This window comes from Hirsutella rhossiliensis (genome assembly GCF_020360975.1).
Source record: "Hirsutella rhossiliensis strain HR02 chromosome Unknown scaffold00004, whole genome shotgun sequence".
Classification (NCBI taxonomy): Eukaryota; Fungi; Ascomycota; class Sordariomycetes; order Hypocreales; family Ophiocordycipitaceae; genus Hirsutella; species Hirsutella rhossiliensis.
Genome location: NW_025408670.1, coordinates 1,079,184 through 1,221,190, shown reverse-complemented (window position 1 = coordinate 1,221,190; position 142,007 = coordinate 1,079,184). Strand labels below are relative to the sequence as shown.

At 43.3% G+C, this 142,007-nt stretch overlaps 19 protein-coding genes across 19 annotated transcripts; 10 read left to right on the top strand and 9 right to left on the bottom strand.

Annotated features, from left to right (window-relative positions):
* Positions 1-64,391: 64,391 nt before the first annotated feature.
* HRG_04313 (heat-labile enterotoxin alpha chain domain-containing protein) lies at positions 64,392-66,826 on the top strand (the record flags this gene model as incomplete). Its single annotated transcript, XM_044862784.1, has 2 exons — positions 64,392-65,706; positions 65,775-66,826. 2 exons carry the CDS (start codon positions 64,392-64,394, stop codon positions 66,824-66,826), a joined length of 2,367 nt encoding a protein of 788 aa, XP_044721398.1.
* A 3,154-nt stretch (positions 66,827-69,980) lies between these two features.
* HRG_04312 (uncharacterized protein) lies at positions 69,981-70,958 on the top strand (the record flags this gene model as incomplete). Its single annotated transcript, XM_044862783.1, has 2 exons — positions 69,981-70,336; positions 70,460-70,958. The coding sequence occupies 2 exons, from the start codon at positions 69,981-69,983 to the stop codon at positions 70,956-70,958; spliced, it is 855 nt and encodes a 284-aa protein (XP_044721397.1).
* Positions 70,959-72,992: 2,034 nt separating this feature from the next.
* HRG_04311 (uncharacterized protein) lies at positions 72,993-74,039 on the bottom strand (the record flags this gene model as incomplete). Its single annotated transcript, XM_044862782.1, has 3 exons — positions 72,993-73,321; positions 73,681-73,841; positions 73,915-74,039. 3 exons carry the CDS (start codon positions 74,037-74,039, stop codon positions 72,993-72,995), a joined length of 615 nt encoding a protein of 204 aa, XP_044721396.1.
* A 4,077-nt stretch (positions 74,040-78,116) lies between these two features.
* Positions 78,117-79,023, top strand: HRG_04310 (cutinase domain-containing protein; the record flags this gene model as incomplete). The annotated part of the gene is made up of 2 exons (XM_044862781.1): positions 78,117-78,616; positions 78,702-79,023. 2 exons carry the CDS (start codon positions 78,117-78,119, stop codon positions 79,021-79,023), a joined length of 822 nt encoding a protein of 273 aa, XP_044721395.1.
* A 1,171-nt stretch (positions 79,024-80,194) lies between these two features.
* On the bottom strand, positions 80,195-80,545 carry HRG_04309 (uncharacterized protein; the record flags this gene model as incomplete). The annotated part of the gene is made up of 1 exon (XM_044862780.1): positions 80,195-80,545. The coding sequence occupies one exon, from the start codon at positions 80,543-80,545 to the stop codon at positions 80,195-80,197; it is 351 nt and encodes a 116-aa protein (XP_044721394.1).
* A 5,950-nt stretch (positions 80,546-86,495) lies between these two features.
* On the bottom strand, positions 86,496-86,732 carry HRG_04308 (uncharacterized protein; the record flags this gene model as incomplete). Its single annotated transcript, XM_044862779.1, has 1 exon — positions 86,496-86,732. One exon carries the CDS (start codon positions 86,730-86,732, stop codon positions 86,496-86,498), a length of 237 nt encoding a protein of 78 aa, XP_044721393.1.
* A 1,320-nt stretch (positions 86,733-88,052) lies between these two features.
* HRG_04307 (amino acid permease domain-containing protein) lies at positions 88,053-89,720 on the top strand (the record flags this gene model as incomplete). Its single annotated transcript, XM_044862778.1, has 1 exon — positions 88,053-89,720. One exon carries the CDS (start codon positions 88,053-88,055, stop codon positions 89,718-89,720), a length of 1,668 nt encoding a protein of 555 aa, XP_044721392.1.
* A 4,814-nt stretch (positions 89,721-94,534) lies between these two features.
* Positions 94,535-95,884, bottom strand: HRG_04306 (NAD(P)H-hydrate epimerase; the record flags this gene model as incomplete). The annotated part of the gene is made up of 7 exons (XM_044862777.1): positions 94,535-94,637; positions 94,693-94,921; positions 94,977-95,073; positions 95,348-95,442; positions 95,505-95,570; positions 95,649-95,757; positions 95,873-95,884. 7 exons carry the CDS (start codon positions 95,882-95,884, stop codon positions 94,535-94,537), a joined length of 711 nt encoding a protein of 236 aa, XP_044721391.1.
* Positions 95,885-96,219: 335 nt separating this feature from the next.
* HRG_04305 (ribosomal protein s16 domain-containing protein) lies at positions 96,220-96,660 on the top strand (the record flags this gene model as incomplete). Its single annotated transcript, XM_044862776.1, has 2 exons — positions 96,220-96,296; positions 96,393-96,660. The coding sequence occupies 2 exons, from the start codon at positions 96,220-96,222 to the stop codon at positions 96,658-96,660; spliced, it is 345 nt and encodes a 114-aa protein (XP_044721390.1).
* A 528-nt stretch (positions 96,661-97,188) lies between these two features.
* On the bottom strand, positions 97,189-98,914 carry HRG_04304 (transmembrane amino acid transporter protein; the record flags this gene model as incomplete). Its single annotated transcript, XM_044862775.1, has 5 exons — positions 97,189-97,862; positions 97,922-98,081; positions 98,137-98,717; positions 98,769-98,851; positions 98,907-98,914. 5 exons carry the CDS (start codon positions 98,912-98,914, stop codon positions 97,189-97,191), a joined length of 1,506 nt encoding a protein of 501 aa, XP_044721389.1.
* Positions 98,915-99,551: 637 nt separating this feature from the next.
* HRG_04303 (dynactin subunit p22 domain-containing protein) lies at positions 99,552-100,217 on the top strand (the record flags this gene model as incomplete). The annotated part of the gene is made up of 2 exons (XM_044862774.1): positions 99,552-99,759; positions 99,814-100,217. 2 exons carry the CDS (start codon positions 99,552-99,554, stop codon positions 100,215-100,217), a joined length of 612 nt encoding a protein of 203 aa, XP_044721388.1.
* A 3,963-nt stretch (positions 100,218-104,180) lies between these two features.
* Positions 104,181-105,308, top strand: HRG_04302 (SH3 domain-containing protein; the record flags this gene model as incomplete). The annotated part of the gene is made up of 3 exons (XM_044862773.1): positions 104,181-104,315; positions 104,410-104,700; positions 104,763-105,308. 3 exons carry the CDS (start codon positions 104,181-104,183, stop codon positions 105,306-105,308), a joined length of 972 nt encoding a protein of 323 aa, XP_044721387.1.
* A 1,138-nt stretch (positions 105,309-106,446) lies between these two features.
* HRG_04301 (spc19 domain-containing protein) lies at positions 106,447-107,077 on the bottom strand (the record flags this gene model as incomplete). Its single annotated transcript, XM_044862772.1, has 2 exons — positions 106,447-106,809; positions 106,922-107,077. The coding sequence occupies 2 exons, from the start codon at positions 107,075-107,077 to the stop codon at positions 106,447-106,449; spliced, it is 519 nt and encodes a 172-aa protein (XP_044721386.1).
* A 1,710-nt stretch (positions 107,078-108,787) lies between these two features.
* Positions 108,788-110,064, top strand: HRG_04300 (uncharacterized protein; the record flags this gene model as incomplete). Its single annotated transcript, XM_044862771.1, has 4 exons — positions 108,788-109,004; positions 109,063-109,202; positions 109,281-109,970; positions 110,014-110,064. 4 exons carry the CDS (start codon positions 108,788-108,790, stop codon positions 110,062-110,064), a joined length of 1,098 nt encoding a protein of 365 aa, XP_044721385.1.
* Positions 110,065-111,681: 1,617 nt separating this feature from the next.
* On the top strand, positions 111,682-113,305 carry HRG_04299 (PCI domain-containing protein; the record flags this gene model as incomplete). The annotated part of the gene is made up of 5 exons (XM_044862770.1): positions 111,682-111,765; positions 111,826-111,882; positions 111,944-112,469; positions 112,530-112,663; positions 112,718-113,305. The coding sequence occupies 5 exons, from the start codon at positions 111,682-111,684 to the stop codon at positions 113,303-113,305; spliced, it is 1,389 nt and encodes a 462-aa protein (XP_044721384.1).
* Positions 113,306-113,495: 190 nt separating this feature from the next.
* On the bottom strand, positions 113,496-114,437 carry HRG_04298 (serine hydrolase (FSH1) domain-containing protein; the record flags this gene model as incomplete). The annotated part of the gene is made up of 2 exons (XM_044862769.1): positions 113,496-114,229; positions 114,374-114,437. The coding sequence occupies 2 exons, from the start codon at positions 114,435-114,437 to the stop codon at positions 113,496-113,498; spliced, it is 798 nt and encodes a 265-aa protein (XP_044721383.1).
* Positions 114,438-115,110: 673 nt separating this feature from the next.
* HRG_04297 (ATP synthase j chain domain-containing protein) lies at positions 115,111-115,460 on the bottom strand (the record flags this gene model as incomplete). Its single annotated transcript, XM_044862768.1, has 3 exons — positions 115,111-115,169; positions 115,243-115,293; positions 115,421-115,460. The coding sequence occupies 3 exons, from the start codon at positions 115,458-115,460 to the stop codon at positions 115,111-115,113; spliced, it is 150 nt and encodes a 49-aa protein (XP_044721382.1).
* A 969-nt stretch (positions 115,461-116,429) lies between these two features.
* HRG_04296 (NIPSNAP domain-containing protein) lies at positions 116,430-117,552 on the top strand (the record flags this gene model as incomplete). The annotated part of the gene is made up of 2 exons (XM_044862767.1): positions 116,430-117,009; positions 117,068-117,552. The coding sequence occupies 2 exons, from the start codon at positions 116,430-116,432 to the stop codon at positions 117,550-117,552; spliced, it is 1,065 nt and encodes a 354-aa protein (XP_044721381.1).
* Positions 117,553-117,961: 409 nt separating this feature from the next.
* HRG_04295 (rogdi leucine zipper containing protein) lies at positions 117,962-119,056 on the bottom strand (the record flags this gene model as incomplete). Its single annotated transcript, XM_044862766.1, has 4 exons — positions 117,962-118,110; positions 118,204-118,681; positions 118,746-118,931; positions 118,991-119,056. The coding sequence occupies 4 exons, from the start codon at positions 119,054-119,056 to the stop codon at positions 117,962-117,964; spliced, it is 879 nt and encodes a 292-aa protein (XP_044721380.1).
* Positions 119,057-142,007: the final 22,951 nt, after the last annotated feature.

The window sequence follows — 142,007 nt, the reverse complement described above, 5'->3', positions numbered from 1 at the left end:
CTTCCTAAGGATAGGTCGGAATTCGAGAATAAATTAACCGAATTTTTCCTCGATAAGCCCGATAGTCTAATTCTTCTAGACTAGCCTTATAGGCTTAGACGTCGTATCCTAGAAGATCCCTTCCTTTCGAAGAAAGCGGAAGGAAATTAAGCTCGTTAAAAATCAAGGGCAAAAAGCTACCCTTTTTCGTCGAAGAATTTATATAGATCCGTTAGGTAATTCTATCGTGAAATTCACCCTCCTATACCCCTCTATCCGTACGGTTAATTCCCCGGCAATAAGATATTCCCTCCGTGCCTTCTTAAAGGACCGGAATCGTAAGAGTGTATTATAGATATTAATGGAAGCACCCGAGTTAAGGATAGCTAATTTTCGTAGGGGATAGTCGAAGGGTCCTAACGGTTAGTCTTACTAATCTATAGGGAAGACGAATACCGGATTTACTATACTAACGATTTTTCCTCGAATTTACGGCTCGAATAAGGGTAGCGGCGTTAATTGCTATTTCTTAGTAACCTAAATCTCGTCTATCTTCTTCTATAACGAGGGGCTAGTAGCTTCCTCTTTTTCTTCTTCGAAGTCGGCGTTATCCTCGACTACTTCGACGTCGGTTTCTTCTTCCGTTTCCTTATCTAAGACCTCTTCTTAAGACTATTAGGAAGGGGGAATTTAGATCTTTTAAATTAGCTAACGTTAAGAGAGTAAGAGGGGCTATTAATCCCTCTTTCCGTTAAAGAAGCTAGATTCGTCGAAAATTATATCCCTAGTCGAAATAACCTTCTATAGAAGAAGAATCTAGATCTAGAAGATATTTATAGAATTATACCTAACGAGGTAACTAATAAAGGCTCTAGGATTAAGCTTTCTTTTCTTCTTCCTTTTTAGCTATATATCGGCAGTTATAGCGTATGCCTTATAGCTATAGGCATAAAGGTAGGCTAGCAAGGCCCTCTTCTTTATAAAGAGCTCGAGGGGGGATTTCTAGTCTATTCCTTAGTTTAGTCCCCTAGGGTCCTTAAGGTCCCTTAGGGTCCGGTTCTAAAGGTAATAGGCGGTCTTAATAACTTCCCTTTAAAGGTCGTATAGAAGCCTTATAGTAAGTCTTATTATACGGGCCCTTTCTATTATAGTACCCCTTAATCTTTCTGCCCCTCCGTTCTAGGCCTAGGTATTCGGTGCTAACGGGAGGGGTAAAATGCCCCTTTTTCGAAGCTAATTTAAGATATCCTTTATAAATAGCTCTCTATTAAACTATATCTTCTTTACCTTATAGCTAAAGTAGGATTTTATCTAGTTAACGAAGTCCCGGAGGGCAGACTAGTTATACTTACTTAGGTAGGTCTATAAGAAATAAGGGAAAACTATCCCTAAAAAGGCGTCTATAAAAAACATTACCCTAACGAAGCTTTCCTAATCCCTAGAGACGTTAGTCTAGTCGACCTAAATTTCCTTATATAGGTAGTCCGGCTATATTAAGGTCCGTCTAGAAATTCGTCTCTTAGTCTTCCCTTAGCCGTAGTATTCGTATTTAACGGTCTTTAGGCCCCTTATTTATACGCCCTATTATTAGCCTAGCTTATATAAAGCTAGGGGGCCCGGGTAACTAAGTCGTACGTGCTAAAGAAGACCGTCTCCTTAAGCTACCGGAAGAGGGTCCTTTAAACCTACCCTCCTAGTAAGGAAAGCTAACTTTTTAAGAGATTCCTTCCTAAGGGTAGGTCGGAATTCGAGAATAAATTAACCGAATTTTTCCTCGATAAGCCCGATAGTCTAATTCTTTTAAACTAGCCTCGTAGGCTTAGACGTTATATCCTAGAAGATCCCTTCCTTTCGAAGAAAGCGGAAGGAAATTAAGCTCGTTAAAAATCAAGGGCAAAAAGCTACCCTTTTTCGTCGAAGAATTCGTATAGACCTATTAGGCAATTTTATTGTGAAATTCACCCTTCTATACCCCTTTATCCGTACGGTTAATTCCCCGGTAATAAGGTATTCCCTCTATACCTTCTTAAAGGACCGGAATCGTAAGAGTATATTATAGATATCGAGGGAAGCACCCGAGTTAAGGATAGCTAATTTTCGTAGGGGATAGTTAGAGGGTCCTAATAGTTAGTCTTACTAATCTATAGGGAAGACGAATACTAGATTTACTATACTAACGAATCTTCCTCGAATTTACGGCTTAAATAAAGGTAGCGGCGTTAGTTACTATTTCTTAGTAACCTAAATCTCGTCTATCTTCTTTTATAACGAGGGATCCTCCTTAAGAGACTATTATATCGTTTCTTATAGCCTCTTTAAAGGGTTAAATCCTTTAGGTCGGTTTTCCTCGAAGACTTACTAGTATTATAATAATCGATAACCTAGGGATTTATATACTAGGCAGCCGTTTCGCTTAGTTTTTTATTTCTTCGAGGAATCCTTATCCTAATACGGAAGGTCTGCTTAAAAACCTCCCCTTTTTACCCCTTATTGCTAATTTTAACGAAGAGGTTCGATTTCGACTAGTTCCCTGATTTTTCGACTAACGGACTAAAAGGTCTATTAGGGGACTAGTCGGGCCGGTCTAACTAACGGGACCGGGGACGGGCCCGGAGCAAGATACGGAGCTAGGGCCGGGGCCGCAGCTATAGTTAACGACGGCGTTAAGGCTCTCGAGGGAGGAGGAGCTAAAGGAGCAATAGCCGTAGTAGCAGCAGCGGGAGCCGTAGTAATAGGGGCTATAGCAGCTATAGGTCGAGCCGTCTAGGTCGAGTGCTAGCTATAAAGGAATAAGACTACTTGCTATTATACTCTAGCAGCCTCTTCGTCTAGTTCCCGGCTAGCCTCTTAAAAGATAGTTAAGTAACCGTTACTAATAGGCTTTATTAGCAGAGATATATCCCGCTATTAGTAAGGAAGGTATATAAAAGAGACCTCCCGGACCTACTAGTAAACTAAAAACAGCTAGAAAAACACCCCTTTAGAGACTAGTTTTTCTAGGCCTAGAAAGACTACCTAGCCTTATATAAGGAGATAGGGTCTTTTAAAGAGGTCCTTAAAGAAAAAGTAAGAGGAAAATAGGTCCTTAGCTATAAGTAGGTCTTTATCTATAAGACTAATAAACACGGCTTCCTTTAAAAGTATAAAGCCCGGCTAGTTATCTATAGGAATTAATAGGAAAAAGGGGATCTACCTACTAAGGCAACTACCTTAGTAGGGATGTCTTTTTAGACCCTTATAGCTATAGTAGTAGAATTCGACCTCGAACTCGATTAAATAGATATAGTTAACGCCTTTATTAACTGCCTACTCGAGGAAGAAGAAGTTATCTATATACGCCTTCTACTAGGCTTCTAATAGCTAGGAAAGGTTCTACGGCTTAGGAAAGCTCTATACGGACTACGAAGATCACCCCTTCTTTAGCAATAGCATTTAATAGGTTCCTTCGAAGCCCTAGGCTTTAAGAAAGTCCCTTAGGAACCGTATATAATATAGAAGGGTAAAATCACGGTCTTCTTCTACGTCGATAATATTATCTAGGCCTACCTAAAAGAGGAAGAAGCTGCTACTAGGGAGGCTATATAAGGCCTATAATAAAGGTATAAGATAACTAGGCTAGGGGAGCTAAAGTGGTTCCTAGGGATACGAATCCTTATAAATAGGTCCTAATAGACTATCTAGCTTACCTAGGACGCCTATATCGATAAGGTCGCTTATAAATTCCTCCTTAATTCCCTCGATAAGAAGCTTCCCTCTATACTTATATTAAACGAAGAGCTTTTACCTAATCTATCCTTTTAAGCTAGGGAGTAAGAGAAACACTAATATTAGTAGAAGGTAAGCTCCTTGCTTTTTTTAGCTATTTCTACTAGACCGGATATCTCTTTTACGGTCTCCCGGCTAGCTAGGTATAACTAGAATCCTAGCCCTAAGCATTAAGAAGTAGTAGATAGAGCAATCCTTTATCTCTATTTAACGAGATTATATAGTCTACGCCTAGGAGGGTAGGAAAGGAAGAAATTAGCTACCGAAATCTTCCTCTATTTAGGCGATTCGTCCTTTATAGACAATTCCTTAGATAGAAAGAGCTTATAGGGGTATATTATATCCCTTTTTAGAGGAACTATTGCTTAGAGAGCTTCGAAGTAGGCTACCGTTATAACTTCTAGTATAGAGGCAGAGCTACTAGCTCTTTTAGAAGCGTTAAAAGAAGCGATTTTCCTTAGCCGGCTACTAATATCGTTACGACTATAAATTCCGACCCTATTAGCTATAGAATACGATAATATATAGACTATACGAATTCTTATAGAAAATAGTAAGTTATCGACCTAGCTATAGTTTATCGATATCTACTAGTATTAGTTACGCTAAGAGGTCTAAAGGGGACTTATTTCTATCTATTAGGTTCTAATAGTATTAATAAAAGCCGACGGTTTTATAAAGCCCTTACCGAAGTAGAAGCTAGCTATCTTTTTATAGTAAATAGGGCTAGAAGACGTTCGAGAGAAGCTATCCTTAGAGGCCCGCCTTAAGAGTCTACGAGAGGAGCTAATAGTATATACGAGAAGGTAACGTCTATAGCCGAAGAAAAGGAAGAGGTTTTTCCCTTTAGAGGGCCCCTTATTTAATTAGGTTTTTTCCCCCTTTCTTATAGGACTTTCCCCTCTTTAGGCCCCTTTTCCTTAAGTAGGTCTAAAAGAGCCTAGGGACCTAAAAGGGCCCCTACTTTCCTCGAGTAAAGGGAGAAGTATAGAGCTAAGAACCTCCTCTATACGCTTACTAGCCCGAAGCCGTATTAGCTATGCCCTTACTATAAGGGCAGGCTATAGCTAAGGGGGTGTGTTGCGAAGCGTGGCCTAATTTCGTAGTTCTCGGAGATATCCCTTAGTACGAGGGACTAAGGAAGCTAAAAACACCTAGTATAGAAGAAGGAAGAAGGAGCTAAAAAGAGGTATAGAAAGGAGGGTAGGGGTATAAGGGGAAGTAGAAGTAGCGATAGCTTCCTATAGAGGTAGCGAGATATAAGACGGATATGCCGGCAACGGCTAGAAAGGAGGGGAAAACCTAGCAAAAAGCTTAGTAGTCGAAAGGATATTAGTAGCTTCTTTAAGTAGGATCTTCTTTATTAATCGAGATGCTAGACAGGTATAAAGAGGGGCGTTAGATAGAGGAAAGAAGGATAATTAAGGCAATATAACAATTACCCCCCTACCGTAATTGCTGCTCCTATAAGAATTAAATCTCTCTGCCCTACCTATCCGACCCCTTACTTTTAATTTCTCCTTTATATATTTTATATATACTTCTCGTATCTCTTTACTTAAGAAAAGTAGCGATATAATACTAACTTAAGCGCCGAGCGACCTTATAAAAAAAGTAGTATATAATAAGCTCGCGGGCTTTATCCTAAGTATATAGTTTAGTAAGGTATAAGTAGTAGTTAAATAGCTCTTTAAGGTAAAGGGCCGCGCTAGTAGCGCGTTATTAGCGGTACTTTATATAGATAAGAGCTTTAAAACGATAATCTAAGAAGTAATTAAGAAGGTAGTTAAGAAAGAACTTTACCTAAGTATTACTTTAGGCCTAAAGGGCCCTAAATAAACCTAGGCCGCGGTTATAGCTAAGACTAAGGGACTAACTTAATATAAAGCTATAGTAAAATAAGTCCTACTATACTATAAATATAAGATTATTATAGTCCTTACTAAGGCACCGCTTAAAATCCTAAGCTATAACTAAAGGATATAGTAAAAGCGGTAAATATAGCCTTAAAAGCTATAAGCGCTATAGCGGCGAGGCGCCTTTAAAGTAGAGATATCGCGGTTATATTTAATACCGCGGTAAGAGCTTATTAAAGGGACTAAGGCTAGGTTAAGGCTATATTTAAACTAAAGGCTATAATTACTTACTATATATATATAGTAGTCGCTAAAAATATCCCTTTAAGGGTAGCGATAGTAAATAAAGAGCGATTACTTTATAAGATTATAAAGGTAAATAAAGTTAAGGTCCTTTAAGCTTAAGCGCTATACCTTTAATTTAAGATATTAACGGTAATAACTATACTTATTAAGGTCGGTAGCTTAAAGGAGGCTAATAAGCTTTATAACTTAAGCTTAGTCCTTAAAGTATAAATCTTTTAATATAAACCTTATAATAAGTTAGTCTAACTATAAAAGTACTATAATTACTATAGTTATAGCTATATTACTAGATAGTATATATTAATATAACTTTATAGCTAATATAAGAGTATAGTATATAATAAAGGTAAGGATAAATATAAGGCTAAAAAGGGCGAAATCCTTTATAACTATATCTTATATTAAGGGGACTACCTATTATAGACCTAAACTTACTTTATAGTAAATAAAGCTTAGGAAAAAGTAAGGGAAAACTACTTATAATAACCTTAACGGTTCGCGAATACTTAGATATACGCTAAGTAATAGGTGCTCCTTACTATTAAAACTTAGGGCGTTTTTAAATTAACCGCGGTTTAAAAGTAAGGACTAAGTAGACTACGCTAAGATAAAAGGTCGAGCTTAAGATACCCGCTAGCTAGTAAGGCTAAGGAGGCTAAACTAAGTATAAATAATATTTATAAGTATAGTAAATAAAGAAGTACTAAGAGATAAAGCGCCTCCCTCCTTATATAAATAACCCCTTTTACCCTAACCTTACTTATATATAACTAAAAGTACTATTTTAGAATATATAAAAGAGATATAAGCTAGCTTAGTTAGCGTTTTACTACTAAGCTAGCTTTAACTTAATAGTATTATAAGAAGTAAAAGCTATACTAAGAGGCGGCCCCCTCCCTTTAAAGTAGCGCTTTATAGCTTAGTCTATAAGAAGGGGAGGTATATACTATATATATATAAAAGGCTTAAGCTAAGGACTTAGTCGCCTTAGTTTAAACTAAACTAAAGTAAGGTAATTTTTAAGGATAGTATTAAACTATAAGCGATTTACTTACTAGTAAGGGCTATAAAAGCTAGAGCGTTATATAACTTAAGTATAATTAAACTAAAGTACCTTATAGTAATAGTAAGGGACTTTAATATCTATTACTTACTTTAGGATAGATATAATAAAACCTTAGATAGCGCGATATAACTTATATAAGAGGCGATAAGATTATAACTTAAACTTACTACTTTAAGAAGGGAGTATATAAGATTTTTCTATAGCTAAAGGGATAGGACTATCGACCTAGCTTAGGTAATACTAGAAACTAAGATATAGTATACTAAGCCTAACTTAGACCTAACTAAGTTAAACTATATCCCTTAAACTATTATACTATAGGTCGATACCTAGGCTTAGGTACCTAAACTAGCCTTAAGGTAAAAAGAAGTAAAAGTAAAGCTACTTAAAGCTAAGACTATATCTTAGCTAAGACTATACTAGCTAATACCTTAAACGCTTAAGGATATTAACTAAGACCTAGACTATATCTTTACTACTTTAGTATAGATCGCGATAGCTATAGTTCTATATTAAGGGTAAGTACTACTTAGGGGTAATATATAGTTTACTTTAAAAGTAAGAAGAGTAATAAGGGAGGCTAAGAGGGTAAGGAAGAAGTATAAGCGGGAAAGGAGTAAGGCGAACTAAGAAGACCTTTATAAAGCGTCTATAGCTTAAAAGTAAACTATTTATAAGGTAAGGAGGGCCTATTAATATAAGTTCTTAAAGGAATTTAGTACTAATAATACTAATCTCTAAAATATATAGAGGTAGGCTAGACTCTATAGTAAGCTACTACTAAAACTAACTTATATCCCGCCGCTAGTTAAGGAGGGTAAGGACTAACTAATAGAAACCTTTAAAGAGAAAGCTTAGTTATTAGCCGCTAAGTTCTTCTTATTAAAAGCTAGTATAACTTAAGGGCTACCTTAGCTTATAGCTAAAGCGACCCTTATAATAAACTAATAGATTTAGCTAGCTAATATTATAGTAGCGCTAAGTAAAATAGTAAGCTAGAAAGTAATAGGTTTAAATAGCGTCCTTTTATAGTTTATTAAGAAGTATAAACTAGCCTTAGTTTAGTAACTAGCTATAATCTTTAATACTTATACTTAACTCTTATATTTCCTAAAATAGTTTTATAGCGTAAACGTAGTAGTAATTTAAAAGCTAGGTAAGAGGCTAGAAGCTTATTATATAATAAGGGGATAAAAACTAATTTCCTTCTTACTTATAGTAGGGAATATACTTAAGTAGATACTAGCTTAAAGGATTATAAGAGCTATAAAGGTAAACGGTATCTTACTAAATAGATAAATAGGGAATAGGAAGAAGCGCTTTATAAAGGCAGCGATCCTATTAATAATAGAACTAGTATACGCGACCTAAGCTTAAAAGGGCATTATATTATTCCTATAGCTAAATATTAAGAGCGTATTTAATATAGTTAACTATAATAAGCTTATAAGGGAACTAAAGCTTTAAGGATACCTTAGATAGCTTATAAGCTTAATATAAAGCTTTATAAGTAATAGAAGATCGACCCTTTACTTTAATAAAAGGACTTTAAAGCTAACTTAAGTACTAATAAAAGTCCTTTAAAGCTCCCTTTTATCCTTAATTTAATTTCTATACTATATAACCCCTTTATATAAGAAGCTTAGTATAATATATAGTATTTATATTATTAGCTTCGCCGATAATATAAATATAGTTAGTATTAGACCTAACGAGGCTATAATAGTAGTATACTTAAAGGAAGCTTAGAAGGTATATATAGAGTAAGTAGCTAAGTTTATAGTTACTTTTAAACTATTAAAGAGCGAGTTTATATACTTTATATAAAGAAGATAAGTAATAATAATACCGGTTTACCTTAGGACTAATATAGTAATACTAGTCTAAGAGGCCCGCTTATTAAGGGTTTAGGTATACCTAAAACTATACTAAAAGGTATACTTAAAATAGCTCTAAGTAAAGATAAAGCGCTAAACTATAGCCTTAACTAAGCTCGTATTATTTATATAGGGCTATACCTTACTATAAGCTAAGGAAGTCTATAATAAAGTAATCTAGTCTTTAATCTCTTATACTATAGTTATATTTTATAAGATAACGCCTATAAAAAGGAAACTATATAGGATTTTACGGGACTTAGTATAAGACTAGTTAGCTTACTTTTAAGTAATAACGGGCGCTTACTATACGACCTTAGTTTACTAAGTAAAGGTAAAGGTATAGGTGCTTTTAATTAACCTTTACTTAAACTAAAGAATAATAAATACCCTTTAAAGGATAAAGGATTTAGGGCTCCTAAGCTAAATTTAACGTATATTTAATATAGTTATAGGTATACTTAAGAGGAGGCGATACTAAAGAGAGAGTAAGTCCTTAACGGCGCTACTACTTAGTAGGCCCTCCCTTATAAAGGAGATAAGGGGGGTCTAGAGCTAAATAGGATTAGATAACCTCTTAAATAAAGCTTAGTCGCTTAAAAGGCTAAATAAAGAATAAACCGCTTAATAGAACGCTAAAGAAAATATAATCTAATAATACTAAACTACCTTTTACCTTACTAACTTCTTACTATAGTTCGATAAAGCGATAATACTAAACCGTTATAAGGGCCTCCTTAAGTATATTAGTATAGTAATTACTTAGATATATATAAGAAATATTAGGCTTAAAAACTTCCTTTTTAACTAATAGGTCCTTAGTATAGTCTTACTAATATATACCTATAGATAAAAATAGGATACTATTTACTATATAATAATTAACTATCTATTAATAAAAGAGGTAAGGGAGTCTTTCTTAATATAGGCCTAGGATATAAGTAATATAAGAGCAGGCCTTTAAGGGAAAAGGATAGCGGCGCCGCTAGTATAATTGTCGGAAGACGCGGTTGTCAGTCATATATGTCAATTGCAGCGCACCTGTCGGAGCGCGTTCCACTTTTGCCTGCGTGGCGCAATGGTCTTCGCGACAGTTATGAGCCCGGGAGGGGATGGCACACCACCCCTACAACTTCCGGTAACTGCGCGCGGTGCGGGGTTTAATCCCCCGTAGACGACTACCTCTCTTGGATTTCCTTGGGTTATTGGCGTGGCGCTTGGTGTTCGACTCCCGCGTCTTAGGCTATAAGGTCCAGGGCTCCCGGCGGAGCCGCGATCCCTGAGGGGGTGTGTCGGAAGACGCGGTTGTCAGTCATATGTGTCAATTGCAGCGCACCTGTCGGAGCGCGTTCCACTTTTGCCTGCGTGGCGCAATGGTCTTCGCGATAATAATAGTTCCTTTACTTAGGTAAGCTTTATTAGTTCGACCTAGCTTAAAAGCTATTTTAATAAGGGCATCTATACCTTAAGGAATATATAGCCCGCGTAGTAGAGTCTTTAATAGGGTCCTTAGTAAGGTCCTTAGTAGGATCCTTAGTAGAGTCTTTAGCTAGCCCTCTTCTTAATTAAATAATCCCTTAGCCTTTATTTATCTAAGAAAGAAAAAGGGAAAATTTAGTCTATAAAAAAGGTCTCTTTTCCTTCTTAACTAGTAGATAGTATTAGTATTATTATCTTCTTCTTTTATTACCTTTATATTATTATCTTCTTTTATATCCTCCTTTACTAATATACTTTTTTTAGCTTTTTTTACCTTTACTTTACCTTACTTAGTACTTTCTCTTTTCCTTCGTTCCCTTTAAACCCCCTTATACTTTAATATCTAGCTACTACTATTACTATTAGTATAGGTATATCTTTAGGTATATACTATAGCTACTATTAAACTATATATAGATATACTAGATAATAGGACTAAGGTTATACTAAAGATAAAGTAGCCTTAACTAAGACTACCTTAGCTAGCTACTTCCTTTACTAAGGCGATCTAAAAAGAGAGAGGACTTTTAATAATAAGACTATAGTATTAACTAAACTAGACCTAAACTAAGTATAAACCTTACTAATTAAACTATAGACTAAATAAAACTAATATAACTTAATTAAACTAGCCTTAATAGCTATAAAATAAGACCTACTACTAAAAGACTAACTAAATAAGACCTAACTTAAAACTAAACTAAGATAGAGCTAATAACTAGCTCTTTAAACTATAACTTTAACCTAACTTATTAGTAGTAACGTTTACTTTATTATTATAGTAAGAATAATAAGACCCTCTTAAGATAGTATATAAGGTATAGGAGGGAGTAACCTAAGACTTATAAGGAGTATAAGGACTACTATTATTATAAGAAGCCTAATAACGTTTAGTTAGGCCTAACCTTAAACTTAAACTAGAGCTAGCCTAGATAGCTAGCTTATAAGATAAAGTAACGACTAAGGTCTATACTAAGGTAAGACCTATACTAGCGGCGGCGCGGAGGCGTTTACTATAGCCTATACTATAACCCTAGATCTAATTAAGGTTAAGACTAGTAATAATCTTAGCTAAGACTAAACCGCGATAGCTATAAAAACGCTACTAAATAAAGTTAAGAGCGTTAGTAAGATTAGTAGGCGATATAAAATAAGCTTTAAGGTAAGCTTAGCGCTAAGAGAACTACTAAGCTATAGCTCGGCGTTAAAGCTAATAAAGGGAGACATAGTAAGTTCCTAAGCTAGCTTTATAACGACCGCGGGTATAGTAATAATAGTAGACTCCTTAGCCTTAGCCTTAAATAAAGCCTTAAGCGTAGTAGCCGCTTTACCTTTACCTTTACCCTTCCCTTTATTAAAAGGGACTAAGGCTAGACTAAGCCTAGTAAGATTAAAACCGCTATCCTTACTATTAAGGTCGTTACTAGTAATAAGATAGAAATAGTTAGTAAGATTATTAACCGCTATAAGAGTCTTTTAAGTAACTAAGAGCGACTTAAGCTTAACCTAAGCTAGGGTTTTAATAGTATCGCTAAACTTACCTAGGTACTTCTCTAAGGACTTATATATATAATAGGTATTATTTATAAAACGGGTAAAAGCTAATATAAGCGTCTTAATATTCTTAGCGACTATAGCTAGACTAAGGGCGGACTTACTTAACGCGCCCTTACCTTTAATAATAAGGGCCTTTTAACTAGCGCGAATATAAGTTTCTAAAGTAGCGCGGTAAAAGCGCTCCTATACTAAACCCTTAATAAAGGAGGAGCTATTAACCTTAGACTATGCTTAGTAGAAGGTATATATAGCCTTCTTATCCTTAAAAGTAATTTAAAATATAGATTAATACTAAACTTAAATAGTACTATAGTAGGATAAGGTTACTTACTTAGTAATAAGACTAGTTAAAGTTAGTATAAGCGATATATACTTTAGCCTTTATAGCTATTAAAGTTAGCTAAAAATACTAAAAGGTAGGACCGACCTAAGATAAAACCGGGATTAATACTTATAGGACTAGTTTTAATAGCCGGTAAAGGACTTATAGGTAAGCTTACTAGTAAGACACTTAATATATATAAAATATAAAATAAAGCGCTTTAATTCCGTTATAGTAGCGACTTTCTTATAAGGAGGGGGTTTTAAAGGAAGCGAGCTACTACTACCTAAGTTAGCTTCCTAGTTAAATATTATAATATAGTAACGAGCGAACTAAATATAGTATTAAAGAGACCTAAAGTTATAAAAATAAGGCGGGTAAGGTAATAGTAGGGCTTATAAAGGAGATAGCTAATTAAGAAATAAAAGGAAGTATAAATAAAACTAAAGGGGGAGGGTAGGTATATATATATATAAGCTAAGCGCGCGTAATTAATAACTATATAATAAAGGGTAAATATAGGCCGCCGCGCCTTTAATTAAGAAGTTATATAGCTAGATAGGAACCGATTTATAATTAATAGAGCTAGCTAACTAAATTTTAATTAGCTAGCCTTACCTAAGAGCGACCTATACTAGCGCCTAGCTTAATAACTAGATATTACCTACCTTACTAACTAATAGACTAAGAAGCTAACGCGGCTATAGCTATATAGTAGTAATATAAGAGCTATAGTAAATAGAGGCGCCTATAAGTTAGGCCCTTAAAGAGAGACTATTACCTATAACCCTAGGCCTAGGCTAGTAAGCCTAGGCCGCGGCCGCTTAAGATAGTAATAGCTATAGCCTAAAAAGGCCTACGCTAAGATATAATAGTATAAGAAGAGCCCGCGGTAACTAGCGTAAATTTCCTATATACTATTACTATAACCTTATTTAAGTTAAACCTATATTAAAAGAAAGGAGGGTTTTCCCTTAAGTACTTTAGTTTTTCCCTTTTATTTAATATTAAAGTTTTAAATACCTTTAGCTAGGTCCTTAGTATAATCTTAATAATAATACTATTTAATTATTATAGCTTACTATTACTATATATAAGGTCCTTAGATCTTATTATATTATATTAGTCTATAGCCCTTTTATAGATAGTATATCTTATTTTTTACTTAGTCCTTATTTATTTTATTTAGGTATTCTTCTTTAATTTATTATTAATATTATTTCTTTGTATTTTTATTATATAGTATTATATTAAGGCTTAAGAGACTAATTTCTTATAACTAATTAAAGATTTCTTATTTCTTAACGCTATATTATTTATATTATACTACTTTATATTTAATTATATTTAATTATATACTTTACTTTATAATTCTATTTATTTTATATTAAAGGTTAAGCTTTCGTTTTATATCTTTTTATTTCTTATATAGTATTTTTATATTAGTTTTTCTTTAGTTAAATATAGCTTATAGCCTTTATATATATTACTAATAGTATTTTAGTATACTATTATATTATTTATACTATACTTATACTTTATTATATTTAATTTATTATATAAGTCTTTAAAAGATTAATAGTTTAAATATATTAAAGTAAGTAGCGCTATATTATTCCTTTATTTTAGTATATTTATAGATTTTATATATCTTAAAAAGATATCTTATTAATAAACTATAATTATTATAGTATTTAAGTAGTATACTATAATTAAGTTCTAGTAATATAACTTAGTTATTTAAGTAGCGTTAATCGATTTTCTAGTAGTTTAGTTTTATACTTAGGTAGGGTTTTAAAAGTACTTATCCTTTAAACCTAAGTAAGAAAGCGTTATATTATACTTTTATCTAAATATATATTATATAATCTAGGTAAATATATAATATCTATAAAATATACTTATAGTACTTATAAGTAAGTAGTATTTATAAATTATCTTTAAATTCTCCTTAAGGTTACTATTTATATTATAGAGCTATAAAAGTATTAACTATAGTAATTCTCGTAAAGAGAGATATAAGAAGTATATAAAAATATACGAAGGTAAAATTAAAAGTAAGGGGTCGGATAGGCAAGGCAGAGAGATTTAATTCTTATAAGAGCAGTAATTACGGTAGGGGGGTGATTGTTATATTACCTTAATTATCCTTCTTTCCTTTATCTAACGCCCCTCTTTATACCCGTTTAGCATCTCGATTAATAAAGAAGATCCTGCTTAAAGAAGCTACTAATATCCTTTCGATTACCGAGCTTTTTGCCGGTTTTTCCCCTCCTTTCTAGCCGTTGCCGGCATATCCGTCTTATCTTTTACTACCTCTATAGGAAGCTATCGCCACTTCTACTTCCCCTTATACCCCTTACCCTCCTTTCTATACCTCTTTTTAGCTCCTTCTTCCTTCTTCTATACCGGGTGTTTTTAGCTTCCTTAGTCCCTTATACTAAGGGATATCTTCGAGAACTACGAAATTAGGCCACGCTTCGCGACACACCCCCTTAGCTATAGCCTGCCCTTTAAAGGCATAGCTAATACGGCTTTAGGCTAGTAAGCGTATAGAGGAGGTTCTTAGCTCTATACTTCTCCCTTTACTCGAGGAAAGCAGGGGCCCTTTTAGGTCCCTAGGCTCTTTTAGACCTACTTAAGGAAAAGGGGCCTAAAAAGGGGAAAGTCTAATAAGAAAGGGGGCCTTCTTAGAAGGGAAAAACCTAATTAAATAGGGGGCCCTTTAAAGGGAAAAACCTCTTCCTTTTCTTTAGCTATAGACGTTACCTTCTCGTACGTGCTATTAGCTCCTCTTATAGACTCTTAAGGCGGGCCTCTAAGGATAGCTTTTCTCGAACGTCTTCTAGCCCTATTTACTATAAAAAGATAGCTAGCTTCTACTTCGGTAGGGGCTTCGTAAGACCGTTAGCTTTTATTAATACCGTTAGAACCTAATAAACGGAAATAAGTCCCCTTTAGACCTCTTAGCGTAACTAATACTAATAGATATCGATATACTATAGCTAGGTCGATAGCTTACTATTTTCCTCTATAAGAATTTATATAGTCTACGTATTATTATATTCTATAGCTAACGGAGACGGAATTTATAGTTATAATAATATTAGTAGCCGGCTAAGGAAAATCGCTTCTTTTAATGCTTCTAAAAGAGCTAGTAGCTCTGCCTCCGTACTAAAAGTCGTAATAGTAGCCTACTTCGAAGCTTTCTAAGCAATAGTTCCTCTAAAAAGGGATATAATATACCCTTATAAGCTCTTCCTATCTAAGGAATTATCCGTAAAGGACGAATCGCTCGAATAAAGGAAGATTTCGGCAGCTTATTTCCTTCCCTGCCCTCCTAGGCATAGACTATTTAATCTCGTTAAATAGAGATAAAGGATAGCTCTATCTACTACTTCTTAGTGCCTAGGGCTAGGATTCTAGTTATACCTAGCTAGCCGGGAGACCGTAAAAGAGATATCTAGTCTAGTAGAAATAGCTAGAAAAAGCAAGGAGCCTACCTTCTATTAATATTAGTGTTTCTCTTACTCCCTAGCTTAAAAGGACGGATTAAGTAAAAGCTCTTTATTTAATATAGGCGTAGAGGGAAGCTTCTTATCGAGGGAATTAAGGAGGAATTTATAAGCGACCTTATCGATATAGGCGTCCTAGGTAAGCTAGATAGTCTATTAGGACCTATTCCTAAGGATTCGTATCCCTAGGAACTATTTTAGCTCGCTTAGCCTAGTTATCTTATACCTTTATTATAGGCCTTATATAGCCTCCCTAGTAGCAGCATCTTCCTCTTTTAGGTAGGCCTAGATAATATCGTCGATATAGAAGAAGACCGTGATTTTACCCTTCTATATTATATAAAGTTCCTAAGGGACTTTCTTAAAGCCTAGGGCTTCGAGGGAACCTATTAAATGCTATTGCTAAAGAAGGGGTGATCTTTATAGTCCGTATAGAGCTTTCCTAAGCTATAGAACCTTTCCTAGTTATTAGAAACTAAGAGGAAGTCGTATATAGATAACTTCTTCTTCCTTAAGAGGGCAGTTAATAAAGGCACTAACTATATCTATCTAATCGAGCTCGAGGTCGAATTCTACTACTATAGCTATAAGGGTCCGAAAAGATATCCCTACTAAGGTAGTTGCCCTAGTAGGTAGATCCCTCTTTTCCTATTAATTCCTATAGATAACTAGCCGGGCTTTATACTTTTAAAGGAAGCTATATTTATTAGTCTTATAGATAAAGACCTACTTATAGCTAAGGACCTATTTTCCTCTTGCTTTTTCCTTAAGGACCTCTTCGAAAGACCTTATCTCTTCGTATAAGGCTAGGTAGTCTTTCTAGGCCTAGAAAAACTAGTCTCTAAAGGGGTGTTTTTCTAGCTGCTTCTAGTTTGCTAGTAGGTCTAGGAGGTCTCTTTTATATACCTTCCTTACTAATAGCTATAGCTTAAAGAGCCGGCCTGCTATAAACGCTCCGTAGGAACCGTCTTCTATTAGCGTTAGGTAGAAGTCGGAAAAACGATCGAAATAAGGGAGAGGTTAGTCTTCTTTTATATCGGGCCCTATACCTTCCTTTGCTTCTTAAAGTAGGGATAAAAAGGCAGCTAGATAATCCTTCGAGAAAGGTGCCTTTCCTACCCCCTTAGGGGTTAAGATAGGAAGACTAATAGAGAAAGCTACTTCTAGATCTTCTTCTTATTCCGTAAGAGGAGGCGTAGGGAGGTAGGCGTATTCTAGCTCTACTACTTTCCTATAGTCTCCTTCTTCGTCTAGATTATCTAATCTAGTAGCTTCCTCTTCTTCTTCGAAGTTAGCGTTATCCTTAACTACTTCGACGTTAGTTTCTTCTTCCGTTTCTTCGTCTAGGACCTCTTCTTAAGACTATTAGGAAGGGGGGATTTAAATCTTCTAAATTAGCTAACGTTAAGAGAGTAAGAGGGGCTATAAATCCCTCTTTCCGTTAAAGAAGCTAGATTCGTTAAAAATTATATCCCTAGTCGAAATAACCTTCCGTAAAAGAGGAATCTAGATCTAGAAGATATTCGTAGAATTATAACTAACGAGGTAACTAATAAACGCTCTTAGATTAAGCTTTCTTTTCTTCTTCCTTTTTAGCTATATATCGGTAGTTATTGCGTATGCCTTATAGCTATAGGCATAAAGGTAGGCTAGCGAGGCCCTCTTCTTCGTAAAGAGCTCGAGGGGGGATTTCTAGTCTATTCCTTAGGTAGTCCCTCTAGGGGTCCGGTTCTAAAGGTAATAGGCGGTCTTAACGACTTCCCTTTAACGGTCGTATAGAAGCTTTATAGTAATTCTTATTATATAGGCCCTTTCTATTATAGCACCCCTTAATCTTTCTACCCCTCCGTTCTAGGCCTAGGTATTCGGTGCTAACGGGAGGGGTAAAATGCACCTTTTTCGAAGCTAATTTAAGATATCCTTTATAAATAGCTCTCCGTTAGACTATATCTTCTTTACCTCGTAGCTAAAGTAGGATTTTATCTAGTTAACGAAGTCCTAGAGGGCAGACTAGTTATACTTACTTAGGTAGGTCCGTAAGAAATAAGGGAAAACTATCCCTAAAAAGGCGTCTATAAAAAACATTACCTTAACGAAGCTTTCTTAATTCCTAGAGACGTCGGTCTAGTCGACCTAAATTTCCTTATACGGCTAGTCCGGCCGTAAAGGCGTTTATCTAGAAATTCGTCTCTTAGTCTTTCCTTAGCCGTAGTATTCGCATTCGACGGTCTTTAGGCCCCTTATTCGTACGCCCTATTATTAGCCTAGCTTATATAAAGCTAGGGGGCCCGGGTAACTAAGTCGTGCGTGCTAAAGAATGCCGTCTCCTTAGGCTGCCGGAAGAGGGTCCTTTATAGTAGACCTATTCCTCCTAGTAGGGAAAGCTAACTTCTTAAGAGATTCCTTCCTAAGGATAGGTCGGAATTCGAGAATAAATTAACTGAATTTCTCCTTAATAAGCCTAATAGTCTAATTCTTCTAGACTAGCCTTATAGGCTTAGACGTTATATCTTAGAAGATTCCTTCCTCTTAAAGAAGGCGGAAGGAAATTAGGCTCGTTAAAAATTAAGGGCAAAAAGCTACCCTTTTTCGTCGAAGAATTTATATAGACCTATTAGGTAATTTTATCGTAAAATTAACCCTTTTATATCCCTTTATCCGTATAGTTAATTCCCTAGCAATAAGATATTCCTTTTATACCCTCTTAAAGGACCGGAATTATAAGAGTATATTATAAATATCGAGGGAAGCACTAAAGTTAAGGATAGCTGATTTTCGTAGGGGATAATTAAAGGGTTCTAACGGCTGGTTTTAGCCTTATTAATCCGTAGGGAAGACGAAGGCCGGATTTACTATACTAATGATTTTTCCTCGAATTTACGGCTCGAATAAGGGCAGCGGCGTTAGTTACTATTTCTTAGTAACCCGAATCTCGTCTATCTTCTTCTATAATAAGGGGTCCTCCTTAAGAGACTATTATACTATTTCTTATAGCCTCTTTAAAGGGTTAATTCCTTTAGGTCGGTTTTCCTCGAAGACCTATTAGCAGTCTTCTAGCCGATAGGGCTTTTTATATACGTAGTAGGTAGGTCGATTCCTCCTTATACGTTGTCTCTTCGAGGAATCCTCGTCCCTTTCCGGAAGGTCTGCTTAAAAACCCCCCCTTTTTACCCCTTATTGCTAATTTTAACGAAGAGGTTCGATTTCGACTAGTTCCTTGATTTTTCGACTAACGGACTAAAAGGTCTATTAAGGGACTAGTCGGGCCGGTCTAACTAACGGGACCGGGGCCGGGCCTAGAGTAAGAGGCGGAGCCGGGACCGGGGCAGCCGTTAAAGATAAGGTTAAGGCTCTCGAGGGAGGAGGAGCTAAAGGAGCAACAGCCGCAGCAGCAGCAGCGGGAGCCGCAGCAATAAGGGCTATAGCAGCTATAGGGGCAGCAGGTCGAGCCGTCTAGGTCGAGTACTAGCTACGAAGGAATAAGACTGCTTACTATTATACTCTAGCAGCCTCTTCGTTTAGTTCCCGGCTAGCCTCTCGAAAGATAGTTAAGTAACCGTTACTAATAAGCTTTATTAGCAGAGATATATCCTATAGCTACTAGCCGGAAAGAGCTTCTATAAGGAAGTATTAGTTAGCTTCCTCGAGGATTTCTTCCTACTTAGCTAGCTACGAAGAAGCTAGTAGGTTCCTAGCAGAAAAAGCTCCTAGGTAGGCTATATAGGTCTTCCTAATACGGTTAGTTATATAACCTCTCGAGGGCGCTATTAAGGTCTCGAGCTTTAAAAGCTACTACCTAGGAGTCTCTTCCTCTTAAAGAGAGATTAGCTTTATAGCACTAACGGATTCCGTTATCGCCGTATAAGTAGCTATTAGCAGCTTCGTTTCGTAAAGGTATTCCTTACGGTAACTCTCGTAGTTACCTAAGGTAGTAGAAAAAGCTCTTTATTATATAGAGGTTAGCTCGGAGAAGAGGGTAGCTCCCTCTATAAAGTCCGTTGCCCTAGGACGAAGAGGGGGCTCGAGAGGGTCCTACTTATTAGAGAAGACTAAATTATAGATAGTTCTATCTATACGAGCCCGTAGCTCCTTTACCTACTTATCCTAATCTTAGGGCTCTATAAGAATCGTCCTATAGACCGTAGGGACGGTAGAGGAGTCGGTTTTCGTTATCGTTATAGAAGAGGGGGGATAGAAAAGTCGGGTAAAAATCGGCTTTTTTAATAAGAGGGGTAAAAGGAAGCTATAAGGGATATAAGAAAGGTGCCTTTTATAGCAGCCGGAAGGTATAAGAATACTATTCCTCCTAGGCTTATAACTCTCGCGAAGAGAGATATAAGAAGTATATAAAAATATATAAAGGTGAAATTAAAAGTAAGGGGTCGGATAGGTAAGGTAGAGAGATTTAATTCTTATAAGAGCAGTAATTATAGTAGGGGGGTAATTATTATATTGCCTTAATTATCCTTCTTTCCTCTATCTAACGCCCCTCTTTATACCCGTCTAGTATCTCGATTAATAAAGAAGATCCTACTTAAAGAAGCTACTAATATCCTTTCGACTACTAAGCTTTTTGCTGGTTTTTCCCCTCCTTTCTAGCTATTACCGGTATATCCGTCTTATCTTTCGCTACCTCTATAGGAAGCTATCGCTACTTCTACTTCCCCTTATGCCCCCTACCCTCCTTTCTATACCTCTTTTTAGCTCCTTTTTCCTTCTTTTATACTAGGTGTTTTTAGCTTCCTTAGTCCCTCGTACTAAGGGATATCTCCGAGAACTATAAAATTAAGCTATGCTTCGCGATAGTAATAGCTATAGTATAGTCTCCTTTATATAGTATTACTTAATATTAAATTAATATAGCTTATTAGTTTTCTATAAGAATTTAAGGTATTTATTAAGTTTTAATTTTAAGTATTTCTTTAAATTCTTTAAAGTATAAAGTATATTCTTTAATTATAGTATTTTCCCTTAATAGTAAAGGTAATAATATAAGTCTATTCTTATATTTTATTTCTTTAAGTATTTCTTATTCTTTAAAGCTTATATTATTAATACTTTATTATTTCTCTTTAAGTTATTATTTAAGTTTTATAAGTATAAGAGCTATATTTATATCTTTTTTATTATACTATTTATAAACTACCTATTATTATTATTAATTTTTATTTTATATATCCTCTTAAAATCGTTTACTATTTTTTTTAATTTAGTCCTAAGAGACTCCTTTAAAATAAAGGTATTCTAGTTTTATAAATTTAACTTATTTTTATATTTTAAGATCCCTTTAGTATATTATTATTAGGGTTTTCCTTCTTATAGTATAGTAGTTATATACCTAGGAAGCTTACTAGCTATAACGCTAAAGTTAGTTTAAATCTAGCTAAGGGCATAATTAATTTTTAGTTAAACTAGTAAACTAAGCTAACCTACTTATTAATTAGCTAATTAGTACTTTTAAAAGCACTTATAAATATACTAGTAGTCTAGCCCTATTATAAGTAGGCCGGCCTAGACCTCGCTTACCTAGACCTAGTAATAAATTTATTAAGACCTTTATTTAACCTTAGTCTAGGCCCCCTAACTAGGAAAATAAAAACCTAGGGCCGATACTAGTAACTTAATAAGTACGGCGTAAAGCTAGTACGATAACCTAACTACTAGCCCGGCTAAAGGCCGGCATTAATAAAAAATAGCCCGCTAAGTCTTATAGTAGAAAAATAAAGTAGAGCCTTAGAAGATATTATTATAAGATAAGGTTAGAGATAATTATATAATTAACTATTAACTATTAACTAAAAACGCTTATACTACTAATTAACGCTATATACCCTATATATATAAAGAAGTTACTTTCTAAGGTTGCTTTATAGTAAGGCTAATATAATTCTAACTAACTATAATAATACTTAAGATAGCTAGCGTAAGATTCTTATATATTATAACCGCGACTTAGTATAAAGGTAGACTAGCTATAAAAGAAAGGGGGGTTTTCCTTTAAATACTTTAGTTTTTCCTTTTTATTTAACGCTAAAGTTCTAAATACCTTTAGATAAGTTACTAGTATAATCTTAATAATAAGGGTTTTCCTTAATAGCTTTAAGAGCTATTTAGTACCGTTCTTATTACTTAGGTATACTATATATTTATTATTATAATATATAGTTTAACTAAGGAGTTTATACTTTAGTTCCTATCTATTAATAGTATTTAGGTATTTCTTACCTTTTAAGGCTAGTACTTATTATAAAGTAAGTAAAGGTATATATATAGGTACTATTTATAAGATAATATTAATAAGCTATATAAAGCTCTTTTATATATAGCTAGCCCGCCCTTATATATATAGGATCTAGCCCTTTATATATAACTATATAGCTTAGGCTATAGCCTAAGCTTATAACCTATAATAGTTAAAGACTTTTATATAATACCCTCCTTTAAGCGCGGCGTAGCGCTGCCTTATTAATAGCTTTTATATAATTAAGCTTATACTACTAGCTCCTCCTTACCCTTTCCTATTAATTAAGCTAGCCTTACTAGCCCTATTATCCCTATACTTATTAGCCTAGGTAGCTAGAACTTAGTTCTATACTTATTAGCTAGCTAGCTATTTAAATAAAGGCGTAACCTATTATATATGCCCTTAGGTAGCTAGCGGCTAGCTTAGACCTATATAAGCCTTAGGTTGCCTATCCCTTTAGCCTTAAGTAGCCTCCTCTACTAAGGGGTATATAAGGCGGTATCCATCCCTTCCCCCTTTCCTTTCTTCTCTCTCTTCTTTAACTATAGTTATAGTATTAATAAGTAAGTTCTACTCTACTTAAGGCATTAGTTCGCTCCTAGCTATATAAGCCGCTCTATTAATATATACTTATAATAGTAGTAATAGTAATAATAGCCTTAATAATAATAATAACTTTAACTAGTAAGCTCTATACCTTATAAAGTAAAGAGGCTATATTCTATTATACTAACTTCCGCGATAGATATATCTACCTCTCCTTTTCTTACCTCTTTCTTCTTAGAGTATATAGAGTTATTCGTTAATACTATACTAGCCGCGGCTAATAATAGCTCCGCTACTACCGCCGCTTTTACCCGCGCCCTTACTACCGCTCCTACTACTACCGCCGCTACCTTTACTACGCTATTTACCTTTATATTACCCCTTAAAGTAATAACGCTATCCCCGCCGCTACCTATAACGCCCGGCCCCTTAGCCCCCGCCTCTATCTCCGCTACCCCTATAAGTCTATAGTTAAGTAAGTATAATAAATATTATCCGCTAACCTCCTATAGTATAAGCGTTAAGTATAGACCGGCGCCGCTTACTTAGCCCCCTATATATATTATACGTTATAGGAGCTCGACTACTTTAACTAAGCCGGGCGCCGCTATAGTAGTAGCTACTATTAGTATACGCGCGCCGGCCGCGCTTACGAGGCGGCGCCTCCTATCTTACTCGCTATAGCGTTAGCTTAAAAGGCCGGCTTATATACGTAAGCGTAGGGGGCTACTAAGAAGCGCCTTACCGCCGCCGCCGCTATATACTATAACCTTTATACCCTCGAGCGATAGGGCCTTATACCTAAGTAAGTCCTTACTCCTTTACTTTCTTACTTCTACCTTTAATATACTTAGCGCTAGGGATACCGCTTCTATCGCCCTATTAGCGGTCCCCTTAGCTATGCCTACCTCTACTACCGCCGCTGCCTCTACCGCCGCTGCTAGCCGCCGCCCCTTTACCTTTAAAGCCGCCGCCGCCGCTAACTAGCTTATAGGCTTAAAGGGCTACCTTAGCGCCTTAGAGACCGCCGCCGCTATTAATAAAAAGGAGGAGGAGGCTAATAAGGATAATAATAATAAAGATAATAGTAAAGGTAATAATAATAATAAGAAATAAGCTTAAGTAGTTTAAGGGCTCTGCCTTATAATAAATATTATTTTTATCTCTACTTATACTATTATACTTATATTACTATAACTACCCCCTTTACTTTACTTACTTTATAATCCTAGCTTAAGCCGCTATTAATAGTTTATTAGTTTATTATTCTTATTTATTAGTTTATATAAGGCCTTAAACTTATTAATAGCTATAGCTCCTATAAACTTATATATAGGTTCTTATATAAGGTTAAGGTACCTATACTACTTAATAAGAACCTCTTAGCGTTTCCCTTTACTTACTTTCTTTTAGTTAATAGCTTATATCTCTTTAACTTTAAATTTATTATCCTTCTTTACTTTAATTATAGGCGGTTAAGCGTTTACTATTTCTTATTTAAGTAGTAGGTTAAAGGAGGCTTAGTAAAAGAGGTTAATATTAACCTTATTATAGACCCCTATTAAGAAACTATTAAGACTAACTACTTATAGGCTAACGACCCTTTATACTATAAACTTTATATATAGCTAGTTTAGCTTTTTCTTTAGTCGCGCTAACCTATAGTTATAGAGGTCGAGCTATATTTTATTTCTTACTATAAGCTTATTTACTAGCGCCTTAGTCTTATTAGTATACCGCTCTTAATCCTATACTATAGCGGCTATTATAGATTAGTAGTATTTTATAGTTTCTTATAGCTTTTATATAAATATAAAAGCGCGGCTCTTTAATAATATACTACTATATTACTTTACTACTATATCTATAGTAAATAAGATTAAGGAGGGCGGCTTAAAGCTATATATTATAAAGAAGGGGGCTATCTTAATAAAGGTTTATAGTTTACTATTTAGCGTAAGCTAAGTAATAAGGAGCTAATAGTCTTAGTCTACTTAGTTATAAGCTATAACTACTTATAAGTATACTTATACTTCTTAGTTAACCCTCTTAAATATAAGAGTCTTTAACTATTATAGGTAATAGGCTTAGGCTATAGCCTAAGCTATATAGTTATATATAAAGGGCCGGATCCCGCTTATATAAGGGCGGGCTAGCCGCGTATAAAAGAGCTCTATATAGCTTATTAATATTATCTTATAGATAGTACCTATATATACGCCTCTACCTACTCCGTAATAGTATAAGCTATTAAGTAATAGATCTAATAGATATCTCCCTAGAAAGGGTGCCGCTTCCTTAAGGGAGTACCCCGCTACCCCTTAAGCGGATAAGAAGTATTATAGCTATCCTAGAAGCGATTAAAAGCGCGATAGCTAGCGAGAAGAATAAGGTTCTCGCTATACTAAGGGAGCTGTCTATAAGACTAGCGTTAACCCCTACGACCTTAGTAATACCGGTTATAGCAGCGGTACTACTAATATAGAAGCTACTTCCTTAGCCGACTTAGGATAGTAAGCCTAAGTCCTTCTACTTCTTCCTTAGCTAGCTATAGACGAAGTTTATAATAAATAAGAAATAGGGCCTAAATAGCTATCGTAATATAGTATAGTATTTACTCCTCTATACGCTACTAGAGCCCTAGATATAGTAGATCTTTAGATTCTAAGATAAAGGCGGCCCTAGAGGTAAACGCGACCTATAGGACTTCTTTTAATACCTTATATATACGTTCGGTAACGTATAGGAGCGGGAGAAGGCGTAGGATAAGCTATAGACCCTTAAGTAGAGGGATAGGTAGACCTTTAGCGAATTCCTCCTTAACTTTAAAGAGACGCTCTTATAAGCGGCAGGAACTATAGTATAAGAGAATAGCGTAAAGCTTATATAGTTATAGAACTTAATTATACTAGCCTTATAAGAGCTACTTATCCCTATAATTATACCTACTAACTACGGCGAGTATATAAGCTAGTTAATAAAGGTAGTATAGGGCTATAAGTAGACGCTACGTTTTTAGAAGCTTTATAAGTATATATTATATAGCGGTAATAGGATTACCGCCCTTCTATAAAAGGAATAGCTAACTATTAATATTAATAGAGATACCTTAATATCGGCTACCTATATAAACTAAGCTAAACGTAGTAGGAAGTTATTATCGAATATCCCTTATACTATCCCGCTCTTTAAGTAGCGGGCGAAGTAAGTAATAAGTAAGGAAATTAGGAAAAAGAAGGCTAACGGCCGCTACTTACGTTATAGCGCGTCTATATACTTTATATTAAAATGCTCCTTCTTTTTAGCTAAGCGGCCTATAATAGTTCGAGTAGTAAAGATAGAACTGCTCTTTACCTTAGACGACAAAAAGGACTCCGCTCCCTTAAGCTTAGAGGAAAAAGAGTAGCTCTAGAGTAAAGACGGGCTTTAAAGCCCTAATTACTAATACTAGTAAAGGAGAAAAAGGAATTATCCGCCTATATAAAAAAGGAGCTTACTTTAATATAGGTTATAGTTAATAACTCCTTACCTATTACCGCCCTTATAGATAAGGGCTGCTAGTACTACGCTATAGTTAATAAGGCGCTTATATAAGAGATATAAGTACTAGTAGAAAAGATCGCCCTAAGGTAAGTAAAGGGCGCCTTAAGCGTAATAAAGGGTATAGTAATTAAGGGTATTATATAGCTAGCTATAGAGGTTAATAGTTACTATAAGCTTATTATAGCTTATATAATCCCTTAACTAAAGTTTCCCTTAATCCTTAGGAAACCTTAGTTATTATATATAGAGTTATACTTAGTTTTATACTAAAAGAAGCTATAGTTTAAGCCTACGTAATAGTAGGTCTACTATAATAATAGTTCTATAAGCGTAAGACTAAGTATACGAGCTTTATACTTAGTATAAAAAGTTCTTACCTCTATCTTTATAAGAACTATACGATAGTTAGAGTAAGAGGAAGGCTAGGTAGCGGCTAATATAGCGGTCTATATATATATAGTTAGCCTAGCGGATATCGATAAGGCCTTTTAAGCAAAGAAGCTAAAGTTACCCTTTAAGCTATAGTAGTAGATACTAAAGCGCTTTTACGACCTCCTACCGCTATTTAAGTCCTAAGAAGCGGATAAGCTTAACCTATATAAGCTAGGGGTAGACTATAAGATTATACTCTATACTAATAAGAAAGGGTAGGAACTACCTATACTATTTAGACCGCTATATAGTATATTATACGTAGAGCTACTAGTGCTAAAGAAAACGCTAAGGGACCTCTTAGATAAGGGTTTTATTTAAGTAAGTAGCTCTAAAGTAGGAGCGCCGGTCCTATTTATATATAAACTAAAGGGCGGGATATAGTTCTATTATAACTATAAAGCTCTAAACGTAATTATAAGGCTAGACCGCTACCCCTTACCCTTAATCTTAGATTTACTTTATAACCTTTTAAAGGCGAAGTAGTTTATAAAGCTAGATATAAAATAAGCGTTTTATAAGGTATAGATCTTAGAGGGTAATAAGTAAAAGACAGCGTTCTATATACGCTATAGCTTATTTAAGTAGCTTATAACGCCCTTTAGCCTCTTAGGAGCGCCCGCTACCTTCTAGCATTATATTAATAATATACTTTAAGACTTCCTTAATAAGTTCGCCTCTATATATATAGATAATATCCTTATCTATATAAGCGGCTCCTATAAGGACTATATATAGAAAGTATAGAGGGTCCTAAAGCGCCTTTAACTATAAGGAACGGTGTTCCTACTATAAATAAAGTAGCTATAATATACTCTCTTAATTATATAAGCTAATAAGTAGTATATAAATTATAGATAAAATCTTATCCTATAGAGTAAGAATCGCTCGTTATTTTATATATCATTATATATTAAACGGGTTGCCGGTTATCGTATAATCGGGAATTAAAGGAATAGAGCTAGCTTAGAATACTAGCTAAGACCTCTTAAGAATACCGGCACGACTAACCTCCTTTAAATATAAATATTAGTAGAACTAAGACACTTTTAGATTTACTCGAGGTATTATAGAATTCCCTAGTCTTAGGGCTATACGGTAGCCTAAATCTAGTCCTAAAAAGTTCTTCCGTTTAACTATAATTATCTATATAAGATAGTATATCCGCTAGTAAATAGATTAAGTATTATTAACTTTAATACCTCTTCTATATACTAATATATTACTAATAAATTCTATTAAAAATCCTACCTTATACTCCTTCTTCCCCTTTATTACGTAGTCTTATATAATTCCTTAATTTCCTAAAATTCCGCTTTTACTTATATACCTTAAGATTAACTTTATAGGCTCTACCTTAACCTAGATAAGTATAAATTCGGGGTTAAGAGGGTTAAGTACCTAGGCTTTATTATCTATATAAGTATAGGTATATAGGCGGATCCTATAAAGATCTAAGCGATTTAGGACTAAGCTGCCCTAACTATATAGATAAGTATATAAAGCTTCCTTAGGTTCGCGAACTATTATAAGATATTTATTAAGGGCTTTTCCTATATTATAATACCCTTAAACGAGATTACTAAGAAGCGGACCGCCTTTTACTAAGGGCCTATATAGGAAGGAGCGTTCTATATACTTAAGGACCTATTCTCTTAAGCCTTAGTACTACTCTAGTAGGACTTTAACCGGTCTACGTTAGTCGAAGCGGACTATAGCGGCTAAGTACTTAGAGGAACGCTCTCTTATTACGACCACGGTCTAGCGAACCGCGGGGACTAGTATATATTACGAGGACACGTAACGTAGGGAGCAAGGAATATTAAACGGACCAACGGGCTAATTAAGTTTAGAGCGACGGGTTACTCTAGCGCTCTAATGCTCTACGGCTAGGATCGTAGGATCGCTTTAGCGCCCTAGCGCTCCTAGGCAACGGGATTACCTAGTGCTCTCGGCGATCTAAGGAAGCTCTCGAGATATATAAGGAAGGAACGGAATACTCCTTTAAATAGATAGCTCGATAGCTTTTAATATATTATAATTATTACGATCTTTATTATAATCTTATCTTTAATTTTAATTACTTAATTACCTAGTTATAGTTTATAGTCTATAACCTTTAACTTATTACTAACGTAATATACTTATTATTACTTAGACTATGCCTTATTATATCTATTAATATAAACCCCTTAATAGGTTTATCCCTTAGGAATAACGCTACTTATTATATATTAAAAGCTCTTATTTAATATAATACCGCGTTACTTTAAGTAATATTATAACTATTAATATACCTATATAGTAAACTAGATTAACTAACTTTAGAGCTACTATATCGCCTTAGGATATAATACGCGAGATTATTACCCTTCGATATAAGGTATAGTTACTTAGGAATAAAGGAGGTAATAGATAAGTTAGGGACCTTAGAGAAGTAGTTAAACTAAAATAGCTAGGACTATTTAACGGTACTTATAGTACGCTTCGAGACTTTCTTACCTAACTTAAGGCCTATTATTAGTTTTACTTAATAAAACTTTCGAACCTAGTCGAAAAGGTACTCTATATAGGAAATTATTTATCTAAAATAGTACTCGCTTAGTTTAGACCTATTATAAGGGACTATCTCGATAACTAACTAGTATAACGAAATAGCGAAATAGATAAAGTCTTTACTAGTTTCTAAGGATTTAAAGAAGCTATTACTAAGGTATTTAAAATAACTAATAAGGAATAAGAAGCTAAATAAAAACTTTAAGAACTCCGATAAAGGATCTTAGTATTAGATTATACTACGAAGTTCTATTAAGTTACCTTAAAGCTTAATTAAGATAACGAACCTCTTATATTACGATTCTATAATAGGCTTAAAGAAGAAGTTAAGGACGAGCTTTATAAGGAAAATCGACCTAATAACCTCTTAGACTATATTACTATAGTAATATAAATCGACGATAGATAGTATACGCGATGCTAAGAAAAGAAATAAGGAAGAGGGAACTAGAACCCTTCCTATAAGAATAACTTTAACCGACGCGCTAACTATAAAAAGAAGCGCGAAACCCTTATTACCTACGCTTATATAACTAACCTAGGTAGGATAGATCTAGATATAATATAAAAAAGTAAAGGAAAGTATTTTAACTATAGGAAACTTAGATATTACTCTAAGGAATATAGATAACCCTATAAGGAAAAGAAAACCTACTAGGTACTAGCCCTAAAAGGTAAGAAATACCTAAACGCTATTAATAGATAGGAACTAAAGTATAAACTCTTTAGTTAGACTATATACTACGATAACGAATAGATAGTATACTTAAGCGATAAGAATAGTACTAAATAGTTCCTAAAGCTATTAAAGAAGACCCTTATAATAATATAATAAAGGGATCTTAAAATATAGAAATAAGTTAAATTTATAGAACTAGAATACCCTTATCTTAAAGGAGTCTCCTAAGACTATATTAGGAAGAATAGTAAACGATTCTAGGAAGATATATAAAATAAAAATCGATAATAATTATAGGTAGTTTATAAATAATATAATAAAGAAGATATAGATATAGCCCTTATACTTACGAAACTCGGATAATAATCTAAAGAGAAATAATAAAGTATCGACGATATAAGCTTTAAAGAATAAGAAATACCTAGAGAAATAAAAGACGAGAACGAACTTATACTACTACCCTTATTACTAAGGGAAAATACTATAATTAAAGAATATACTCTATACTTCGAAGAATTTAAAGAAATACTTAAAATTAGAACCTAATAAATACCTTAAATTCTTATAGAAAACTAATAAGCTATATTAATTCGATATTAACTAGTACTATATAGAGGAGACTATACTATAGCTATCGCTATAGTCGATACCTTTATAGCTCTATAATAAGAATAGTAACTATAAAGAGAATTTAAAGACGATCTATAAATACTACTTACTTATAAGTACTATAAGTATATTTTATAGATATTATATATCTACTTAAATTATATAATATACTTTTAAATAAAGGCACGATATAACGCCTTCTTAGTTAAGATCGAGGGATAAGTACTTTCGAAACCCTACCTAAGTATAGAACTAGACTACTAGAAAATCGATTAACGCTACCCGAATAACTAAGTTATATTATTAGAACCTAATTATAGCACGCTACTTAAATACCGCGATAATTACGGTTTATTAATAAGATATCTTTTAGAGATATATAAAATCTATAAATATACTAAAATAAAGGAATAGTATAGCGCTACTCGCTTTAAGGTATCTAAACTATTAATCTTTTAAAGATATATATAATAAATTAAATATAATAAAGAAGATTATAATAAATATATATACTTAAACTATAGAGTTTATAAATATAAAAAAGTATAAGTATAGTATAAACGATATAATAGTATATTAAAAGATTATTAGTAATATATATAAAGGCTATAAGCTATATTTAACTAAGGAAAAATCGATATAGAAATACTACGCGAAAAATAAAAAGACGCTAAACGAAAACTTAACCTTTAGTATAAAAACAAATAAAATTATAAAGTATAGTATATAATTAACTATAAAGTAGTATAATATAAACGATATAGCGTTAAGAAATAAGAAATCTTCGATTAGCTATAAGAAATTAGTCTCCTAAGCCCTAATATAATACTACGTAATAAAAATATAAAGAAACGATATTAATAATAAATTAAAGAAGAATACCTAAATAAAATAAATAAGGACTAAGTAAAAAATAAGGTACGCTATCTATAAAAGGGCTATAGACTAGTATAATACGATAAGATCTAAGGACCCTATATATAGTAACGGTAAGCTATAGCGACTAAATAGTATTAGATATCTAAATCGCGGGATATTACGTATATATACTTTTAAACTATAGCGCGATAGGTAATTACGTTTTACTTAGAGTTATTAATCGTTACTAACTTATATAAAGATATAAGAAAGATCTATATAAACTTATAAATATTAAAGGAGAGGCCTTTAACTATAATAATAGAATTATTAATATAGAGATTAATTACTTTAATATTAATATCTAAGGCTATAATAAATAAGTTAACTTTAATATTATAGATATTAAAGAATATAACCTTATATTAAGACTTCTATAGCTATAGGAAAGTAACCTATTAATTAACTAGAAAACTAGCTAGCTATATTAGAATAAAGACGTAAGTTTCTAAGACTAGTAGATTTAGGAGAAAGTAAAATTTTACGATAATTTAGCTACTAAATAGGATAAAAGGGATAACTATTTAAGTAAATTATTATAAGCTTTAGCGATATAAACAAAAATAGTAACCGAACTAACGGATATAATAAAATCGACTAATAAGACCTATATACTAACTAATACGGCTATATAACCTAGCATTTAATATAAATAGAATAAAGGATATAATATAAAGATCTAAAGAGTTATTACTACTCTAAGAAAAGACCTTAAATAAATTAATAAAGAGCTTAAGTTAAGAGAAACTAGTAGTTAAGAGAAAGAATAAATCCTATAAAATAAAATAAAGAATATCCCTTAAGAATACCGGAAATATAATAAACTCTTTAAAGAAGAACTTAAGATAGGGTTACCTAAATATAGCTAATAGGACTATAAAATTTATCTTAAGGATAGAATAACGCCGACGTTCTATAAAATCTATAACTTAAATAAAAAGTAATTATAAACGCTATACGACTACCTCGATAAGAATTTATAAAAGGGATATATACGAATATTAATATCTAAAGTAGGCTATCTAGTTATATTTATTTTAAAGAAAAATAGTAAGCTATAACTAGTTATCGACTATAGACGCTTAAACGATATTATAATAAAGGACCGAATACTATTACCGCTTATATTAGAACTATAAGATCGATTATATAGCAAAAAATAGTTTATAGCCCTCGATCTTAAAGGCGCCTATAACTTAATACGTATAAAAAAGGGATATAAATAGATAATAGCCTTTAAAACGAAATTCGGACTATTTAAATATCTAGTAATACTATTTAGACTTATAAATATACTAGCTACCTTTTAATAGATAATTAATAATATCCTATATAAATACTTAGATATCTTTATAGTAGTATACCTAGATAATATCCTAATCTTCTTAGATACCCTAGAAGAATATAAGAAATATATCTATAAGGTACTCCGCGTACTTTAGAATATAAAGTTATTAGTTAAACTAAAGAAAAGTAAGTTCTATATATAGAAAGCGGACTTCCTTAGATATACGATCTTACTAAGAGAGATATAAATATAATAAGATAAGATTAACTTAGTTAAAGAATAGCTAACGCTAATAAACGTTAAGGATATATAAAGTTTCCTAGGATTTATAAATTATTATTAACGATTTATTAAAGATTTCGGAAAGATTATAGCACTACTATACAACTTAATAAAGAAGGAAAAAGAATTTATATAGGACGATAAAGCTAATAAAGCTTTCGAATATATTAAGACTACGATTATATAAGAACTAGTCTTAACGACCTTTAATCTAAAACGATAAATCGAACTTAAAACCGATATATTAGACTTTACTCTAAGAGTATAAATTAGATAAAAAGATAATAAAGGAAGACTACGACTAATTATATTCTATTTAAAGAAGCTATATAGCGTAGAACTTAATTACCCTATCTATAATAAAGAATTCCTTATAATTATTTAAGCTTTTAAGGAATTTCGATACTACCTTCTTAAAAGTAAATATAAAGTTAAGGTCTATATAGATTATAAGAATATCTTATACTTTATAATAATATAATAGTTAAACGGACGATAGATTTAATAGGCCGAATACTTATTAGAATTCGACTACGAAATAATCTATAGAAAAGGAATAGAAAACGGTCGAGCTAATACCCTTAGTTAATAAAGTAACTATAATATAGGGGCACCTATAGCGAAAGGATAGCTCTTAGAAATTAACGAAAATAGGAACTACTAGTAATAATAGCTAAATATAATATTTAAACTATAACCTAATAACTTAATATACTAAAAGATCCTAAAATAGATAAAAGAATATAAAGTACTAAATAGATATAATATAGAATATTTAGAAGTTTTAATATATAAAAATAAAATCTAGATACTACTAGAATTATAAGATAAAGTTATATAAGATATATATAAATATCTAATATATAGATACTAAGGAATCTAAAGAATAATAGAACGGATTAAACGATAATATAACTTCCTATAGCTTAAAGAAGTAGTATAATAAGTTATTAAAAAATATAAACTTTATATATAAAGTAAAGCTAAACGATATAAACTATACGGAGAATTATAACCGCTACTATTACTAGAGAAACTATAGGATTTAATAGCTTTTAATTATATTATAAAGCTACTACTATTAAAAGAACATATAACTAACGTTAAGTATAATAGTATATTCGTTATTACCGACTAATTAACGTAATATAGATACTTCTTACTATATAAGGAAGTAAGTAATATAAAAGAGCTAGTATATATATTCCTATAAACTATTATTAGTAATTATAGACTATTAAATAAGATTATCTCTAATAGAAAAAGCACGTTTATAGCTAAATTTTAGTAAGCTCTTATAGTATAATTAGGGACGAAATATAAGCTTAGTATAGCTTATTACCTATAAATAGATAGATAAATAGAACGACTTAACTAAACGCTTAAATAATATTTACGATACTATATTAGCTACGAATAAAACGATTAAGTTAAATAGCTACTAATAGCGTAACTAGCTTATAATAGCTTAGTTATAGAAATAACTAAGCTCTTACTAGTATACGCTAATTATAGATATAACCTAGAAGTATTTAAGGTTACTTAATAAGGACTATAAGCGGAACGAGCGATACTATAAGTAAATTAGCTATAAAAATTATATAAAGAAATATAATAAGAACTTTAATTTATTAAAGAACGAATATCTACTTACTATAATCGGAAAAGATTATAGGGACTAATCTTTTAAAAGGGAGATATAGTCTACCTTATATAATAAAATATTAAAATAAAACGACTAAGTAATAAATTAGATTTTAAGAAACTTAGACCGTTTAAGGTTAAGAAAACTATTTTAAAAGTTAACTATAAACTTTCGCTATTAATAATAATACGGATATACCCGATATTTTATATCTTATTATTAAAACTAGCGCTATAAAACGCTAAACTATAGGAAAAAATTAAAGTTAACGACGATTAAGAATATAAAGTAGAATAAATACTAAATATAAGAAAATAAGGTTAGTAATAAGAATACCTTATTAAGTAGAAGGGATATAGACTAGAGGAAAATACCTAGGAACTACTTAAGCACTTAACCTACTATAGTTCTCTACTCCGATAGTTCTACTAGGCGAACCCTTACTTAGAAATATAGGGTTACTAAGAATAGTATCCTAGTTTAATATATCTAAGGTACTAAACGATTAAACCTCGCTAATAGTAATAGTTTCCTTATTTAATAAACGAACTAATTCGTCTTAAGAAGAACGCGTTATACTATCTTCTTTATTAATAGCTTATATACCCCGCTAAAATAACTTACTACCTTAGTCCTTTAAGAAACGCTTCTATTTCCTAATCTAAGCTAAGCGAGCTATTGCTTCCTTTAACGCTTCTTTTACTTTCCGTTCGTCCGAATTAATCTTTTACTATTAATTTATAATATAACGAACTAGAGAAAGAAGGAATATTAGCGAAAAAGAACGATAGGGAAGGAAAGGGATAAAATAAATAGGCAGACGCTATATTACACCTATTATAAGAACGGCCTATAGAGGTATATTCGGAACACCGATTAGAACGCTCGCCGACCTTATAAGTTCGGCCTAACCGAAAATAATAGGAGTAAGGTATAATTTTAATACTATAGATCTCGGTCTAGGATACTAGCTCCGATCGTTAATATAATTTATCGGAATTACGAGAACGGGATTTTTAAATATAACTAAATATACTATTAGTAGTATATCCTAAAAGGATAAAGGAATAAGGAACGATATACTTACGCACAACGCGATAAGGGTATATTTATATATAGCGGCTAAGGTAGTAGGTCTTAAGGGTAAGACTAAAAGGAGGGGAGGCATCCTATTATAACTACGGTCTAGCGAACTATAGGGACTAGTATATATTACGAGGATATATAACGTAGGGAGCAAGGAATATTAAACGGACTAACGGGCTAATTAAGTTTAGAGCGACGGGTTACTCTAGCGCTTTAACGCTCTATAGCTAGGATTATAGGATCGCTCTAGCGCCCTAGCGCTCCTAGGCGACGGGATTACCTAGTACTCTCGGCGATCTAGGGAAGCTCTCGAGATATATAAGGAAGGAATAGAATACTCCTTTAGATAAATAGCTCGATAGCTTTTAATATATTATAATTATTACGATCTTTATTATAATCTTATCTTTAATTCCGATTACTTAATTACCTAGTTATAGTCTATAGTCTACGACCTCTAACTTATTACTAATATAATATACTTATTATTACTTAGACTACGCCCTATTATATCTACTAATATAAACCCCTTAATAGGTTTATCCCTTAGGAATAACGCTAGTTATTATATCTCTTAAGAGGTAGATAGGCGGAAGTAACTAGTAGCGTTTTACTCTTATAAGCTAACATTAGTAAAGCGGAATTATACTATTTACGATAAAGAGATACTAGCGATTATTAGCTACCTTAAGTAATAGTAAGCGGAGCTCTAAAGCTATAAGAGCTTCGAGGTTCTTATAGACTATAGGAACCTTAAGTATTTTATAACTCGCTAGTACCTCTTAGAGCGGTAAGCCCGCTAAGCGGAGTATCTCTTATACTTTAACTTCTTAATTAAGTACCGCCTTAAGTAGGACTCTACGGTCTTAGACGCGCTTTCTTAAAGGGATTAAGACCGGCTAATAAGAGCGGATATTAAGGCCTAGGATCTATAGCTTATCCTATAAGAAGCACTATAGACTTATATAGGAGCTTCTTTAATAGAGGAAGGCGCGGTACTAGTAAATAAGCTTCCCCTTACGCCCTTACCTTAGTCTAGTAAGGAGGGATAGACCGGCCTAAGGGCGCGCGTAGTAAGAGTATTCTAAGATAAGGCCCTTTAATGCTTATAAGATAGGATAGCGGCTTTAGACCGTACCTATAAGGGCGTGCGCCGTACTATTAAGTCCGGCGCTCGACGCTTAGATCTAAAGCTAAAGCTAAAGGTATAGGTAGCCGACTACTATATCGACCTATAAGGGTATCTATACTAGCGGGGGAGATTATAAGTACTAGGCGTACCGTATACTATAGAAGCTAAGGAGAAGGAGGGACTACTAAAGCTAGATAAATAAAACGAGCTTTAAGGAAGGCTAGTTTAACTTATTTATAACTCTAGTATCGTAGGTTACCTAGGTAGATAAGGTATAGCGGTAGGCCTTATAAGGGACTTTTACTAGCCCTTCTTATAATACTACGTTCGTTGCTTCCTTTATAACTACGATATTTACGGCTATATAAAGATCTAAAAAGCATAGCTTAAAGGGCTACTAAAGTAGCTCTTAGTACTAAACTAGTTTTATATATATATATAAATAGACCTTATAATAAACCTCCTACTTATAAAGGGCGGTAACCGCTATATATAGGTAATTAAGGACTAACTTAGTAAATTAATAGTATTAAAGCTAATACTATCTATAGATATAAAAGCTTATATAGAGCGCTTCTTTTAATACTAGGCCTACTTATATAGCTAGCCGGCCTTTATTATAAGCGATAGAGGGTTAAACTAAACTAGCCGCTTTTAGTAGTACTTATACTAGCTACTTTAAATTATATAGCTACTTAGTATAGCTTATTACTTATAGACTAATAAGGGACCTAAGAGGGTTAACTAAGAAGTATAAGCGTACTTATAGGTAGTTATAGCCTATAACTAAGTAGACTAAGACCGCTAGCTCCCTACTACTTAGCTCGCGCTAAATAGTAAACTATAAACCTTTATTAAGATAGCCCCCTTCTTTATAATATATAGCTTTAAGCCGCCCTTCTTAATCTTATTTACCGCGGATATAGTAGCGGAGTAGTATAGTAGTATATTACTAGAGAGCCACGCTTTTATATTTATATAGAAGCTATAAGAAACTATAGAATACTATTAATCTACGATAGCCGCGATAGTATAAGATTAAGAGCGGCACGCTAATAAAACTAAGGCGCTAGCGGATAAGTTTATAGTAAGAGATAAAGTATAGCTCGACTTCTATAACTATAAGTTAGTATAACTAAAGAAGAAGCTAGACTAGCTATATATAAAGTTTATAGTATAAAGGGTTATTAGCTTATAAGTAGTTAAGCTCGATAGTCTCTTAATAGGGGTCTATAATAAGGTTAACGTTAACCTCTTTTACTAAGCCTCCTTTAACCCGCTACTTAGATAAGAAGTAGCGGACGCTTAACCGCTTATATTTAAAGTAAAAAGGGATAACGAATTTAAGGTTAAAGAGATATAGGCTATACGCTAAAAGAAGGTAAGCTAGGGGAAACGCTAGGAGGTTCTCGTTAAATAGCGCGGGTACCTCGACCTTATATAAGAACCTATATATAAGTTTATAGGAGCTATAGCCCTCGATAAGTTTAAGGCCCTATATAGACTAATAAATAAGAACGATAAACTAATAAACTACTAGTAGCGGCCTAAGCTAGGACTATAAAGTAGGTAAAGTAAAAGGGGTAGCTATAGTAATATAAGTAATATAAGCGTAATAATATAAGTAGAGATAAAAATAGCGTTTATTATAAAGCAGAGCCCTTAAACTACTTAGGCTTATTCCTTATTATTATTATTACCCTTATTATTATTATCTTTATTATTATCGTCCTTATTAGCCTCCTCCTTCTTATTAGCGGCGGCGGCGGTCTTTAAGGCGCTAAGGCGGCCCTCTAAGCCTATAAGCTAGTCGGCGGCGGCGGCGGCTTTAAGGGTAAAGGGGCAGCGGCTAGCGGCGGCGGTAAGGGCAGCGGCGGTAGCGGAGGCGGGCACGGCTAAGGGGACCGCCGATAAGGCGACGAAGGCGGTATCCCTAACGCCGGGTACGTTAAAAGCGGAAGTAAAGGAGCGGAGGAGTAAAGACCTACTTAAGTATAAGGCCCTATCGCTTAAGAGCGCGGAGGTTACGGTAGGCGGCGGCGGCGGCGGTAAGGCGCTTCTTAGTAGCCCCCCGCGCCTACTTATACGAGCCGGCCTTCTAAGCCGACGCTATAGCGAGTAGGATAGGAGGCGCCGCCTCGTAGGCGCGGCTAGCGCGCGCGTACTAGTAGCAGCTACCGCCGCGGCGGCGCCCGGCCTAGTTAAAGTAGTCGAGCTCTTATAACGTATAATATATATAGGGGGCTAAGCGGGCGGCTCCGGCCTATACTTAGCGCTTATACTATAAGAGGTTAGCGGATAATATCTATTACGCTTACCTAACTATAGACTTATAGGGGTAGCGGAGATAAAAGCGGGGGCTAAGGGGCCGGGCGTTATAGGTAGCGGTAGGGACGGCGTTATTACCTTAAGGGGCGATATAAGGGCGAATAGCGTAGTAAAGGCGGCGGCGGCGGCGGTAAGAGCGGTAGTAGCGGCGTAGGTAGGAGCGGCGGTAGCGGCGGAGTTATTATCGGCTACGGCTAATACGGCGTTAATAAATAACTTTATATACTCTAAGAAGGAGGAGGTAAGAGAGGGAGAGGTAGATATATCTATCGCGGAAGTTAGTATAATAGAATATAGCCTTTTACTTAGTAAGGCGTAGAACTTATTAGTTAGAGTTATTATTATTATTAGGGCTATTATTACTACTACTACTATTACTATAAGTATATATTAATAGAGTGGCTTATATAGCTAAAAATAAACTAACGCCTTAGGTAGAGCGGAACTTACCTATTAATACTATTACTACGGTTAAAGAAAGAAGAGAAGGAAGGGAAGGGGGAAGGGAGGGATGCCGCTTTATATACCCCTTAGTAAAGGATACTACTTAAGGTAGAAGGGACGGGTAACCTAAGGCTTACGTAGGTCTAGACCGGCCGCTAGCTACCTAGGGGCGTATATAATAGGTTGCGCCCTTATTTAAATAGCTAGCCGGCTTATAAGTATAGAGCTAGGTTCTGGCTACCTAGGCTAATAGGCGTAAGGATAATAAGGCTAGTAAGGCTAGCTCGATTAATAGGAAAGGGTAGGGAAGAGCTAGTAGTATAGGCCTAATTATATAAGAGCTATTAATAAGGTAGCCCTATACCGCGCTTAAGAGAGGGTATTATATAAGAGTCTTTAACTATTATAGGTAGTAGGCTTAGGCTATAGCCTAAGCTATATAGTTATATATAAAGGGCTAGATCTCGCTTATATAGGGGCGGGCTAGCTATATATAAAAGAGCTCTATATAGCTTATTAATATTATCTTATAGATAGCACCTATATATATACCTTTGCTTACTCTATAATATTAGGTCCTTTATTAGTTTATAAGTAATAAGCTATACTAAGTAGCTATATAATCTAAAGTAGCTAGTATAAGTACTATTAAAAGTAGCTAGTTTAGCTTAACCCTTTATTACTTATAATAAAGGCTAGCTAGCTATATATAAGAATATACCCTTATATTCCTATTTTACTATTATAAAGAAATAATAGGCATAGGGAGGCTTTATAGAATAAGCTAGTAAAAAGAGGCTCTATAATATAGTCTAAGGGAATAACCCTTAAAAGACAAAGACCTCTACTAGACATCTATACCTTCCTCTAGGAAAATCGGGTCAGGATAAGCCTATCCTTATAAATAAAAATATGCATAAAATGCATAAGTTAATTACGAGCAGAACAAATACCCTATTGCCTATTTTAGCCTAGCGGTTCCGAAGATATCCGCGATACGAGAATAGGTAGGGCATAGAATATTCTAGTTAAATCCACTACTTATGCTAGAACCTATAGTCTTACGTTAACTATCACGCTATAATTAGACCACCTACTAAGTTAGGAAGATATACTATAGATAGAGCTTTTTAAGCACTATAGAATGTGCTAGAAAGCTAACTAATTAGTTTACTAGTAGGCGAGCAATGGTCTATAAAAGACGAAGGATTTCCCTAGGAGTAGTAGATAGAATAAGCAAGTTCGCAAGTATCTTTTGCAACGCTATTCTTTTAATATATTATTCAGCCCCTTATATGCTCGTTATAAATTCCGGACGAAATCCTACCTTATACTCCTTCGACCGATCTTTCCGCTTACGTTATCGATTACCCGATTCTACGCTTATTACTTATACCTTCTTATACTATATAAGTAAGCTTAGTATTAAAGGAAGCGCTTTATATAAGCTTTTATATATATAAATAATATTAGCTTTAATACTACTAATTTACTAAGTTAGTCCTTAATTACTTATATATAGTAGTTACTACCCTTTATAAGTAAGAGGTCTATTATAAAGTCTATCTATATATATATATAGAATTAGTTTAGTATTAAAAGCTACTTAAGTAGCCCTTTAAGCTATACTTTCTAAATCTTTATATAGCTATAAATATTATAGTTATAAAGGAAGTAATAAATATAATACTATAAGAAGGGCTACTAAAAGTCCCTTATAAGGCCTATTACTATACCTTATTTACTTAAGTAACCTATAATACTAGAGTTATAATTAAGTTAAACTAGCTTCCTTTAAAGCTCGTTTTATTTATCTAGCTTTAATAGTCCCTCCTTCTCCTTAGCTTCTATAATATATAGTACGCCTAGTACTTATAGTCTCCCTTACTAGCGTAGATGCCCTTATAAGTCGATATAGTAGTTAGCTACCTATAACTTTAGCTTTAGCTTTAGATTTAAGCGTTAAGCGCTAAACTTAATAGTATAGTATACGCTCTTATAGGTATAGTCTAGAGCCGCTAACCTATCCTATAAGCGTTAAAGGGCCTTATCTTAAAATACTCTTACTATACACGCCCTTAAGCTAGTCTATCCCTCCTTACTAGACTAAGGTAAAAGTATAAAGGGAAGCTTATCTACTAGTACCGCGCCTTCCTTTATTAAGGAAGCTCTTATATAAGTCCGTAGCGCTTCTTATAGGATAAGCTATAAATCCTAGGCCTTAATATCTACTTTTATTAGCCGGTCTTAATCCCTTTAAGAAAGTACGTTTTAGACTATAAAGTCCCGCTTAAGGTAGTACTTAATTAAGAAGTTAAAGTATAAAAGGTACTCCGCTTAGTAGGCTTACTACTTTAAGAGGTACTAGTAGGTTATAAAGTATTTAAGGTTCTTATAGTCTATAAGAACCTTAAAGCTCTTATAGCTTTAAAGCTTTACTTACTATTACTTAAGGTAGTTAATAATCGTTAGTATCTCTTTATTATAAATAGTATAATTCCGCTTTACTAAGGTTAGCTTATAGGAGTAAGACGCTACTAGTTACTTTTACTTATTAACCTTTTAAGAGAGCGTTCTTTTAAGTACCTAGCCGCTATAATTTACTTTAACTAATATAGACCGGTTAAAGTCCTACTAAAGTAGTACTAAGGCTTATAAAAATAGGTCCTTAAGTATATAAAACGCTCCTTTTTATATAGGCCCTTAATAAAAGGTAGTTTACTTCTATATAATCTCGTTTAAGGGTATTATAATATAAGAGAAGCCCTTAATAAATATCTTATAATAGTTTATAAACCTAAGGAAGCTCTATACGCTTATTTATATAGTTAGGGCCGCTTAGTCTTAAATTACCTAGATCTTTATAAGATATACTTATATACCTACGCCTACGTAAATAATAAAGCTTAGATACTTAACCCTCTTAACCTTAAATTTATACTTATTTAAGTTAAGGTAGAGCTTATAAAGTTAAAGGCGCTTTAAGACCCTTTATACTTTCTATATATAGTCCTTATAAGAGCCGCTTATATAGATAAGGATATTATCTATATATATAAAAGCGAACTTATTAAGGAAGTCTTAACGTATATTATTAATATAACGCTAAAAGGTAGCGGGCACTCTTAAGAGGCTAAAGGGTATTATAAGCTACTTAAATAAGCTATAGTATATATAGAACGCTAACTTTTACTTATTACCCTTTAAAATCTAGACCTTATAAAACGCTTATTTTATATTTAGCTTTATAAACTACTTTACCTTTAAGAGGTTATAGAGCGTATCTAAGATAAAGGGTAAGGGGTAGCGGTCTAGCCTTATAATTATATTTAGAGCCTTATAATTATAGTAGAACTATATCCCGCCCCTTAGTTTATATATAAATAAAACTAGCGCTTTTACTTTAAAGCTACTTACTTAAATAAAACTATTATTTAAGAGGTCCTTTAGCGTTTTCTTTAGTACTAGTAGCTCTATATATAATATACTATATAGCAGCCTAAATAATATAGGTAGTTCCTACCTCTTTTTATTAGTATAAAGTATAATCTTATAGTTTACCCTTAGCTTATATAAGTTAAGCTTATTTACTTCCTAGGACTTAAATAGTAGTAGGAGGTTATAAAAGCGCTTTAGTATTTACTATTATAACTTAAAGGGCGACTTTAGCTTCTTTATTTAAAGGGCCTTATTAATATCCCTTAAGCTAACTATATAAACTATTATATTAGCCGCTACTTAGCTTTCTTCTTACTCTACCTATTATATAGTTCTTATAAAGATAAAGGTAAGGACTTCTTAGGCTAAGTATAAAGCTTATACGCTTAATCTTATACTTATAGAACTATTATTATAGCGGACCTACTATTATATAGGCTTAAACTATAGCTTCTTTTAGTATAAAACTAAGTATAACTTTATATATAATAACTAAGGTTTCCTAAGGATTAAGGGAAACTTTAGTTAGGGTATTATATAGGCTATAATAAGCTTATAATAACTATTAACCTCTATAGCTAGCTATATAATACCTTTAATCTCTATACCTTCTATTACGCTTAAGGTACTTTTTACTCGCTTAAGGGCGATCTTTTTTACTAGTACTTATATTTCTTATATAAGCGCCTTATTAACTATAGTATAGTACTAATAGCCCTTATTTATAAAGGTAGCGACTAGTAAAAAGTTATTAATTATAACCTATATTAAAGTAAGCTCCTTTTTTATATAAGCGGATAATTCCTCCTTCTCTTTTACTAATACTAATAATTAAAGCTTTAGAACCTATTTTTACTCTAGAGCTACTTTTTCCCTTTTAGGCTTAAGGGAATAAAGTCCTTTTTATTATCCAAGGTAAGGAGCGGTTTTATCTTTACTAATTAAACCGCTATAGGCCGCTTAGCTAAAAGGAAGGGGTACTTTAGTATAAAGTATATAGATACGCCGTAATATAAGTAGCGGCTATCTACCTTTTTCTTTTTAATTTCCTTACTTATTATCTACTTCGCCCGCTATTTAAAGTATAGGATAGTATAAAGGATATTTATTAATAACTTCTTACCTTACTTAGTTTAGTCTATATAAGTAGCCGATATTAAGGTATCTTTATTAATATCGATAGTTAGCTAGTTTACTTATAAAGGAGCGGTAATCTTATTACTATTATATAACGTATACTTATAAAGCTTTTAGAAATATAGCGTTTACTTATAGCCCTATACTACCTTTATTAACTAGCTTATATACTTACTATAGTTAGTAGGTATAATTATAAGGATAAGTAGCTCTTATAGGGCTAGCGTAATTAAATTCTATAACTATATAAGCTTTATACTATCTTTTTATACTATAGTTCCTATTACTTATAAGAGCGTTTCTTTAAAGTTAAGGAGGAATTTACTAAAGGTCTACCTATCCCTTTACCTAAGGGTCTATAGCTTATCCTATACCTTCTCCCGCTCTTATACGTTACTAAATATATATATAAGGTATTAAAAGAAGTCTTATAAGTTACGTTTACCTTTAAGGCCGCCTTTATCTTAAAATCTAAAGATCCGCTATATCTAGGGCTTAGGTAGCGTATAAAAGAGTAAATACTACGCTATATTATAATAGCTATTTAAGCCCTATTTCTTATTTATTATAAAATTTATCTATAGCTGCTAAGGAAAAAGTAAAAGGACTTAAGCTTACTATCTTAAGTCGGCTAAGGGAGCGGCTTTTATATTAGTAGTACCGCCGCTATAGCCGGCGTTATAGAGGTTATAGGGGTTAACGCTAGTCTTATAAATAGCTCCCTTAGTATAGCGAGAACCTTAATCTTTTTACTAGCCGTTACGCTTTTAATCGCTTCTAAGATAGCTATAATACTTCTTATTTACTTAAGGGGTAGTAGGGTACTCCTTTAAAGAAGCGGTACCCTTTCTAAGAAGATATTTATTAAATCTATTAGTTAATAGCTTATACTATTATAAAGTAAGTAAAGGCGTATATATAAGTACCGTCTATAAGATAATATTAATAAGCTATATAGAGCTCTTTTATACGCGGCTAGCCCGCCCTTATATATATAGGATCTAGCCCTTTATATATAACTATATAGCTTAGGCTATAGCCTAAGCTTATAACCTATAATAGTTTAAGACTCTTATAGTACCTAGTAGGTTTTCTTCTTTTTATAAGGTTATCTATATTCTTTAAAGTAATATTAAAGTTTCTTATAATTAAAATACTTTCCTTTACTTTTCTATATTATATCTAAATTTATCCTACCTAAGTTAGTTATATAAGTATAGGTAATAAGAGTTTTACGCTTCTTTTTATAGTTAGTATATTAGTTAAAGTTATTTTTATAAGAAAGGTTTTAGTTTCTTTTTTTTATTTCTTTTCTTAGTATTATATATACTATCTATTATCGATTTATACTACTATAGTAATATAGTCTAAAAGGTTATTAAGTCGATTTTCCTTATAAAGCTCGTTCTTAACTTCTTTTTTAAGCTTATTATAAAATTATAATATAAGAGGTTCGTTATCTTAATTAAGCTTTAAGGTAACTTAATAGAACTTTATAGTATAATCTAATACTAAGATCTTTTATTAAAGTTCTTAAAGTTTTTATTTAGCTTCTTATTCCTTATTAGTTATTTTAAATACCTTTATAATAGCTTCTTTAAATCCTTAAAAACTAGTAAAGACTTTATCTATTTTATTATCTTATTACGCTAGTTAGTTATTAAGAAAGTCCCTTATAATAAGTCTAAACTAAGTAAGTATTATTTTAAATAAATAATTTCCTATATAAAGTACTTTTTTAACTAGGTCTAAGAGTTTTATAAGGTAAAACTAATAGTAAGCCTTAAGTTAAGTAAGAAAGTCTTAAAGTATACTATAAGTACTATTAAACAGTCTTAGCTATTTTAGTTTAACTACTTCTTTAAGGTCCCTAACTTATCTATTACCTCCTTTATTCTTAAGTAACTATACTTTATATTAAAGGGTAATAATCTTATATATTATATCTTAAGGTAATATAATAGCTTTAAAGTTAGTTAATCTAGCTTATTATATAGGTATATTAATAGTTATAATATTACTTAAAGTAATATAGTATTATACTAAATAAGAGCTTTTAATATATAACGACTAGTATTATTTTTAAGGGATAAACCTATTAAGGGGTTTATATTAATAGATATAATAAAGTATAGTTTAAGTAATAATAAGTATATTATATTAGTAATAAGTTAAAGGTTATAGACTATAAACTATAACTAAGTAATTAAGTAATTAAAATTAAAGATAAGATTATAATAAAGATTATAATAATTATAATATTAAAAGCTATTAAGCTATTTATTTAAAGGAGTATTCTATTCCTTTTATATATATCTTAAGAGCCTCCTTAGATCGCCGAGAGCACTAGGTAATCTAGTCGCTTAAGAGCGCTAGAGCGCTAAAGTAATCTTACGATCCTAGCTATAAAGCGTTAAAGCGCTAAAGTAACCTATCGCTTTAAACTTAATTAGCCCGTCGGTCTATTTAATATTTCTTACTCCCTATATTATATATCCTAGTAATATATACTAGTCCCTATAGTTTACTAGACTATAGTCGTAATAATAGACTAAAAGGTCTATTAAGAGACTAGTTAGGCTAGACGGACTAATAGAGCTAGGGCTAGGGTAGTAGGTAGAGCTAGGGCCGGGATAAGGGTAGCTTTTAAAGATAGGGTTAAGGATCTTAAGGAAGGAGGAGCTAAAGGGGCATCTATAGTAGTAGTAGTAATAAGGGCTATAGTAAGAGGGGCTATAGTAGCTATAAAGGTAGTAGGTCGAGTCGTCTAAGTTAAGTGCTAGCTATAAAGGAATAAGACTACTTATTATTATACTTTAATAGCCTCTTTTTTTAGTTCCTAGCTAGCTTCTTAAAAGATAGTTAAGTAACTATTACTAATAGGCTTTATTAGTAGAGATATATCCTATAACTACTAGCTAGAAAGAGCTTCTATTAAGAAGTATTAGTTAGCTTTCTTAAGGATTTCTTCTTACTTAGCTAGCTATAAAGAGGCTAGAAGGTTCCTAATAAAAAAAGATCTTAAGTATATATAAGGGAATATATATTACGGTATAACTAGTTAGGTAGTAGAGATAGCTAGAGGTACTATACTATATATATTATATTCTCTTTATTATAAAACTAAAGCTTAAGAAAAGAGGAATTTCTCCTTTTTAGTTAAAGTAGTAAGTAGTTTATAACTTATAAGTAGGGTAAGTATAATTCCTTACTAATACCCTACTAATATATTAGTATTATATACCTAAGCGCTTAATTAGCCTATACCTCTTAGTAGCGCTTTTATAGTATACTATATAAGTCTTCTTAATATAGTTAGTTATATAGCCCCTTAAGGGAGCTATTAAGGTCTTAAGCTTTAAAGCTATTACTTAGGAGTCTTTTTTTCTTAAAAAGAGATTAGCTTTATAGTACTAACGGATTCTAAGGTAGTAGAAAAAGCTCTTTATTATATAGAGGTTAGCTTAAAGAAGAGGGAAGCTCCCTCTATAAATTCTATTACCTTAAGATAAAGAGGGGGCTTAAGAGGGTCCTACTTATTAAAGAAGACTAAATTATAAATAGTTTTATCTATATAAGCCTATAGCTCTTTTACCTACTTATCTTAATCTTAAGGCTTTATAAGAATTATCTTATAGACTATAGGGGTAATAGAGTTGTTTTTTAATATTATTATAAAAGAGGGTAGAAAAGTTAGTTAAAAATTAAACCTTTTAGTAAAAATAGTAAAAGGGAGCTATAAAGGATATAAGAAAGGTGCCTATTATAATAGCTAGAAGGTATAGGAATTCTATTCCTCCTAAGCTTATAACTCTTATAAAGAGAGATATAAGTAGTATATATAAAATATATAAAAGTAAAATTAAAAGTAAGGGGTTAGATAAGTAAGGTAAAGATATTTAATTCTTATAAGGGTAGTAATTATAGTAAGGAAGTAATTATTATATTACCTTAATTATCCTTCTTTTCTTTATTTAACGCCCTTCTTTATACCTATTTAATATCTTAATTAATAAAGGAGATCTTACTTAAAGAAGCTACTAATATCCTTTTAACTACTAAGCTTTTTACTAGTTTTTCCCCTTTATTCTAGCCGTTACCTATATATTTATCTTACCTCTCGCTACCTCTATAAGAAGCTATCGCTACTTTTACTTCCTATTATACCCCTACCCTTCTTTCTATACCTCTTTTTAGCTCCTTCTTTTAAACCGGTTTTTTAGCTTCCTAGGTCCCTCTTACTAAGGGGTATCTCTAAGAATATAAATTAACCTACGCTTTATAATAGCTATTAGTCTCTCTATCGTTATTAGTATCTTTGCCCCTCTCTTACTAGGCTAGAACGTCCTAGTACGTTTCCTATAGCTAGCCCGCGATTAACTCTTATAATTCTATACTTTTAAGGCCTATAATAATAAAATTAGCCCGCTAACGAGCCCTTTAGAGAACTAAACGCTTAAATCTTATAAGGTAATATTCCTTCTTTCGCTTCCTTTCTTTATAATCCTTTCTACTTATTTAAATAAAGTTAAAAAGTCCTATTACTATATATATAAGCTTTACTTAGTTAATAAAGGTATATTTAAGTACGCTATATTAAATAATCTTCTACTTATATTTATAGTAGCTAAATACTTACTTAATAGTTATATAAAGCTAAGCGTGCTATAGGTTAAAGATTTCTTCTTTACTTTTTAGCCGCTGCCTAGCCTCGCCCTAATCTATAAGATAGTATTATACGTTACTATATAGTACGATAATTCCTCGCCTTATACTAAAGCTAGTATTACTAACGAAGAAATAAGACTATAGTACTATAAGGCTCTTTATAAGGGCGATATAAAGTAATAGTAAGTTATAAATTAAGCCCTTAGCCCCGGCGAGTATATAGCTAAAAAGCCTATTAAATATAATAATAGTAAGTATATTTTATAAGATATTATTCTTCCTTAACTAAAACCTTTTTTAATAAAGCTATAGGATAAAGGTAGGAATATATATACCGTTAAGCGCGCTAATAGCTCTATTAAATTATATTAACTTCCTATTAAATTTAATAACCGGCGAGATATACTTAGGCTCTAAAAGTTAAACGAAATAGGTATATAAACGCTTTATTAGCTCGATTAATTTATAAAAGATCCGCGAGACTAATAATTAACTTATTTTAAAGTAGTAAGTTATATTTCTCTATAGCTTATTATATATATAGATCTAAAAGAATACTAAGAGCTTTTATTTTATAGTCTAATACCTTAATATTAATATAGCGCTATAGATATAAAGCTATTAATAAAGCTTATAAAATACTAACTTTAGTATATAAAAAAGGTCGTTAAATATAATCCTTAGCGTAGTAAGGAGCTACTTATAGTGCCTTTATAAGAGTTAAGGGGAAATTCGTATAAAGCTATTATTATCTTTACTATTAAGAATACTAATAGTAATAGTAGCGGTAGTAGTAGTAATAGGTTTATATTCCTTATACTTACTAGCTATAAGACCTTATACTATAGCTAACGTTATAATAGCAATTTTAAGATTATTATTAGCCTTATCTTTATATATAAGGCGGCTATAAAAGTTACTAGGTAGCTTATAAGTTATCTTAAGACTTAATAAAAAGGTATAGTTTATAGCTTAAGGTTGCTTTAAAAGAAAAAAGGCTTTAAAGCTGCCTCTTTTCTTTTAGGGCGACTTAAGCTAAAAACTAGCTTTTTTCTACCTTCCTCTTAGTATCTTTCCTTAATATAAGTATCTATATAGCCCTTACTAGCTCGATATATTATAAGTAGGGGTCGATATACTTCTAAGAAAAGAGGAGCTTATACTCTTTTATTTATACTAAAAAAACACTACTAATTAAGGTATAAATACTCTTTTACCTAAGCGGTACGTCCGTCTTACTTTTTATAAGGCGTTATAAATTAAGTATAGTAATATATTAGTTAAGGTCTATAAAGTATACTAAAACCTAAACCTATTAAATTATTATACTACTTTATTTATATATCGTTCTTACTAAGATTCTTATATATATATAAAAAAAATAAAGCTATTTATATATAGGTAATTAACTAATCTTTACTTTACCCTAAAGCTTATATAAGCTAAGGTTACTAACCTAGAATACTATAAGAAGGTACTAGTTATCGTTTTAGATTAGCTAGGACTTTTTAACTAATACCTTTATATAAGGCTACTTAGCTAAGGCTTTATAGGTACCCGCTACTTATTATTATAGATAAAGAAATACTTATATATACCTTATTAAAGGACGACTAAGTTATCCGCGGTTTTATCCTTAAGTAGTTAAATCGCTTAGCTAGATAAGGACCTTAGAGCCTCGTTAACTAAGATCGGCTACTCTTAAGAACTAGATATAAGGGCGCCTTATATACTAGTATAACGACCGGTGTTATTCCTAAGGGATAAACCTATCGAGGGGTTTATATTAGCAGATATAATAGGGCGTGGTCTAAGCAATAATAAGTATATTACGTTAGTGATAAGTCGGAGGTCGTAGACCGTAGACTATAACCAGGTAATTAGAATCAGAGATAGAATCGTAATAAAGATCTATAATATGTTAAAAGCTAGAGAGCTATCTATCTAAAGGAGTAAAAGTAGGTGGCTATATATACCCGTAGAGACTGTCCTTAGATCACGGTCCTAGCCGTGATCCCCTTCGTAGCTTACTATAGCTCACTCGTGAGCTATGCTCCTAAGTAGTAATCCATCCATACAAGGCTCACTTAGCTCACGTACGCTCTAGGTAAGCTAAGCCTAAGTGACTTCTCGTCCCGACCATTGTTCCGAGCCGCCTTATTACGTGAACGTGGCCGGCTCTCCTACGGCCCGCTGACCGTGGTCGTAACACGATGTCTCCCCTCCTTTTAGTCTTGTCCGTAAGACCTACTGCTGCCTTAGCCGCCGTGTATAAATATACCCTTATCGCGCGTATATATATTCCCCGTTTCGTCCTTTCTATCCCTTAGGATGTGCTACTAACAGTATATCTAGTCGCATGTCGAAGGATCGTTCTCGTAAGACCCTTAAGCGCATTCGTTTAGCTAAGTCTATTAATCGTCTTAGTTTCGACGTTATGCCGTGTTCTTTTTATTCGTCGCGCGGCTTCCGCTGCAAAATACTAGAGAAATCTTCTAAGTGTGCCGAATATATACGGCAGGGTCGTTCCTACGATACGTCGGGCGTGGCGATTAGCTCCCGTAGGTGACTTCGTTGTCCTGCCTATTGTTTGCAGCTAACGTGTTTCCTAGTATCCCGAATAAATCTAGAGTCCGATCGATTAGATAAAGAAGAAGAAATTGCTAAGGAGCGAATATTAAAAGCTTAAGCCGACCTAAATAAAGCCTTAGCTCGTTTAGCGCGGCTTCGCCGTTAAAAGCGCTAGCTAAAGACGAAGGGTACCGAGATAGTCCGTCGGGGCCTTCGTTCCTTAGATAACCTTAACGAGGCTAAGCGCTAAGAATCTAAAGCGGTAGTCGATGTTTAGTCTATAGGTAGATTTAATATAATTAATTAGAATGCTATTAGTTCGTTAGGCGATTTTACGATGCCTAGGGTGGATTTTGCTAGTAGAACTATCGAAGTAGAGAACCGTAGTAGGTTAAGTACTTAAGTAGTTCCTAGGTATTTTCCTCTAGTCCGTATCCCTTCTACTTAATAAGGTATTCTTATTGCTAACCTTATTTTCTTATATCTAGTATTTATTCGGCTTCGTATTCCTAATTATCGTCGACTTCGATTTTTTCCTATAGTTTAGCGTTTCATAGCGCTAGTTCTAATAATAAGATATAAAATATCGGGTATATCCGCATTGTTATTAGTAGCGAAAGTTCGTAGTTAACTTTTAAAATGGTTTTCTTAACCTTAAACGGTCTAAGTTTCTTAAAATCTAATTTATTACTTAGTCGTTTTATTTTAATGTTTCATCGTACGAGGTAGACTATATCTCCCTCTCGAAAGATTAGTCCCTGCAATCTTTTCCGATTATAGTAAGTAGATATTCGTTCTCTAATAAATTAAAGTTCTTATTGCATTTCTTTATGCAATTTTCGTAGCTAATCTGCTTATAGTATCGCTCGTTCCGCTTATAGTCCTTATCGAGTAACCTTAAATGCTTCTAGGTTATATCCATAATTAGCGTATGCTAGTAAGAGTTTAGTTATTTCCGTGACTAAGCTATTATAAGCTAGTTGCGCTATTAGTAGCTATTTAACCTAATCGTTTTATTCGTAGCTAATATAGCATCGTAAATATTATTTAAGCGTTTAGTTAAGTCGTTCTATTTATCTATCTATTTATAGGTAATAAGCTATGCTAAGCTTATATTTCGTCCCTAATTATACTATAAGAGCTTACTAAAACTTAGCTATAAACGTGCTTCCTCTATTAGAGACAATCTCGTTCGGTAGTCCGTAATTACTAATAATTATTCGTAGGAATATATATACTAGCTCTTCTATATTGCTTACTTCTTTATACGGTAAAAAGTATCCGTACTTCGTTAGTCTATCGGTAATAATAAATATACTATCGTATTTAACGTTAGTTATAGGTTCTTTTAACGGTAGTAGCTTTATAATATAGTCGAAAGCTATTAAATCCTATGGTTTCTCTAGTACTAGTAGCGGTTATAATTCTCCGTATAGTTTATATCGTTCGGCTTTACTTCGTGCGCAAAGTTTATATTCTTTAATAACTTATTATACTACTTCTTTAAGCTATAGGAAGTTATATTATCGTCTAATCCGTTCTATTATTCTTCGGATTCCTTAGTATCTATATATTAGATATTTATATATATCTTATATAACTTTATCTCGTAATTCTAGTAGTATCTAGATTTTATTTTTATATATTAAAACTTCTAAATATCCTATATCGCATCCGTTTAGTACTTCGTATTCTTTTATCTATTTTAGGATCTTCTAGTATATCGAGTCGTCGGGTTATACTTTAAATATTATATTCAGCTATCGTTGCTAGTAGTTCCCGTTTTCGTTGATTTCTAGGAGCTGTCCTTTCGCTATAGGTGCCCCTATATTATAGTCACTTCGTCGACTAAGGGCATTAGCTCGACCGTTTTCTATTCCTTTTCTATAGATTATTTCGTAGTCGAATTCCAATAAATATTCGGCCTATCGGATCTATCGTCCGTTTAACTATTGCGTTGTTATAAAATATAAGATATTCTTATAATCTATATAGACCTTAACTTTATATTTACTTCTAAGAAGGTAGTATCGAAATTCCTTAAAAGCTTAAATAATTACGAGGAATTCTTTATCGTAGATAGGGTAATTAAGTTCTACGCTATATAGCTTCTTCGAGTAGAATGCAATTAGTCGTAGTCTTCCTTTATCGTCTTTTTATCCGATTTATACTCTTAGAGTAAAGTCTAATATATCGGTTTCGAGTTCGATTTATCGTTCTAGATCGAAGGTAGTTAAGACTAATTCTTACGTAATCGTAGTCTTAATACATTCGAAAGCTTCGTTAGCTTTATCGTCCTATATAAATTCTTTTTCCTTCTTCGTTAAGTCGTATAGTAGTGCTATAATCTTTCCGAAATCTTTAATAAATCGTCGGTAGTAATTTATAAATCCTAGGAAACTTTATACGTCCTGAACGTTCTTTAGCGTTAGCTATTCTTTAACTAAGTTAATCTTATCTTATTGCATTCGTATCTCTCTTAGTAAGATCGTATATCCGAGGAAGTCTACTTCCTATATATAGAACTTACTTTTCTCTAGTTTAACTAGTAACTTCGTATTCTAAAGTACGCGGAGTACCTTATAGACGTATTCCTTATATTCTTTTAGGGTATCCGAGAAGATTAAGATATCGTCTAAGTATACTACTATAAAGATGTCTAAGTGTTCGCGTAGGACATTGTTAATTATCCGTTAGAAGGTAGCTAGTGCATTTATAAGTCTAAATAGTATTACTAGATATTTAAATAGTCCGAATTTCGTTCTAAAGGCTATTATCTATTCGTATCCCTTTTTTATACGTATTAAGTTATAGGCGCCTTTAAGGTCGAGGGCTATAAACTATTTTTTACCGTATAGTCGATCTCGTAGTTCCGATATAAGCGGTAATAGTATTCGGTCCTTTATTATAATATCGTTTAAGCGTCTATAGTCGATAACTAGTTATAGCTTACCGTTTTTCTTTAGAATAAATATAACTAGATAGCCTACTTCGGATATTAATATTCGTATATATCCCTTTCGTAGATTCTCGTCGAGGTAGTCGCGTAGCGTTTATAGTTGCTTTTCGTTTAGGTTATAGATTTTATAGAACGTTAGCGTTATTCTATCCTTAAGACAAATTTCGTGGTCCTATTAACTATATTCGGGTAACCCTATCTTAAGTTCTTCTTTAAAGAGTTTATCGTATTTCCGGTATTCCTAGGGGATGTTCTTTATTCTATCTTATAGGTTTTATTCTTTCTTTTAAAAGCTAGTTTCTCTTAACTTAAGCTCTTTATTAATTTATTTAAGGTCTTTCCTTAAAGTAGCAATAACTCTTCGGATCTTCGTATTATATCCTTTATTCTATTTATATCGGATACTAGGTTATATAGCCGTATTAGTTAGTACGTAGGTCTTATTAGTCGATTTTATATCCGCTAGTTCGGTTGCTGTTTTCGTTTATATCGCTAAAGCCCGTAATAATTTACTTAAACGGTTATCCTTTTTATCCTATTTAATAGCTAAATCATCGTAAAATTTTGCTTTCTTCTAAATCTACTAGTCCTAGAAACTTACGTCTTCGTTCTAATATAGCTAGCTAGTTTTCTAGTTAATTAGTAGGTTGCTTTCCTATAGCTATAGAAGCCCTAATATAAGGTTATGTTCTTTAATATCTATAATATCGAAGTTAACTCGTTCGTCGTGGCCCTAGATATTAATATCGAGGTGATTAATCTCTATATTAATAATTCCGTTGTTATAGTTAAAGGCCTCTCCTTCGATATTCGTAAGTTTATATAGATCTTTCTTATATCTCTATATAAGTTAGTAACGATTAACGACTCTAGGTAAAACATAATTGCCTATCGCGCCGTAGTCTAAAAGTATACGTACGTAATATCCCGCGATTTAGATATCTAATACTATTTAGTCGCTATAGCTTGCCGTTGCTATATATAGGGTCCTTAGATCTTATCGTGTCGTGCTAGTCTATAGCCCTTTTATAGATAGCGTACCTCGTTTTTTACCTAGTCCTTATTCGTTTTATTTAAGTATTCTTCTTCGATTTATTATTAATATCGTTTCTTTATATTTTCGTCGCGTAGTATCGTATTAGGGCTTAAGAGACTAATTTCTTATAGCTAATCGAAGATTTCTTATTTCTCGACGCTATATTGTTTGCATTATACTACTTCGTAGTTAATTACGTACCGTACTTCGTAATTCTATTCGTTTTCGTACTAAAGATCGAGTTTTCGTTCTACGTCTTTCTATTTTACGCGTAGTTCGTCTACGTTAATTTTTCCTTAGTCGAATATAGCCTATAGCCTTCGTACGTATTACTAGTAATCTTTTAGTGCACCGTTATATCGTTTATACTATACTCGTGCTTTTTCGTGTTCGTAAACTCTATAGTTCAGGTATATATATTCGTTATAATCTTCTTCGTCGTATTTAACTCGTTATATAAGTCTTTAGAAGATTAATAGTTCGGATATCTTAGAGCGAGTAGCGCTATACTATTCCTCTATTTTAGCGTGTTTATAGATTTTACATATCTCCGAAAGACATCTCGCTAATAAACCGTAATTATCGCGGCATTCGAGTAGCGTACCGTAATCGGGTTCTAATAATATAACTTAGTCGTTCGGGTAGCGTTAATCGATTTTCTAGTAGTCTAGTTCTATACTTAGGTAGGGTTTCGAAAGTGCTTATCCTTCGAACCTAACCGGGAAGGCGTTATATTATACCTTTATCTAGAAGTATATTATATAGTCTAAGTAGACGCATAAGATCTATAAAATATACTTATAGTACTTATAAGTAAGTAGTATTTATAGATCGTCTCTAAATTCTCCTTATAGTTACTATTCTTATTATAGAGCTATAAAGGTATCGACTACGGCGATAGCTATAGCGTAGTCTCCTCCGCGTAGTGCCGGTTAATATCGAATTAATACAGCTTATTAGTTTTCCGTAAGAATTTAAGGTATTTATTAGGTTCTAATTTTAAGCATTTCTTCGAATTCTTCGAAGTATAGAGCGTATTCTCTAATCGTAGCATTTTCCCTTAGTAGCGAGGGTAGTAGTACGAGTTCGTTCTCGTCTTTCGTTTCTCCGGGTATTTCTTATTCTTTAGAGCTTATATCGTCGATACTTCGTTATTCCTCTTTAGGTTATTATCCGAGTTTCGTAAGCATAAGGGCTACGTCCTTATCTTCTTTATTATATTATTTATAGACTACCCGTCGCTATTATCGATTTTTATTTCGTATATCTTCCTAGAATCGTTTACCGTGCTTCCTAATCCAGTCTTAGGAGACTCCTTTAGGATAGGGGTATTCCGGTTCTACGAATTTAACTTATTTCTATGTTTTAGGATCCCTTCGTTGCATTATTATAAGGGTTTTCTTTAGTAGCTTTAGGAACTATCTAGTACCGTTCTTATCGCTTAAGTATACCGTGCATTCGTCGTCGTAGCATACAGTCTAACTAAGGAGTTTATACTTTAGTTCCTATCTATTAGTAGCGTTTAAGTGTTTCTTACCTTCTAGGGCTAGTGCCTAGTAGGTTTTCTTCTCCTTACGAGGTTATCTATATTCTTTAGAGTAATATCTAGGTTTTCCGTAGTTAAAACACTTTCCTTTACTTTTCTATATTATATCTAGATCTATCCTACCTAGGTTAGTTATATAGGCGTAGGCAATAGGAGTTTCGCGCTTCTTTTTATAGTTAGCGCGTCGGTTAAAGTTATTCCTATAGGAAGGGTTTTAATTTCCTCTTCCTTACTTCTTTTCTTAGCGTCGCGTATACTATCTATCGTCGATTTATACTACTATAGCAATATAGTCTAAGAGGTTATTAGGTCGATTTTCCTTATAGAGCTCGTCCTTAACTTCTTCTTTAAGCCCGTCGTAGAATCGTAATATAAGAGGTTCGTCGTCCTAATTAAGCTTTAAGGTAACTTAACGGAACTTCGCAGTATAATCCGATGCTAAGATTCTTTATCGGAGTTCTCGAAGTTTCTATTTAGCTTCTCGTTCCTCGTCGGTTATTCCGAATACTTTCGTAATAGCTTCTTCGAATCCTTAGAAACTAGCAAAGACTTTGTCTATCTCGTTATCTCGTCGCGCTAGTTAGTTATTAAGAAAGTCCCTTATAATAGGTCTAAACTAGGCGAGTGCCGTTCTAGATAAACAATTTCCTACGTAGAGTACCTTTTCGACTAGGTCCGAGAGTTTAGTAGGGTAAAACCGGTAGTAGGCTTTAAGTTAGGTAAGAAAGTCTTAAAGCGTGCCGTAAGTACCGTCGAATAGTCCTAGCTATTTTAGTTTAACTACTTCTCCGAGGTCCCTAACTTATCCGTTACCTCCTCTATTCCTAAGTAACTATACCTTACATCGAAGGGTGATAATCTCGCGCATTATATCCTAAGGCGATATAGTAGCTCTAGAGTTAGTTAATCTAGCTTGCTATATAGGCATATTAATAGTTACGATATTGCTTAGAGTAACGCGGTATTGCACTAAATAAGAGCTTTTAACGTATAACGACCGGTATTATTCTTAAGGGATAAACCTATCGAGGGGTTTATATTAGCAGATATAATAGGGCGTAGTCTAAGCAATAATAAGTATATTACGTTAGTAATAAGTCGGAGGTCGTAGACCGTAGACTATAACTAGGTAATTAGAATTAGAGATAGAATCGTAATAAAGATCTATAATATATTAAAAGCTAGAGAGCTATCTATCTAAAGGAGTGAAAGTAGGTAGCTATATATACCCGTAGAGACTGTCCTTAGATCACGGTCCTAGCCGTGATCCCCTTCGTGGCTTACCATAGCTCACTCGTAAGCCATGCTCCTAAGTAGTGATCTATCTATACAAGGCTTACTTAGCTTACGTACGCTCTAGGTAAGCTAAGCCTAAGTGACTTCTCGTCCCGACTATTGTTCCGAGCCGCCTTATCACGTAAACGTAGCCGGCTCTCCTACGGCCCGCTAACCGTAGTCGTAACAACTAGGTAGAAACTAAGGATCTCCTTTAGAATAGCGAGTAGCGCGATCTAGCTACTTATAATTACTATAGTAGCTACTAAAGTAGCTTAAGAAGTAAATATAGTAAGGAAAGGGACTTATATATACGTTCCTATCTATAATTATCTTATTTTAGTAAGATTTATATAGATAGGGATAGAAAACGCCTTAACTTTAAATAAGGAAGGCGTTTACGTATAAGTCCCTTATACCTATAACTTATTTTAGTTATATACGCTTATAAAGGAAAATAACGCAACGGCTAAGTAGGTTAAGGATAGCGCGCTATACTATTTTTTTATATATAGCCGGAGTTACTACCTACTTACGTTAACCTTAAGGAGGCGCGGTCTTTATAGGAGCTCGCGTATAAGATCTTAGTTAAGTGCCTTAAGAAAGTTAGTATCTTATATAAGAAGGTAAGTATTAAAGAGGTTTTACTTACTTAAGGAAGCGCGCCTTAATAGATAAGCTAGTTATTAGTATTTCTATATAAATATATTAATAACTTACTATATATAAGGAGCTAAAGAAAGAGATATATATATACTTATAATAGTAATACTATTAATACTATTACTATTATTATTATTACTATTACTACTATTATTACTACTATTATTACTATTAATAATAATAATAAAAAGAAAAGGAATTTATATATATAAGTATAGATTAAATAGGTAGGTAATACCTAAGGTATATAACTTACTAGCTAGTAGCTAGTAGTAAATAAAATAAGAGAATAGCTTATATTAATAATAGCTTTATTATAAGAAGACTATATATTATACTTTTATATAAATATATAGTACTATTCTATTTATATAGTAGAGTAAGGTTTTTCTCTTTTTTCTTTTCCTTTCTTTCCTCCTTCCTCTTCTTTTTTTTATTTCTTTCTTTTTCTCCTCTTTTTTTATTTTTTCGTTATATATAATACTATCTTATTTCTACTAAGAAAAGTACCTAAAATCTTAGCGCCTTTATTACTTAATTTAGAATATATTTCTATAATCTATTTACTACCTATTTTATATAGTCTCTTAGTTAAAGACTATTAACCTTACTATAAAAGGAAGTCCTTATTATATAGCGTTTATATTATCCTCTTAAGTTTTTAGCCCTCTTCCTTTAAAAACCTTAAGCTCTTCTTTTCTTTTTAAACGAGACTATATAATAAACTTTATAAAGAACTTCTAAGTAAAGGTATAAAAGGCATTTAATACTACTTATACTACTAAGGAAGCTAGCTTATATAACTATCTTACTAGCTTACCGATTTAACTTTATAGCTTACTCTCTCTTAAATAGTATAAAGAGGACTTCTTTCTTTTATTAAAAGTTATATAGCTTTATATATATAATCCCTTATAATAAATATTTTTCTTTAACCTTTATTAAATACTATTAACCTTTTACTACTCTTTTCATTTAATTTTAAAGATTCTTTTAGTATTACAAAAAAAAATTTAAGCGATATATATAACCGAGCTTTATAAAGTAATTCGATAAGAAGATTCTATAGGAACTTAGTAAGTCTTAGAATAAGAAGAGTAGCTTTAATAAGCTCCCTACCCCTTTTAAAGATATAGATTATATAGTATATAAGCTTTTTAATAAGATAGGAAGTATAAGAAGAATATCTTTAATAGTAAGATTAAAGTCTAGATTAACTTCTAACTTTATAATTCCTTAACTCTTATATATATAAACTAGCGAAAGAGAAGAAAGTAAAATAAGGTAAAGGAAGAGGAGGAATCTCCTTTATTCTTAGGTTCTTCTTTTCCTTCGCTTTATATAAACTAGCTAAATATATAAGACGAGGTAAAGAAGGAGGAACGTATTTTTTTAGCTTTTTATATAAGTAATAGTTCTCTTTTATATTTCTTTTAAGTAAGTTTAAGCCTCTCTCCTTAAGATAAAACTAATAACTAAAAGGATACCGCTTAAGGTTATATAACGACCTTATTACTAAACTAAGTAGTATCGCTATAAGCCCTTAAAAGCGGCCTATCGTACTATATATACTATATTTAAGAAAGATAACTAATTTAAATAAAAAAGTAAAGTATATATAAAGACTAGATATTTTTAACGTCTTCTTATATAAAGTCTTAAATTTAAGCTTAGAGAGCTTATAATAGAGGGTCCCCTTAAAGGTCTAGGTTAGCGATAGGCTTATAATTTCGCTAAAGAAGTATATACTAAGAGAATTAGTATATATTTATATAAGATAAATAGTTTTCCTTATAAACTACTATACCCCTATATATAAGATAGTAGTAAGTAATAAGATCGGAAGTTAGCTACTTTACTAATACTCTTAGATTTACTATTAAAGTCTAATATATAAAGGTAAGAAAGGCCGTCGATAGTTATCGATTCTATCTTTATAAAAAAGGGAAAGCTCTCTTATATACTAAGCTATTATTTCTTCTAAAAGAAAGGAATCGATATTATAGTCTTTAAGCGGTTTAATTATTATATAAAGCGCTACTTAGTTATCGTCCTCTTTATCTTAGCTTAAAGGGATGCCTTAATTATATATATCTTACTTATAATAAAGGTCTATTAGGATCTTAGAAAGAATATATTAGCGATTTCTTTATATATAGATCTTATACTTATTTTAAAGGGATATAAAATTAGTAAATTTATCTTATAGAATCGTACTATAAATTATATATAATTTAATTTAATTAGTAAGGGAATCTTTAATAAAGAGAGTATATTCTATAAGCTTATTAAAGAAAGACTAATAGAATAAGTTAGTTAGTATAGATATATTTTATATAAAAGGGGAAAAGGTTATACTATCTATTAATTAGTTACCCTTTTCCTTAACTAAGACTACTAGCTTTTAATATATATATTCCTTATACTTAGGCTATATATATAATAAGAGTTAATTCGTTCCCTTTATTAGTATTAGTACTAATTCCCTACCTCGTCCTTATATAAGATTTTAGCTAGGTTAGCTTAAGTAAGTATTACTTAGGCTATTACTTAGAGAGACGTCTTAACGCTATAATCTAAGTAAGTAAAGAATAGCTATATCCTAAGCCGCTATATTATATATAAATACTACTTAAGAGTACTTAAAGATATAGTTATAGATCGGCTAATATAAAACTAAATAATATACTATAAGTATATATTAATATAAGTATATATCTAAAACCTAAATTTCTTTAGTTTCTTATACCTATTAAGGTATTAAAGGAAATTTAGTCCTAGGACTAAGAAGTCTATATAATACTTAAAGTTCCCTTCTTAATATCGTTAAACTTCCTTAAAAAGAATTAACTAATAGAAATTATAAAGGCGATTTTATAAGACTAAGATATTTCCCTTTTATTATATATAGTAATAAAGGTAGCCTCTCTTAAAGCCTTAAATTATAGAAGACTCTTCTAGGTCTTTTTCGAGGAATATAATTATAACTTAAAGGGCAGCCTCTCTTTCTTTACTTATATAGAAACGTCTTTTTATCTTATTCTCTTAATAGATATATTAAATTATAAAAGGAGATACTTAACGCCTATCTTAATACTAGATATCTTAAAGGATAAAAGCGTTATTAAATCTATAAGTATAAAAGTAAAAGCGTATATATTAAATAAGCTCGTCTAATACTTAAGTATACTACTACTAGGTAAGGCCCTATAATATAAGAGATATCTTAAGGGTTTATAGGCTAATACTCTAACTCCCTTATATAGAAAGTATTTAATTAACTTAATAAAGAATCTCTTAGTTTAGCGCCTTAGTAGTATAAATTTCGGTAATATCCTTATATAACGACTTAAGATTAACCTACTACGATAGTCCTTAAGTAGAAAGCTAGCGCTAAAGAGTCTATAGGCTAATAGATTAATGCCTTTAGGCGATAAGGCGCTTATTTATACGCTAGAGGATAATCTAGTTAGAATATCCTTAATAAAAAGAAGAAAGAACTACGTCTCGTATATACTCGAGGTCGTTTATTAGTCGTATTATAAAGAGTAGAGACTAAGTATATAATCTAAATTAAAGAAATTTTTATAAATAAAGTAGTATAGTAATTTAGTAGGTTTAGGTTTTAGCACACTTTACGGACCTTAGCTAATGTGCCACCGTATCAGGCCCAAATTTAGTCTGCTTGGTCTGCCAGGAACGCTCCGGTCACCGCTTGCACCCCTACCATCTGTGCTCGATTCAACCAGTAACCCACCCTCCCTTTTTTTTTTTTTTTATATCATTACTCGCATGCAGCCTCTCTACCCACCCTCCCTTACTCCGCACACATGAGCCCAGACGGTGGAGGCATAGTCACTTGCTTCTATAATGGGAGGATAGCGCAACGCTAATGCAGGTCGAGGGAATTCTGTCCGGCAATTAGTCAGAATCGAAATATGTATCAACTTTCACGACTGAAGCCACCTACGGTGCGTGGCAAGAGGCAGGGCCCGCAGCAGGGTGACGTGCGCAGAAGGGGGCAGCAGCGCCGGCTGAGGAACGGCCTCGCCAGGCTATAGCCTTTGTCGCAATGACGCTGCACCAGGCAAAAGTGGAATGCACACTCCAACAGGCGCGCTGATACGTTGGCTGATATGTCGTCCGTATCGCTGTGTCGGTTGCAAGTTGCAACAGCCTTGCTCACCGTTTGCCAAGCCGGGGGGCCCCCATTGGCCACCGATTTGCAAGTCCATGTAACCGGGCTCTGTTAACCGGGCCCGGTCTATCTAGGTTCTTTTTGGCAGAAAGAATAGCAATCCCTTAAGCCTCACGGATTCCATCACTTTAGAGCCTTACCCCGAGTCAGTGGTGCCGAAGCTTTGCTGCGGAGTGCCCGACTGCAGTACACGGTGGGATATAATATAGATGGGCTGACGCGGCAGCATAAAGAAGCCGAACATAAGGTCTACAGCATAGGGGACCAGAATCGTGGCGTATACATCAAGGAGTTATGTCCAACCCGTGACCTTCCTATTGGGGATCATGCGGGCCAGTCTGCATGATTCAACCGACGTTTCTCCTGAGTCACTTATATATAAGTCTATTCCTGCTCTAACTTGGTAGTCAACTCCAAAGACATTGGAGGAGGAGGGATGACCGGCGCATGGATGCGGGAGCCGCCGGTGTTCTGGCCAAGGATGCATCCGATGAAAGGCAGCCTTCCATTCGTGTCTCCGTTCGGTTTCGGCACAAAGAGCAATGGAGCTCCTGTAGCTGAGCTAGTCGCTCGGATAAATCCTCCGTCCAGAAGGTCCTTGACGGTCTTTCACGCCGTGTTGCTAATAATATAAGGTCATTAGCACTCCATGTTCCCTCTACTGCGTCAAATGGATTTAATTGACTTACCACTGCCATCGCAGAACTACATTCGCGACGGATACTACAATGTCGAGCGCCGAGACCTCGTCCCAGAGCCCGGAAAGCTGTTGACACATGCAGGTAAGTGCTCCACCGGTTAGTCCCATCATGCATGTCCCCTTTTAATCTTCATGGTAGACCATTGATATGCCTTTCTCCGCCAAAATCTCATGTTCTGGTGTGATATCACGATTGCACCCATCAGATGGTCGCCAATTTTGACAAGATCCATGCATGGGCCAAGAAGAAGGAAAATCGGATGCAGAATGAACATGGGACGATGCAATCAGTTAGCCATACACGTCCCTAATGTACAAGTTGAGAGTTGTGGCATCACCGTGCGTGTCCGATGCAAACAGCGTATATTTATGTAAATGCATATATAGAAGCTGGTCAGATCTCTTTTATGGGTTGGATTATAGTATCCTAAAGCTGGAGGGAAAAAGGAAAAGGAGAAATGGGGGGAAGTATGGCGAGCCCCTAAGCAGAGCTCTAGAGCTGTCGAGGGCGGAGCCGAGACCTCTGCGGGCCTAGCCCGTTACAGGTACGCATAGACAACATGGCCCTGTACAATTCAGTTAATTCTCCGTCTGTATCTACTCTAAGTGATAGCTTGCGAGTATCTTCACAGTTGGCTGTAATTAGTGAAGTCATTCTCAGGTATAAGTAGCACGCCTGCCCGCCGCAAGGACGCTGCTGGCGTGTCTTCATCTCTCGGGCCAAGACAAGATCTAAGTTCTTCAACATGGTCTTTGCGCGTCCTTGCGGCATGGCCGTTTCAGTGGCACTACTGTGGTTCCTCTTGCTGGGCTGGGGTTATGCTAGAGCTCTCATACCTCTGGGTATGCCGGAAAGTCTCGATCTGCCAAAGAGTCAGTTCTTCCGAGAAGACGAAGTCAACCTCGTCCGGCGCGCACAGGACGGCGATGGGAACAATACAGATATAAAGCACATGTTTGTCTGGCGTGGAGACGACAGGGACCCCGAGACAATCCAGCGCCTTGGCGGCTTCAGTCCGGTAGGCGACTACGCCGACAACGAGGAAGCATTCAACATCAGGCGTCACACCCTGGGTGCCATAAGGTGGATGGAGGATAATGTTGATGACTCGGACTCAGACAGCGGCGATTCGGACTCAGAGAGCGGCGATTCGGACTCGGACTCGAAGTTTGCTCATGTGACGAACGAGGACTATCGGAAGGCGTTCAAATGCGGCTGGTCATCTGCATACGTGCCGACAGCGGCTACGTCCGCGACAGTCTGGAAGTACAGCTGGATCTACTTGATTCGTGCGACGCCAAACATAGTTGAAGAATCTTCCGTGTTCGGCGAAGGGCGCGACACCGAGGCAGAATTCTCGGCTCTGGGGGGTGTTCTTTGGTCGCAAGTCGTGGGGCACATGACGGTCGACACGTTGGATTCGCTTAGACAACAATACCCAGATCTTATCATCCCGGACGACGTGGCTGTTCAAAATATCGTTCAAAACCGCCAATACGATGAGGAACGGTTTCGCAACTCCTTCGCCGCTCCGCCCTCGGTGGCAGTGGGTGCAACCCCGGAGGGCCGGCCGTATTTCAACTCCAGACAGGGCGCGATACACTACATGGGACTTCCTGGCGTGGGCGATGTTGTCGGCTGGACGGGTCACTTTCCCTTGCTCCCAGTCGACCCATCCCCGCCGCAAGCCGAAACATGCCCGGCCAATGACAGTATCCCCGGCCCCTCAACGTCCGTCGGCCAGGGAGGTCAGGCATATTCCGAGGATGATATCATCGTTGCTGCCGAGTTCCTGCAAGAGAACAACGCTCCATGCGCCCTTTCGAGTCTCGACCCAAGAACCCAGTTCCTGATTCTGGAGGCAGATGCCGCCATCGCGAGAGCCTTGGCCAGGCTAGACCAGGTTCGCCCCAACGAGACGCATGGAACAATCGATGAGGCAAACGAGGCCATCCAGGCCATTGTTGCTAGAATGAGGCAGAGCGAAGAACAAGGCACGTGCAATCTCGTTGCCAAATGCAGCTCGATGAAACAGTCGCCCAAACGCAAGAGGGCAATAGGTGAGTCCCCCCGAGCAAGCACGAAGCCGCGCTCATACCGTTGCGGGTTCTAACCCTATTTCATCTAGACGGTGCCCGATTGGCAGTTTTCTGTGAGAAGTCGCACATTCCGAAGAATATCACTCTTCACTGCGATACCGCGAAGGGCTTCAACTGCAAGGGCAAAAAGCCTCAGAAGGCTCGAAAGCCCCAGGGACCGGTTGACAAGGTGTTTTACGGGAGCTTCCTGTGGCCCGAGGAGGCTAAGAAACAGGGCGGCTTCCTCCCGCCGAGCGCGACTCCCCCCGGCCCGACGTACGACGTGGTCGGGGCTCCCGAGGAGCCAGAGGTCGTCTATGAAGACTTTGCGGCCTACCTCTTGCCGACCTTCCAGAGCCTCGGCGCCGCGGCGAGGCACGCGTCGCAGCTCGCGTCCAAGGAGACGGGCGACTTTGAGGGCGTCGTGTACGCCGTGCACGCCACGCCAAACATGGTGAGCACGGGCAAGGAGTCGGCCGCCGTGGGAGGCATCCTGTGGTCACAGGTCATGGGCTGGATGCAGGTGCCTCGCGGCTACGAGGTCCCCGACAAGAACCAGACCCCCAAGCAGCGCGCCCAGATGCAGGAGCACTTCCGAAAGGCCTTTGCCGAAAAGGTGGACCTCTTCACGCCTAACAAGAACTACGACGACAAGTTTAACCAGTTTAACGCCACGACGCAGGTGCCGGACAAGATGGACACCCCGCAGGACCTGATTGGCTTCATGAACAAGAACGGCCAGGCCGTCGGCTGGAACGGCGGGTTCCCCCTGATCGGGACGGACCAGGTCGTCAAGGGCAGTGACTCCAAGACGGCCAAGACCAACAAGGCCGTCGCGGCGCCCCACGAGCCGGGCTTCTTTGAGCAGATTGGCAACTTTGTCAAGGCCCACCCCATCGCCATCGCCTTGCTGCCCGTCGTCGCCATCGCCAACCTGTTCCCGGGCCTGGGCCAGGTCGCCGACGCGGCCGAGGTCGCGGCCCTGACTGCTGAAGGGGCTGAGGCGATCGAGCTGACCGAGGTTGGGGGCTCGACGCTGGCCAACACGGGCAAGGGCATTGCTCAGATCTTGCAGAATGCGGCCAAGTTAAAGGTGGAGTGAGCTCTTGCAAGTATATATTTTAGAGTGTCCGAGTTAGCCATCTTAGAACATTTATATCGTGGATAGGAATCGAGCCATAACAACATGAAAAATCAAGAGCCTCAACAGGTCAACCCGACAGTGAGTACTGTATTGTGGCCAAAGCAACTGTAGTTTAAGTCTTGGAGGTTCGCATTCGGGCTCGGCGAGCTTCATGGAAACACGGATCAAGTCATCCTGCGATGGCAGGCCATGCAGCGAAACGTGTCAAAAAGTAATAAGAAGTGTGTGTGTGAAGAAGGGATGGGAGAAAGAGCAGACAAAATCCGGCCGTAGAATTCGGTTTTGACTCACTAACTCGGCCAATTTTTTTGCTTGCGTTGATTCGTCGTTTCACCCCTCACACTGCTGAATTCAGCCTATAGGCTCTCCGACGCTTTCAGTCTTTAACGCTATAGCCTCGTGTAGCACGACCCGTTTCCTTTGCTGTTTCCTTGTTATCCTCCTCGCCTTCGGCCAAGTGTTGAATGCCTAGACCAACCTCCGCCCGAAACAAAACCCGCCTCTAGATCTCAGCCAAATTAAACCTCTCAATAACGATAGGCAAGAAAAATATAGACACAGAGTCCGGCTTGACTATAAGGGAGCAAGAGTCACTGAAGTAACTGATAAAGACCAGCCCAAGACACCCGGGACATGGAACAATAAAGACGACAGCTTTTTCTTCTAGTCTTATCTCAAGATCAACAACGGCAGAAACCTTTCTAACGCAGAGCTAAGACAGATAGGGAAATAGGCGTTCGAGGAGATGGAGGAGCAATAACTACGTCGGCAAGGATGGTAAGCCATCAGTCATAACTGTCCTAGCTTTAAGCGATGAAATAAGCCTAGCCTCTTCTGAAAAAGGCCCCGAATTCATCCCAAAAGTTGCTAAAGTTAACCAAGACGTTTGGGCTTATAGGCAAAGCGACCATATTGTAGCGGTCAGCCTAGACAAAGGCAGCACGCCGGACCCAAACAGGAAGCCAGATAACGAACCTCTACCACATAACAATCAGGCAAGGTGTGGTGAGGTCATGGCACGGCATATATACTATACAAGTCGCCCCAATGCCAAACCCTTAGATAAGAATGCTAGAATGTTGTCTTTCAACCGCTCTAAAGGCGAATTAGCGTTATATACCCCCCGCGGGATCCCTAAACAAGACGATAAACCCGAGGCGGGTACAACCGCAGTACTTCGGTGGAACGAATGTTAACAAATAGGCAGCGATAGGGATGCAATTTGCTCGTGCAGCGACTAACTGTAGTAGGGTCTAATGACTCTGATCAAGGTCTTCTTTCTCCCGATTACTTCATTGAGGCCGCAAGCCGGGGAGAGATCATTGTCAGTGGAATACGCCTCCGCTCAGAGTTCATACGTGAATAGGGTAACTGTTGAGGAGAGTGGGCATAAGAGGCCACAGTCATGCCCAGTTGACCCAATAGTCATGCACAAGGGAGCCTGCCTGACCAACATGACTCCCCTAGCCCAAGGACACGATGCAGGCCTGACTCAGGTATAGGAACATCTCAATGCCCTCTTTTGGCTAGCTATGTGTGGTCACTGTACCTATATAAGCCCCTCCCTTGTCCCAATAGACAGACCAAGGCATGCATCACTAAATTCACCTTTCTGTGCCCCTATTTCTTCCACTGTGCTCTCAAGCCTCTGCTTGAGAGATAGTGAGAAGGGGTGGTTAGATAGTTAAGGCCTGAAGTTACTATTTTAGTAAATCTTAGTTGTGCTAGTAGCTATACAATTTTAAAGTTAAGATAATGCACACGCGACACGGAAGTCGTAATGAGAGAATATTGCCAACGTAAATCAGAACACAGTCATTTGGTCAGGTGCACCAGGTTATCACTTCTGGTATTCTAGTTGGCACCCGCCTGACCGAGCTAGTATTTATATCTCAACCTCCGTCTAATAATCCTCGCTCTTATTAGGGGTATATCTAGATATATTAAGTAATTATATTTTAGCTTATAAGTATATTATATATTCTTTTTATAAGTAAATCTCTCCTTTAGACACTATTAGCGGCTCTTATATTAACTATATCTCGTTGTACGTCTATGTATGTCCGGGGCTGCGGGCATTTATTAGGAGTCTTACTATTTGCACGGACATATTTCTCTATTTATATAGAATTTCTTAAAATCCTCTCTTTTAATTAGTGGCTTAATCCGCTTAGTAGTTAGTACTCCACCTCGTGTATTTTTTAAGTCCCTCAAAAGTCGCGATCTTGCACGTCGCACTCACCTCGCGCGGGGGATAAACCCCCATAGTAGGGCCCCTCCCTAAGGGGGACCCCTCCCCTACTGGCTCGGGTGCTCGGGTGCACTTGTTCGTAATCGAGGCCTTCTTAGTAGGTACCTAGGTAAGGCAGCTAGGGGAAGTATAGGCAGTACCTTAAAGTGACTTTAAGGTACTTTAAGTTTAGGTGCTCTATATAACTCTATGTAAATAGAGAATTTTGTCTGTGCAAATAGTAAGACTCTTTATTAGACGGTACCGCTACTTGCCAGGCTTGCGCACTACAAGCGGGCGGGGCGGGCTCTAGCGTGGGAGTGTACCTTTGCCAAGGGGCGCGAGTGCAAATAGAGCTCTGTGCGAGTGCAGAGAGTACTATTGCTCGAAAATTAAAAGCATCTCCCGCAGACTTCAAGGCCATTGATGCATGTAAACTGGCCTCGACGCAGGCTGCGGTGCTCAAGTTATGCAAGTCGGGTACGAGTCATGATTAAGCTGCACGCTTGTGAGGCCAATGATCCGAGACTCGAGGGTGTAAGCCTCGAGAGCGCCGAGGACTGTATCATGATATTGAGCCCACAGACAGTTTTAGTTGTCCGTAGAGAGGTGCTAATCGCACAAACCCCCTACTTTTTGAACCTTAGGCGCAACTTAGTCCACGATATGTTGAATTTTATTCCGACAGAGTTCTTACTGATCCGCCACAGGATTGACTGATCTTGAAGCGAGCTTGCCTAGCTATAAAATCAGCATCCCTCTCCAATCCCTCGACGTCCTCCTCTTCCTTCTGCCACATCAAGCAGCAGCCCATGTACATACATGCCCTCTCAGCACAATCACAACTACTACGACTTGCTGTGAACTCCCGGCACCTTCAACATGGATCCCTTCGAATCCCTCTCTTGCGAGCTTCGTCTTCTGGTCCTGGAATCTGCGAGCACGCGCGACGACATGGTCCGGCTTAGCCACGCCTCTCCTGCACTCCTCCAAGCTCGACTGGCCTTTAGGGCCACTCTCGATACTTACTTCCGGAAAAAGGAGCTATCTGCAATTTTCCCGCGAGACCTTTTACAGGACGCCATGGCAATTGTCCTCTTCCCCAAGAAGGATATTCTCGACGAGAAGCGCTCCAAGGCACGCGTCGAAAAGCACATGGAGACGTGGGCTACCAAAGAGTTCCCTGACCCGAGCGACGAGTATAGCCGACTTCAGCGCCTCTACAAGCAGCTAAAGAGGTATATCGACGACTATATATCTAAGGCAACGAGTTCTCAACTTGGTTTCGCATATACGCATCTCCCAAAGTTTTCTAATCCAGCGCTAGCCGAAGGCGCCGTACTACGTCCACTACCCGATAGCCAATTGGAGTTTGACCATCTATCCGCGACGGAAAAGTATCGCTTGCTTAAGACGTTTTTACGATTCGAACTCTACTCGAAGCTATTCTCGGCGGGTATTTTCAAGTTGGCAGAATCCGGAGACCAAGCGCAGTATACCGCATCCTCCTGGTCCTGGGGCTATCTCAACAAGATGGAGAATACCAGTCTGGCGGCCTACGAGAGAGAGGGCTTCTGCTGCGTCGCCGAGTATATTCATTGTCTTTACGCCGTGCTCAGGGCTTATGCTCAAGGCTATCTCGACTACCCTGACGCATATCCAAAACTCAGTGGCGCTTCTTTCGATAACCACTCGACATTCTGGGGGAATTCTATCGTTCCGGGGATCCACAACGACCATTTTTCGACGCGGCGCTTCCTCGGGGATCGCATCTACCTTGGCACTCTCCTTGGCGGATTTGACTGCCTCGATCGGCTCCTCGGCGCTGAAAAAATCGAGGCGATTTCATTTTTTCTATAGTTGGGTTTCAGCTCAAGGGCATTTTGGCCAGCTCGACATGGAGCTATATAAATACCGGGCAGACCATGGCATTCCAGATGAGCCCGGCGTCTGGGCTTGGCTAAACACGGAGGACCCTTGGTGCCATGCCGAGCTCGGAGACCGTCTTCCAGACCAGGTCGCTACACTAGAGAAACTTATTGGTCCTGTCTATCGACAGAGAGCATGGGCCTTTTTCGATGACAAGCGCCGGTATCCGGACCAGTGCGAGTTCCCGACTGTTGTCAAGCTGTCCAAGGCCCACAGTGACCGGGCATATCGGAGAGACCAAGGGAGACGTTTGGGAGGGGGGATGACCGCTCCTTTCATTTTTGGAAAGATTGCTGCTGGAAATTGTCCCGAGAGCATCTCTGAGACGGTATAAAGAGGGATCAAGGGGGCCATATAAAGTCTCAGTGCATCGCCACAAGCCTGTCTTTAGCATACAAGAACCATATTATTAATTGACCTCTCCGACGCTCACTCAACCATCTACCTGGATACAAGTAGCTTAGCGAGCCTCTTGCTCTGGCGTAACAGCTTGACAGAAGCCCGTAACGTCCCATCGCCTTATATTGTAGGCCGTGTTTGGATCCCATGTAACTACATGCTGGTGTGTGCCAAGCAGTGCGAGGACTCGGATGCATTGAGTCCACCAGTCTCGCACCAGCAGTTCGCCTCGAGTCAGTTCCAGGCATGGCAGGCGGTCAATGAAAGAGGATGAGAGCCTCCACGTGGAAATACCCCCTCTCTCCACATGCCTCGGCGTCGAAAACCGCAAAGGGAACACTCTGCAGTGTCGCGAGGTCACATGTGGAAAGACTCGTCATGGCTTTGCCTGTCGCGTGTTGTCCTGTTGTCCATGTCGCTGCTTGCCGTGAGAGGTTTCTTTTCCTCTGCTTCCGCTGCTGTGACCAACGGGGAAGAATGATGGCCACCATTGGCAAGACGATTCGCTCCGTCTTATTGGGAGTGTTCTCGGGGTCCTTCTTCTCCTTGAACCGGGCATCTCGCCGCCTAAGAGCAAGGTGACTAGTTAGGCCTTGGACGCACTGGTTTGGCGTTTTGTTGGAGATGTATTGACGCGATGCTGGCCGCAATTCCGGCAGCGAGCTCCAGGTCGGCTGTTACCGGATGCCAGTTCATGGCTGGACAGCCACTCGACCTTGTCGAAGGGGGCCATAGCAGTCGTCCTGTCCGCAGCCAACGATGCGGAAGAGCAGGGCGGCGATGCCACCTGCGATGCCGAGCAGCGTGAACATGGCCGGGCTGATAGAGGGAGCACTAGGCTTGGAGAGAGGGACGAGACCCAGTCGCCACCACCTGCCTCTCTCGTCAACTGTGGAAGAGCAGCGTGGTAGCTTTCCGACATTGTGTCGCGCCGAGGGTCGCCGCGAGAAAGGGAGAAGGGGGCGGGTTCGTCCCGCGCCTTTGCTGGCAGGCAGGCGGCGGCCGAGGGCGCCAACCAGCAATTTCCTGGAGGGACGATGGCCGTGCGACCTGAGAGGTCTCTGAGTGGACCGCCGATGCCTGCCGATGCGGATTCGGTTAGTTACAAATCTTCAAACCAGCCTCAATGTGCAGGCACAGGCACGCATTTTGTTTCCGCGGAGTGGGCAGGGCGTTGGGGTTGGGTTGCCTCGCGGTGGATGTGAGTAAGTAAATTTATGAGTAAGTTACCCTCTGAGCCGCCCGGCGGCAATGCGAGGTGTACCACTGCTCTGCGGAGGAGTCGACAGCATCAGCCGATATCTTCGATGAGTCTCGGGACCTCATCAAGTGTTGGACCCTGGTTGGGGCTCCGGCCCGCCCCGGTATGGCGAGCTAGGCCGAGCGTGGTCAGCAGCCTCTTGGTAAAGTCCAGCTCCGAGTCACTCGCTGCCGAGCTGTCCTGGCTTTGCTCAGCTTGGAGCTGTTACGAATCTCATACGACCAGCCGCCGCCGCTCGGGCTGACCAGGCGACCCTGCGCAGCGCATTGCCATGCACCTCGTTGGAGTTCGCTTACTCGTGGGCATCACGACTTCTCTGTGGGATGAGATTGCAGGCTTGCCTGCTCTTCGTTGGTCGCGGCGGGCCTGAAGAGTCTGGAAGAAGCAGTGGAGGTCCCTATTGAATGCGGCGCGAGCCAGTTCATGGCCTTCTGGATGGCCTCTCTTGCCAGATATTCGTGGCATCGACGGTCGCGAGGAGTCCATACGTCGTCTGCGATGGTGGACAGGGCCCGTTTCAGATCGGCGAACTGCTGCTGGATCTTGGGGTTGTTGCGCTCATATTTCGTACTCGGCGTTTTCCCGCTCTTCCCGCGAGCGCTTCCTCCGATGCATGGGCGCGTCGACGCACTCGCTGGCACCCGACGCCAGTCCCTGGCCAAATGCACGGCCTCTCTCGCCCTGTCCCCGTAGTATCGACGTCCGTCGAGCGGCCCAGAAGAAATAGGGGAAATCTCCGTTCAAGGCGGCACGAAAGAAGCCTGGCGGTGCTGCGGGAGGAGCCGTCAGGCGTCGGGCCTCAAGACCTCCTGCGGCGCCAAAGTCCAAAGGTAGGCAGTCGATCGGGGGTTCTATAAGTTTCCCTTCGCAGATTTTAATAGAGGTTTCTTTCCTCTGCTTCCGCCGCTGTGGCTAGAGCCAGGGAGATGCTGAGGGCGTTGACAACTGCCTGTCGGATGGCAAAGCGGACACGCTGCAGTGCTGCGAAGTCACATGTGGAAAGACTCGTCGAGGCTTTGCATCTCTCGCGTGTCGGCTTCTTCGCCATGTCGCTGCTTGCCATGGCGTCGCAGTGGCGGAAATCAGGTGGTCGAGTGCCGGTCGAGTGGTCTTGTTGCGGAATAGGGGCGCGGCGAGGTCTTGGCCGCGGGCCGCTGCACGAGAGATCGGCCGAGGTCAAGCTCGTCCTAGCCCGGGGCCAAGATCTCAGGGGCGCGGGAGATGAACCGTGGCGCTTTGCCGGCCGTTGTCGTAGTGCCTCGGGGCCAGGCCGATGAGGAGATGAGGGCGCTGCCGGGTTTGGCTCGGCGGGCCACGACTTTGGGCGGGGAGGCTTTCAGGGACATGCTCATGGCGTGGCTGTTAGGGGCGACCTTGGCACACCTATTCGAGCTCAATTCCCGGAGATGGCTTCGAACCGGTTCTTTTGCCCATGATGAACTGTCGAGAGCCGTCGCTCAAGTCGTTCGAGGGAGGTGGCTCGGGGAGTCAAAATGCCGTTCCGACGGTACATGTACTGTCGGCAACGTCCATGGCGGGCGACTTCGAGCCCCTGGAGAACGGCACCTTCTTCGCGACGTCCGGGGCGAGTCTTGGTGGGTTTCTCACGTCGAACCTGACCCGCTTGTTGTCGGACCCTCCGTCGCGATCGCAGTGGCGGGTGCTGGGGAAGTTCTCGCCAGCCCGCTTAGGCCTCGCAGCCGAGAAGCGCGATGCCATGCCTTTGTGCGTAAGGGGGGAGCCAAAGGTGCGGAGGCCGTGTCCAAGTCATGAGCCTCGACTCGATCTATTTCTTCGACGCTGATATCGTCAGGTGCATCATCGTCGCTGCTTCTCGAGTCGACGTCTTCCCATCTTGTCGTCGTCGAGGTCAGCCCTCAGCGCCGCCATTTCGGCCAAAGGTCTTCCCGGCACCAGCACGCCGCGGTACTCAACATCTCTCGTGTCGAGCCTTCTATCGCCAACGGTTCGCGCTCCCGAGTATCGCGTGGCCAAGCATCGGTCGCCTCAGCCTTCTTGCGGGCTCTGGTCAGCTACCGGCTCGGCAAATGGTGCATCCATCGGGTCCGGGGCCTGAAGGCGCCTTCTTGCGTGGTTGAGGATTCCTGGTTGCATTAATGGCCGTGACGCCAGCTTGGACGCAGGCAGTCATGGTGACCTGCGGATAAAGGCCAGACCTGCCTATGGGCTGCTCTCCCTCGACGCGGGCTCGACGTAGGCCTAGGCGGTTCCAATCTAGGCCCGCCGACACTGGCAAGGTGGTCGTGACTGACATCGATCGTCGTCTTTCTCCAGATGCATCGCGGTCGAGGTATGGAACCCCCCTCTCCGCTTATGCACCGGCGTCACGCACATCACGCAAAAGTCGTCGTCTGCGCCTAGTCGGCAGGACCGTCGGCAGCACCTTTCGCGTGTGGGGAGAAGTGATGCTGCAAAACTTGGACAAGGTTGTCCTCCTGGCAAAATCTGGGATACCAGGGGGCTGAAGATCGGGATCAGGGAGTCACGGTGGTTTTGAAATGACGTTGCCTATCGCTTGCACGGATTGAATGCGCATGAACCGGTTGCACATGGATTGAACTGCGATGATGTATTGGCAGTGAATTATGGCCGAGGCTTTGACATTTTTGCGTGTTGTTTTTGTGGTTCGGAGTTCGTCTTGGCTTCCTCGACTCGAGGAATCGATCGTCGACACTGCGTAGAAGTGCGAACTCATCGTCGACGTTGTTTTTGTACGGGGTTTCCGTCCCCGGCCTCTGGCCATTCGTGCAGGCGTGCTTGTCAAGGCGCATTTTTTATACAGGTTGGCTTCCTGTCTGCCGAAACGATGCCGTCCGGACAACGGCGCTGCTGGAGGGAGCCGTCAAGCGTCAGGCCTCAAGACCTCCTGCGGCGCCGATGTCCTCAAAGGTAGGCAATCGATCGAGGGTTCTGTACGTTTTCCTTCGCAGCTTTTTATAGAGGTTTCTTTTCCTCTGCTTCCGCCGCTATGACCGGCGGCGGAGGGGCGATGGCCCAATCATCTTTCCCTGGGGACGGGGAGCTTCTGGGCTTCTCGTCGCCTAAGAGCGAAATGTCTGGTTAGACCTTGGACGCGATTGTTCGGCGATTCATTGTAGAGTAGATATACTTAGGCGATGCCGGCCGCAATTCGGACGGCGAGCTTCAAGTCCGCCGCGGCCCGATGCCATTCCTTGGCCTGCTGCATGGCCCGTGTCGCCCGGTCTTCATGCCACCGACGGCTGCCGAGGTCATTGAAGAAATAGGGATAGTCCCTATTTAAGGCAGCGCGAAAATGGGTCATGCTAGAAGAAGTGATTAGTATAAGGTATATACTTGCAAAGGGCGCTGCTCTCCTCATACCTAACAGCCTGGTCCCTGGCCTCCAGCGCCCACCTAAGGAGGAGCTCCAACGTCTCCACATCGGGCTTCCGATGAGCCCATGCGCGGATTGGACGCGAGATCTACTCGTCAATCCGCCAAGTATGGACGATTGGCGTCCTTAGTTCAGGAATTGTACGGCAAAGCCGAAAAAAAGTTGCCAGCGACTACGTTCAGTCGCTTTGTCGGCTTGCCGTACAGCTCCTTTCGGGCCACGGCAACCTCCTTCTCCCATGGCGAGAGCTTTGCCTGCCACTCCGAGCGCTCCCGGTCGTATTGCTCCTTGCTGATGCCGAGCGCAAGCGTTGGCAGGCTTTCCGGGAGGCCTGCATGCAGCTCGTCGTCCCACTTAGGGGAGAGCGAGAAGGGGTCGGACTCGGCGGAGGAGGAGGAGGGATACACCAGGGAGTTTTCTCCGTCCACAGGCCCAGGCCGCCATCCTCGTTGGACAGTACGTAGCAGGCCGGGCACTCGGCGTGTCGGGGCGGCTCCTCAACCAGGGGAGGCAACGTGGGGAGCGGCTCCAGGGTCGGCGAGATCAACGGGGGCGCCGGGGAAGAGAAAGGGGTCACGTCGTCGGGGATGTCGGCCGACATTGTCAAAAAAAGGGAATATGGCTACCAAAAAAGACGCGCGGGCTGGGCAATCTCAACGTAAACGATGTCTTGACGCGCGTGTAGATGTTGTATATGAAAGCTACACGAGGACACCACCTAAGTCTTGTTGATCTACAACTACTACCTGCCTACCTACATGTAACGAAAGTATTACGTCTAGCCCGAGCGGTAGCCAGTACGGGCTGGCAGGGTAACCATACGATGGCCGCTCTCAGTTCTTGCCTCCTATAGGGATGTCAAGCCTAAGTCGGGCAGGCACCTCAAGCCGGCCAAGGACCTCGACACAGGCAGCAAGGCCAGGCCGCAAGGCTAGGTTGCCGGCTTCCTGCTTGCTCGATCCCCTCCTTGCCCGGCTCCCTGCCCAACTTCTTGCTCTTGCCCGGCTTGGTACTGTCTAGCCGGCCGGGAAGGGAACGTAGCAGGGAGGCGTGCAAGGAGAGAGTCGAAGCTCGAGTTAGCCTAGGGCTTGGAGTTAGTCGTAGGGATATCTTATAGAAATTGTTGGAAAAATTAAAGGAATAGGACTACTGAGTACTCTCTACTGTAAACGCCACACTCTCTCCACTTTCAGTCAGGGCCCGAACTTGTTTACATACAATGCTTGTCATTTACGATGCTCGACACCTTCACCTTGGCGAGAATGGCCCCGGGCAGCGTTTCGGCTTCATGAGCAGAGGCCACTCTGCTTGATGCCGGCAGCAGCCATGAGTGTTCCATCTAATGACCCAAAGAACGTCTGCTCGCCCTTTCGCGCGATCTCCACGTCGCACCGCCAAGATGCGTCTCGTCACCTAGGCCTTGACGACATCTGGCTGCACCCGCGGACCGATTGCAGGCACCGAGGTCCCGAGAGAGAAAGCTTCACTGAAACCACATTTGTACGCACGAGCATCACAGCCAGCAGGCTGCCAGCGACTCGAACAAAGATGACCTTCAGCTCCCATCACCGTTGCTCGGCTCCATCTGGCTGGCGAGCTTCAGTCAGTCGGCCGTCCCCTACTGAACATGTCGGGCACTCGAGATTGCAGCTGCGGAAACCACGGACCGAGCCCGGAGCTGCAACGCAGATGAAGCCCGAGTCTCAGACAATGTGGCAAAGGGAGCCGCGCCAGCATATGTCGACGCGAGTGTATGCGGACCGTGGCTGGGGGAGCATTACGGTGAGACGTCTTCGAGACGGAGCCTGCACCGCAAAACAGTGTCGATGAAGAAGTGGAATGTTTGGTCCCTTTCTTTGACCCATACGTTCGACTGCTTGCCTTTATTAAGCCCGCCGTGAGCAGCCTGTGAATCCTCCCAAGTGCCAGGGATATATGCCCATTTCCCACGCATGGCGTCTCCTTCTCAGCCGCCATCTACGCCACGCAAAGGGACACTGAGAGCGCAGGTGGGTGGTTATCCGAACCGAAACCACCTTTCCACGTACCCAGCATGCGTCCAAAAGGCCTCGCGCTCCTCGTCGGCCCGAAGATGCTCTTGCTGTTGGCACTCGTCCACCTGTCCTCAGCCGCCGCCGCCGCCTTCTCCAACCACCAACAGCACCACCACTCACCGTCGCAGCAACAAGCCGACAAGGCCCGGCGCCAGTGGAAGGCCCTCAACGTGCTCCTCACCGGCCTGCTGCGCGTGCCCGCCCTCGGCGCCCTGGCCAGGGACGTCTGCGGCGTCATCACCCTCGCCCAGGCGCTCGTCGGCGAGGCTGCCGGCGTGTCGAGCGTCCGCGACGATGCCGGCTGCGCAGACGTGACGGTGCTCTTTGCCCGTGGCACCTGCGACCCGGGCAACGTCGGCGTCACCAACGCGCCCACCTTTTTCGACTCGCTCGCCGCCCTGCTCCGTCGCGATGGGCGCTCGCTCGGCGTGCGCGGCTTCGCATATCCTGCCAGCGTGGAGGATTTCCTGGCCGGGACCAAGGCCCGAGGGCGCGAATTGTCGGTTCACCCCAGTTCTTGTCTCGGACTGGTCGCGCCGTCTGGAATGCGCTGCTGACCGGGGGCGGAAAGTATAAGCGGACAGTGCCTCGACGCTGCAAGCCACCGCGGCCGAGTGCCCCGACACCAGGCTCGTCCTAGGCGGCTACTCCCAAGGCGCCATGGTGATGCACGACGCCGCCGCCTTCGCGGGTCCGCAGGTCATGTCCAAGGCCCGCGCCATCGTCCTCTTTGGCGACCCGTATTCCAACCAGGCCGTCGCCAACGTCGACCCCTCGAGGGTCAAGGTCTTTTGTCACCAAGGCGACAATATCTGCGAGGAAGGCGGCGACCTGATCCTGCCGCCGCACCTGACGTATGCCAAGGATGCCGCCGCGGCGGCTGCTTTCGTCGTCTCGCGCCTATAGAGTCGTGACGGTCGGCTGCCGGGGAGACAACGTAAAATGGCCGTGTTGGAAAATGAATGTCGCCGAGTTCCTCTGCACGATGCCACGTGTGGCTCTCGCAATCCCACGGAGCCATGCCTCGTTGCCTTGATGTTGGCGGTTTCCAAGCCGTGAATCAAATCGAGAGGCTACTTGGAAGTGTCTTGAAGCGGGTAGGAGATCTCCAATGTGGCCGGGGCCGAAGCGGGGAGAGCAGGACTTGCCGCTTCGGCGCCGTATGCGCAGCGGTGGAATCTCGGACCTGGAATTCAGGCCAGGGTTTGCTCGGAGGAAGATGGCTCAGCCCAGAAGGACGTCCACCAGTCACCTGTCGACAGCCCAAATTATAAACCCGTGCGCGACAAATAGATTTTATGTAAAAACAGCTACGTAAAGATCATAGTCCTCCAAAGGCTCCAAGCGCTTGCCGAGACAGGCAAACCCGGGGAATCGGGGCTGCTCGCCACGGACACAAGACGCCGGAACCCCTCGTCCCAAACACACGCCGTCACCAAAGCTCCCCCATCTTAGTCCAAAAAAGGGTATCCCATATGTTGTCGTAGAAGAAGAATCTCGCGACCCAAGTGTCGTAGAATTGAAAGAGGAATGTTCAAGCCGAGTTCTGGTTCCCCGGCTCAGGCCTCAGGATAAATATCGCCAGGAGAGAAAGCATGTGGAACCAGTCGCGGTAGAGAAGAGTATACACGCGGAATAGGAGACTGCACGTCGAGCAGGGCCAAATATGACAGGGCGTGAGCAAAGAGGCCCCGGCAACAATATGGGCCCCCGCCGAGCAAGCACATAACGGGGGGCGGCGATTCGAAGAAGCGACCAAGCAGAAAGGAGTGGACATGCTCACCCGCCCGAGCAGACGGTCCTGCCTCTTTCCCGGGTTGAAGTGAAAGAGGTACGTCTGTGAGCTCAGGCGGATGAGCATCGGTTGAAGATGAACCGTCCAGTCCGTTGTCGTCGGAAATCGTCATGATCATCATGGAATAGTCATGGCAGGTAAAGTGTTTCTCGAGCAAAAAAAGGCAATGGACGATAAAGAAAAGGCCACGGTAGTGGGGTGTGATGGCGCCGGGGCGATGGTAACCGTCGGTGCAGTCGAGAAGGCAACTTGGGCGCTCGCTGCTCGTCAAATTGAACAGCATTAGAGCATGGCGACGGCCAACATGCCGGCAAGCCCAGCCAGGGCAACTCTGGTAGCGTCGAGCGAGCCCGCAGCGTTGACGGTAGGGCCGCGAGGCGACGAAGGAACGGCAGTCGAGGGAGCGGCAGCGCCGCTCGGTATGGGGGTCAAGTACGAAGTGGTGCCGACCGAGGTGCCGTTGACCCCTGCGGTGGCGGTGACGGTTGAAAGGCGCTGGAGGACGATGGTCTTGGTCATGGTGATGACCGAGGTCTGCGTCACAGTGGAGGAGGGCCCGGAGCTCGCGGGCGCCGACTCTTGGGCGAGGGCGAGGGCCGGCAGAGCGGCGAGAAGATACTTGAAGAGGTGCATGGTGTGCTTGCGCGGAGGGCGTCGACTTGAGTCGTCGCAAGCGATGTTGCGGGGAACGAGAAGTGAAGAGTATGTAGGTATGTATAGACGGATGTTTCTGGTACCGATTCTGTCGTCGAGTCTCTGTTGTTCGTCGTCTGTCTCTGTCCGTGTGGGAAAATGAGCGTCGTGGCAAGTGCAAGCAAATGCCGCGTGCGCGAGCGAGTCTGTGCCGCGCTTTTTATTGTCTGGAGCAAACAACGAGAGTGAACAAAGATGGACGTGAATTGAGTGAGGCCTGAAACGGAGAATGTGAGGGACTTTGCCAACGAAGTCCTGCTTGGTGCGGAAACCCAGGGGAATGAGGCGAAACGCCAGAGCGGTCGGATGGCAGGATGGGAGACTAAGGGGTCAAGGAGGGGAGGGGAGGGGATGGATGGGTCATTTAAGAGGCATTCGTGCAGCCTACAGAGTACTTGTTGGACTACCTACTAGTTAGTACCTTAGCCTGGTGAGTTGGCCCCCCCTTCTGCTCCCCCCCCTCGTTATTAGTTATTAGCCAGGCCCAGGCCACTCACGCTCTTCTGGGAGTGTTGGGCAGGTTGGCAATTGCATTGGCTCCTGTTGTGCAGGCGCCGTTGCCCGGCCTGGTGTTTGCCAGGCACACGAGGCACGAGGCACGAGGCACAAGGCACGAGGTAATAATCTTTCCCATCTCCGCAGGAGTGGCGTGACGTTGCTGTAGAGGCGCCTCGTTTTGCTTGTTTGCGTATCCTGTCTCCGTCCCCGCCAAAAGACGTTTACGCAGATCGACCCGAGTCGTGGATCCGATCGTCGATCGCCCAAGCTTATCCACCACGGCCTGCTGCGAACATTCCTCGGCCGCCCCTGACGCGCCATTGCCTTGCGGTGCCACGGAATTTGTGGGCTGTGCGCACATGATGGTGAATGCCCATTTTGGTCCTCTTGAATCCCGGCTCCCTGCGTGAGTGCGCAGGTGCTCGTGGCTCGGGGTGCTCCAGGAGTAATGACTGACTAACAAAGCGCTTCTGATGGACGACTCAGCGTCATCATCGGCCCCCCTTGCCCCACTCGCCTAATCTTGTCCCACCCATCTCAGCGCGGGTACGTACTGGCTGCCCCGTGATTGGTCCTCCGCCTCTCTCTCGGGCATTAGATGAGATTTGCTTCCAGCCCTTGCCGCCCCGTGATTGGATTGCTTCTCTCCAGAGCCCCACTCCTCTGGCTCTATACCTGCATTAGCGGCGTCGCATCATCCAACCTTGGCTTTGTGCCTGGCGCTTTGCTGCTTTGGGATGGCCCCCCCCGCTACTAGCACCCTACTACGCAAGCGCACTGGCTGTGTCATCAGGCTAAAATTGTTAGAACAGGGCCTCGTGGGTTGCTTCCTTTGTTTATCCAAGACATTGTTTTTCCCCCTCCTCCATCCCTCCACCCAATGTCTTCGGCATTCACCAGCCCTTGTCTTCGTCTTCCCTCTTCTCCTCCGCCCTGCCCAGCGCATGCGCCCGCGCTGGTCGAGACGGGCGGCTGAGATTGAATGGTTCCGCCCCTTCAGCCGCCGCCAGAATGCGCAGCCAATAGAGGGCGTCGTGAAGGTGACGTGTCATGACCATGGGCCATTCGACCCTGAATGTTTGCTCACGACACCGAGAAGCCTGCCTACCGCTCGTCACGTGCCGCGAGACAGCCTCGTGAATGATGAGCAGTCCTCCATGTCAGCTCTCTCCGCTCTGCAACGGCGCAATGCACGCCACAGAATGCCACTCGGTTGGTGCATGAAATCTGCACCTCGTAGCTGCTGGGCAACCACATCCATCATTCTTGCCGATTACCTACTCGAGTGTCACTCGCCTCCGCATCTGCACCCTTTTCGACGGGCAGGGGATGACGTATAGGAAGACATGCAGTCAGAGGGTGGTTATACCTTGCAAAGCGCACCTTGACAGATGGCCATGCTGGCATTGCCATGAGGCACGCGTATATACGAGGGTAAAGAGACCGGCATTGAAGTATGAACAGCCCAATCACGCGTATGCCTTTGCAGGGCCAGGGGGTTTCAGCAATATCCCAAGAGCTCATCTCGATCCTTTACTAGTCCAGCTCCTTGGAAATGGCAAGAGCATGACTATTTGCCCCAGACAAAACTCTACTGAGTCCACAGCACGTGCATCGTCCCATTTCCCTAAAGCTGCCTTGTATTCTTGGGTACTGGTAATTACCTGGTCAGAACTACGCTGGCTATTCGACTGCTAGATGAGCCGCCTGCACGGAGGACCTCGCTTTTCGCCAGCACTTCTCCGAACGAAGCTCGCGTCGACCGCCACGGCTTAGCCTAGGAGGATTCCGGCGCGCTATTCAGCTCTACAAGAATGAGGCCGTGCTACTCCGACATCTCATGTCCAACACCGCGGGGTTTACAGACTAGAAGCGTGATAACAACGGGGCATACCAACGAGGGCGTCGGCTTCTAACTGACGAAGTGTATGATTTGGACGCCGACCTGGTGAAAGACGGCGTCTACCATAGACACCCCGTCCTTTCCCCCTCCAAGCGCTAATGCGCAGGCGTGTAGATGGTCCCAATCTCTTTCAAGTGACCGCCCCTATGGGTCGACAAGACATAGAACGAAAGGATCAAACACTAGAACTTCAACTCGGCTTTAGACAGACTAGAGGGAGTGGCAATTCCAGATAAAGTTTGATAGGCTGACACCTATATTGTATTTACTCCAAGTTCTAACCTGCGAACTCTAAGTGGTGGCATGCGAGAGCCTTCCTTTAGGGTAGCAGAGTTGCCAAGCACAATATATGCCCAGCCATGCGCATCCCAAAATCTGGCGCCTCGACAGCCTTGAGACAGATGGCGACTAAAGAGAGAGTCATCGGCGTATGAATCCTTGTAGCCAGATTTAAGGAAGACAATATAATCTCGACGTCAGGAGGAGCATGCTATGACCGACGACCTGCGGAGTATCAGTCTCAGGAGGAGATATCGCCAACACCTATGCGACAGGGACAGCGCCGCCCCAGCTCCTCTTGGAAGGCGCGCGGTGGAAGTTCGGCATATCCCTGGCCTTGTGATTTTTTTGTGATCCTCCGCTCGCCAGGGACGCGCCGGCTTGAGTCACCAGTGCCCGAGACACCCTTGTCCGAGACCATCTTAGAGTCCGTCGACAAGAGGCCAGAACTCGAGAGTCTCGGCGCTGTCGCCACCGGCAGCAAGAGTACGAGAGTGGTACTATCTTGGAGCCGGATAAGATTGAGGGTCTCTTCAAGGAGATTATGCGCCGGACAGACGCCCACTGCACAGCCCCAAATCGGTCACGCCAGGAGCCGTTTGTCGGCTGGAGCAAGTTGACGAGGCTGCTAATAAGAGCCGGCCCGACTTTGCCTTCGGTCTGGGGCAATACCTTGCTGCCATGTGTTCTCAGCGTGGACAACACTGGCTCTCCCCGGCGGTATCAAACAAAAGGGAAGTTGATGGCTAAGACAGCTCCCCTGGCCGCCTTGGTGCCGTTAACGATCCTGAAAACGTCGGGCTAGCCCGTGTATCGCCTTGGCACGACGAAAAGTGGCTCCTGGGGTTCAAGACAGACCAGCAGCGGCTGGATGTGATGCTCAGCCGGCAGCGGAGCGGCTAGTCATTGTCGGAGACGTCAATTTCACGAGCACGGCGAGGGGTCAAAGGCCTAGGGGAAAGGGAAGGGTAACAACGCGGTCACGGTCCACGTACAGAATGCCGAGGTTGAATGGACGATGGCTCGCGTCACAGTGTTACACGATGGTGCCTGGAGACTCTTGGACGCCGGCCGGATGGTCCAAGCAGAGGGCAAGGCGCAGTAGACATTGATGAAACCATGCATCGTAATACTACCGCTCAACACCGTCACCGTCAGCCTCTTTGGCTAGGTCCCTACCAGTGGGCACACTAATCATAGAAACGAGCTTCAGTTGCAGCCGAATCGGGATGTAGTGGTCATTCCGCCTGACGCAAGATAAGCGACTATTCAATGCCACGTGAAAGAATGTCAATGGTTGGTAAGAGATTATTCGTGGTTATTGAAGGTATATGCCGATCACAAAAGCCATCATCGTCTCGATAGCGAACCTGTCGGAGGTATACGGGAAGGTTAGCAGTTGGACGTCCTACACAAATCAAGGGGGATAAGCTCTTGGACCAATACAGACGCAGGATGTAGGCGGCCATCATGGTTCCCGCGAGGCGTGTCAGCAAATGGACCCGAGAATGCCATGAGCACCCGAGGACAAGGTGGTGAATGATGTTGCGACCACGGCGAACGATGGCCACAGTGGCACAGACTACTTGTGTCTGGTCATATCGACATCCGCTGGGCCGAGGCGAAGTTGCAGTAGTCCATATTGGCATACGAGGGGCGGTATAGCGATTGGCTCATTGCGCGGCTCAAGGTATCAAGATGGGACAGTGGCTGCTTGGCGAGAAATGCATTACAGTGATGATCTTTGGATGTGTAATAGCCATACTCAACTTGAGCAATGCCATGAGTCGCGTCGAGCAACGGCCCAAGCGGTGCGGAGCGGCCGAGCTCCGAGGCGCGGCTTCCGTCGGGCCGCAGGACGTCATGCGGGGGGGGGGGGCGGGATGCGATGCCGAAGTCGGTCTTACGGAGTTACTTGGTATATATGCTGGAGAGTGAGGGAATGCTGAGGGTCCACCCGCCGTCATGCCAGATACCTGACTCGGCAATCAGTCCATCCCAGTCTGGCCCGAGGTGCGTGCGCAAGCCCGCGAGTTGAGCTTGGCTGACACGCTTTTCCCCCGTGGGTGAGCTCCGGAGCAGACATGGCGCCGGGGCGGAAGTCGGACTGGAGGAGGAGAAAGACGTGGGCGAGAAGGAAGACGAGACGAGACAAGACGCAAAGGGCCGACAGAGACATGGGGCCCCGCACAGGATATAACAGCCATCCCTGCGGTATATGGGGTATGTAAAAGCTGGAGATAACAAAAGGGACCTTGGCGGCACCGAGCAGCGCACGTGGAAAGGGTAGGGTGAAGCATGCAGTGCGCGAGTCTCGGGTTTCGAGGACACATGCACGGCCGGCGTCGGGATTTGATCGTGGCCGGCACGCACAGTAGGAGTTGGAGTTTATCAAGTTGAGTCGAGGAGCGAACAGACGGCGCGTCGGGACAATCGTCAGCAGCGCCTTACTGTAGGTACATATGTACAAAGTAGGTACCTGCCTATATACAAAGTGTGTACAAAGTACAGCACCTACCATAACTTGGCCCCATTGTTCGCTGATATCACTCGCGCGCAATCACAGTCCCTCTTCGTATCGGTTCGGAAAAGGCCGCACTGCGCCTCAGCGAACGGGTTCCTTGTCCGCCACCCAAGTCCGGGCTACTTGCTGCCTGGTGCGGCCTTTTATTGCTTGGCTTGGACGACATGCTTTGCACTTACAGGTGCATACCAGGTTGGGCCCGGCTTCCATTGGCAGAAATAGGTTGCATCAGCCCCAAAGCACCGGGAAAGCAACAATCACACAAAACCAGGGCATTGGTACCAACTCAAAAGTGGCTGGCTTATCGCGGCGCCTGTACGGGGTACCGCCGCGAGTGCGGGGGGCTGGTCTCGGCGGTACCGGAGGGAACATGGGAGCTTGAAACTGTACTCGGTAGTTACTCCATACTGGGGAATGGGGATGATGCCATGCCGATATAGGTAGCCCAAGTGCAGTTCGAGCCATCAAGCAAGCACCTCCCCATGTGTATGAGTATGATGTGCGTGCGTGCGTGCGTGTATGTGTGTGTACAGTATGTAAAAGCAGGGCAGCGTCGGCAAACATAAACAGCCAAACAAACCCACATGCTGCAGCGCCCCCTTTCGCCGCCGCCCCCCCTTCATGGGTGGCCACGCCTTGCGCCTTGTCGGCCTTTGGGCGGTCGCCCCCTCGTAGCAGCTCCATGTCTACAGCGGCTTGGTCTCACGCTGACGTGGGCCAAAGGACGGGAGCTTCGTCGCCATCGTCGGCGTCGGGCGACGGTGAGCGGTAGGACCGAAGCGGCGCTGGCGAAGTTGCTCAAGGAGCTCTGCATTGTTGGCCACGCCCTGCAAGTCGGGCATGACGACGGCGTCGAGTTGTTGATGTTCGAGCTGGAAGCCCAAGACGTACGGCCCCGCGAGAATGTTCAAGCCTGTCGCCATGGTCGACGCTGCGACGGTCTTTGCGCTTGTTGGATGGTAAGGGGAGATGGCCGCAGCAGTCGAGGGGTTGGAGAGGAGGATTGGGCCTGTTGCCGGCCTGTCTCGAAAGACCCTCTTCATCACCGTACAATACAGTACTATAAGTTAGTAGGCGGCAGCCCAAACTTCTGCGGCTCGCCTGAGATAAAAGGCGACCTGCAGCGAGCCAACCAATCAGACATCAAATGAGGCGGTAAAATAGATGACCGGCCCGGCGCGTGACGGGCTTGTCGGTCCGCATCACATGGCGGCACCTGTTGGCCGTCTGGCCGGCCTTCCGCTCTCTATATAGATAGTGTGGCGGCTCCTGTTACACGCGAAAAGAAGCCCTCATGACAATGAGCCTTTGTTGCGCAGCACGAAATCCGCCATGAGCCAGTCCGTCCGACCTGTCCGGACACCCAACACACTCTTTTACCTCGAGCCCGTCGGCGCCGATGCCACTGGGAAAGCCGCCTTTCATCACGAGATGCCGCCTTCATCTCCATGAGATCAAAGAACAAGCCGACTCTTGAGATCGGCTATCACGTATCCTCGTGGTTCCAGGCCCGATGGCAATGTTCGTCGACTGGTCCTGATTCCGGGGGCGGGGGATGCCACCTCTTCGTGGGCAGCTCTACGCGGCGCATGCAATTCACCGGTGCAATGGAGGCTCCTGCCAGCGGCCAAGCCGACAAACGGGGTTTCAAAGAATCCAGCACGGTCACGCGCGTCCGGCCTGTTTCTCGGAGCGGATTTCCGTTACGTACGTGTACCCAGGCCCGCCAGAAGTACACGCATGTACCCCCGTGCCCCGCAAGCAGGAGCCCCGAGTGCGGGGCGAGGTATCCGGTACCTCGGGCTCATGCAGATTAGCCTCGCGTCCCCGGGCCCCACTTTATGTTTTTGCCCCGTTCTAGAAGCCCGTGTTTCTGCAGTCGCTTAGATAGGTAGGACCCCTCCGCTTCCTTCCTTCTCTTCTCCCGTCATTCTCTTCTCCCGTCATTCTCCTCCTTCTCCCCCCTCTCGAGACGCCTTCTTCCTCACCCTCTTCCAACAGTCGCTCTCGCTCCTCGTCGCATTTGCTTGGCTCAACGACGACTATCGGCCATCAGCCACCGACCGACCAGCAGCCCTCGTCATCCGCCCCGAACCACCCCGGGCCCAATCCGTTTCCGGATCGCGACAACAACTGCCTCGTCCGCGCCCTCTCGCCACTCCGCGCGCCCATCACGAGCCCTGCGCCATTTCCATTGAATCCTGCTGCGGCGGTCCGCTTACCCCATCTCGCCGCCTGCCACGATGGAAAAGGAAGGCGCCCACGCGTCGCTCGACGGCGGCGGCGGGCCTGGCGCCTATGACCTCAACCCCGAAGCCAGCCGCCCCGCCGAGACGGCAGAGTACAACCTCGCCGCGAAGCACGACCAGCTCGAGCGCGGCCTCAAGAGCAGGCAAATCCAGTTCATAGCCCTCGGTGGCGCAATAGGCACCGGTTTGTTTGTTGGCTCGGGCAGCATCCTCGCGAGCACTGGCCCGGCGCCGCTGTTCATGGCCTACATCTCCATGATGCTCGTCGTGTGGAACGTCATGAACAACCTCGCCGAGATGACCACGTACCTGCCCATGCGCGGCATCACTGTCCCCTACTTTGTCGGCCGCTTCCTCGACCCCAGCCTCGCCTTTGCCGCGGGGTATAACTACTGGTATGCCTACTCCATGTTGATCGGCGCAGAGGCCACGGCCGCCGGCATCATCATCGACTACTGGAAGCCCCCCGTGTCAGTCGGCGTGTGGATCGCCATCGTCCTTGTCGTCATGCTTCTCCTCAACATTATCGCAGTCAGCTTCTTTGGCGAGGCCGAGTTCTGGTTCGCCAGCATCAAGCTCATCACCATCTGCGGCCTCATCATCCTAGGCTGGGTCATCTTCTTTGGTGGAGGACCCAACCAGACGGGCGTCCGCGGCTTCGCCTTCTGGAACGACCCGGGCGCCTTTGTCCCCTACAAGGTGCCCGGCTCCACCGGCCGCTTCCTCGGCTACTGGCACGCCTTTGTCACGGCCGGCTTCGCCTTCGTCACCTCACCCGAGCTCATCGCCATTGCCGCCGGCGAGACCGTCGCCCCGCGCCGCAACATCCCCAAGGCTGCCCGCCGCTTCGTCTGGCGCCTCGCCATCTTCTACGGCATCTCGTCGCTCATCATCGGCATCCTCGTCCGCTCCGACGACCCCAGACTCCTCGGCGCCACCAAGGACGGCAAATCGGACGCCAGCGCCTCACCCTTTGTCATTGGCATCCAAAACGCTGGCATCCCCGTCCTCGAGCACATCATCAACGCCGCAATCCTCACCTCGGCCTGGTCCGCCGGCAACTCGTTCCTCTACTCGGGCAGTCGCATCCTGTACTCCATGTCCCTCAGCGGCCAGGCGCCCAAGTGGTTCAGCGTCACCAACCGCAAAGGCGTCCCCTATCTCGCCGTGCTCTTCACCTGGAGCTTCGGCCTCTTGGCCTTTCTCAACGTCTCCAATTCGGGCGCCACCATCTTCACCTGGTTCGTCAACATTTCGACCATATCGGGATTCATTGCTTGGGTCGTCATCATGATCACCTACCTGCGCTTTCGGCGCGCCCTCGAGTACAACAACCTGTTCAACTCGCTGCCCTACCGCACGCCCCTGCAGCCCTATGCCACCTACGCCACCCTAGTCGTCGTTTCCCTCCTCATTATCACAAACGGCTTCCAGACCTTTATGCCCTTCAATGCCAGCGACTTTGTCGCCGCCTACGTCACGATTCCGGCCTTCCTCGTCTTGTACATTGGCCACAAACTCTACTTCCGAACACCCATGTACATCCCCACCTCGGAGATGGACGCCATCACCGGCAAGAGGGAAATGGACGAGCTCGAGGCCATGGACGAGGAGCGCGTGCCCAAGAATTGGTTGCAGAAAGTCTGGTTCTGGCTTGCCTAGCGGCGCTTGGGCGGGATGCTCCGAGTTTCATGTTTTATTTCGCGTGTCGCGTGTGCACGGCTGGTGTGCATGACCGACTACCCACTTGGATTGGTTAATAGCATGCATATATCTCTTGGTTACTTGGTCCCTGCTTTTAATGATGCTCTGGACCCGAGTTCGGCCTGTTGGGCCTTGTTGCGATAGTGGATGAGATGAGCCTCGAGCTGATGTTATGTTACCCTTGCATTCGTAGTCGAGAACCCCAGCGGTTCACTCCGCCTCCGACCCTCACTTCTCGTTGCTTTTTCCCGGAAAGCGGTCTGCGCCAGATCCGGAACCAGCAAAGGATGACCTTGTACCTTACAGACCCTAGGCCAGGCACAAGACCCTGGCCGGCTAATTATGCCCGAATCGGAAAAGGGGCTGCAAGTTCCCGACAGACTTCAACGTCTAGAGCAAGATTTATTGTCATCAGCACTTTTCGCAGGAGTAGCCCTATGAGGAAATCGCGACCGACATCGAAGGCCTTCCAACAAAGCGTGTTGGTGCCAAGCCAGAAGCGTAGACAAGTCGACACAATGGAGCGGCCCAACCACACTCTCGAAAGGGGGGAGTCGGTCGACCACCGCCCTTTCTCAATGGTCGGCAAAAGCAGAACAGCGCCAGATCAGGGTCTGGGGGGTTAGTGAACAGCGACGATGTAGGCGCCAGCCACTGGAGGATGAATGGGGGACCAGCATGCCGCCGTTGAGGCCTGCCTTTGAAGCGTGCCTGCGTCAGAGGTGAAAGAATTGACAACCGTCTAAAGAGAGGTGACGATGACGCACTCTCCCCCGCCTCCGCATCCTCCGCACTTTCTTTGCCTCTGGGTTCAGTCAGCACCATGTCCAAGGCGCCTCACGTATCTGGGTGGAAGGATTCCGTGCAAGCGTCGCCCTCTTCTTGACGGCAAGTTGCTTTACCGTGCCATCCCAGTCTATTGCCATGGTCGTGTCTTCAAGCGCAGGATAGTTGCTGCTCGGGGTCTTCTACTCGCCCATCCCCTTCGTCAACTGATTTACGCAGCGGGCGATGGCAGCTTCAATCCGTACATCGCCAGAAGAGCATCATCCCCAGACGCAGCAGGAAACAAAAGAATCAAACGGTCGGTACGCGGTAAGCGAGCGTAGAAGCCGCACGGATCACAGGCCGCAGCGATCAAGAGTCGAACTGCGTCTGAACCACCATGTCCGCGCCGAGCTGTTCAACATCGACGCGCGCGCCGATTGGCACAAAGCTCCGGTCGTTTTGGGAACAAAGAGCGTCCACCCCCCGCCAAGGCATGACCAACCACTGATATAAGGAAGGCCGAATCACGTAAACGATGGAAAACACCCTGAGGAGGATTCGTGAGCATAGCACGCAACAAGAACAGCAAAGCAAGCCAGAAGAAGCTTCCGTCGCCGCCTATCCGCACCCGCGCCCTCTGGAAGGGATATTTGCCGAAGCCAAAGCACGCCCTTGCCGCCCTGCCGCATCGCCTTGTGCTGCGGATCCGACAGCAGTCGTCAAGCATGTGTTCGTGTACAATTGTCAGCAGGGTCTGCCCGCGATGTGCAATCTCGTTTGAGGACATTCAACAACACTGTCCAGCGGCGCGAGCCAAGGGGAAGCTCTGCGCCAACCGTCACATGGCGGAAATACCCGGCCACTTGTGCACCCGCTGCCAGGAACGCGGCGGCGAGCAGGGGGCGCGACTCGGACGGAGAGTGGGACACGCCGCCAGGGCGAGCGTCTCGTCGTTCAAGAGTCATCTCCAACCGGGTGCAAGAGCAAGCGCATCTGACGGACAAAGGCACATGGCGGATGAGCTGATCACGGTCCGGTACGAGCACACACGGCCCGCAGACCCCTTTATCCGAGAGGTGCCGCGCCACGAGCGCGCGGAAAGGGCCAAGGTCAACCGGCAGACGCAGTGGCCATCGGTCCTGGCCGCGGCAGCCGTCCCGGCAGAGCCACAGAGGCCTCGGGTTCCGGCGCGTTCGCCGAAGAGGCAGTTGTGGCCATCGGAGGGCGGCGGCGACCAACGGCCCGGGATCGACACGTGGCCAGGCGGCGGGTCTGGACAAGTGTCGCCGCTGCCACCGGTCCTGCCAGATCTCGAGCTCCCGCCACGATGTCTGTCGCCACTCGGCTCTCCGTCAGGACTCTCGGACTCGGCATCGGTATATTCGCAGGAGTCGCTGCCACGATAGCGGTAGGGCCGGCTGAACACCGTTGGTCGGGCTCGACGGCCGCCCTGTCACGGGGTCCATCCGCACTCCATCGGAGCCCGACCGTCAGGTCGGCATCGACGTCGCAACCCGAGCAGCCCAAAGGCGAGGACAAGACACAAGGCTTGACAGTGGCTTGACATTGCATACGCAACGCAGTTTATGCTTCGTCTTGCTTTGAATCGTCGCGACGCCCTTCGGGAGCCAAGGTCACGCCACCAGAGGCGTTGCCGCGTAGGGCAGCTGGGGGATACCTGGTATCTGTCGAGGCCCACCCGCGTGGCGAGAATGGGGCGCTGACCTGGCCGAAGCTTGACCCCAGCCAGGCTAGCCGAGGAGCCATTGGCGCCAACCGACGCACGGCTGGCCCTCTGCGGTTGGGCGGGCTGATGTACATGAAAGAACAGACGACTGTATAAAAATTGAAAAATTGGAAAAGTGGGAAGAAAAGAGGAGATGGAAAAGGAGCTTTGTCTCCGGCTCCGGCTGTCGCCCTTTGGAGACGGCTAGAAGGTACCTGCACACGCTGAGAACGGCGGGCAAGTACTTGTCTCGTTGGCAGAGAGGACGGAGCATCTTCGGCCCGGGACCGCGCAACTGTCGCACCGTATAATTATACGAACCTCGGCCTTGGCCTTTTGTTTTCGCTGCTGCCTCTTCTTCTTCACCCCTTCAGAAACATGTAGTTATTTGATAGCGCTAGACTGTACATAAAGTCGCGGGCAGTGGAATGTACATACGATTGCTGGGTCTGGGCTTGGGCTGCAATGACAGCATGCTGCCTCCAATCTGTTGCTCCCGACCAATCTTGCAGAAAGTCTCCCAAGACAAACGAGGCTGTGAACCCGGGGGGAGGGGGGGGCAAAAGCCAAAAATACATCGCCCTGTGGCGCGGGGCTTTATCAATGGCAATCTTGCTTACCATGCAGGTGCGAGCGCTCCCGCATGTCATCTCCGGCTCGCCTCGGCCTATCAGGCTGTTGCGCCGCGATTGGCTTTCGTCATCGAGTGGCGACGGCCCTTCTGGAGTGGCGGTTTCGATGCGTGCAGCGTCGCGCGTGGCGACTTTGCCATGTGCCTGACGGGACAGGATAGGTGGCAAAGGCGGTGCCACGGTTGGCCCCTTGTGGCGTCGGGCACCAAGTTAGCTCGTGGGTGGAGAGACCCTGATCCAGGACTGCCGAGACCGCAGAAACAGCGCGTGCTTTTTCTGGATCCGCCTCCTGCCCGCGTCGCACCCATCCGGCCCCAGCGGTTCGGGACGCCACACTCGCATTCCTCAATTCCGCCTTGTCCGCCGTCGACGGCGGTGATTGGTGGGCTGGGCTCCGTGGGCTGGGCTCCGTGGGCACCCTGCCTGCCATGGAAATCATCCATCCATCATCGTCTTTTGCCTCGTCTGGTCCGAGGGGCGGGGGAGCCAAGCCAGCCGGGGTCGCGGCTGGGCGGGGAGCCGGGGAGCCGAGACGAGGCGTCGGGTTTTGATTCGATTCGCTTGGAGTCGCTTCGCACTCAACCACTCTTCAACGACGGCGGCTCGTAAACATTGCAAGCGAGAGATGCAGGCACGAAGCACGAGGACCATCTCGTCCGGGGTGGGGCCTCCGCCTTTGCCCGTCGAAGCTTTTTTCCCCGTCACCGTAAACGCCATCTGCCGCACTAGCCTATCACAACGGCCAGGGAGCATTTGCTCCGGCGCTCCTCGACTTGGCTTGGATGACACCTCTTGTCAGTCCAGCATCTTCTCAAGAAGCGGGTTCAATGTCTTTCAATTCCTTGTCCTTTCCCTGCTTCAACTGCCGCGCTGCCGAATCCATTGGCCGTCCTTCCATTCGCCTTTTCGCCTCCCACTCCCTCAGGCCGCTTAGACCGTGCTCTCGCTCCCTCCCTCTCTCCTTGCCTCTTCTCTCGCTCTTTCTCTCGCGCTCCCCCCCCCTTCTCTCTCTGCAAACCAGCACCACCGTTGGGCTTCCTGCGCCCAATCCAAGGACAACGGCCAGTCACTTCTCTCAGATGAGGTGGAGTGGATAAAGGTCGCCTTGTCCCCGGCTCCATGTTCCGCCACCAGCGTTAACCCTACCCTCTTCAGTCAGGTCCCTTTGCAACGACGGCCCTCCCCCGAGTACCGAGCGCCCGCCCGAAACCACTGCCACCGAAGAACCAAGAGCTGGCTCCGAGGCACGAGAATCCGAACTTCGTCCCTTCTTCCTTGATGCCCTGAGCAGAGCAGACGCGCCCTTCCTCCATGGTTCTTCATAGCCATCGGGCCGCCGGTCAAGGGAAGCTTGATCCACGATAAATGTGTACAGAGCACACGGCTACATGCCAAGTCTGCGGAAAGAAATACCTCATCTATGTTGCCTTTTGTCACGACTATCACCCGCCTCTGGTCGTCTGCCCGCACGGGATTGCCGCTGTTACCCTGGAAATGCATGACGGACGGTGCCCGAGTCCAGCCTGTCCCAACAGTCTGAGAGGCGGTTGTCACATCATGTGACCTTGTCCCCAGCAAGTCGCCTCGGAGTCCTCGCTCGAGACGCCAAGGGGCTGACGACAGCGGCTAGAAGCCTTGCAACGAATTCAAATCTTTCCACCAGTCGTCGTGACCTCGACGACCTGATCAATGCCCTCATATGGGGGAACCTCGAAATCATACTTCTTCGCAATGGATGGAGAGACAAACCTTTTCCCAGCCGTCAGTCGAAAGGCTCGATTCATCTCGACCAAGGGGCGCTCACCGTCCACCGACAAAATGCCGGCCTTTAAAATGCTTTACGAGTGGCTTTGGGGCCGTCAGGCTGACGAGGGCTGTTGGCATGAAGGCACTGCCAAGGCCGGAGCTGGGCGGGCCGTTCTCGATATCCCATGCAGAGGGGGCGTCCACTGAGGTCACCGGCACCTTGGTTTCTTCGAGCGCCCGGATGACAGCCGGGAATGGTTCCCGGACCTCGCCAGAAAAGCTGAATCCTGTGGCGGCCTGTCAGCGTGGTCTAGGGGCCCGTTGGCGGGGCACGCTGCCAACCAAAGATGGCATCCACCACGTGGTCTGTCGCCGCCACGGCCGTCTTGAAGTCGTCAACAAAAGGAATGTCGAGGTCCTCGAGTTGTTTCGCGAGTCTCTATACACGCTTAGCTTGGCTCCGCGAAGAAGCGAGTGGAGTGGGTAGGCACTAGGCAGGCTAAAGGAAGAGGGCGGATAATCCAAACCCAGCCCTGTATTCGAGCAGGCTTCACCTGATGCTGGCCGATTATGATTATGAACATACGCGTAACGGGAACATACACGTAACGGAACCAAATGGAATCTGAAGAATCGAGGCGCGAGAATCGCATCACACTTGGGCTAGAATTGGAGTGATGGATCCAAATCATACAATATTCGAAGTGACTCACTTGGTAGAGCTCATTCTTGCTCCGCTTGGGGTAGAAGATTGTGGGCTTGTAGCCGTAGCTGAACAGGTGGCGAGCGGCAACAAGGCCATCGCCGCCTCGAGTACAAAGTCAGTCTTGGGGGCAGATGAGGGTTGAAGCTACGCCGGCGACAACATGCCATTGTTTCCGGGGCCGCAAGCCACCAGGACCCGACGACCCCCGTTCAACGGATGGACGCGATAGACTGCGCGTCGCCGAAGCCCGTCAGCGATGGGACCACCCCAGACGCCGCGAGGAGCCGCTAGTTCTCCCTGCTTCTCACCTGCCTGAGAGACGGAGAGTCCGGCGAGTTCCATCAGCTGGTCGATGGAAAATGCACACGTGCTCATGAGCTCCTGGTCGAGAGCGGCGGCGGCCTTTGCACCAAGGGTCTGGTGAAATCAGCGACCTCGCACACGGTAGACGGGAAGTGCATGTCGACGTGTAACCGCCCGCCTTGACAGGACTGCGCGGAGTCGTGGTCGGGGCTTTGTGCGAGGGGCGTACCTTGATTGACATGGTGGAGTCTGATCAAGACACTTTGACCTTTCAAGCTTGGCTTCCGAGATTGGAGTTCGCGTACTGATGAAACTTTTGTCCTAAAGAGCCGTCAAGGCCAAGAGAAACAGTTTGGAAGTCGGCGGGAGAAGGGCTGTCAATATAGGTTGCACACGGCTCAAGACTGTTAGACTGACATCACGGGCAGCCCCGAGGGAGGTTGATCCGGCGCGGAGAAACCCAGCTCCGACAAAATTTCCGCCCGTGATTCCGAGGCCAATTGATAACGTCAACCAAGTCCATCCAGCAGACCAGAGCACCTCTCCCCAACCCGGAGCTCCTCCCTTCCCAACGCCATGGTCGTCAAAATCCGCCTCGCGCGCTTTGGGCGCCGAAACTCCCCCTTTTACAACATTGTCGTCGCGCAAGCTCGGTAGGGCCCTCGCCTCCAACAGCCGCCCTCCCCCGTTGGCGCAAGTGACGACGAGAAACCCATGCCCGCTAACCTCTCCTTGCACACCCGGCGCAGGACCGCACGCAACTCGCTCCCCCTCGAGGTCATTGGCACCTACGACCCCGTCCCACGGCCCGACCCTTACGACGCCTCGGGCAAGCTGCACAAAGACGTGAAGCTCGACACCAAGCGCGCGTGCTACTGGATTGGCGTCGGCGCCCAGCCCACCGATACTGTCTGGCGTCTGCTGTCCATGGTCGGAATCCTGCCCAAGAAGCAGTTCGGCCCCGTGGCCAACAAGGCGCCCGTCCAGGTGGACACGAGCCAGGTGCGCATCCGGTAATGAACCGCCAGTTGTGCGGCCAGAGACTGGTTTACACGGATGGAGGGTTGTTGAGGGTTTTGTACCATCATGTGCGAGCATTTCCACGGCGTTGGGGTTGGGGTTTCAGTGTCTTAGGCAGGACAGACTGGAGAGATTCTGATGAATCGTCTTGAAAACAAAGGACTTCTTTGTATACAACAAGTGCGAAGCGAAGCCCAAGTGAGCCATGGTTCGACGAGGTGCATGTCTTCCAACGCCTCCAAATGCCCATCTTACCGGTTCATCAGAGGCCAAGAGCGGCAACGAGCCTTGACAAGCCTTCTCGGACCAACGACCCCCTGAACGTGGATATCCAACACACCCATCAAAGATGCCAAGGCGCCGCTGAACAGAATGACATTTGCAGCCGTCCTTTCCAATCAAGGCCGGACAGTAAGTAACAAGTCGACAAAGGAAAAGTCGCTCGAGGCTGTAGCCAAAGCCGCTAAAGACCACGCCGCACGCTCGTTACTGCAACAGGGCGCCGTAAGGGCTCGCAGACCCATTCTAGTGAGCGACAGCAAAAAAAATGTTCATAAGCAGACATACTGTCATCACGACGATTCCGTAGGTCGCGAGCGCGAGCGCGAGCTTCCTCAATAGCTGGTGGTCGACATGTTCCAGGTCCCACCGCCATCTCCTGCGCCAGCGCCATTGGGTTCGCGGCCCGGCAGCGCCAGTCCCGCTGCGTATGCTCGAGGTGCTTTGTGCAAGGATCCCACCCGACTCTTCGTCGGAGGCTGCTTCGTCGTCAATGTCGTCGTCGCCTTTCATCAGTCGCTGGTGGTGGATGCTCTCCGGGTCGCTGATCTTGTAGTAGAAGAGCCCGGGTAATATGAAGCTGATGGAGGTCGAGCCCGTACTTCCGACAAATGCGAGAACGCGGTCAAGGCTGCTCACGGACAGCGCAGTAGTGTACGCCAGGGTCAGGATGACGGTTGTGAGAAGGGCAAATCGCGTATCAGACATGGGCGTGCTGCTGCCGTGGTCGCTCCGCGGCATGGCAGAGGGGTTCAATAGGGGTGAGCCGGGGCGGCCGCTGTTGGTGCTGGACCTGTTGGGCCGCCATTTGAGGACAGCATCGAGGGACGCGCGACAGGGATGGACCTGCAGCGGAATGGAAAACAAGACAAGGAGAACGATAGCAGCTTTGCCGATGGTGGACGCAACTCCAGTGGGATCTGCAAGACGTTAGAATTTGCGCCAACAAGCGAGTCTCTTGGTCGAGTGTCCTTCTTACACATGGAGACAATGTTTCCAACGATAGAGTTGCCAAAGGTAATGTAACCCGTAATCGCGACAAGAACGTAGATGCAGGCTGCGGAGCCAATGCTCGAGCCAACTACTCCGGCCATGTTCGCTGGAGAGTTGTCCTTGATTTCGTTGATGACGGAAAACATCTGAATGATGCATTAGCCAGCCGGTCCCTACCTAGCGGCGGCAGGATGGACCTACATTTTGGTGGCACGTATAGGCAAATACAACCACGGGCAGTGCGCTGAGGGTCTCGACTGGCCCGGCCCACTGCAGCACTCGGATATCCTGGGGGTCCGCATGGGGGTCCACCGCAAAGTGATAGATGACGAGAACAATGAGGTACCCAATGGAAACCAAGGCGACAAGGCTGGTGTACTTGAGCGAGTCCAGCCTCCGCAGAAAGCTCAGAGGTATGATGAGAAGCATAAAGGCCGTGATCCAAAAATGACGGTCGACCAGATAGGGAAGGTCAGCAACGTCGCGGTTGAAGCCGAGCATGACGCCCGGCATGAGATCGCCGATGATGATCATGTACGACACGCCCACGCCAAAGCACTTGACGGCAATGGCCAGGTCGAAGATGACCGAGGCATGCGGGTAGGTGATCTGGGAGAGGGCAAAGAAGGACGAGCTGCCGCGGTCGAGGTACCGAGCGCATCGGGACTGGAGGTAAAGGCCAAAGGCAGCTGTGACGCCGGACCATAGTATCAGGATGACGCCGAGCATAATTCCCATGTGGGAGAGGACCGAGGGCATGGCGAGGGTGCCGGCACCGACGACTGCACAGGCTTGGTCAGACGACAGTCAACGTCGGCGAGGGATATGCATACTGGTGTTGAGCAGATTGACTATGCTGCTCAAGGTCGAGGCCTGTCCGCCATGGCCGCCATCCTTGCCTCCTCGTCGGCGCGTTCTGCCGAGCAATGTCAGCCGCGGACGTGAGGGCGCGAGACGACGGGGCAACTCACCTCGACATGTCGCGGGCGCCTCCAGAAGAGGCGTTGTTACCATCCGCGATGGCCAGATAGGTTGTCATAGCCAAAAGCGCAAAAGTGCGCGCTCACGGCCGAGTGTCGGGTCGCGCGAGACGGGGGAGCAGCGGGTCGGGTGACCCAGGCCAGGCCCGGCCTCTACTCGGCGGTCCCCCACGGGGCTCTGGCGGCGCCGACTCGAGCAGATGCGGGCGTGCGGTTTGGGGAGTCCGCCGCGCAGTCGAAGACGGGGCCGACGGACGAGCCGGCAGCGCGACGGCGTGAGAAAGAGCGAGGCGTAGACGGCAAAGGCGCTGGTGAGGGAGAAAAAGAAAAGGCGCGCCGAGGGCGGGCGACAAGGACCTCTGAGGGAAAGGGAAAGGGAAAATGGGGGACAAAGAGATGTTGAAGAAGAGCAGGTGCCACAACAAAAGGTGGTCATTCGGCTGCGCATTGGTGGTGGCGCCTTGCCGGGTTCGGTAGCGGGGCAGCCGGGCCACCTGGAGAGGGTGCTGGGGGCCAATCACCACCGTCTGTCTATCGACGGCTCTATCGACGGTCTATCATCGACGACTGTCAAGTCGCTCCAGTGGCACCGGTTTCGGCCAACTTCAACTCCCAACGCACCTGCACGCACCGCCCATGGACAATCCTCTGGACCAGACGACCCTCTCCACCATATCCCTCCTCGAGTCGCGTCTCCTGCGCCTCGAACACGTCCTCTACGGACCGACAGCCTCGCACCCTCCGGCACAGCCTGAATCCGTCTCATGGAGAATGGGCCAGTTGGAGAAGCGCTTCTCCGTGATGCTTTCCCGCATCCGCGTATACGGCGATCTCCTCAAGATTTGTATGCGCCAGCTCCCCCCTACTCTCGGCCCGTTTGCTGACGACGCCGGTCCAGACAGGTCGCATCCAGACTTGTTCCACGCCCCGGCCTCGTCCGAGCCACCATCGCAGCTCTCGGCCGACGCCATACGCTCCATGGTTCTCGCGTCTGCCTCGTCCTATCCCGCCATTCTCTCCTCACTTACCGCCATCAAAGACAGCCCCATCCCCGACGTATCGGAGAGCACCGCCCTGATATCCATGACGGATCGCATGAAGGCTATTCAGGTCACCCAGGCCGCCCAGGCCGCCGACATGGCTGAGCTGCGCCGACGAAGCGAGGTCGTTGTACGGTCGTGGTACGAGAGCAACCTTCTTGCCGGCTCGCGGTCCATGGCCGACATGGAGAGCCGCGTAGAGGGGGTGGAGCGGCAGGTCAGGCGACGAGAGCGGGCCAAGGAGGAAGACAAAGAGATGTAAAGGCAGTCGGCCTCGGGACGGCTCACGCGGAACCAAGGACAAAGGACGACCCAAGAAAGGCCCCATGCGCTTCACGGCGGCCGTACTCCACTCTTGGGCCGCGGCTCATTCAACAGTGCGCATCGACTGATGAAGACGGACATTGCTGCATTTTCTATCAGTCCGCACTGGGTTCGCCCATCTCAACTCGCCCGACATCGTTAACAAGGACCAAGCTTCGAGCTGGGGCGAATCTTTTGCGGAATGGCAGCACTCCAACGGAACTTGTTTTGGGACATGTGTGCAGTTCACTACCGTCTTGTCGTTCGCCAGGCGGTACTAGAATCTTATACGGCCCTGCATGCGTCGACTTGGCTCAGGCGTATGGGGGACACGAAGTTCACATCCAGCACCGCATGGTGGCCCGGGTTCGCGTCTGCAGGATCGCGCGAGGCCGAGCCCGGGTTCGTCTCCGTCGCGGCGGTCCTCCGAAATTTGACCAGGAAGGCTCCAACACGCCCGCACCAGCGACCGCAATATCCACAGTCGAATAGGCCTTTGGCGCAGTTCCCCAGACCGAAAATAGCTGCGGCCACGACACCACATCTGGCTTTTGGAGGAGGGCTGCCGGCTTCCCGCCGGCGCTGGGGTGCGGATACTCTCTGAGTTGATGGCTGTGCAATGGAGCCGGTTACCAGGATTAGAGAGGGAAGAAAAACAGGGCATAGAAGACAGCAAGAGTATGATTAGTTGAAATCTCTACTACACGCGACGCTCATCAGCTGCCGGCGCCGCCAAAATTGGGTCAAAGCCAGAGTGCTACTCCAAGTCCAACTGAACAAGCTCTTTTGTGAAATCTGGCCAATACGTAGTGTCCCGCTCCATATCGCTCATGGCCGCTGCTACGATGCCGACTGCGAGGGGCATTCTGGATAAATATGAGAGGACCACGAACAGCACAGCACGTCTTGGCGCCCCAGATACCGTATGCAAGTGGCGAGAAGCCGGACAGGTCGGTACAGTACTGTAGTAACGAGGCTCGATTGGTTGCCGAGGCTGTCCCTGTCAAAGCTGCGCATGACTCAAGCGAACCAGCGGAGAGCAATGGTTTGCTCACCATGGCCAAGTTCCTCGGTGACGTTCACGATCAGCTCGATGCCCTTGCGGCAAAGGTTTCACCCCCCCACGACGAAACAAAGGACACCGTTTGAGCCCGCCGTGTTGTGCGGAGAGTTCGTGACAAACGGGGAAGCACAAGGAGACGATCTCAAGAACCGACGGCCAAGCTGAGCGCCGGCCTTTGTGGCAAACCCGCCTTCGGTTCCCGTCGGGGTCGAGGGTTTCAAAGGGACGGCGGCTCAGGTGGACAATACACGATCGCCAGTTGGCGGTGACGGGATGCGAAACGCAGGGACAGGCTTGGCGGGCGACGTGGGAACAGGCGATGCGGTTGGCGGTGGTGGATGCGTCTGTCTCTCTGGGGTCATTGGACTTTGTCGGCATCGGATAGCTGCAAGGGCCGCCGGAGACGGAGCCTTGGCTGTTGCAGCTGTTGGCCGCCATTGCTCGTTGTGCTCCGGCAATTGGCATCCTAGCTTCCGACATGCAAACCAGTGGCGCGTGTCTTTGAGAGGTTGTCTGCTGCGCGGCATCCGAGGCCGATGGTGGAAGATGTGATGATGCCATTATTTCTTCCCGTTTAGGGCCTTAGTTTAGCCTTCGTCCTCGGAAGCAGCAGAGAGAAGCCAAGTCGGTTTGGTGTGCGATGCCATGGTCATTCGAGTTTGTTCCATCCAGCGCCCCGGAGAGAGAAGGCGCCGCGAGATGAAACGTGGCCGGGACCGGCTCCTTGGGCTGCCGACGCACACACAACCCACCGCAGGCGTAATACCGTAGGTATGCAAAGGGTCATCGGAGGTTGCCGTCTGTCAAATTTGGGTTGAAGAAACGGTTCTGCCAATGAGGGCAGAGGAGACGGGGGCCCACAAGGTCATCAGCGCATGGACTCATTACCATAATTATTAGTGCCCTGCCTGCTGCATATACAGTACGTACATACATTGCAGCTTGGAGATGCTGTGCGACGTCTGCTCAGACACTCCTGTGGACGCAGGGGAAAGGGAAAATAAAATAAAAAGGAACGACGTCACACCCTCGAGGAGAGGAGGAGCCGGTCCACGGGGGTCCACGGGAGTCCATCGGCCGGCCGGGGTTCTCGGGTCGGGGGGCTGACGCTGTCCGTTGCCGAGCGGCAGCAAGCTGAAAGGGAAGAAAGGGTGGCCGATGCAACCCAGACAGAAACGGGATGCTGCGCTGCGCTGCGCTGCACTCGAGTTGATGAGGGTGTCAGCTGCAGAGACGACTGGCATCGACAGCTCGAGAGGAGCGAGAGGAGTGAGAGGAGTGACAGGAGTGACAGGAGAGAAGAAGCTCGCCAAGGCCCTGCGAATCTGCAGGTCCGTGGAGCGGGGGGCCGGGCGCTCATGAAACACGCCTGGCTCCGCGTCTCAAGCCAATCAGCGCTTGTTGCTCCGTCTATCCGCAGGTTCAACCACCTCGCGCATTCCTCTGCAAGGCCGACGGGTTTGCATTGCCGGCCAGGGCCTGGAAAGACGAGGTCCCGTGGCGCTGATGCCGTCCCGCCACCGCCTCCAATTGCATTCCGCAGCTCTGTGGAGACGGCCTCGACGGTGCACAAAGCATTGTGAGTGCACGAGCTCGAGAAAAAAAAAGGTGCTTAGGGCGGAGTGCCAAGGTGCTGCATGTACAGTGCTGTACCGTACTTGTACATTTCGTCAGCATGCAAGGATAAGTTCCCAGGTACTTACGGATACTGTAAGTACCTTAGGTAGGTAGGTAGGTAGGTACTGTACTGTGAAAGGGAAAGGGGGGACACACAGTCTCCCCCTGAAGCGAAGCCATTCATGGCTCAGCGGCGCGGCATGTCGATGCAGACGCGAGCCGCCAAATGGCCTGGCTCCCGAAGCCTCACCCTCTCTCTCACTTGCATGGCGAGTCCGCAAAGGGCCTTTGTTCACTTCCAAGGTTGCCTGCCTACCTAGGTAGGTTGTACCTCAGATGCCTTCGGCCCCTAAATTTATCCCAGGACTTTACGGACACCGCAGAGCAGGTGAGCAGGTACAGTACCTGCGCCCTACCACCACCCAGCCAGCACTGCCACACCGCACTCACCCGCCGCCTGAGAAGGTCGCTTTAGTTCCCAGCCTGCCGCTGGCGCTCTCCCCCACCCCGTTTTCCCAGGTACTGTGCAGTACTTCCCTGGGGCACCTGCTCCACGCATTGCATGAGGTACCCTGGTTCGCGGTACTTGACCCTGCTCCCACCCACTGGCCCATCATCCGTCTCCTCCCCCTCCTCTCTCTCCCGTTCCTACTGTCTGTCCTGTCCTCTCCTCTCCCATCTGCAACCCTACCTTCAACATCGCCTTTCTCTCCTTGTCGCGCACGAGCAAGCAATCCGGCCGACCAACCGACCGATTCCGCTCCTCTGCTGCTTGTGTCGACGCTGCCAATTCTCTGGCCCTCGACGGCGCGCCCCGACGACGCACTGAACGCGCAACTACCAACGCTCCGCTGTGCCTAACCGCTCCTCGCCCGCCTCGCCCACCTCTCCCCCTTTTCTTTCTTTTTCCCTCTTCCCTTTCCTTTCTCTCGGCCTTGCACTCCGTCGTCGCCTTCTCTCTTCGGTCGCCCTTTCCAACAAGCCATCGCCATTTTTCTTCGGCTTCGTCGCTCTTTTCCGCCTTCTCTTCGCCGTCACACCCTCTTCCGTTTCGGCTGTGCCGGATCACGCTTTAGCCGCCTGCACATACTCTTTGCCGATCTGCGTGGCTCCCTCGCCATCCCGGACCGCACCGATCGACCGACCGTTTGCGCCGTGCTGCCGACTGCTCCTTTGTCCAACGCTTCGTCATCCTCTTGATTGCGCCGCCCCAGCAGGCCGACTCTCGAGACCGTCTTCCCCATGCCCCCCTACGGTTCCTTGGGCTCTCCCTCGATCAGGAAAATGGAACAGTCGCGCGGCAAAGGCCGCAAGGGTGTTCGCTTGGGCAATATCCTCGGTGATCCGTTTGCTTTGGCTACAATTTCCATCTCTCTCGTACGCTTCTCCCCCTCCCGCCAAAACCAAAACGTGGCTGCATGACACGACCGCAATCTGCACCCTTCATCCTGGCTGACTCGCGTCCCCACAGCTTGCATGGTTCATCACCTTCATCGCGTGCATCATCTCTCAAGTCCAGGCCACCGACGGCGACCGATTCCCTTCGTTTGCCTGGTGGTCTGTCGTCTACAGCCTGTTCCTCATTCTCGGCGTCTTCGTCGTCGTCGCCAGCGACTCCGTACACACCTACCATGTCGCCGTCACTGGCTACCTCGCCGGGGGCATGGTGCTGGTCACCTCCTCGGTCAACTCCCTCGTCTACTCCAAGAGCGGGGCTAGGGAAGCAGCCGCTGCGGGCTTCATCCTCCTATCCATGGTGGTGGTAAGTCCCTGCTGGCCACGGCTGCTGCGACCCAGCCACACATGCTAATCTGGACTTGGCAGATTGTCTGGATTTCCTACTTTGGCTCGACGCCTTCGTCTACGCCGCGCGCCTTCCTCGACTCCTTCGCCCTGGCCAAGGACTCAGGCCCCATGTCCAACCAGGCCTTGAACGGCTACTACGGCGGCACCGATCGCCCCGAGACCTCTAATTCGGTCCAGCCTCCCCAGATGTACACGTCTGCACAACTCAATGGCTTCGAGAACTCGTCACCCATCGCCGGACCCTCTCAAGCCAACGGCTCTCGCGGCGCCGCCATGCCCACGGGCTTTGGCAGCGGCTCTGCCCCGCCACCCCAACCTCAGCCTCAGCCGCAGCCGCTACAACAGCCAAAGCCCAGCGACACCGAGGTTGTTGCCCCGACCGACTATCCCTACCAAGCCAAGGCCATCTACAGCTACGAGGCAAACCCCGACGACGCAAACGAGATTTCCTTTGTCAAGCATGAGATCCTCGAGGTGTCGGACGTCAGCGGACGATGGTGGCAGGCACGAAAGCAAAATGGCGAGATCGGCATCGCACCCAGCAACTACCTCATTCTGTTATGAGCGGAAACGGTGGTTTGATCTGGTGACAGCGCCGCGTCTTTGCATCATGGCCCGGGGACGGACTCGTGCCACCCGGGAACCCATGGTCTTTTTGCCTCGTTCTTTCTTTTTAATTTATTAACGTCTTAGAGTCACGACTCGGGAATCTTTTCTTACTGTTGGGTTCAGGGCCATGTATTGGATGGAGTACATTTGGACGAGAAAGGGCCTCCAGAAGCGAACTGCAGGCCTAGTTTTTGTTTTTTCTTTCTTTTGGCCTCTCATGTTCTTCCGCACTATCTCGTTCTCTTGGCAAGGAGAACCACATCCTCATCTCTCACTCACCATCTGCCGTGGTTCACTTCCTTTTACTGCCATGGTCTTTCTGCTCCTCTTTTCTCTGTGGCCCTGGTATTCGGAATCACGATGGGCACTTAAGTGTGAAAAGAGACCATGTTATCTTTTGTGATGGACTGGAGAGGGCGGAAACGCGGGTCAACGGGAGGGCCCGCGAGGATCGAGAGCCTCGACTGATGAGGAACCCGATGACGCCTATATACAGTGGACACATAGCCGGTGTTCAGAATGAAGGATGAAAAAGGGCATGCTGTACAATGTGCTGTGACGTCACGACGTTACTCGGTTGTAGAAAAGGGTAGTTAGGGTAATGGCACGAGCATGGACTTGTCACAATCACGAACCTGTCGGAGCCATCAAAGCGACATGTACCCCGCGAGGAGCTTGAGCTGTCAATTTCCACACCCATCTATCGCAGGCCTCCTCCCCAGCAGAAGACCGCGGACGCTACGTCGACGGACGAGCTAAGTGGTCGGGTCCCCGTGTGAGACGTCGAGGAAAGCTGAGACAGGAGGCTGGGCGCGCGAACCCCGGCTGGCGAAGCCATGGGGCCGAGCATGCCAGTCGTAGAATTACCCCAGACTTTTCTTGCTCTGTGGAGGAGCCACGTTGGCCGATATAGACTGGGGCTTCCGAGGTGTTGAGCTTGACCATGCTCGAGACGGCATCGCGCCTCTCTCTTTTCATGCGCCGTGACCCTCTTTTTGGGAGGTTTGCACGAGGCAGAGAGAGGGGGGGGGGGGGTTTACAGGCCCCATGGCATTTAAGCCGTTGATTCTTCTCTCTTCTCTCTTGCGCAGCATCAGCCATCCAGACGCTTTCTCAACTCCCTCTCCTTCTGCAGCACCTCGAGCTCCAGTCTCTCGACACCATACCGCAAGGCCTCTTTTCTCTGCCGCACGGCTCTGGCGCGGAGCTTCTCCTCGTCCACGAGTTTGCGGCTGCCTTTGAGCTTGGCGGCGGCGGGAGCGGGTCCGTCATCTGGGCGGGCGACGAGGCGGCCCTGCTGCAGATCCGCCTTGGCCTTGAGGGTCTCGATGCGGCGGTCCTGGCGCGCAATCTGGGCGTCGGCGCGGGAAAGGAGGAGGGCGATGTAGGGGCCGATTTCGTCGCGCAGGGAGGACTCGGCGGCGGCTAGGGTGGGTTGCGGGACGAGTTCGTAGTGCTGTGCGTATGTGGTACACGTCAGCCCATCATGCATCTATTCTACAAATTGTGTCTTCTTTTCTTCTTCTCATTTCCATCAAGGCAGAAGAAAGCGGGTGGAAGAGACGCACGCGAACGGTCTTGAGGACCTTGACGAGGCGGGGAAAGTCGGAGACACCCGATTCAAGAGTCTGGACCGAGGACTCGAGGAACTGAAGAGAGGTGCGGAGGGAGGAGACGCAGTCGGCGTAAGACGCAGCAGCCGAAGAAGCGGTCGAAGGGGCCATGGCTCTGGCCGGCCGGTGGTACATCGTCGAACAAACACTTGGGAGGGCCGGAGTTGGGGGGGGCTTGTTGCCGTGGTGTTCGACGATCCAAAGGGAGAGAGCGACAACGAGAGGTAAAGCTGCTGAGGAACTATCGTGAAGGGAGGGGGTGGGGTGGTAAACAGAGTTGTGCGCAAGGGGTGGCGAGCTGTCCGGGGCTGGAGGGCGGAGCAAGAATGCGGCGTTTTCCAGAGCTGTCTCGTCTACGCTCGTGGGCCACCTTTGACGAGAGAGCGCATTCGAGAGAAGAGCGTGAGAGAAATGTCACGATGGTAACAAGCCGAGGATTGCTGGGTGTGGAGAGTGCCAAGGCGCCGGACCGGCTGCAGGCGCGTTCTGGCCCGGGAAAGAAAAGGAAAACAGGCCACACTTGCCGGCAGCCAACGACCCGTTTCGCTGGTGCACAACAGGATTAGTAAGACGACGACGACGACTTTGACGTCGGTGTTGGCAAGAAGCACAGGAGATGCATCTTCCATCCCAAGGCAATGCCGCCAACAGTCGGCATTTTACCTTGCTGGCACCTTTACCACGCCCAGAGTCGCCCGCCCGGCTGTTCTCGGGCGCACATAGATCCCGCCCGCTCGCGATGCTGGCGCACAAACGAGACTCGTCGGATGCCTCACCCGTCTCCTCTCCGTCTCCTCTCCCCCCCCCTCTCTCTCTCACTCCGTCGCCCGTCTCTAGCCCGACACCTGTTTCGTCCCGCGTCCGTCTTTCCCCAATCTCTTCTGCTTTGGTCGCTCGTGTCTCATCTTGGCTCACTGTACATGGCAAGCTTGAGCTGACCGGAATGCAGTGGCTGCATACCAGGCTCTGGGGCATGCTTCCCCAACGCTGGGCTTCCCCCCCCGCCGGCTGGTCGGCTGCCACTCGCCTCGAGGACGCCTCCCATCTGTCCTGGTCTGCCGCTGCTCTATTCTGTCAAATATCGGCCCCGGGGTCGCGGATCTGCGCGGGATTGGGGACTAGATATATACACGTATAAGCGCAGCGGACACGCATCTTGCCTCAAGATCCGCGCATCTGGCTCTTGATCTGTCACACGTCGGGGAGCATTGTCGCATCTCTGGACGGCGGCATCGTCTCTTGTTTTGCCTCGTCTCGACGCTCCGGTCGCCGGTGGTATCTGTCCCCTCTTTCTTTGTTGTTCTGCTTGCTCCATGCTCAGCTCGAGGGTCCGTCTCACCCCTGCAGCATCGTGACCGGACCGAGCGGTAGGATTAATCAGGCATGCAGACCAACATGCCAGCCTCTTGGGGAGCGTCGCAGAGCCCCCTTTGCTCCAACAAGATGAAGCCATCGTGACTGGATTGGGCCTAAAGGCGGCACCTCCGAATCGGCAAGGGAAACGGGCTGCTCCTTCGCCCGTAGCATGGGCGGCTTGCGGGTATGACGCCGCCCAAGCATGCAATTACTAAACGACCCAGCCGCCCTCCCTTGCCGACTGAGACCTGCTACTTGCCTGCGCCCATCTCCGCCAGACATGTTTCTCAACCATTTCTACATATAATGCTTCAGGCCCGCTTCTCATTTGCCTGTTTGACCTGGTCGGCCTTGCTTGGCTCCTGGAGTAGCTGCTTGAGTGGTGAATCGGGTTGACGCTACACAGCAACGGTTCCTATCCCTTTGCGGGAGCTCATCCCCTCCCACCCCTTGGCCCCCCAACTCATGGCCGTCCACCCCACCGACGCCGCGGCCTCGGGCCTGGGTGTCCATGGCCTGCGTTTTCTCAACGATGAATGGAACGATAGCATCTCCAATGGCGACTCCTTCACCCTCCGCTGGAACCAGTCCTTGGCCAAGCTTGGGTCCGGCCTGGGCGTGTTCAAAGTAACGTATCCAAAGGATGGCGTCGTCGTCTACGAGCTCATCTCGAATCTAACAGGTGTGTAGCCTGCCATGCTGCGTCAAGGCTTCGGCTCACTGACTGAGGGACGGGGCAGATACCATAGACGGCGACTCATGCCAATGGACCCCAAACAACCTGGAAAAGAAGAGCCTGTACGCAATGTGGCTCACAGCCGGCCAAGATAATATACATCCAAACTGGACACTATCTCCTCCCTGGGTTCCTAAAGAATCGGTTCGTCGGCCTCTCTTTCCCCTCCGTTCCTCTCTGCCGCGTAACCACTCAGTCGTCTAATGGGAAGCGGCTCTCAAGTCAGGAAACGGCGCCTCACCCTGGGCAGCACCCTTTATCATTCCCGTCGTCTGCTTACTCGGCGTCTACGCCGCATCCCTGACGGGCTACCTAGTCTATCGCCGCCGGAAAAAGGCCAGACGCGAACAAGAGGACGCAACACCTCACCAGGACGCGAGCCGGAACAATTCTGTCGACTCTGCCGTCACGGCTCAGACGCTGTCTGACATCGAGGGGGGACCCGAGAAACGTAGCGTCGTTGTCTTCGCCAATAGCAGCTCAGACGCCGAAGTCACTCTTCGCGGTGCTGCGGGCAGCGCCTCTATTGACCGGTCTGAGATTGAGCAAGCAATAAGCAACGCTCGGCGTGGACGCGGCGGCACGGCTGAGGGAGTCGGCACCAGCAGCTCAACCATCGACCGGTCTGAGATCGAGCGCGCAATAAGCAACGTTCGCCGTGGACGCAGCGGTACGGCTGAGGGAGGCGGTACCAGCAGCTCACCCATCGACCGGTCTGACATGGAGCGTGCACAAAGCAATGTTCTTCGCGGACGCAGTGGCACGGCTGAAAGACGCGGCCCCATCGGCGCCTCCAGCGACCGGTCTGATATCGAGCTTGCGCAAAGCAATTTTCGCCGAGGACGCATTGACACGGCTGAAAGAGGCGGTATCCGGATGGTACCCGACTCGGCCTCCGGGTCCGATGTCACAGTCCGTGGTGACGAGAGGTCCATGACCGATGCAGACCGCGCAGGAAGAAACGTACATTCGACATACGAAAGCCGAAACACCCGTCGGCCTGTAAAAACCTCTACAGAAAGAAACCTTGCATAAATGCGTTGCAACCAGTGGCTCGAGTATGCCACGGCCGATGCAGCGCAGCGACCCAGCAGCACATACAGGGCAGTCTTTGCCCACTCACTCTTGGTCCAGTCCTTTACGATTTGAGAGCTGGCAAGCGTTCAGTTGCTCTCAGAGAGGGGAGGGACGAAAACGGGAAAAATCAACCGAATAGATCAGCTTGATGAACAAAAATGCATGGCGGAAGAAGGGAAAGGCTTTGGCAGGACTTTGTGATGGAGACGGGGCTTGTAAAAAGCGGCGCTCCTTGGTATTTAGCTTTCCAAGTTGGATGATGGCGAATGATACCTGTCCTGCGACTGGCAATGCGTTTACGATACTCACGGCGGGTGAATCGAATTTCGATGCAAGCTTGATCACGAAGCATCTTTGTCAGTGGCGCCCGGCGGCATCTCAGGGGAGAACGATATCGTCCATACCCTTATTGCCCCCGTTTCAAACAAGCTATTTTACCTCGAGCTCCGATAATCGTCCCCCCTTCCCCCCAACTCCCCCCCCCCTCACCAGTGCTAAGTCCAGACTCCTCGACCCGTTCTAAGGCGCTGCGACATGCACACGATGGCGATCCATGGACCCGAGCCTGGCGAAATGACACAGATTTGGCCGGTGGACAAAGCGAGACACCATGAAGGCGATGAGGATAGGAGACTAGGGCATCTGCCACGTCTTTCTCAACCTTTATCCGCGCATGTAGTTGTCTCAATGATATCTTTTGTAGTGTATTATACTTCGTGCGGCTCATACGGCATGCCACCTCGTGGGGCGCTGTTACAGTGTCTACGACTTATGCAGCCATAGAAAATCAAGACACAAGCTGGACTGTTTCAGGCATCAAGGTCAAAGCCTCTAACGCATGATGTGTAGAGTAATCTGACGGGAGGACGACGGACGTTCTGCCGGGTAGTCGAGTATAATTCGCCTCGGCCAATAGAGCGGCAAGTCTGATTGTTGGAAGCTTCCTCCATGCGGTAACACGCGTCCAAAGTCGAGACTCTTCACCTCTGCCCAAGCGTACCCGGTGGGTATGACAGGTGGCTGGCTGGTGGTCAACGTGGTTGAGCGGCACCCAAGAATTTTGGCACATCAAACGTTCTCATTGTTAGGGGCTCACGGGCTGACTTCGGGCAGACAGGCCATGCCATGACAGCGTTTTTGTGATCTTTCGGGTTCAGCCGTTGTGGATGATGAGTCGTGGACCGATGGAGCCAAGTAACGGCGGGCCTTCGGTATGATTACTAAGACTTAGCGAGCCACGTGATCTGCCAGCCGCACCGAAACGGCCATTTGAGGTCACTGGTCGGGCTCGGCCATATGTTTCCCCAGCTGTGCTCTAAGCTCCGACCAGGCAGAGGAGCCTCTTGCGTCCACTTACCACCTACTTCGAATACGCATGCATTGTCAGCCTCGTCACTCCTCGTCGACAACCAGCCGCCCTTGACTTCGACCCCCAAGCGAGAACCGTCCGTTTAATAGACGTTTACGCAAGAGCAGCTTGCTAGAGTCTCCTTCCTTTCGTTCTCGCCCCGCTCTTTCGCCCGCATCCACAGTCTGCGTCGGCGCCATGTCTGAGGGAGCATTGAAGCCCGAGAAGGACTTCTCCAAGGAGGTCGACAAGCAGCTTCCCGAGGCCGAAGCTCTGGCCAAGGTTGGGGCGAATCGGTCCTTAATATAACCTTTGGGCTTCCTGCTGACACTTGCATCGCAGTCGAACCTCCAAGGGGCCATTGAGAAGCTCACCGCACTCGAGAAGCAGACCCGTCAGGTAAGCTCGGCTCAGAGGCGTTTGCCGACTACTTTTCTGGGCCTCTCTGACCTGCCCATAGGCTTCCGATCTAGCATCCACATCGCGCGTCCTCGTCGCCATCGTGACACTATGCAAAAATGCCGGCGACTGGAGCCTGATGAACGATCAGACGCTGGTGCTGTCCAAGAAGCACAGTCAGCTCAAGCAGGCCATCACCAAGATGGTCCAGACTGTTGTTGGCTTTCTCGATGCGACACCAGACCTCAAGGCGAAGCTCTCCGTCATCGAGACGCTGCGGACGGTCACTGAGGGCAAGATCTTTGTTGAAGTGGAGCGGGCCCGTGTGACCAAGATTCTGTCCGACATCAAGAAGACGCAGGGCGATCTCAATGCGGCCACCGAGATTCTCTGCGAGCTGCAGGTCGAGACCTTTGGGTCTATGGACCGACGAGAAAAGACCGAGTTTATCCTGGCTCAAGTCGCCCTCTGCATTGAGAGCGGAGACTGGACACAGGCCGGCATTCTCGCCCGCAAGATTAGCACCAAATATCTGGCGCGAAAGCCCAAGAAGACGGCTGAGCAGCTAGAAAAGGAAAAGAAGGACCGCGAGAAGAAGAGGGCGCGGGGAGAGGAGGTACCGGAAGAGAAGGTGGACGACATCACAGACTTGAAGCTGCGCTTCTACGAGCAGCAAATCACTCTCGCCAAGCACGACGACAAGTACCTCGATGTCTGCAAGCACTACCGGCAAGTGCTCGACACGGAGGCGGTTGAGGATGATCCCGCCAAGCTTCACCCTGTAAGCGCTATTTGGGCCCGAGGAGGATCAAGAGCGTGACTAACCGCGCGACAGACCCTCCAGCGCATCATCTACTTCGCCATTCTGGCCCCCTACGACAACGAGCAACATGACCTCCTCCACCGTATCCACCGCGACACTCGAAACTCCCAGATCCCTCTAGACGCCGAGCTTCTCCGGCTCTTCACCGTTCACGAGCTGATGCGGTGGCCCGAGATTGCGAAGAAGTTTGGCCCGCACCTGTGCAGCACCGACGTCTTCGACGCCCAATCGGGCCAATCGTCGGACGAGAAGGCTCATCAGCGGTGGGAGGACCTTCGGAAACGTGTCATTGAGCACAACGTGCGCGTGGTGGCAGAATACTACACGCGCATCCAAATGAAGCGCCTCACCGAGTTGCTCGACCTGGCCGAGGATGAGACGGAAAAGTACATCAGCGAGCTCGTCACTTCCAAGACGGTCTACGCCAAGATTGACCGGCCTGCCCGGGTTGTTAGCTTTGCCAAGCCCAGGGATGCGGATGATATCCTCAACGAATGGAGCCACAACATGAAGAGCCTGCTGGGGTTGTTGGAGAGGATCGACCACCTCATCACCAAGGAAGAAATGATGGCGCGCATCCAGCCTACCAGCACGAAGTAGACGGAAGACGGACATTGCACTCGTGGTTCGGCGCGGCTAGGCATCTATAACTGTACAGATTAGATAGTCCTCAGGTTTGGGAACATGTAATATGGATGCCGGTTTATGAAGTCTATTTGCCCGCTCTATCCTGTTATCATTTCTAGACTAATTCTCACTCCTTGGGAACTCGAGGTCGCCAAAGGTACCCTCATAACCCTGTCTTGGGCTGCGCCTCGTGTGCGTGCTGTTTGATGAAGCAAGCCAGGGGCATCACCCATGCTTTGGCGACGGGGACGTGATGTCCGCCCGGATGCACCACGACCACAGGGTCCACGCACCGGTCGATGAGCGACTGGCTCCGTCTCTCGTCGACAACGGTGTCGAGGCTCCCAATATAGTGAAGAGTGGGCGTCTTGAGCTTGGGCTCGTAGCACCACTTGAGCGCGTCGACGGGGCCGAAGAAGCCCGAGTAGGAGACAGCAAAGTCGAGCGGCCGCCCCTCGTTGGCGTCCCTCAGCGCCAGAGCCCAGCTGCCATCGGACCCCTCGGGGACGGGCCTATCCGGCTCCAAGGCGGCAGCGATGACGGCAGCCATGGCGCCGCCCTGGCTGAAGCCGCAGACGGCGTCGACGCCCCCGGCCTCGCGGATGGCGGCGGCCACGGTTGCCATGCCCTCTGCCAGGAGGCGGTACGTGCCCGTGGCCTCGTCCTTGCGGAACCAGGCCCACGTGTCGGGCTGGTAGTCGCCGTCGCCATCGTCATCACCGTCTGCCTGCTGCCCAGCCGCGGGTTGGTAGCCGGGGATGTCGCGGGGGAGAAGGCGGTTGGGGCCCGTAGGGTAGACGAGGATGGGGACGAGGGGGATGGGGGCGAGGGTTTTTGTGAGCAGTTTCTCAAGGGCGCGGGTTTTGGCGTGGAAGAGGGGACCGGATTGCGTGTAACCTAGCGTGAGGTGGTTGCGTGAGTGTGATGCCATGTACGAGGGATAAGACGAGCTTCTCGAGGTAAAAAGAACGACAGCCCAACGTCTCCTCCAAGATTTCTCGAAGCCCCCCAGAAGCAAAAACGATGTAGGAGCGCACGTACCGTGCAGCATGAGAATCTTAACCTCGGCCGGCTGCGAGGGCGCGGCCTGAGATGTCGTAGACATGGCACGATGACGAGCCGGGCACCAGGACGCGATAAGCAGTGATGACGATGAAGAGGATGCGCGAGACAGTTTGATTCCGAGGGCGGATCTGCCGACGAAGCGGTGCATCGGGCGAGGTGGTCGGATTGTGTGTCGGGGTCTTCGGCGGGTGGGTTGAGTAAGAGGCCGAGCGAGCGGCTTCGGAGGGTGAGGTGTAGCGGCCCTTCTCCACGTGTCTGCGACGACGACTTTGGAGTGCGACCACTCTTTTCGTGTGGATTCATCCGACTCGGACGCTTTGTTGTTTGCTTCTACAGCTTGTTTGTCTATCCAACTTCAATGACACTGCAGCTGGGAAGGTCAATGGCGAGGCGAGGGAAATGGGCACGTCAAGGCGCTTGATTCGGCGCCAAGTCGTCACAGAGCACCACAAGTAGTCACGACATGAACGGTCCCGCAGGTCCCGCAGCAAGCAGGCCATACGATGCACGGTGGACGGAGTCCTCGAGGCAAATCACTCCAATAGCGCCGCGACACGCTGCCCGAGCTCTATTGGATCCCCGGATGCGAATCTATGTGAACAACTCCAATCCACGCGGATCCCGCCTCGAATTGATGCGCCCGAGCTGTCCGATCATGCTTGCTGTCCGACCAAGACGTCGCTGCTTGCGCACAGTTCGCCCGTCCAGTCGCTCTAGTGTTTGTTGCCCGCCTTGGCCTGGGGGTTCCGGGGGTCGTTCTTCCACTCGTCGGCTGTGCAGGCATATCAGTCATCAAGGTCTTCTCCAAAGGATCCGGGAGAGCCGTATGGGGTGGGTTCTCGTACAAGCCATCATGGCGTTCTGGGCAGAGTTGGCGCCGTAGGCGATGATGAGGCCTTGGGTTCGGTTAGCCGCCGCGCATCATCCCTCGACACGCGCGAGGAGGGAGAGTCGCCGTCGCCGTGAGTCGATTCTTCCCGCGCAGGCAAAGTCGTCGAGTCTCGGCACCGAGGGTGCACGTACCGGCGGCAAAGAAGGGTGCCATCGGCTTCACTGTATCCATGGTTTTGTTAGCATCAAGTCCGCCAGTCCTCCTCCGGGGCCACGCCGAGCAGGGGATTGAACGCACGGAAAGGAGCCGGAAACTTTTTAAAGGGAACGACGCCGAGCCAAGACATGATGAGCGGTGTTGTTTGTGGGTTTCGCAAAGAGACTGATGGGAGTTGCTCGAGATGAAGTCTTGCCTTTCCCCCACTGTGAGCCAGATCACTCTCCCGCTGCCGAATTGAGCCTGCGGGCCGAGCAAAGTGGCAGCCTGAGGCCTCAACTGGGATTGGCCCGGGCTCGGACAAGGCTTTCTCCGCTGTGATTCAAAAGCACACGTCACGTGAGAAGCTTACCTAGGAGCTGAAGCCGAAATGACATCATGACCTCCAGCGCCGTACCTTTCCTTGCTGTGCCGTAATTGTAGCCTACCGGCCTGAGGCAGTCATTGTCAGCGAAGTACGGAGTACTTGCGACAGGGAACTTCCCGTTACGACCTCCTGAATCTTCACAGCGCCCGCTCCACCCTCAAGTCCAGCAAAACCCGCCACGGCAGCGGCTCAATCAGCGTCCATCGATTGCAAAGACGCCTCCTCCAGACCCTGAACGCTGCATAACTCCAACACTGCTGTGCCTCCGTCCGCGAAGAGTGCGGGGTGGCTGCAACGTACTGTACCCGGTGCTAGGAGCATCCAATAGCCCGTCGAGGCTGCCCTCCAATACGCCGCCTGCAACACCACGAGCTCCGCGGCCCCCGTCCTGCCCGCCTCTGCCCTGCACTGCGTGTCTCGCCGTCTGCCGCGCTCTCGGGGAAAATACCAGCTGCCTCGACTTTGCGCGTCTCTTGCCTTGCTGCGAGCCATCCAGGGACCCTCGTGCGACGGGCCAAGACTCCTCCGAGGCATCTCTCTTCCTCTTGTCGTCCTTTGTTGGGCTCGAGCAGCACCGGTCGCCGAGCCTCCAACTACCAGTACCACCACCTGACGCCATGCTGTGCCGAAGCCTCACTCGACGTGCCGCAGCGGCAGCCCCTCGTGCCGGTGCGAGGGCTCTGAGCACCACGGCCGCCCTGAGGGAGTCCAAGACGCCCTCGATGGGCGACATCAATCCCTCTCCGTCGTCGGTCCAGTCCTTCACCACAAAGCAAAAGGCATTCCGAGAGCAGCTGGCAGAGGCGCAGAGGGAGCGGGGAGCACGTGCGTTGGCCCAGAAGTCTTCTGCTTCTTCGGCCGAGAAATCGGGCCAAGGCTCATCCGAGAACGCTGCAGGACTTACCGCCCAGGCCAAGCAAAAGGAGCTTGACCGCAAGTCGGGCCCCCTCTCCAACCTCATCTACGGCACCAAGGAGGGCAGGGAGATGGAGGCCCAGATGGAGGCAAGCTTCAGCCAGGTCTTGGCCCGTGGCAAGTATGTGCACTCGATCGTCTTCCACGAGGTCAAGCCCGAAAGGGTAGACGAGTACGTCGACCTCGTCGGCCGCTGGTATCCTCAGATTGCCAACGCGCCCGAGAACAAGGTGCACCTGGTCGGTAGCTGGCGCACCGAAATTGGTGACTGCGACACCTTTGGTACGACCCCCCTCCATCCACGAACCCACCCACGCCTCGAGGCTAACCGAACCGCCAGTGCACATCTGGGAGTACCAAAAGTACGCGGGCTACCACGAGTCTAGGTACTCCATCACCCATCACCCCGAGTTCTCCGCTTTGGACAACAAACTCAAGGGCATGATCAAGTCCAAGAGCATCTCGCTGATGCAGGAGTTCTCCTTCTGGCCCACGACACCCCCACGCCAACTGGGAGGTGTCTTCGAGCTGCGGTCGTACACGCTGCACCCCGGCAATCTGTTGGAGTGGGAGACGCACTGGCGGCGTGGCCTCAAGGCGCGACGCGAGGTGATGGAGGGGGTAGGTGCGTGGTTTGTTCAAATAGGAGAGTTGAACACGGTCCACCACCTCTGGCAGTTTGCCAACCTCGAGGAGCGGAGGGAGCGCCGGGAGAAGAGCTGGTCGGTCGAGGGCTGGAGCGACACGGTTCACAAGACGGTGCCTCTGATTCAGACCATGAATTCGAGGATCTTGATTCCCATGCCATGGTCTCCAGTGGCCTAAAGAGACGGCACAGGGGCCCTGGCTCAATGGAATATCGAGGTAGCGGGAAATCGAGTCGCTCAGGCTCGCGCGCAATGATTAGCACAGAGTCTGATGTCCAAACAAGACATGGGGTTGAAGCCGGGGGCCTGAGACTGGAGGCCACTCCGCGAGGCAAAGACCGGGGCTTGGGAGAAGCGCACGCTTATGTTCATTTCATTTGTACCGGCTCCTGGGCGGACACAAGTAAGCGCGAGGAGAATATCTGGCAAAGGTCATGTTGACTGCAAGAAGATGATAATTTACACACACCATTGGCAGCCTTGGTATTATACACTCTACTTTGAAATTGACGCTCATGGTCCCGACTTGACTCCAGGGTATCCAAATCAGAAACACGGACAGGTCTCGATGGCGTTGCCCACCGTCTTCACTCGTCGAGCCCGGCTGCGCTCATGACGACAGCCAGATTGCTCCTCATCTGACTGAGCATGTGGCTCAGGTATCCGAGCTTGGAGTGCAGAGAGATGAGGCTCGGGTCGGCGCTCTCGATGCGCACCTTTTCCCGCACGTACACCTCTTCCACGCCCTTTGTACCGGTAGAGGCCGGCGAAGAGGCCGGGTCGGGCGTATTTCTGGCGGCGCCTCTCTTTGGTTCGGCGCTGCCGTCACCCGAGGGTCTGTATCGGAAGACGACGTCCGACTCGTCGTGCTCGAGGCGGCGGACGGTGCCGATGGCGAGGCCCAGCTTGGTGCCGAAGTGGACGGGGGCGTCGACGGGCTCGAGGGCGCGCAGCGACAGGACGATGCTGCTCTCCTGCAAGGCAAAGTGGACGCTGATGGTGGGGGGCAGGGGCGGGGTGAAGTGGTGGGGAGGACAGGAGCTCGTCTGCCAGCTGGGGTCGGGCTCGTTGAGCGGCGGGCCCTTGAGCAGGGCGATGGACTCGGCAAGAGAATCGGAGATGAGGGTGAGGGTGGAGGCGAGCGAGGGCGCGTCGTGGGGGGTTTCGCGGGCGAGGTCGAGAGCGAGGAGGTCGATGGCCTGGGTGAGGTTTGTGTGGAGGGCGTCGAGAGCGTGGATGTGGATGTGAGACGAGGGCGAGAGGGCAATGGACTGGGGGGGTAGGGTGCGGAACTGGAGATTGAGAGACTGGTCGAGCGTCAGCCAGCCTGGACAACGGCGCATGGAGAGAAGGGGGGAGGGGGGGACGCACGCCCTTGACGATGCGGCTGCCGACGCGGGTGATGGTGCCTTTGACCCTCTCGTTGCGCGGGGTGCTCATGACGAGGGTGCTGCCGGGGTCGATGGGCGCGAGGAGGGCGTAGCAGTCGTCGAGGCCATGCTTGAGCTCGCGGCAGGCGTCGATGGTTTCCCTCGTGATCCAGTCGACCTCTCGTTGCTGAAGACGCGTCAGCCCATGGGTATCGAGTCGCGGCGCCTGCGGTTGCCTTGGCGTACCAGGGCCTCGGCCACCTTGACCCTGCGCTCCTCGGGCGAGACGGGAGGCCAGATGGCGATGGACATGGCGGGCTATAACGGGCTCGCGGCCGTGGTCGCGGCCGTGGCCGGAGGAAAATGCCTATGCACTTGGAAGCTTGGCTCCGGCCAATCGTGCGGCGGCGGGTGAGTGCGGAAGACGACTGAAAAGTTGGCTGGTGTGGCTGGTTAAGGCGCAGCACCGATACTGCAAATTTGTATGCGCATACTGTACTCCGTACGGAGGAGCGTTTTAGTAGTATTTGCTGACGCTAGAATAACCCCTATAAAGAAATAGGAGAACACCGCATATGAATTTGTATTATATTCTCCTGTTATACACACCTCCTCTTGGAGACCTTGACCCCAGGGCAACAGGCGGCGGGCGACCAGTTTGACCAATCAGCCAAGGACGCCAAAAATCTGCTGGACCCTCAGCAGGGGGGTATGCTGACCAAGATTGGCAAGCTCCTTTCTGGTGACAAGGGTGTCGATGATGACCAGACCACCACTCCCCAGGGTCCCAACACTACAGACACAGCTGTCACGCGCCTAAGGACCTAAATTGCAACATCCTGTACCAGACTTAGGGCGGCAATGCATTGAGAGTAGCTGTCTCTACAGTTGTCTGGTATAAAAGGTGTCGGCTTTGGCCTACGGAGGCCGATAGGGGACATTGTTGTAAAACTCTATGGCGCCGCTATTAAGTGAAAAGAGTTAGCCGACGGGCCTCGTCCAATCGTCGAGTAGGTGAATGATAAAGTAGTTTCGAGAGCGGGTGTATCGTGCATGACTCCCTTGTGGCCCTTTTACCTAGCAGTAGGTGATGCCTACCTCTCTCTGATGGCAATTTTGGAACTCCACTATACCATCAAGATCGCTACACATTGCCGTTAATCGAAGAGACCCTGCGGTCGCTATCAAAAGCCAAGTGGCCAACGAAATTAGATATCATCGCAGCCTTTCATAAGGTCCTCGTCAAGAAGAGGGATAAGTAGAAGATAGACTTCTACACACGGTATAGACTAGAGAAGTAGCTCGTAACGCCGCTTAGATTAACGGGCGCGCCCGCAACCTTGTAGCGCTACATCAACCACATGCTACGGGAATTCCTAGACGAGATTTGCTCTGCCCACATTAACGACATCTTTGATATATTCCAGCGGCTTGCTTGCCGACCATCGGAAGAAGGTAAGATAAGACCTTGCGCAACTAAAAGATATATACCCGTAGGTCGATGTCGACAAATGCGACTTCAAAGCAAAGAGCTTGAAGTATCTTAGCTTTAACGTCGATGCTAAGAAGGGCATCCACGTAACATAGTAATTCGTAGAAAAACGCGGTATGTCTCATTCAGGTCGAAACTAACTCGTGAGAAGCATTGCGACATCGAAGGCCTTTCCGGAAGCATTCCAAGCACACGTCGAAATCACCACCATCGCAGCTTTCGCAATAATAGTGAACAGAGATGCGTCGAATGCTCCATGTATTCGCATGGGCATCCCATGCTAAGCTGCGCGCCCCGGGGGATTGTCGTTGTTAATAAGAGAAATATTCAAGGATTTAGCGCGTCGATGAAGAACCTGTGTAAGTTCTGGTTGGCCGTGCTTTGCCTGCCTCGCATACCACATCAACGAACGATCAAATCTATATTTAGCATTCAAGCACAAATCTCGGGCAGCAACAAGCAGCTCTACTACCTTGACCTGCCAATTTCTCATCGCCACGAAAAGAGCTGTTGAACCATATTAATCCTTAGCATCTAAAGGGAAGAGGTAACAATCTTTTTTTTTTATATTATTACTCGCATGCAGCCTCTGGGGCCATGGCAAGGCTAATAGGGGCCTAGGCCCCTATTAGCAGTCCTAGCTAGCTATAGAGCCCGGGGGCTTATAACTAATTAGGGAAAGGGTAGCTATAAAGGTAAAGATAAAGGAAAGGTTAGTCTAGTTCCTCCCGCGCGGTATTTTCCCCTCCTAAGGGCCCTAGGGCCCCTAGGTTACTCCTTCTTAAGCTACTTAGCCGTTCCTATCTCTATTTTAGCTAAGAAGGTTAGAAGGGCTTCCCTTCCTTCCTTAGAGCTATAGAGAAAAGGTAAGCTAAGGGCCTCCTTTTATCTCTTAAAGGCCTAATAAAGGACCTCTCTTTCCCTCCTATAGTTCGGGTACCTTAGGATAAGGTGCCTAGCTATATACCTTCCTTAGCCGTAGTAGTAGTTATCTTAGTTTACTTTATTAGTCCTTTTTAGGAAGGAAAATAAAAAGCTAGCCTTAAAGAAGTGCTAGTAAAAGGCTAAAAGGGTCGGCCTAGGCCTCCTTATATAGTCCTTTTCTAGGCTAAAGGCTAGGCGGGGGGTCTTTTAAATAGATATATAGTATTTACTTAGGCCCTTAGCCTTAGAGCCTTTAGCTACCTTAATAGCCTAAAGGCCCCTTTAATAGTCCTTAGTAGCTTATTAGACCTTTCTTTATAAGTAGCTAATATAGACTAAAGGGGTAATATAAGAAGGGCGCTTTAAGGACTAGCCCTACGCTCCCTATATTAGCTATAGTAATAGATATATTATAGCTCCCGCTAAGGAAAAAGATATTAGATAGTCCGGACCTCTAAGGCGCTATATATAAGAGCAGCGCTTATAGTAGTCCTCCTTAATATAAACTATTCCTTTTATAACCTTTATATCTAACCCTTAGTATACTAAGGGGTCCCTTAAGTAAGGGCCCCTAAGCTTTTCTTAGCTAGCTTATTACTAAAGATCCCTAGGTAGCTAGGGCACTAATATAGCTATATATTATAAAAGGCTTCTAAGCTAAATAGGAGCCTTTTAATATATATAGCTAGGTCTAAGAAACCTATAACCTTCTTTATAGCGGCTTAGCTATCTATAAAGATATAGGCCTCTATAATAAGGTTAAGGGGGCTAAGCTTTAAGGGCTAAGGCCTCCTAGCTAAGTCTTTTAAGACCCTTAGCATTATAAATAGCTCTATATTAGCTACTTTAATTAAGGGCCCTAAGTTTTTATAGTATACTTTAATAAGTATATTTTCTAAGCCTATTTTATAGAAAGAGTAAGCGTTTATAAGGGTATTTAGCCTTAGTATAGGTCTAGATATTAGCCTAGACCTTAGCTAATAGCGTTATAGGGTAAGGTAGGTAATATATATAAACGTAGATTAAGTAGTAGTAGGCGCGGCGTATATTTAGATCCTATATAGCTTACTATTATAATATAATAAAAAGCACCTATAGTATATCCCTCTACTTACCCTATAATAATATAAGCTATTAATATATTAGACTTAATATTAAAACCTTAGTAGTACTAGCTAAGGTAGTAGTAGTAGTAGTAGCTATTATAAGAAAAATCCTAGTACTAATAGCTATAGTAATAAGTAAAAGAGCTATATTAGTAATACCTATAAAAAGATACTTAGTAGTAATAGGACGAATAAGTATAATTTATAAAGCTATTTTACTAGATATTATAAGACCTAAACTAACGAGCGACCTTATACTAAATCCTTAATACCCTTTTAACGCTAGCTTTAATAGTTACGCCCCTTACTACTAAGAAGTTAAAGCGCGAAGCGACCCTTAGTAGATAAAAGCGGCTACTTTAGCCTACCTAAGATAGTAAGCTAGAGACCTTTTACTTTTTCCTTAACTACTTAATAGCGAAATACTATATTAATAAGAAATAAGGCCTTAATAGCTATAAAGAGATAGCTTAGTTCTCGCTCCTTTATACGCTATTAAAGCTTTAGATATAGTAAGTAGTAAGCTTCTATAAGTTAGGTAGGCTTAAGGGAATAAAAGACCCTTAAGTATTCTTTAACTACTTAGTCTATACCTTTAGTAATATATAAGAGTAGGAGAAGGTATAATATAAGCTATAGACTCTTACTTAGTAAGAGGGGTAGTCCCTTAAATAGTTCTTACTAGAATTTAAAGAGACCTTAACCTACGCGGCGGGTAATACCGCTTAAAAGGACGGCGCTAAGCTTACCTAGCTATAAAACTTAATCTCCTTAGCGCTTTAAGAGCTACTTATCTTTATTATAATACCCTCTACTTATAAGGGCTATATAGACCGCCTTATAAAGGTAGCCTAAGGATATAAGTAAACGCTATACTTTTAAAAGCTATATAAGCGCTTAGCCTTAAGCGGGACTAATAAGCTAGATAGTTCCTCTTTACTTAGCTTATCTATACCTAGGCCCGCTCTTAAATTAGCGGTCGGTATAGATAGCGACGTCTAGATAGCGGCTATACGCCCTAGGGGGCGCGGGAATAATAAGGCCCTAGCCGATCTACTAGCGGCATAGTTTAGTAAGACGGCTAAGTAAGTACTCTATAAGGGAATTAGTAAATAATATAAAAAGGGCCGCTATATATATTATAGCGTAAGTATATATATAGTTAGGTTATGCCCCTTCCTTTTAATAAAGAGGCTATTAAAGATATAGGTTACCTATACTTTATTAAAATCTAACGATAAGGGAGATAAGGGAACCTTCGCTATATATAAGGTAGAGGGAAAAGCTTAGCTTTAGTATAAAGGCGGGTCCTAGAGCTTAGTAAGCTAATACTAGCTAAAGAGGACTTAATAAAGTATATTAAAAAAGAACCTACTTTAATATTAGTTATTATTAACTAAACTTACTTTATTTTTACTTTTATAGATAAGGGCTATTAGTATTACGCTATAATTAATAAAGTAAAAGCCCTTAAGCTATACTTACTAATAAAGAAGATTTACCTTAAGCGTATAAAGGGCGCCTTAGCTATAATAAAAGGTATAGTTATTAAAGGTATCGCTTAGGTAGCTTTAAAGGTTAACGGCCTCTTATAGCTATTAGTAGTATATATAGTCCCTTAGCTTAAGTTTCCCTTAATTCTTAGGAAGCTATAGTTAATATATATAAAGTTATATTTAGTACTATATAAAGGGAGCTTATAGTTTAGCCTTATATTATCGCGAAGCATAGCTTAATTTCGTAATTCTTAGAGATATCCCTTAGTAAGAGGCACCTAAGAAGCTAAAAACCTAGTTTAAAAAAAGGAGATAAAAAGAGGTATAGAAAGAAAAGTAATAGTATAAGGGAAAGTAAAAGTAGCAATAGCTTCTTATAAAGGTAGTAAGAGATAAAACGGATATACCGGTAATAGCTAGAAAAGAATAGAAAAACTAATAAAAAGCTTAGTAGTTAAGAGGATAATAGTAGCTTCTTTAAATAAGATCTTTTTTATTAATAAAGATATTAAATAGGTATAAAGAGGGGCGTTAAATAAAAGAAGGAAAGATAATTAAGGTAATATAATAATTACTCTCTTACTATAATTACTACCCTTATAAGAATTAAATATCTCTGCCTTACCTATCTAACCCCTTACTTTTAATTTTACCTTTATATATTTTTATATACTTCTTATTATAACGACCGGTATTATTCCTAAGGGATAAACCTATTAAGGGGTTTATATTAGTAGATATAATAGGGCGTGGTCTAAGTAATAATAAGTATATTACGTTAGTAATAAGTTAGAGGTTATAGACTATAGACTATAACTAAGTAATTAGAATTAAAGATAGAATCGTAATAAAGATCTATATTAAAAGCTAAAGAGCTATCTATTTAAAGGAGTAAAAGTAAGTAGCTATATATACCTATAGAGACTATCCTTAGATTATAGTTCTAGCTATAATCCCCTTTATAGCTTACTATAGCTTACTTATAAGCTATACTCCTAAGTAGTAATCTATCTATATAAGGCTTACTTAGCTTATATACGCTCTAAGTAAGCTAAGCTTAAGGAACTTCTCGTCCTAACTATTATTCCGAGCCGCCTTATTATATAAATATAGCCGGCTCCCTTATAGCCCGCTAACTATAGTTATAATACTTATATCTTTCTTTATAAAAGTTATAAGCCTAGGAGGAATAGAATTTCTATACCTTTTAGCTACTATAAAAGGTATATTTCTTATATCCTTTATAGCCCCTTCCTTTACCCCTTTTACTAGAAAAGCTAGCTTTTAACTAACTTTTCTACCCCCTCTTTTATAATAATATTAAAAAACGACTTTACTGCCTTTATAGTCTATAGGATAACTCTAGTAGAGCCCTAAGATTAATATAAGTAAGTAAAGGAGCTATAAGCTTATATAGATAGAACTATTTATAATTTAGTATTCTTTAATAAATAGGACCCTCTTAAGCCCCCTCTTTATCTTAAGGCAATAAAATTTATAAAGGGAGCTTCCCTCTTTACTAAGCTAACCTCTATATTATAAAAAGCTCTTTCTACTACCTTAGGTAACTATAAAAGTTACTATAAGGAATACCTCTATAAAACGAAGCTACTAACTACTATATATATAGCGATAATAGAATCCGTTAGTACCGCGAAGCTAATCTCTCTTTAAGAAGAAGAGACCCTTAAGTAGTAGCTTTTAAAGCTTAAGACCTTAATAGCTCCCTTAAGGGGCTATATAACTAACTATATTAAAAAGACTTATATAGCCTACTTAAGAGCTTTTTCTACTAGGAACCTTCTAGCTTCTTTATAGCTAGCTAAGTAAGAAGAAATCCTTAAGGAAGCTAATTAATACTTCTTAATAAAAGCTCTTTCTAGCTAGTAGCTATAAGATATATCTCTACTAATAAAGCCTATTAGTAATAGTTACTTAACTATCTTTTAAGAAGCTAGCTAGGAACTAAATAAAGAGGCTATTAAAGTATAATAGTAAGTAGTTTTATTCCTTTATAGCTAGTACTCGACCTAACGGCTCGACCTACTACTCTTATAGGTACTATAGCCCCTCCTACTATAGCCCCTACTACTACTACTATAGCTGCCTCTCTAGCTCCTCCTCCCTTAAGAGCCTTAACCCTATCTTTAACGGCTGCCCTAGTCTTAGCCCTAGCTCTACTTACTACTTTAGGCTAGGCCCTATTAGTCTATCTAGTCTAACTAGTCCCTTAATAGACCTTTTAGTCTATTAGTTAAAAAACTAAGGAACTAGTTAATATTAAACCTCGTTAAAATTAATAATAAGGGGTAAAAAGGGGGGGTTTTTAAGTAGACCTTTTAAAAAAAGATAAAGACTCCTTAAAGAGATAATAAATAAGGAGGAATCGACCTATATACTAAGCGTATAAAAGGCCCTATTAGCTAGAAGACTACTAGTAGGTCTTTAAGGAATATTAACCTTTTAAAATTATACTTTTTAAGGGACTAGAAAACGTTATTAAAAAGTCTCTTAAAGAGGACCCCTTATTATAAAAGAAGATAAACGAGATTTAGGTTACTAAGAAATAGTAATTAACGCTACTACCCTTATTTAACCTATAAATTTAAGGAAAAATCGTTAGTATAGTAAATCCGGCCTTTATTTTCCTTATAAATTAATAAGGCTAAAACTAACTATTAAAGCCCTCTAATTATCCCTTATAAAAGTTAGCTATCTTTAACTCTAGTACTTCCCTTAATATCTATAATACCCTCTTATAATTCCGGTCCTTTAAGAAGGTATTTTAACGGGTAAGATTATACCCCTATAGACATTAGCCCGTTAGAGGATAAGACCCTAGCACCCCTCTAACTTTCTTCTAAGTATACTTAAAGGCGTTATAAAGACCTCGATTATCTAATTAGGTATTATCCTTAATTATAGTTAATTTAAATTTTTGTTTTTCCCCTTTAAAGTAGATGCCGCTAGTTGCGCGACTCTAGTAGAAACGAAGAGGCATAGAGTAAAGAAATCTCTAAGACTCGTATTTATAACCTAAAGCCTATAGAGCTATATATAGACTAAGTAATTAGATAATTGCGTAGTTAATTGCTCTGCTAATCCTTTACTACGTGCTGCGCGTGCTTTAGGTGTATACCCTTATCCCCGTTAAAACTAGTCTCTAGGGCGTAAACTCGTTATTCTATTCTATTTATACGGCGACGAGTGGCTTTACGAAGCCGAGAATACCTAGAGGACGACGGTACTATTTAGAAAAAATAAAATCTAAGGATTTAATAATTAAAGTAGCAACTACCTTAATAGCTAGAGTTAGGGACCTAATAAGGCGATAGACTTACCGGGAAATAAATAATTAGATAATGCCTTCGCTAGTAGTAAAGGAAAAGCAATAAGCTAATACTAAAAAACCCCGAGCTCCTATTATTAGCCCTACGACCCCTAATACTAGCGACTTAGTTAAGAAACCACGATCCTTATATAATACTTTAAAAGACATAAATAACGATAATAGCGTAATCTAGACTATTTTAGAACCCTACTAAGACCTCTTACTTATATACGTACTAATAATGCTAATATAGGTACTAACGAGGGACACCCTAATAACCTTAACCTTAGCTCTCCTTTATGCGGTAGCTTATAGAGAACGTCTACCTCCCGCTAATAGATAAGAAAGTAAGTAATAAGATAGTTATAATAAGATATCCTCTAACTCCGAAAACTCTAACTCTAAATTTCGCAACCTCGTAATCTACGGGCATACTATGTCTAGAAACACTAGCCGTTAAGAAGGATTATTTAATCCTACTACTAGCGATATAAAGAAAATTAAGGTAGATATTAATAAGATTGCTAATAAACTTAGGGATATACTTACTAGAAGCTAAGATAACCTCGTAGGAAGACTCCGCTAACTACGACTCCTACCTATCGGAAAATTTAACGGTAAAAACGTAACTAAATTCCTTAAGAAGTTTAAACGGGAGATACGCGTTAACCGTATCTATAACGAGGATAAAATAGACTAGCTCGAAGTCTATATCTCCTCTATATAAGCCCCTACTATTAAAATTCTTATAGACGGACTTACCTAGGAAGAAGCAAAGAAGAGACTCCTTTAATACTACTATATATATAATATTAAATAACTAGAAACTACTAACGACCGCTTAGACTATTATAATACTAAAAAGCCTAAGACTATTACGGAAGTTATAGAATAGCTTAGTCTCTACTCGTACCTATAGCGTAAGGTATAACCTAACGGCTAGGAAGAATCTATAGTTTAGTTATACTTTATCTACCGTATAATGCTAAAGGAGCTTATTATTAACGTTATAAAGAGAAATAGGAAGATATCTAAAGTTATCTCGAAACTCCTATATAAAAGCCTTATCTATATAATTAATAATTATTTAGCACCTCGCTAGGACGTTAAGCGATAAGATATAGTATCTAAAGTCTATAATTAGAAGCTTAAGAACCTAAAGAAAGACTAGCTCTTTAGGGAAATTAATAAAGTAATAGAGGAAGCCGAATCTAACGAGGGCGAAGAAAAACTTCCCGAAGAGCTAAAGAAAATAGATAAGAAACCTAGACAGCCCGTAAAGGAGATCTTAGACCTAATAAAAGCCTTTAAAGATATAAAGATTAACCTTACTCGCTAGCAAGAGCAGATGTTTAACTAGCTTAATAGGGAATAGAGACGTATTAGTAGTAGAGGCTACTCTTTAAGTCGTAGACGAGGAGGTAGCGTAAATACTATCGGATTTTACTACCTATCTAATTAATATACGTAGCTTTAGGTTAATGCTTTTAACCGGCCTAGGAGATACTTCTATTACGGTAAAGAAGGACACTACCCCGATAAGTACGAGGTATACTCTTAGGACTACGAGATCGGATTTATAATATATAAAGTAGTAAACGGGACTCTTTACCTTAGAAGAAAAGATAATAGAAGCGCAATTCCCCCGGTGCTTACTAATAGGTTTTCTTAAATAGGTATATATATTTAAAGGCTTATCGTATACTAGGTAGATACATAGCTAGACTCCTTTATATTACTACTTATAAAATAGGTTAAAGCTATAGTTATACTATCTTACCCGAATTAGGCTACTAGTAAAAGAGAATCTAGTTTCCTAGACTAGTTCTAGAGATATAGAAGCCCGTATAAGTAGAAGCTAAGGAATCTAGAAGTAAGCGATATAAGAAAAGAAGTAGGAAGGATATTAGTTATTATAATTACGGACAATATATAATAAAGCGATATATATAATTAGATAATCTATACGACTACGATAGGGATTAATGCCTATAAGGGGAAAAGATAAAGAGTTAAAGAGGACGTAGAGGAAATCGAGATAACGAGAATAGTAAAAACTAGCCTAAAGATTATCCCTATATACTATAGATATAGAGTAGATCTAGATAAGAAGTTCGATAGACTTATGGATAAAATCGTCGGAGAAATTATATATAAAAGAATCCCGATCCCTTTAAATTACCTAATTAACTTTATTCCTTAACTAAGTGAGAGACTTAGCACGAGATACGTAGATATAGCCTAAGGTATAGAAAACACTAAATTCTAGACCCTAGAGAAAGTAGAGAGCAATATAAGACCCTATAGAGCTACGATAACGGTTATAAAAGCAGCCGAAAATAATATAGAGAGTAGTTTACTCCTCCTTAAATATCTATAAGGAAAACTCGCGGTAGCTTTAGTATAAGTCGAAGAATAGGACGAAGAATGCTAGGTCGAACCGATTAAGCTTACTTACCCTACTTATAAAGAATCGGATTATAAGTGCCTTAAAGTCTAATAAGCACTAAAGGAAGTTAGGTTTATAACTAATACGATTAGCGCAACGTAACTAGCCTAAGGACTATCTAATTAATAAACTCTAAAGGTAATAAAACCGGAGAAAGACGAATTTATTATATAGGAAGTAGCACTCTCGATAAGATACTAGGAGATAACTCTAGAGGACCTTATAGCGATTCCTATAATACGTATAAATATAGTCCTTATACCTTTCCGCTCGCTTAAGTATATATAAGACCTACCCTATATTTAAGTACGGCTCGGTAGCTAGAAAGCTAAAGTTCTAAGCGCCCTAATCGATACCGGGTCTAAAGGAAACCTTATTGCTAAAAGATACGTAAACGTATACGGGCTTAAAATCCTACCGATAAGAGCATTAATAACGGCGTATACCGGGTCCCCTATAGATATAGTTAGGGAGGTAGAGACTAATCTCTATCTAGGAACGGCCTAGATACTAATCTATCTTTATATTACGCTAGACGGAGTCTTAGTCCCCTTTATCCTAGGCATACTATTTATTAGAGCCGCGTATATATTATTTAATTATTCCCTAAGGAACGGGGATATATAGGTTAAATATTAGATCGGCACTATCTAGGTAGTTACGCTAGCGGTAGGAGCTATTAAATAAAAGCTTCTAAACGAGGTCGATATAGTAAAATCCTTTTAGGCTACGACCTTAATAGTTAATAAAGACGTATGCGAAAGACTAAAGCTTAAGGAGGCTATATAGGAAATAGCTACCTAGCTCCTAAGAATTTTTTTTTAGGCTTCGATAATAGAAGTCGAAGAAGATAACCTAGGAGCTACCTAATAATTATAGAGAGAAACCCTTACGGACACCTAAACGGCCGAGATTCTCTTACCGGGAGGCAAGATCCTTAGTTATAGAGGGGGTGCTAACTAAGTCCCTAACCTAGCCTACGCTAGCGTAAACGAGCCCTTAATAGCACTAGTACGATAGTAATTAATTATAGATAAAGGAGATAAGGCGATTCTAGCTATCGGATCTAAGATAGTAAAAGAGATTATTAAAGTTATAGTTATAGAGGCTATAGGAGAATTTAAGAAAAACATTATTAAAGCTAAAAAGAAGTTCTAAAAGATCTAGAAAGTTAAAGTTAAGATAGGGAGGAAACGACCTATTAGATTATATAATCTAAGAGTTAATACTCTCTTTAAAAGAAAAGCAGATAAGATTAACCCTATTAACGATGCTCTATTAGACGGCTCGACGCCGGAAGGGGACCCTAACTAGAAGAAGACTAAATAGAACACCGTTAAAGATAAGATATAGCCTAGACCCTACCCGGAACACTTAATAGGAAAATTCTTAAGTATACGGAAAGGAAAGCGGCTAATATAAGAAAGACTTAAAGCAATCTACGAATAATTTAAGGGCTTTCTTATAAAGGCAGAAATCCGGATCTTCGATAGTATTCTATTTAATAAGGAAGTAGCGTTATCCTAGGACTTTATAGAAAGAGGCAAAGTCGACCTAGCTATAGCCCTACTATAGGTTATTAAGATAATAGAATATAAGGCATAGTAAGTAGCCTTAATCCCGATCCTAAAAGCGATAGAGCAAAAAGTTATCGATATCCTTAAAATTAGACTAGAAATAGGAGTCCTTAAAGAAGGGCACGGGCCCTATAGGAACCCCTTTTTCCTAGTAGTAAAGAAAGATAGAGGACTACGCTTAATTAATTCCGCTACGCGTATAAATACCGTTATAATAAGAGATACGAACCTACCGCTAAATATAGACGAGTTTAGCGACTACTTCTCGATATATAAGATCCTTTCCCTCTTAGACCTTTTTTTAGGCTATAATTAGATCCCTCTTAATATTAGAAGCTATAACTTAACGATATTCGCGATACCTATTAGCCTCTTACGTATATATATACTCCCTTAAGGGGCTACGAACTTAGTCGGCTAATTTATAAGGATAATATAAAGAATCCTATAAGACCTTATACCGAATATCTATAGGAATTTCCTCGATAATATAGGTATTAAGGGGCCTAATACGACGTATAATAATAAAGAGGTAGCGCTAAGAGTAAGGAGATTTATCTTCGAATACCTTATTAACCTCGATAAAGTCCTAGTTAATATCGAACTCTCTAGTTATACGATTACGGGGGCTAAATCGAAATTCTACTAGTAAGCGACCGAAGTTATCGGTTATATCTATAGAATAAATAAAAGGTGCCCCGTAGAAGCTAAAGTTATTAAAATTAAAGAATAGATAAGATGCCTTAATATAACGTATATTAGAGCTTTCCTTAGTATTATAGGATACTATCGAATCTAGATTAAATAGTTCGCTATCTTAGCAAAACCCCTTATAGACCTACTAAAGAAAGAAGTCTATTAGGAATAGGGAGACGAATAAGTAAAAGCGATAGCTACCCTTAAGGAAGCTATTACTAATCTAGTCTTTTTAGTATCCCTCGACGTCGGCCTAAGAAAAGGAGATATTATTTTAATATATAATACTAGTCTGCTCGGCTAGGGGGCAGTCTTAATATAAATCGTCGATAGAAAGAGGCGCCCTATAAGGTTCGAAAGTAGAACGTAGTTACTAGCAGAAACTAAATATAATGCGATAAAGAGGGAGTATAGGGCTATATTAAGTGCGCTTAGGAGACTAAGAATATACTTATACGGCGTATATTTTATCCTAGAAACTAACGTATAGGTCCTAGTTAATTAACTAAAAGGTGCCTTTAAAGACGTCCCTAGAGCTATAGTAACTTACTAGATAAGCTATATTTTCCTCTTTAACTTTACTATACGATATATCGAAGGCAAGAAGAATAGCGTAGCCGACGGACTCTTAAGAAAGCCTAAAGGACCTTCTAACGTATTAGATAGGGAAATAGAAGGCGATATTAAAGAATTTATAGACTTCTACTTAAACGTAGTATAAAGGACTAAGCTATAAGGGGACTACTTAAAGGAATCGAGGATAATTACGAACTTCCTTTAAACGTTAAAACGGCCGGAGGGCCTTTCTAAATAAGACTATAGGAAGCTACGTCTAAAGAGTCTAAGTTTCTACGTTAAAGATTAAAAGCTTTAGCGACTCCCTAGGAAGGAAGAAAAGGGACCTATACTAGTCGTAGACGACCTAAAAGAACGGAAAAAGATTATCGTAAAGTACTACGCGTAAATAGGGTATAAAAGACGATAAGTTATATATACGTTTATAAAAGATAGGTATTAGTAGGCTAGCCTTTAGAACGATATTTACGGCGCAATCTCTTCTTATAAAGAATACTAACACTTTATAACTAAGAGACCCTAGGAAGTTATAACCGCGACCGCGCCTAGCTACCCTATAAGTAAGATTTACTTCGATAGCTAGTATATACTATCTAATTATAGGTATTCGTACCTTATAAAAGCACGAGACGACCTTACTAGATAGGTAGAAGTAACCCTAGTTAAAGAAATTACCGCGGGAGCTATAACTAAATTTATACTCTTTATTATTTATAGGTACGGCGTAATACTATACGCTATAATTAATAGAGGGCCTAAAATAAAAAAAGACTTTAAGTATATCCTAGAGGATATAGGCGTTAAAGTTATCTAAACTTCGGTATATAATCTAAAGGCAAACGCGGTAGTAGAATAAGGGTACTAGAGGTTAATAATAGCGCTTATAAAAATAGCGGAGAAAAAGGGTAAGTAGATTAGATACCTTAACTAGGCAATCCTTATAGACCGAATAGTAGTTAAAGAGTCTTATAAAATGTTAGCTTTCTACCTACTATATAGATAGGAACCGGTACTACCTCTTAAGGTAGAACACCTAACTTAGCGACTAATCGACTAGGACGAAGTAAAGATAAAAGAAGAATTATTTAAAGCACGAGTACGAGTTTTAGAAAGGAAAGAGAAAGATATAGAAGAAGCTAAGAAAAGAGTAATAAGATATCGGAATCGATTAGCTAAGAGGACGGATAAAGCTAATAAGCATATAATAAGGAAAGAAAGCCTATAACCTAGAGACCTTATCTTACTATTCGACGTAAGACGATTAAATAATCTAGGGAGGTAAGCTAAGTATTAGATAAGGTAGAACGGTCCCTTTTAAGTAGTATCGCGCTTAGAGTAGTCTAGGGCGTATAGGATTAAGACTTTAAATAAAATCGTGCTCGATAAGATAATCCTAGGAGAGCATCTAAAGAAGTTTAAAAAGGATAAGGAAGGTTAGTAGTACTCTACTAAGGACGACTAGTTGCTCTAGGATAAGATCACTCTCGATAAGAGGAGGAAGGAAGAAATAACGGACGAAGTAGATAATTTACTACTCCTACTAAGTAGAGAAGCCTTAGATTAGATAGTACTACGGTCGCAACGACTCCTTAATAAACCTTAGAAGGATTAAAGCTAGGAAGAGGAAAAAGAGCAACTACGGATACCTAAGAAAGGCCTAAGGCATACGATCGAGGTTTAGCTACCGTAACTTAGTAAAGTAAAAAAGGATCTTTATACTAGAGCCTTAAAGACGCTAATCTAACGAGAAAAGGAGGAGGTAAAAAGGAGCTAGGGAGGAAAAGGCAGCAAAGATAAAAATCTATAACTATCGTAAGAAGTATACTAGAACCTAACTAGTAACTAGGACACCGTCTAACTATCTAATCGAAGGACGACTATAGTAGCCGAGATATTTACGAGTGCCTTACCTACTACCTTATCGTTTTAAATTTTCTACCTAAGGCTCCCTAAGTAGATAAAGATAATACTTCTTACCCTTCCTTAATAATAGCTTACCCTCTACTACCTTAAAGAAGGCGAATAGAGATATAATTAAATAATAGAATAAGAAAACGAATATTCTTACTACTTACCTCCCTTAAGAATAGGAGTTTTTACTTTATAGATAGGGACGTCTATTCTTTATTATAGAGGGGGAGACCCGCCGTAGTAAAAATAGACGCGCCTATAAGATAAATTTTAATATATTTTCGACTTACTAAATTAAACGCGTATTACCTTAAGAGAAAAACTTTTACCGCTAAAGATAGCGACTAAATAAGGCCACCTACTCCCGGTAAACCTACTATAGACTACTATAAAGCGAACTTAAAGACTATCTAATTATTACTTAAGAGAGAGCTCGTTAAACCTATATAATCTCTTTCTAGGTAAGACGGGCGTAAGGTTAATTTCCTCCCCTTCCTTTAAATCCTTAGTAGGACTAAAGGGATTAGGGATATTACGAAGAAGATAAGGGGCGGTCTTATTACTAATATACTTATCGTAAAATTTATTAGTCTCGAGGTCGGTGCGGAAATTATAACCGTATATATAGTTAGCGAATCTATTAAGGTCGTAAGCAGCCCTACGGTATCTAAGGAAGTACTGCTATTTATAAATAAGCGCCTTAGTTAAATCCTAAACGTAGTTAGCGTAAGAACCGCCGGCAGTGCCTAGAAGAGAGATATACTCGTAAAAAGGAAATATAACGTACTTATAAGCGGAAGTTATAGTTATCTAATAAGTTCGAATATACCCTTAATAAAGGCGAGGATTATAAGTTCTATATAAAGTAATTAAGACTACTTAAGAGTATTCTTACCGCCCTAAACTAAGCTAAGAAAAGAAGTATCCGCGCGGATAAGCGATTTCTATAGGGATATAGGTTACTAGCCGACGTCTATAATAAAGGGCATAGAAGACGATTTAATTATGCCGACCTAGCGTGCTCTCGAGAAAGTAAGAGAGAGGGGAGCGACCGCGCGCTTTAACCCTAACGATATTAGGAGCTTTTAACGGAACCCGTAACCGAAAGGCGATTTCTATATAAATTAAAAACCCTTAGTAACCGATATTATTTCTACTACGGACCTAGGTCTTAAAGCAACTATAGATCTATAGAAGAAGACGGTTAGAATAAGCTAAGCGAGATTAAATAAGTTAGATAGTCGTTACTCGAAAGTACTCTATACGAAGAGGAAAGACCTTAGTGCGATAATTCTAAGTAAGAAGAGTAGTAGTAATAAGGGAAGGTCGTAGAAGAGTAGTTAAAGAGAGGTTAACGATATCTAGTAGCTCTTTAGTTTCGAGTTTAGCGGTCTTATAAGATATAATAAAGAAGAAGAGGCAATCGTAAAAGGAGAAGATAAAAGGTAGCGGTCCGGAGAAATAAAGAAGATAGAGGAGAGAAGAGGGAGAAGAGGAATAGAGAGAGTAAAAAGGAAAAGAAAAAGGCAAGGATTAGATAGCTCCCTAATTAATAACCGGTAAAAGAAGCTATTTAGGCGCAACTACTAAATACGCCTAAGACTTTACCGCTATAAAGGCCGGCTAAAGTAACTAATAACCGCGCGCTCTAACGACTATTTATTCCTCTCGCTATACCCTCCTTCTTCCTTCCTTCTTCTTCCTTCTATACGTATATATATATATATATACTCTATACGCTTCCCTACTTATAACGATCCCCTCTACTAATATAACTCCTATATATATATATAATACCCTCTTAGCCTCTTAGCGTTATAACTCGAAACCACTTACCTTAACTATCTAATCTTAGCTTCTCCCTCTCTTTTACTTACTCTACCCTTTCCTAAGATATAGCGGCGAACCTAAATAGTATCCTAGGCCCGGCTATAGACCTCCCTAAGGATACCGCTATCTTCTTTAGCGTACTACTATTTAGGAGTAAGAGCTCTATTTTACTTACTTACTACGGCGAAGTTAAAGTAAAAGGCGGCGAAGGGCGCTTCTACGCCGAAGATAAGGAAAGGTTCGTAGACTAAGACTAACGAGACGTTTATAGGTAGAAGCAACCTCCTTAGTACGTCTATAGAGATCGTTAGCACCCGATACTAACGGGCCCTATTAAGCGGCGGGATATTACCCTTAAAGACGCTCAGATAATATATAAGGGCGTTAAAAAGATAAACGGATTCGCTAGGAATAAGGCCCGCTAAGAAGAGTATATCGTCGACGTATATAACTTTCTCCGTAGAGCTATCGATAAACGATAGGCTACGAGCTTCGGCCTTAGCGCGATAATTAAAATCTTAATAAGAGGCATCGAGAACGCGGTATACCCCTTACCTTACCCGCTATCGGTTTACACCGACTACTAAGGGGAACCTATCGAAGATACGGAAGATAGATATAAGAAGTACTACGAATGCCTAAATAATAGGGAGCATTTAATTAAGTTTACCGCTCCTACCTTCGACCTTAGTTACTTCGCGTATAAACGAAGGTATATAACTAGAGTTATTAACTTTTCGGTAGGTATAAACGAAGGGGGACTCTACTAGGGGGCGTTCCTCTAGGACTATAGAGAATGAAACCTAGTCGTTTTTAATACTTAGAAAGAGGGACGATACGCTAGACTCTATACGTTCCTATAAGTATAGCGGTAGTTTCTTTATATCCTCTAAGTTCCTTATAACTTTACCTATACGCTAGTCCCTTATACCGCTTAGTAAGAAGGGTAGGAATGCGGCTACTTAGCCTTAATAATAATCTAATACTAGGTTAAAGGCATAGTCGGGCTATGCCTTAAGATAATTAAATAGCGATGCTTAAAAGTTAAAGTAATTCTAGAGTAAAGGTACGGAGTAACGTAAGAAGCCCCGTAGATAGATAAGATCTTATACCGAGACTAGTATTTCTTTAAGCCGGACGAGAGGATAAGTATAAAAGGCTACGTCGATAGGCTAATATATAGAATCTAAGCCGTCGCGGCGAACGAGCTTAATTATACGTAAGCGATATTATAGGGCGGTAGAGTTTCCTAGTAGTTTAATAGCGGGGTTAGATAACTATAAAGGATACTATCTAATTAAGGTTTAACGACTTTCGGCGGAGTCTTTCCTACGAGGATTCCTAGGAGCGATCGGATTTACCGATATAACCGTATTATCTTAGGAGACTAGGAAGAATAAGACCTCTAGGAAGTCCCGGAGGTAGTTAACCTCCTAGATAGGCCTACTAGATAGAAACTACCGCTCTAAAGAGACATAGAACTAGCTTATATAGCGAGGAAAGTAAGAAAGGAGCTATCTACGCTAGCTGCCCTTATAGAGCAACCTAACCCGATTACTTAAGCTACGCGCGGTTTCTTTATAAAACTTCTCCCTAAAAAGACCCCTAACTATTTAATTACGCCGATAGGAATCGAGAATAGACCTAGTCCTTCGTTACCTCGAGCGTTAACCGAATTAAGCTCCTTATCTAAACTAAGTAGCCTTTCCCTAAGTAACCTCGAGATAGGATCCCCGCCCTAGAGCCTATAAAGGAGAGAGCTAAGCGCCCTACTAGTCCCTTTATCTACGTAGAAACGATGCCTTTATTCTCCCCCTTTAATATATAGCTAATTAGGCCTACTCCTCGCCCGCTACTAACGGCTCCTTTAAACGTATAAAGGAGCGAAAGACTTATAACCGCTCCCCCGCCGATAACCCGATAAAGAGCTAGCAGGGAAGAAAGGCAGATAGCCCGGCTGCCTACTCGCCCTAGGACCCCGAAATCACTAAGCGCTCGGTTAATTACCCTAAGGCCGAAGACTCTAGTAACGCCTACGGCACGCCCTATTACTCCCTAGAAACGAAGTATAGCAATAGCTTCTCCGGCTATAGTCCCTATAAGGTTTATACCGGGCTTTAAACCCTCCTAGGTCGAAGGAGTTAAAAACCTAGGAATATATTAGAACTACCGCTAGGACATTAACGACTATAATTCTATATATTTACGTAGGACTACTAGTAACGCGATAACGATTAGCCTATAAGACTCTATAGCTTATCTAATTTAGCCGTACCTAAAGCTATAGACTAGTAAAGACGCTAACTACTTCGTTTCCTTAACGCCCCCGGGAATAATAAGCGCGAATACTTAGGAGCGTATATAGGGGGTAGTAGATAATTATCTAAAGAAGGAAGTACGCGAGTAAAGATAGGAAAGAGCTAAACGAGTAGCTCGTAGGTAAAGGGAGGAATAAAGGACGCGAAGGGAAAGGATTATAGTAAAGGAGAAAAGTTCTATCGACGGTTTATTTACTTACTTACGTGCTTAAGAGGAGAGCCTTACCTATTATTATCGCGCCCTTTCCGTTAGTATCTTAGGTCGGAAAGTCGCTAGGGAGGAGTTTAACGGGTAAGATTATACCCCTATAGATATTAGCCCGTTAGAGGGATAAGACCCCTAGCACCCTCTAACTTACTTTTAAGTATACTTAAAGGCGTTATAAAGACCTCGATTATCTAATTAGGTATTATCCTTAATTATAGTTAATTTAAATTTTTGTTTTTCCCCTTTAAAGTAGATACCGCTAGTTACGCGACTCTAGTAGAAACGAAGAGGCATAGAGTAAAGAAATCTCTAAGACTCGTATTTATAACCTAAAGCCTATAGAGCTATATATAGACTAAGTAATTAGATAATTGCGTAGTTAATTGCTCTACTAATCCTTTGCTACTTGCTACGCGTGCTTTAAGTATATGCCCTCGTCCCCGTTAAAGTATAAAGGGAATATTTTATTACTAAGGAATTAACTATATAGATAGAAGGGTATAAAAGGGTAAATTTTATAAAACAAACTACTTAATAGGTCTATATAAATTCTTTAATAAAAAAGGATTGCTTTTTACCCTTAATTTTTAATAAGCTTAATTTCCTTTTACTTTCTTTAAGAGAAAGGAATATTTAAAGATATAACTTCTAAGCCTATAAGGCTAGTCTAAAAGAATTAAACGGTTAAGCTTATTAAGGAGAAATTTAGTTAATTTATTTTTAAATTCCGACCTATCCTTAGGAAGGAACCTCTTAAAAAGTTAGCTTTCCCTACTAAGAGGAATAGGTCTACTATAAAGGACCTTCTTTTAATAGCTTAAGGAGACAGTCTTCCTTAGTATATATAACTTAGTTACTTAGGCCCCCTAGCTTTATATAAGCTAGGCTAGTAATAAGGCGTTTAAATTAAGGGCCTTAAAATTATTAAATATAAGTACTTAGTTAAAGGAAGACTAAAAGATAAATTTCTAAACGAACCCTTTTATAGCTAGACTAGCTATATAAGGAAATTTAGGTTAACTAAACTAATATTTCTAAGGACTAAGAAAGCTTTATTAAGGTAATATTTTTTATAAACGCTTTTTTAGAGATAGTTTTCCCTTATTTCTTATAAACCTACTTAAGTAAGTATAACTAGTTTACCTTTTAAGACTTTATTAACTAAATAAATTCCTACTTTAGCTATAAGGTAAAGAAGAAATAGTTTAATAGAGAGCTATTTATAAAAGATATCTTAAATTAGCTTTAAAAAAAGGGTATTTTACCTCTCTTATTAGTACTAAGTACCTAGGCTTAAAATAAAGGGGTAGAAAGATTAAGGGGTACTATAATAAAAAGGGCCTATATAATAAAACTTACTATAAGGCTTCCCTATAACCTTTAAAGGGAAGTTATTAAGACCGCTTATTACTTATAAAACCGGACCCCTAAGGACCCTAAGGACCTTATAAGGACTTATAAGAATATACCTTTATTTTCCTATTTTACTATTATAAAGAAATAATAAGTATAAGGAGGCTTTATATAATAAGCTAGTAAAAAGAGGCTCTATAATATAGTCTAAGGGAATAACCCTTAAAGATAAAAGACCTTTACTAAATATTTATAGCTTCCTTTAGGAAATATAGGTCTAGATAAGCCTATCCTAAAAAATAAAAATATATATAAAATATATAAGTTAATTACGAGTAGAACGGATACCCTATTACTTATTTTAGCTTAGCGGTTTTAAAGATATCCGCGATATAAGAATAGGTAGTATATAGAATATTCTAGTTAAATCTACTACTTATACTAGAACCTATAGTCTTACGTTAACTATTACGTTATAATTATACTACCTATTAAGTTTAGAAGATATACTATAGAAAGAGCTTTTTAAGTACTATAAAGTATACTAAAAGCTAACCAATTAGTTTATTAGTAAGAGAGTAATAGTCTATAAAAGATAAAGGATTTCTCTAGGAGTAGTAAATAAAATAAGTAAGTTTATAAGTATCTTTTATAACGCTATTATTTTAATATATTATTTAGCCCCTTATATACTTATTATTAATTCCGGACGAAATCCTACTTTATAATCCTTTAACCGATCTTCCTACTTATTTTATCGATTACTTAATCCTATGCTTATTACTTATACCTTTCTTAAGGTATATAAGTAAAAGCGGAATATTTAGGAAATTAAGGAATTACGTAAGACTACGTAATAGAGGGGAAGAAGGAGTATAAGGTAGGATTTTCAACGGAATTTATTAGTAGTATATTAGTATATAGAAGAGATATTAAAGTTAATAATTCTATCTCTATCTACTAGTAGACATACTATCTTATATAGATAATTATAGCTAAACGGAAGAACCTTTTAAGACTAGATTTAGGCTGCTATATAGCCCTAAGACTAAGGAATTCCGTAATACCTCGAGTAAATCTAGAAGTATCTTAGTTCTACTAATATTCGTGTTTAAAGGAGGTTGGTCGTGCTAGTATTCTTAAGAGGTCTTAGCTAGTATTCTAAGCTAGCTCTATTCCTTCGATTCCCTATTATACAATAACCGGCAACCCGTTTAATGCATAATAATATATAAAATAACGAGCGATTCTTACTCTATAGGATAGGATTTTATCTATAATTAATATACTACTTATTAGCTTATATAATTAAGAGAGTATATTATAGCTGCTTTATTTATAGTAGGAACACCGTTCCTTATAACCTTTTTATAATATTAAAAGGCTCTTATTTAGCTTAAAAGCCTTTTATAATATATAGCTATACTAGTGCCCTAGCTACCTAAGGATCTTTAGTAATAAGCTAGCTAACTAGCTAGCTAAAAGAGGCTTAAGGGCCCTTACTTAAGGGACCCCCTTAGTCTTTATTAGCTACTTATAAAGAAAGGTCTAGTAAGCTACTAAAAACTATTAAAAGGGACTCTAGGCTACTAAGGCGGCTAAAGGCCCTAGGGCTAAGGGCCTAAGTAAGCACTATATATTTATTTAAAAGAACCCTTACTTAGCCCTTAACCTAGAAAAGGACCTTATAGGGAGGCCTAGGCCGACCCTCTTAGCCTTTTACTAGCTCTTTTTTAAGGCTAGCTTCTTATTTTCCTTCTTAAAAAAGCCTAATAAGGTAGACCGAGACGACTACTACTATAGCTAAGGAAGGTATATAGCTAGGCACCTTATATTAAGGTGCCTAAATTATAAGAGGGAAAAAAAGGTCTTTTACTAAACCTTTAAGAGATAGAAGAGGGCCCTTAGCTTACTTATTCTCTATAGCTTTAAGGAAGGAAGGGAAGCCCTTTTTACCTTCTTAGCTAAAATAGAGATAGGGATAGCTAAATAGCTT